Below are 144,179 nucleotides of genomic sequence, written 5' to 3' on the forward strand. Positions count from 1 at the left end.
AAACCCCTTTCCCCCATTGATGCTGACGTACGTAATATTTGAATGACCCCTTAAGACATGAAGCCCTGGGCAAATGTTGCTTATATGGGAATTGAGCACTGGCTAAAGTAGCTAGAATATCATGGGCCAACCTAAAAAATTCAACTACTCGTTTTCTGAGGTCCCAGGGGTGGGCCCATGCATGAAGATGGCACTGGTCATACCATCCCACTAGTTTCCCCATTCCACTGTAGGCTATTGTTATCAGAGTGTAGATCATGTAGGAGTTGACCCTTCCCTAGTTGAAGAAAAAAAATTTCATATAACTTCATTTATTCCTCATTGAGCCATAAAACCTCCACTGATCTAGAAGTGCCTTGAAATACAGTTGGTTATTGGATCATTTTTGTCGCACAATGGTCCTTTTCCACACACGAGGGCTAGTTAGATTCCGACAGACCAGACACGACCCAGGCTCTGTCCCTCCTGGGATATAAGCCTTTTACCCTTGCGGGTTGGGTCGCGCTGGGGAGAGTCAGGGGTGCCAGGCCGAGGCGCCCTCCGGAGAGTGTCCGGAAAGCGCCCCCAACCCTCTGTCTAAGACCCTTGCTGCAAGCGCAAGTCCTGGTCTTCAGGGTGTGGGCTAGTTAGACTGGCACCTACAATTTATTTCAGATTCCGAATAGCAGTGTTTGGCATTTTTTTTATACTCATGGAGACGTGCTAACCCTTCTGCTCTGTATGGGATTCCTTGCAATAGCAATAGTTTTCTGTGGTCATGTTGTTGCCGTTTCTGTTGCACATCAGCATCAGAAAAATTTCTGACAAGGGACGAATCATGTATCAAATTCTAGACATCCTTTGGTACTTCATGTATATTACAGACCTGGGCTATCCTGCCCAATACAGCTGAACCTTGCTGTAACAAAATCCAATAGGGGTGCGAAGTTTTCGCCCCTGTGTTAACATTTCCTTCTCTCCAAGTTTTTTATGCTCTATCACAAAAATGAATATCAAACAATTTTCATAAAACAAAAACGTGACTTCATAGACCGAACCTTTGAAAATAATTAACACATACATTAACTATAATTGTATACAAAATATAAATTTGAGTATAAAAAAATCCCTAACTATCGTGAAAGCGACTGGAAAAAAACAAAATTGACAATTGCATGAAAAATCATATTGACATTAAAAGACTAAATTCAGTTTTAACCCCGCAACTTCTTTTGCACCACATATGTCTGACATCGAAACTATAGTGTGGCTTCTTGTACAAATGATGCATATACATTAAAAAAAGAATACTGAGCTGAGAGGACGGATCTTCGAAAAATTCACCATATCCCAAAACTACTGCTCCACCATCCAGCTGAATACATTTTCTTGCACTTGGCAAATATTAGTGAGCTTATGTAGATATTGCAAGGTCCTCTCAGAAGACGCCACATTATGTACCCGCCTGAACGTTACTGAGATAAGCCATAAAAGCGCTCTGCAGATCGGCTGCCCGTTTGATTTCCTCTTCACGCAACTTCTGTATCCTGGCATTGTGCTCGTCTTTCAAAGTCTGAATTTCATTGTCCTTTGAATGAATTTCTTCCGAATGAGATGCTCGTATTTCTGCAAAAAAAAAAAAACAAAAAAAAAAACTGTTGCCAATTAATGTACTAATTGTTTATCTTAAAATCTTACCACAAAATCTGTAACCACAGAACTCTGGCAATATGCGTATTCTATAGAGCAGGGACTCTTAACCTTTTTCAGCCATTACCAAAAATCAGCTACAAGATTAGCTTATCGACCTGTGGGACTGTTTGTTTTTGAAATTAGTGAAACCAGTAACGTAGTAAATGCATTTATAACAAGACTAAGTGGGTTTCTAGAATCCATCTGGAAAAGCCTCTGCAAAATCATGTTTGGGTTGTGACTCGTAGCTCAAGAATCTCTGGCTGTAAGTATATTTGTATAATCCATGTTGAAAGCCCCTGCCAATCAAGTGTGGGTCAGAACCCATAGCCGAAGAATCCCTGGCTGTTGGTGGATTTGTTAGACCCATATCAGAAGCCCCTGTAAAAATTCTGGGTCAGGACACATAGCTCAAGAGCCCTTGGTTGTAAGTGGATTTGTACGACCCATCTCGAAAGCTAATACAGATCAAGTGTGGGTAGGGACAAATAATCTCTGGCCGCAAGTAGATTTGTATGGTCCACGTCAAAAGCCCTACAAATCAAGTGTGGGTTGGAACCCTTAGTAGAAGAATCCCTGGCTGTTGGATTTTTACGACCCATCTTGTAATTCTCTGCAAAAGTGCTGCTGCGTTAGAACCTGTAGCTCAAGAGCCTTTGGTTGTTAGTGGATTTGAATGACCCATCTTGGAAGCTCCTACAAACCAAGTTTGGGTCGCGACCCATAGGTTAAGAACCCTGCCATAGAGAAATAAAATGCACATTTCAACATCACTCAGTCAGTAATAATTTAAAGTAGGGGTGACCAACGGTGGTCCACAAGGTGATTTTTGCAGTCTGTGACTAGATAAAATTACTGCATATTAAATTGATTTTCTTATTACATTAAGAAATATATTAGATCGTTCTTTATAATTTACCATTACCATAATTTTCCACAGCAGATCTAATAACAGACTATTTACATTCATTATTTCTAGTGATGATAGTAATTAGCTATGTTCTTATACTGCCTTTTCGTACACACATATTGATTTTGTTACTGCATTTTTACCCAATTTCTTTCTGCCCCTTCGTTGGTCAAATTGCTTTGTTGTGGCCTCCGTATTTTTAGTTGAATGCAAATTTAGTGTTCTGCTCACAGTGACAAAACTTTTTCGAAGTAGATGCCAACTCACAATGACACCTCTAAATTACAACCAACTGGGCTACACTGACCCTAATAATTCCAAAGAGCAAAAATGTGCCATATGGGATGATCGGGTCCGGTGCTGTTGAACAAAAGAGTTCCACAACCGGACACAACGATTTTTCTTCTCAGAAGCAGTCATCTCTAAATTTCAACATGGCAAAGTTGGTGGCAATCCAGATCAAAGCAAACGAACACTTTCTCAAATTGAAATACTGATATTCTGTTCAAAGAAAGTGACTCAAGTAATAGGAATGCATGTATTGCAAATCTGGTTCAGTGTAATCTCATGGACATTACAGGAGCACCAGGTAATGGTACGTGTGTGCATCCTGTCACATCTAGAGGTAGTCTGCCTAGTCCATGCGAAGCTGGTCCATTGGATCTTGGTACCATCATGGGCTAACCCATTTCAGATAGTCAATACTATCCATAAGGCTGGCTTTTGACATGCTTTCGATCCCAATAATAAAACTCTGCTGGAAGTCTACCGGTGCTTGATCTAGTTCCTTGAGCATCTATTCGACTTGTGCAGGCTCCACTGGTTGCCAAATCAAGAGTAAGAGATGAAAATAATTGGAAAAAAAAAAGTTTTATTTGTGAAATTCAAACTATGGATGTTATTGAGTGGACTAATTTGCGAAAGAAACAGTAATTTTCGATGCGTTACATCTAATAGCTGTAAACCAGGTGAGCAATGGATGTGCATCAGTTTTAGTTTATGAAGTGGGGCCCAAGGTAAAATTTTAGACTAAATTGCCCGTTTTTCACAACATTACTTACAGCGGAAGCAAATCTGAGTTTTCAGATCATTTCATTTTAGCTGATATGGCTTATAAACCGAAATGTCCCTGCTGCGCCGCGATGTGGCAGCAGATCATTATGTTGGCCACTCCTGATTTGGAGAGACCGGTGGGCAACACATACTTAACCCAGATCACTAAACACACTCGTTGCTGGTACCGTCAGCAGCGCTGGACAGAAGAAACATCAGTAACAAGATCAGTCTGGTTGTACTATATGCGAGTAGTAATCAAGTGGGAAAATGGTTCCCATCATCTGAAGTCATTGGTAATGATCTGAGTGTAAATAATTATAATGCTAATGTTCCATAAAACCAGGGCTGCAACTAAAATAGAAATTTACTTTGTCACCAAGGGCTAGTACAAATTTTGGCATCCTCCCTCATTCGTAGTTTTTAAAGGGAAAAAAGTAAACTCAGTGCTCTTCCAGGTCTACATAGCATCTGGGGCAACAGACCCTCCTGCCCTCCTTTAGTTGCGGCCAAGCATAGATCTAATCAGCCCTTATGTCTAAGTGCCAATAATTGAAGAGCTTTTTCTTCTTTTTTTTTTTTGAGAAATAGCCATTATGAAACTTGAACATTTAAGACAGTGGTTCTTGACTTGTGATTTACAACAAGCCATCCAGAGGTGTATGAAGAGCAGTGCCGTCTCAAGAGCATTACCAGTCCTCAGACAGTGATTTTTTTGAGGCTCTCTATCTAGCTGGAAATACTAATAAATATAACCAGATCTCATTATCATGAGGCTCCCTCTGAACTTGGACCCCCTTCATGAAGATGTCAGGAAACAATCGGTAGTGCCACTGAATGTGAGTTAAGTAATAACGGAAGTGTGAAATATGAATTATATATGGTGAAATATACTAGAGCAGACACATACTCAACCTATGGCTCTCAGAGTCATCTGATGTGGCCCGCAATCGGAAACTTAATTTCGTAAAAATTAACTAAACAGCACATAACCAGATTCCTCAAGCGAGCCACAGCACATTTCCAGATTATTTAAGTCACCCACAGTGCATTTACAAATAATTTAAATGGACCTGCAGCACATTTGCAAATCATTCAAGTGGCTGTGGCACATTTACAGATCAATTAAGTAACCTAGAGAACAGTTCTAGATCACTTTATTGGCTTGCAGCACATTCTTACCTCACTTAAGCAACACACAGCACATTTCCAGACCACTTAAGTGACCAGCAACACATTCCCAAACCAATAATATGAACTGTGGCTCATTTTCAAACCGACGAAGTGGTCCATACTCTCCAAAAGGTTGAGCACCCTTGTACAAAGTGCATGCCTCCCACATATTTCAAGCAGTGTGCATGCCTCATACACATGTTTGAAGCAAGCCTCTTGCAAACTTCAGCGACTAGGCACTGCAACAGATTTCTAGGAGTAAACATGTCTTTTACGTGTACCTCTAATGCAACTTCACACACACACACACACACATTTGCTGTTCCCTTCACATTTCTAGGAATACTCAGGGCTGCTACACATTTCCAGGAGGGGGGTACTCAAAGCTTAAAAGGTTATTGTTAGTTCTTAACAAGTCCTAAAGATCACATCACTGAATTACAATAGCAATTATACATTTTGTACCTTCGATCTTTTGCTCGAACGACTGAATTTCACATATCAATGCCTTATTTTTCTCGTGGCTTTTTTCCAGCTCTTGAATGAGTCCATTGACTTCAAGCTGAACTTTTGCAACTTGAAGCTTGCAATCATCATCAGAGGCTTGTAGGGCCTGCAGGTAGAAAAAAAAAAACATTGTGCAATATGTTAAATTTCTAGTCATAAAAAAAGAATTACACAAAGGAAAATGAATGTTGAGTTATCCATTCTTCGAGAAATTCAAAAAGGTATTTTAAACCCGTTATTTAAACAATTTCTTTTGTATGAAAAAAAAAAACTGCACAGGCACACTTTGTGCCTAAACTGTTCATAAAGTAATTGGTTGATTGCTATATTTCATGAGTAAATAAAAAAAATTGTAAAGGTAATTTAAATTAAATGAGATGCATATTCTAATGTTTTTTTTGTTGATGTTAATGTAAATTCATATCTTATTGAAGCACTCAATTATAAATCAAAGTAGACAACAATGAAATTTCGTCCAATGCATCAAACTTAATATTAATGGAGGGAGGAAGAAGTCGCTGTGACCAAAGTAAAAACAAATGCAAGGATATCATGTGATGTGTTTAATACACAGTTCATGCAATTACCTCAATTAAATGTACTGTTTAACCTGCAAATATTGCAGTTAGTTGTCTTCTAAAGATAATTTAATTTTTTTTTATCTCTTTTATTAATTCTAAATTTATTTCTTTTATTAATTGTAGAATTATCTCTTCCATATCTCTCTTTCATTAATTCTGGAAGTATTTATTTTATTATATAATGCTGGAATTATTCTTTTTATTAATTCTGAAATATTCTTGCATTATATTTCTAGAATAATTTCTTTTATTAATTCTGAATATATCTTTCATCATTTCTGAAATAGTCTTTCACTAATTCTGGAATTTGTTTCTTTTATTAATTCTGGAATTATTTCTTTTAATAATTATAGAATGATCTTTTACCAATTCTGGAATTATTTGTTTCACCATTTCTGAAATTGTCTTTCATTATAAGTCCGGATTTGTTTCTTTTATTAATTCTGGAATTATTTCTTTCATTAATTCTGGAATAATAACTATGAATCTTGGAAAAGATAAGCAGTCCCCTTCCTTTCTCATTTCCCTTTGATCTCCTATGATCATTGATAATTTTGATCATTTTTGTCGCACCACGGTCATTTTCTGCACACGAGGGCTAATTAGACCGGGACCTACAATTTATTGCTGATTCCGAACGGCAGGCTTGTTATTCATACTCATCGAGAGGTTGGTGCGCTAACCCCTCGATGGGGGACTCCCTGCGGTAGCAATTTTTGCTGCGGTTAAGTCACCGTTTTTTTGTTGTACCCCTGTGTCAGGAAAGTTTTCTGACAAGGACGAACTGGGTATCGAACTCGCGACACCTCTAAACATCCTTTGGTACTTTAGGTGAGCATCTTATCGACCGGGCTACCACGCCCTTGTTCTCCTATGAATGCCATAAGAAAATAATAGGGATTGCGTTGATGGTAAACACATTATGTGATCGTCTGACGAATAATGTTTAGGACAGCATTTTCAGCGCTGCCGAGGTGGAGACTATTAATGCCATTCTCCCTCCAGTAATATAAGCTTGATGGTGCAACATGAAAATATACAATTCTAAAAGGTTTTGACCTGCTGAACGTGAATATCACAGTGAAAAAAATTTCTTGGCTCTCATTTTGGAGATATAACCATGTTAGGAAATGTAAAACAAATTGCAAGAGTTATTGTATAGTTAAGAAGGAACAACATTACCAGGGAAAGTGGTTCAACCTCGATGCTCTGGCTGGCTACTACTGGACAATTGCAAGAGATGTTCCTTATGTGCAGTACAAGTGTAATGCAAAATGAAATAAAGAGGTGTGTCTATTTCATTTAGGTTGTAAAATGAATAGGCTATAAATTAACTATTGCTCTGTTTACGTTTCTATGTATTTGTGTTGTTTTTAAGTATATTAATGTAGGAAAGTTGGTGAGGTTTCAACATATATTTGTTGTTTTTTCTGCATATTTATTTTGCTTTCTATACACTTATGCTGTTTTTCAATGTATTGTAGTGTTATTATATGTGTATTAAATGTGCAATTTCAGAGAAAGCCATAGCCAATACAGCTTTTTTATAGTTAAGTTTGTGTTCAGCACACCAAATTACAAACATAAGAAATTACTATTTTTGTTTCCAAATTAAATATGCAATTTAAGAGAAAACTGTAGCCAATACAGCTTTTTTTTAATGGTCAGAATCATGTTCATCACACCAAATTACATAAGAATACATTATATTCTGCTTCAGAAACTGTCAAAATTTTGCATCCACTCACTTGGCGCAACTTATTTATTTCATGGTTCTGCTCTTCTATTTGTAACTGCAACGACATGTTCTTTGTTTGTAACTCGTTGGCAGCTGCTGCGTTTTCTTTCAGAATTTCCTGGAATAAATGTTTGAATAAATTGATGGCTTGTGTGGAGGAACATAAAATTCATTTACAAACTCCAATAACTCTACTTACGTCGTATTTCTAGGAAATTTTAATAGAAAAACAAGAAAAAAGAAATGTAGATTTGACAAATGTCTGTAGCTCAGTATTTTCTCTTCGGAGATAAAAATTTGACATTTTTACAAGCCAAATTCAGATTTGGATCAAATTAGCAGTTAGAAGGTTTGAAGTGGCTTGAAAATTATACAATAAATAATTATTTGTTTTAAAATAAACTCTCTACTACAAACACACACATATAGGTTTCCAAATAAAAAATCAATTTCACAAAATGCCAACATGGTTGACTCACCTCCTTCTTTTGTAGACCAGACTGAATCAGTGACATTTGATTCTTCAAATCAGTCTAAAATAGAGTTTCAATAGGCACAGTATCAACTAAAACTAATATTAAATTCACGTTCATAATCAAAATTGTGGTGTGAATGCCACAACTAGGTAATGTATAGGTGGTTTTTAGACAAGTCCGAAATGAAAGCACCCTGATGCTTCAAACTAAGCTATCCATAACGCTAGTGAAAGCAGAGTTATTTTTCTGAGTTTCAATGGTAAAATATACACTTTGTTTAATGTTAAAACATGTTTTTCCTCAAAATGTCTAAAACAATCAACTAGATGTAGCATTCACCTAATGAAATGCACAATGTGCTCCATATCATATAATTATGCACTGCATCATTTTGCACTATGGGTTGATTATTATAAAGTAGGAAGAGGATTATATACTTTAATATTAAAGCTGCAGTGATCTCTCACTTATGCGTCATTGCAAGGGAATAATGAAAAAAGACACATAAGTGAGTGAGAGGCATAAGTGAATAGAGAATTATTTAGCTATATATGTAAAGGATGATGTTCTCTCCTTTGTTAATACAATATATACGGAAAACTGACTGTGTGGAGAGATATTGGTGTTTATAAAAGGAAAATTCATTGCTGTCCTCACAGGGACTCGAACCCTGGTCTTGTATGTTCAGACGAGTGCTCTATCTCTAAACTATGAAGCAGATAGAATATGCCCTCCTTGAAGTATATATGCTGAATGGCTCAGTGTGACGGATGACTGCAACATTCCGCTAATAGCTCACAAATGATATCAAGGCCACCAGTTGGTAACGTATATGTAGAGAAAGACGTCCTTCCCTAAACATATCTCTTCACACAGCCAGTTTTCAGCACACATTGCATTGACAAAGGAGAGGACATCTTTCTCTGCACATATATCACCATCTGGTGGCCTTGATACCATTTGCGAGCCATTAGCGGAATGTTGCCATCGTCCATCACACAAACTTACGCAAAGAACTTGCGTTATTTCCTATTGAATAGAAGAATGCAGAAAATTGTCTCATTAACTGAGAGAAACATATAAGTTGAGAGATTACTGTATAAAAATTATTACACGATTGTTTAAAATTTTGTCTTATTTTGGTCATCTAACAATATTCCAAAAGACATTCTGAAAGACTGTTTGGTGACATACGCAATGCCGATAAGAACCAAAACTTTTTTTTAAAGTATTTGAAGATGAGAAGTGTTTTTTTATTCTCAGCGAATGTTCATTCTCAATGAAGTTGCATCAAACATGAACTACACTATCGAATCCTCAGACACAAAACCCAACAAAGCACATGAGTGTTGGGAAAACCAAGCAACATCAGCAGTGAAACTGAACAACCTTTAACTCGTAACTGTAAATAAAAATTTCACCACCTTGAAAAAAAAGGTCAAAGAAACCAAAACCAATTTAAAACGGTTTGGGTAAATTCATTAATAAAAATTCACCTTTTCCTCAACCAGCTGCTTTTCGAACCGAAGTTTCTGCTGAGAGATTTGGTTCTTAAGTTCGCCGATTTCCTTCAGAGAATTATGGGGGGTAGGGGAGAAACAAAGCAAATATAACTATGAGAACTCATTATTATTCACACTCATCAATCCAAAAACACAATGCTTGCAAATGTATCATTCATGGTTTGTAAATTCATTATACTGTAATCCTAATTCCCCCATTTCTCACCATCTCCAATTCAGTTCTTTGTTCTTCCAAGTTTTTCAGTCTTTGGTTGAAGCATTTCTGCATGTCTTCGGACTCAGCTTGCAGTCTTGAAATCTATTCAATCATGAAAAACCAAAAAAATAATAATTGGTAGATTGTTCTTATCATAAACATTTCTCACAATAAACACTTTTCTAAACTGAAATTGTACAAGTTTGCGCGTTAATAATTTGTGGGAATATCAATGCCAGCGGAAGTGAAGACCGATATTATAGGGTCTGTTTTTTTTTGGTAATTCTATTACTTTTATTATCTCAATAAATTGATTACTTTATCGATCACTTTACTGATCAGATGAACTCAACACAATTGTTTCTTTTTTCAAACATACATCTTTCTCTCTTGACTGCATTTCCTTCTTCAGTTCCGCCTCATGCCTTGCTTTGAGATCATCTTTCTCTTCTACAAACAGTAAAAAAAGGATATATTTCTGTATTTACTCACCGCTGATATTTCAGCAAAACCACAGTTGATGAAAATTGACTGTTTAGGTTTAAAGAATATCGTCTGTTTAAGTTTTTCCTCAGTGTTTCCCCAACACTAGTGGTTGACATCTTCAGGAGAATCAGTAAAACTGGAAAAAGTCTTTTGTTCCGGTTCATTCTTAACGTTGTCTTTAGACAAGTTGTTGAAAATAAAATCCAAACAGTCAATTTTCATCAAATGATTGCTGTGAAAAGCTTACCAGCTATTTAAAACTACAGCTGATATGATCATCAAATGAAAGAGTGGTACACTATATATCTAAAAGTCTGTCTCCACTTGGGAGTTTAGAAATTTTCTCGAACTTCCCGTTAGGTTGACAACACATACACTGACATTTTTTACCATGGCCCAGGTCTTAATCGCGACTAAATTGGAGAAATTGCGAGCAGGCCCGTCATTGGGGGGGGGGGGGGAAGTTGAAATGACGGCCCTGATTGCAAGACACCCAGACTCTGTCGCAAGAAGCAAGGTAAGCACTTTGGCTCCTGCAGGAAAGTGAGGACCAGGGCATCTCTCCAGCAAAACCAGAATTTATTGATACGTCAAAGATTGCATATAGTGCATCATAATTGAAATTATGTAAATCGAAAGTGAAAGTCAAAGTGCAACAGGCACAGATAATAAAAAAATTATAGAAAGTTGTACAAAATCATATGGCAAAAGGTTGCAATCAGAGGTTTGATTGATCAAGGACTGTATGACAAAAGGGCGGAGCAACCCATTCCGCTCAGACAGATCAATCCATGCAGCCTAATTCACTCTTGAGCACAGTTGAAGACCTTGAAAGTTTCCTCAGGCTTCATTAGATAACAGATTTATTCTGATCCTCGCTTGCAAACAGAGTCACCAGCTCGCTGTCAGGGTGAAGACACTGTGATCTCCTTAATGGGGGCACGGGCACTGAAGTCACAGGAGCTGGAGGAGTCGGATCCCATACCTTTTCTGGATGTTGCTCAAGGAATCGAACACCTAACTTATATCTCTTCATTGATATAGAGTGGCGGGCCATGATCGGGTTAGGAGGAAGAGGTTATCTTGCCATAATTTCTGTCATACCTCTGAGATTCTAACATGGATTGGACAGGTATCAAAACTTGCGACATCTCTAAAAATATTTCAATACTTTAAGATACAGATCTACTAGCGCTACGGATTTAGTGACCCATGTTAATGAACAAGCTAACATAAATTCAGTCAATTTTTCTAGTCCTAACACTCAAATTTAACACAAATTCTAGGCATAAACACCAATTTTTTAGTCGCCATGGTGACCTGGCACCAAGCCCTATCTTTGATCACAATGAGTGGGTATAACTGGCAATTGAAAGAGATTATTGAACTTGAACTTTCCAATCAGACTTCTACGTTTCCCCCCAATGATAAACAAAAATTAGCATTCACTAAAAATCCTTACTATGAAATTGAGATTCCGAATTTTTTATTTGCTGTTTCAATTTCTTCACGGAAGAATTTATCCTTTCAGTTTGAGCCTCATACTCAGCTTCTTGCTTTCTGAATTTGTCAACCTTAAAGAAAAATTAAATAAATTTATGTAGATTATATTAAACACCTGATTGATATACAGTCAAACCCCAATTTAAAGCCACCATTTATTTTGCAGAATTCTGACCCTTATAACGAGTGTGACGTTATATCGAATCATGGTTTTACACACATAAGGCCTGGAAATGGAAGATTTGTTCACTGAAGATTTCTGTTGCTAAGCCGGTTTGGTGCAACATCAAAGGTGCAGGGTTTAAGCTGGATAAAAAATTCCTTTCGCAAAAAAGCGAAAATGGGGCTAAAAGCTTTAGCAAAATGCTACGATGCTAAGGGGCCATTCAAGTATTACGTCGGCAGATTTTTTAGCCATTTTTGACCCCCCCCCCCTTGTCAGCAAAATTTAGTCAGCAGCTTAGAATATTTCATATCTTCAAAAAGGGTGGTTGATGACGTAAGAAACCTTCAAACCCTCTCCCCCCCCCCCCCTTGTCATCAAAAGTCAGCAAATGCGAAACTCCTCCCCTCCCGATGCTGACGCAATACTTGAATGACCCCTAATGTAATAATTGATGGTTGGATGTCTACTCGTTGCGTACCTCCTGTACGTATTTTTGCGAAAGTGGCTACTACTTTTTTTCGCATTCTACGATTTTCTTTCCCATTTTGCATAAAAATGTGACCGTAGCTTAAACCCTGGGGGGGGGGGGGGCTATAATGAGGCCAGACTAATTTTATTTCATGCATGTATGATATTACTTAGTAGGATGGACCTTAAAGTTTTTGCATCCATGATATAAAATTTGCATAGTTTTAAGATAAGCATACTTGGTTTTTAGCATGTGTTTGTTTCATACTATATGCTAGTGCAGGGGTTTTTTAAATCATGAAGTGAACCTCGCTGGAAAGCCTTTTCGAAAGCAAACACCTTTCAAATATGCGAATGAAGCTATACAGCGATTAGCTTTTTTTAAAAAAGCACTATCTTAATTTTTTTTAAAAGGTATGTGGGGGGCGGGGAATTTTGGACATTCAAGAAAGCCTTTACAGCAAAAAGTTTGGAAAACCCTATACTAGTGTGTGATGTGAAACCCCACAAAGTCTTGTGGGGTTTCACATCACGCACTATTTTGTTACTCATTTTGTTACTCGCATCGCACACATTTTGTTAATGATGTGGGACAATGCAAAAACTTTACATATTATCATACGATTTTTAATAATATTTTACATGATTTCATCAAATCATGCAGTGCTATTCTCACACCTCACTTCGCGACCTCCCACATGAGCTGGAATCAGGATTGATTTACAAGATTAAACAGGTGTTGGTGAAAATAAATATGATTATTGTGCGCTGCTAAGAAATGTGGGGAAAAAACTCCTGAGCAATATGTTATGACTGGTTAAAACATGCAGATGCTTTCATTAAATGTACATACAGATGTACACTTGGAAATCACAATTTATGCAGACCTGAATAAATGAATGATATACTATAGAAAATACATTAGAGTAATACCACAGAATGCAAAGAGAAAATTTCATCTTTTTGTTCGTGTATCCTTTTCTGCAATTCTGCTATTTTCTCTGCATTTTCCTGAAAAATATCCAAAACAATACATTGCAAAAAAAATTATTTTTAATGAAAACATTTCCACAGTTCATAAAAAAAAGTTACCATTTAAACTTCAAGAGCAGAGGGAATAACATTTCAGTGCAGTAGATCAGTGGCTTTCTTTCTAGGGCTCTTGTGATCCTGGAATATTCCAAGGAGACCACGGGAGAAAATGAAGTAAAAGGGGAGCAATGATAAATGGTTATGGTGAGGACAGGTTTGGAAAAAATCCCCAGACATGAAGAGAAGTTGAGCTTTTAAATGGGAAAGGAAATTATTTTCAGAATCCAACAAAACTGCCCATAGAATCAGAGTCATTTTAATATATGGGTCCAACCATGCATAATCAGCAAAGAGGGGGGAGACTCATGTCCATAGGTAAGGACATAAGAAATTATTATCATGACAACATATAAAGATATGACACCATGATTTCCAAAAGTGAACATGCAGATATTTAAGCTGTTACTTGAAGCTAAGTATGGGGGGGGGGACAGAACATCACTTTGTTTGTGGACCCATGATGTTTAGACAGCCCTGGTTACATATACTGCTCCACTTCAAGAAGCAAGCTCAATAAACTCTCTAGCTCATGACTGTGGAGCTTGTTCATAAAACTTTTGCTTTTTTGACTTAAATCTTTACTGTAAATTTACTCAAAGAATAAATTCAATAAGTAGAAAGTGACCCTTGGATAAGGCAAGGGTCCCCTGAAAAGAAAATATTTTCCAAAGGGAACCACATGGGTTTAAAAAGGTCAAAAAACATTGCAAAAAAATCAATAAATACAAGCACAAAAGCCGAGACAGTGCACACCGATGTGGACAGAAAAAAGATGCCCATAAAAATAACTCACATTTCTTTCCTTGGATAGCAGCACTTTGTGCTGTGATCGCATTTCAACATTTTCCTTCTCTATTTCCGACTGGGATAACGAAAGAATCTTCACTTTTTTTTCTGCTGACATCAGCATTGCTTCAAGCTCTTCAAGTCTGGAAATTTGATTGGGGGGAAAAAAATTAGTATTTTCCAAACACAGATTAAACTGTGAAATGCTACTCATCAGTGGAAAGAATGTTGACAACACCATTCAAATCAGTAGGTCTATATTCCTTTATATTTTATGATATGATGGATTGATTCTATAGAATTTATTCTTCTCTTGTTTACTCTCATGCAGTGCATAAAACCACAGTTTCCCCAAAAGGGTATGATAGAACCCCCACCCCTTTCAAAAGGTTTGGTTTACCGCTGTAGACATTTCAGCATTGATCCAAGAAACAATGCTTTCTAGCAAAAACCCAACTTTTAAATCACAATGAAATAACCAGAGCAGTGGTTCTCAAAAGTTGATGGGGGGGGGGGGGGAAGAGATAGAAATTACATGATAATTAGAAACGGTAATTTCTCATGCTTTGCTGCTTATACATAGGTTTATTTTATTTTCCTAGATGTATATAGTAAACGTACAATGTTCTAAGTTTTGCAGGACTTCATTGTAACCATCAGTGCTGCGTACAATGTGTTCATAGTGATGTGCGATGTGGAAGGGCTTGAACACAGTTGGCACTGCTTAATCTCTGGACGGTGCAAGGAGAGTGGGCCTACAAGCTTGTGTGACTCATTTTCACGTCCCTCTCTGAAAGCTCTTACCCACCTTGCTACTGTTCGGTAAGGTAATGCATATTCACTATAAGCCTCTTGTAGCCCTTGGTGACAAGTTGCCTGCTTCCAGATTCAGAAGACAGATGGCAGCACTATTTTACTACACATCAAACCTTTCTGAGAAATAAACATTATGTAAGGTTCACAACATATGCATGCACATTCCATGTACTCATTCGTTAGTTCACTTGGGGGGGGGGGGGGGGTTCAAGATGAGATTATAGTGTTATTTTAAAAGAAAAACTTAAAACTCTCCTTGAGAAAATTCTGTGTATGTCTATGCAGACAATCGATTTATATATATAGATTTAAAAAAAGATTACATCAAAAAACTAGAAGGTAAATGGCAGCATCAGTATCTGCAGACATTTTTTTCCCGCACAGCCAGTAGAAGCATTATAACTTGTGTGATAGCCATACCCCTTTCTTCTCCATGTTTTTCCCCCCTTTCTTCTTCAAGGCCCTCTCTCTTGCCAACACATTATGGAACGCACCTCTGCCAAACCTTGGTACGAAGTTAGAAACATATTAGGTGACCATATACAGGGGACATTTTATTTAAAATCAGCGCTTCTGAAAATTCCTTTTTCTAATCTTATCGAATTCATTTGACTAAAAGCAACTCAATGGTATTGAGTTGGTATCAAATCATATTTGAAGAATTAAATTAATGACAGAATTTTCTAGGGAGGCACGTGCTTTAGCCAGGGGCCACCCTTCTCTGCTTATTAGTAATTTAGTATAAAACAAGAGTATCTCTTAGGCTAAAGAATATGACTTAACATCTTTCCTTAATTCATTAACTGGTAATACAAATTTAATTCCGTGCCAATCGCTAAATCCTGATACACGTACATATAAATTACAGTTAATAATAATGTGAATCAAGCAACACTGCAACTTACTTTGACTTCAGATTCTCTATAGAAGACAACTTCTCTGCAAGCTGTATTTTCAGGTCGTTGATTTCAGCATCACACTTCCTTAAAGAGTAAAATTCATAATATCATAATTGATCCAATATTTAATACATAATCAACAGTTTTTTTTATTGGAGGAAAAACCATATTAATGGAAGAAAATTGGCTTCCACAGCCAGCATCGCAGTGATTAATTACACAAGCTATGGGGTAAATAATACAATCAAACTGTTAGATGCAGTAAAGGACGTTTTCGGTTCCTTCAGATTTTATAAAGCCATGCTAAACATATGAAAGTGTGAAAATTTGAATTGAACAAACTTGAAAATTAATTGAATTTTCCGGAAGTAAATGCATCTCTTATAACGGAAAATCAAGGGTCAGAAAAGTTTTTAAAAAATGCAAAAATGAATTCCACATAAATATTATCAACACATTCTGACTGCTATCTTCAAAGAAGATATTCCTGAACTTTATCCTAATTACCTTAAAAGTGTCGAGCTCCATCAGATAAAAGCAAGCAGAGCAATGCCTCTAAAAGCACATTGCACTCCCCCGTCCAAGAAAAAAAAAAACAATAGTGGGAATTTAAATAATTCACGCTTTAGTTAAGGCAAGTGCAAGAAACTTTAAAAAACTTTCATATGAAGTTCTTAATGTGAGTGACTTGGTCGACATAGTGAATCGACTTTAGTAGTAGTGTCGAAAAACACATGTAACAGTGTACATATATTTACATGGTGTTTTTTTTTTTTTTTTCGAAATAGTTTTGCTACATTATTCAAAGCTTATTTTTCAAACCAAAAGTTATTTACAGAGGTGATAAGACTGTTTTGTGAGAAGCTATGTGAACAGCACATGTCAGCTATCATCATCATTTGGCGTCCCATAAGGGAAAAGCCTAGGCAAATTTTGCCCATTGCTCTAACACCAAGTGGTTTAACATGAGTTGTGGGTCATGTGAGAATGAAGAAAAACATTATTCTGTGGAAGTTCCCAGAGTTTGGTGGCTGCTCCGGGGACGAAAGTTATGGTACCTGTTACCACATTATATTGAATCTCTGTATATGGGAGATTATGGAAAACCGCAACCGGTAAAGCCATATCAGAAAATTTGAGGCTGCTCCTGTCTGCGGTGCCCTTTTAGAAAAGGAGCAGAGAAGGTCTCAGAGATATGGCTGAGAACTCAACATGAAGTTATTAAATAGTAATGCATGAAAGTTCAAGTTAAAGTAGAATTGAAACTCACCATGAATTTAGGTGTTTAGTGTAACTGAGAAAATTTACCAGGTTGTAAATGCTGGAAGCATTAACAACTTCACTTAGTGTCACCTGATGATCACCGAAGTAGTTCCTTCTCGGGATAGAGAAGGCGGGACATCGTCCCACATAGTGGAGTGGAGTTTCGTCTTCTTCTCCACACGCAGGACAAATAGGTGAATCTGTATAGCCACAGTTGTGTAGGTGTTTCGCTAGGTTAGCATGATCAGTGATGATCTGTATAACCTGTCGAATTTGTTTCCTGTTCAATGAGATAAGTTTTTTGGCAATATTCGGATGGGTTCCCAAGGCCAGCTTGGCCTGTCTGCAGTCCTGTCTTGAGTTCCATTGCCGCATGTGTTTGTTTTCTATCCATTGCCGCATGTGTTTGTCTTCTATCCATTGTTTGACATCTCCTTTGATGGTTGACATCGAAACAGGATAGAAAGGTTCAGGTCCAGATAGCTTCATGTTCACTGCCTCTTTAGCTATCTGGTCTGCGAGTTCATTTCCCTGGAAATTTGCATGACCAGGAACCCTGTAAAGGTTGATGATGTTGCTCAATGCTGCCAAGTTATTCAGCATGTCAGTGCAGTATTTTACACACAGTTGAAACTTGAGGAAGTTGTCAAGAGCCAATAGTGCTGCTTGGCTGTCAGAGAAGATAACAATTTGCTTGCCATGATACCCTTTGGTAATCAGACTTTCAGCCAGTATGGCTATTGCTAATACTTCAGCTTAAAGACTGTGGACATTTTGCCTAGATACAAATGTATCTTATGGTAGTCGTGATCCACTCCAAAGATGAGGAAAATTGCTCCAGCCCCAGTATCAGTAATCCTAGAGCCATCGGTGTAACACTCAATAACTCCTGTTGAGATGTTATCAATTATGTGAGCAACTTCATTTCTCCTGAGTATGTGGATAGTGAAGCTTTTAGTAAAATTTTTTGTTTTGGAACAGGAGTCTTTTGGCATTAGTAGAAAGGGATCTCCACTTTTCCCAGTAGACAGCTGTCAAGATGATTCTTGAAAGAAGGTTTGTACCCCATATAAGGTCGATTGCACTATGTACCATTTCTTTCCATCCTATACATAGTTTTAAATGCTTCTCCTTGTAGGTATCATCTCAGAGGTGGTATCTTAATAGTAGCTTCAAGGGCGATGGAGGGAGAGCTGGGTAAGGCTCCCGTAATAAGAATGCAAGCTAGTCTTTGCACTTTTTGTAAGACAGTTTCATAAGAGGTCTTTGATAACGCTTGCTGCCATACCACACAACCAAAGCTCAGCATTAGGCGCGCAATAGCAGTATAAATCCACTGAGTGGGTTTAGGGTTTAAACCCCAGGTTTTGCTAATAATTCTTTTGCACAGCATAAGTATATTAGTGGCCCATTTAGCTCTTTCTTGAATATGGGATTTCCAGGAGAGCTTAGAATCCAAATGACATCCAAGGTATTTCACTCTGTCACATATGGTTAATTCTTGTCCCTTGAGGGTTAAGTTTCCAATTTCCCATTTTCTGTTCCATGTGAAAATCACAATTCTGGTTTTTTCCGTGGAAAAATGTTAATAGGTGTTTGTCACCCTATCTGCTGACAGAGTTTAAAATTTGTTGAGCAAGAATCCTCATTGTGGATAAATCATGCCCTTGAATGAGCACGACTAAGTCATCTGCATATGCCTGTGTATATCCTGGTCCTTTCATTAGGTCAGAGATCAGGGAGCTGAAGACCATGTTCCATAGAAAGGGAGAAAGGATTCCTCCTTGCGGACATCCTCTTCTGATAGCTCTTTCAGCTTGGGCATCAAGAACACAAGCAGTGATTGTTCGGTTCCTGAGCATGTGATCAATCCATCTAGTTAACATAGGTGGAATGTTAAAATCTATTAGTGCCTTACATACAGAGTCAAAAGTAACGTTGTGAAAGGCTCCAACAATGTCCAGAAAAATACCAACAGCAAATTGTCCATTGATAATTGTGTTTTCAATTCCCCAAATCAGTTGATGAAGAGCAGAGTCAGTGAAAAACCCTGTATTAAAACCATGCTGGTTCACATTAATCTTACCCATTAAGAGAGGAATATCTTGAAGATGCCAGAGTATCAGTTTTTCTAGTAACTTTAACTGGAAAGAAGATAATGTAATCATTCTGAAGGATGATGACTTATAATAGGTATCTTTTCCTGGTTTTGGTAGGAAGACACCTCTGGAGCTCTTCCATACTTTGGGTATATATCCCAAAGCTAAGCTAGCTTTGAAGAGGCGAATCAGCTCAATGCCTATAGCTTCCCATCCTTTTTGTAAAAAGATAGGATATATTTCATCTAAGCCTGGTGACTTGAAGGAAGAAAATCCCCTCAAGGCTTCGGTACATTTGTCATATTCAACTATCATGTTGGCTATTGAGGTGTCCACTGGTTCCAGGATGGGCCTAGTCTGTACACCACAGTCTGGTTCCGTTGGTCCACCTAGGTGATAGTCCAGAAGACATTCCAGCGTCTCCACTGGACTGGCAGTATAGTTACCATCTGGTCGTTCTATAACATTAATTTTATCATAGGAATTGTTTTTGATCAATTTGGTAACCTTGGCAGTTTCTGACAATGAATTCATCTCTGTGCAAAACTTCTTCCAAGAACTATTTTTCACTTTTCTGATTTCTTTCTTGAACTTCCTTATAGTAAGTCCAATTCGATTCAAGTTTAGTCCTAACAGCCTTCCTGTGTGCCTTCCTCGTTTCTTTACGGAGGAGTTCAGGATCTTTAGTCCACCAATTTTTTGAGTAGACTTTAGATTTGTCAGGCTTGAGTGGACACGCCTGATTTGCAGAGTTCCTGATCACCTCTGTCAGAATGGCAGCATGGTGGTCCAAGTCATCTACTGTTAAGATCTCGTCACCAGGGTTGGCGAGAGTGTTGAGCTGGCTTTCCAGGTTTCTTTTTAAAAGATCCCAGTTTGTGTTCTTAAAATTCGGAAAAAAAGTGGGAGTAAATGTTGCTTCGTAGTAGAAGTTTATGTACCTATGATCAGATAAGGAGGGTTCATCGCTGACCCTCCATCTCTTGATCGTGTTTGCAATATCTATTGAGACCAGGGTCAAATCAATAACTTCTTCCCGATTACGTGTATGGAAAGTTGGTGTGTGCCCTTGGTTAGCCCAAACCAGATTTGTTTTCATGAGGAGCTCTAGCAATGTTTCTCCTCTTTGATTTATGTCTGAGCTGCCCCACGCCGTGTGGTGAGCATTGGCATCACATCCAAATATCATACTTATATTGTGATGTTTGCAGTATTCCACCAGTTCACAGAACATTTGCGGAATTTTGAGATCATAGGCCATATAGACTGAGCAGATCATAATAGGGTGATTCTTGTTTAGTCCCTTACCTTTATCAGAACTGCAACAACGTCTTCTGATGTGAATTGTGGCAGTGCCCAGGCATGGATACTTTTGGCTAGGTACACACATGCTCTTGGATGAAACCCCGTTCCTTTCTTAACGAAGAGTTGGGAGTTGGGTAGACGGCCCATAATCATCCCATTTCTGACCCATGGTTCTTGAATCAGAGCTACAAAATGATTATGGTTGCGGAAGGAAGCTGCAAGGTTGTAGGATGCAGCCTTGCTATGCTGTAAATTTATCTGCCTAAATAACATTGGCAAAGTATGTTACAAAATTTACTTATCAGTGGGTAAAATAATACCACTCGGTGTATAGGTTTAACCAAGGAGGTTGCAGAGATGTCCTAAGATAGATCAGAGTTGGACCCGGTGTTATACTCCAGGTCCAACGCCACTTCCATCTCTGGGTCATTGTCCTTATTTGCATCTAAGGGTCTGGAGGTAGACCCCGCTTCATCAGCGGGTGCTGACCGTCCTTCTGCCTGCGGAGTTGTTGGCTTCTCAGGCCGCTGAGTAGAAATTGTTGGCCTGTGCTGTCGAGATGGCTCCCTGAATATGACAGCACTCATCCACAATGCACGGTAAAAGATCTGGTGGCAAGCCACTCCACCATCGCTTGCTCCACCCCAATTACTAGGGTATTACCCCTATTTCCCGGGATGACAGCTCGCAGGTGAAGTTGTCCAGGCACCAAATCTTCATTGCATTTACTAAGTAGTTTAAGGGATTTGTTAGGATCCCTGTTTCCAGGAATCCAGACGAAGAATTTTTTCACTGGTGGTCTATCACCAGGTCCTAGGGCAAGGTACCCGGTGTGGCCATCAACGTTTGGTGGAGGTAGTAAACCGTTGATTACAGTTTTCAACCACTCCAGGGTGGTCTGGTCTCTGCATATAACGTGAAGGCCTTCCTCCCCAAAGATGGTTCGATCAACGTGAGGGTAAATACCCCCAGTGTCCTCCACCAAGTTGGTAATGTGAGACACATCAGCTGGAGTCAGTTTCCTTTCTGGATCCTTAGCCTGGACCCTGAGGGTGATGCCTTTCTTTGTAGCCCTGCTGTAGGAAGAGTCCTTGCAAGGCTTCTTGAATTTTGATTCTGGCGTGTCGCCAGGGACCCTTCCACGCTTGCAAGGAATGGCCCCCCTTTGTCTGTGAGGCCTTGACAGTGCCCGATGCAATACCTGAGGGTCCGGGTGTGACGGCCATCTCCTCATTCCTTGCATCATCCTCTGCCAAGGTCACATTTGCCAGAGCTTTTTCCAGGTTACACCTTTCTCTTTGGCTTTTCTTTTTGGTTTTCTTCTTCTCGTCGGCCGAGAGAAGTTGATTTCCCTCTATTCAGGGTTCTTGGCTTCTGCTTGTGCTTCTACGGGTGTTTCCGCACGTGCTTCGGCTCTCGTTTCCACCTCTCCTCCTGGTGCAGGGGTTAGATGCTTTGGGGATTGGCATCCAGCGTTTTTTTCTCTTTTTCCTTTGTTTTCCAAATTCATGGTCTGTTTGTAGAGAGAATGTGCGACCAGTATCTCTGGGTTTCCTCAGAGGGAGATTTCCTAGAGCTAACCCCAGATTCCTTCATGCAGCAGTGACCTCGGGAGAGCCCCCCGCATTGTCGAGCATTACCCCACCCAGGTGCCACCTGGAAATACAGGACGAGCGGGATTATACACCAGTTGATAGGGCAGCCTCCCTGTTGGCTAGACAGGGTTCGGGCCCCTGTACTACCTGGCGGCCCAGGAAACGCTAAACCCAGTTTTTCACCTGTACCCTCTACTGCAGACATCCTCTGATACCCCCATTCCATCCCCCACGGAGTTCCTCCAGTTCTTCTGATCGCACAAGGAAGAAGCTACCACTTTCTTTATTCGAGTCTCGTTGCTTTAGCATACAAGATCCCAGGGGGCCCCGACGTGGAGGTGAAGATAAGTGGCTTTGACTGAGCAGAGCCCACCGGACTTCGTCGAAATTATCCGCACAAGTCGAGGACTGGGTTTAGGGCTAATATCAATTCCATCAGGGTTTTTGACTCAACGTTGTCGAGAAATCCCTGCTAGCCTTCTGCCCCCCCCCCCCACAATCAGCTAACTCAACAATCAAGTGAATAGCCGCTGTGGTGGTCGAGTGGTCATAGTGACAGACTCGCATCGCAGGGACCCGGGTTCGAGCCCCACCGTCGCCACAGTGGTGGTCGGCTGAAGTTGGTTTTCTGTGGTTCCCAACTTCGAGGCGCAAATGCGAGCCGATCTCCACGGTAAAAAGTCTCGTCACAGAGAGCAACAGTCCTACAAACAGTACAAATATTCAGTCACTACACATCACTCACTTCACTTCTGAGATATAGATGGCAGCACTGAAAAATCATACACAACACTGGATACGCACTCAGACTGTTAGGTACACACACTTACGCTTCCAGCACAACTCACTAGGTAGTAAATTGCCCATGGCGATAGACCTGAGTTGTGCTCGGAAAGAAAAAAAAAATCAAGTGAATAATCTGTGGCATGTCATGCATTGCCTTCCTCTACAAAAGTTTGGGTCAATGACCTCAAGTGGATCCCGTGATCATGGGGACGAGACAAGAGTCTGGAAACAGAAAAACCACCACAAAGTCACTAGACACCACAGAGTGAGTTTTAAAATTTCTATGGTTGCTTTCTTATTTTATAACCACGTTAATTATGTGTCATTCTGAGAAATAAAAGTTAGTTACAAAAACAGCAACTCTTCAGTGGTTTTCTACCAAGTCTTCACAATACATGATGGCTATGTTGGCAAGTCAGCAACAATTCAAACCCAGGAACTGTTAAACACGAGGTCAGTGTAATAGCCACTCAGCTGCCCTTACATTCCCCCTTTTTTTAGATTATCATGCAGAGCTGGATAAGTTTGTATTGTTAATAAATTTACACAAAGCAAAGCTTACTTTTTGATTAAAGAATTTTCCTCTTCTTTCTTTTTCAGCGCTTCAATCAAGATCTTGACCTTTCGAAACAGAGATGAATGTTGATATCAGAATACATATAAATTATTTTGACTGAATCAGTAAATCATAAAACAATTTACTGTCAACTTCATTAGTCAGTCAAACAGTCAAACTTCATTAGCGGGTCACTCTGATAACACATCACTCTGCTTACTGGGTCACTTCTTAAAAATCCTAATTGTCTTCTATGGCGCGCACATTCTTATGTTATTCTCCTGATAATGTGTCTTCAGATTCTGCTTAAGGAGGGTCACTTTTATGAAAGTATGCCTTCAAAAATTTTCGTAGAAATCTAAATTCTTCATACAGTGTACACAATAAGCTCAATGCTCAATTATTGGTGGTTTCCCCAACATTAGACAGAGTATGTGCCCCCCACTATAAGGTAAGCTAACAGGTCTTCAGCACGGGGCCCAGCCCTAAGATAGAAAGAAGCCCTGCAACAGAGACCCAAAGTTTTATGTTCATACATTCCCCCCCCCCCCCCACCTCCATTTCCAAAGTGTAATTGTTGATCCCTAAAATTTTAGAATCTTTGTAACTCCTATTAGTTTTAAACATTTTTTTCTTTAATTTTAGTCTAATTAAAACGAGGCCACTATACGGCTTTCCAGGCCATACCCAGTTGAATGCATGTGTTAAGAGGACCCGGCAAGTGTGGCCCATTCAACCTGGAAAATTGAACCCCTGTTCGGCAAATAAATATAATTTTTATTCCTTTCAATACATTTTGATGGCCTGAACCATTTTTTATTATGGTTACTGTGTAGTTTTTAGCACAAAACCATAAAAGGCTACTGCAGTTAAAATGACCCTATCTTCAGGCTTTTGTGAAACACCATGATCTTGTGTTGGAAGGGTAACGTGTGTGTGTAACAAAAAAGTAAATAATACAAATTAATGTAATTAGCTACAATTAATAAATTTCTCAGACTAAACTCATTTTTGAATAACCAAAAGTCAGTTTTATGCGCAAGAATGCGTCAATGGGACAGAGGAAATAACTAGGGGTCATGGCTTTCTCTTTTTATTAGGTTATATTTTTGCTCGCCCAAGAGTGATCCAAAACAATCTGCTCGACTGTATTTCATTACTAGAATCTTTTATGGTAATATAATGATGCAGAAAAGTCTTTGGAAGACTAGCTGTTGACATATAAAAAGCTTGTCCGAAAAGAAGACAAAATTCCATAGTATCCCACAAATGAGTCAATCAGGGCTGGAACAATCTCCAAAAATTTATGTGCCAAGTTGGGTTTGTGACTTCAAATAATACATGCCTGAATAGATATTTCAAATGCCCAAAAAATACTAAATATTACAGGATTTACTTATTTCATTGTAAAAATCATTTCTCATTGTCAAAAAGAACGCACAAAATAGCTTCATGTAATAGTTATTCACATAAATCTTCTTTAAAAAATCATAATGAACACACAAAATTGTTAATATAAATCATCATCTGAATCTGCCTTATCACTAATGTGACTGTTGATATGATGACACCCAACAGAGAGAGTGTTTCCCCAATGTTATATTTTTCTTACTCTTTTGTCAGAAATTGTTTTTAGATTTAGGGTCAAATGTTTGCCAATTTTTGGACTATCAATCCTCATAAAAATTAGTGAGGGTACCTACTGAAAATCTAAGATGAGTCAATTATAATTTTTCATGCTGTTGGTGTCTGAAAAGAAGTCGGTGAGTTACAGTTCATTTTGCTCACAGAATCATAACCAATTTACGTTTCAGGACAGGATTTGGACAGGTGCAAAGGACGAAAGCAGCTCCAGGTCACAAAATATTAAGGGTCATAAAAATAAAATAGATCAAAATGCATTCATTAAATTAATAAGAATAACTAGTAGCATCATTAGTGATAAAATAATAGTACATTTAATTAAAAAAGAATAACACTAGTAGCTCCTAAATAACAATTATTTATGAAGTACCATCAAAAACCCTTGAAACAGCAAATTATACAGCATGTCCAGAAAGTCCTTGTTCAAGCCTCTTTCTTTTCAGCCCATTATTGTAACATACCTCAATTGAAAAGGGCTGAAATAACGTGCCCATTTTTTACATATGTCATATATTACTCTTGCTTCCCCATCCCCAGTAAGCTTTCTGAACACAATCCATTTATATGCCATAAGAGCCCCATATTCACCTGATTATGTACCCATGCAGTTGTTTTAGTGAGTCGTAAAATGACTGATCTTGCATCCCTGCATATAATCAAAACACTGAAAATGGTTTTTTTTTACTTGCATGGGGTTGGAAAAAATGAATGCCCGGTAAGAATTTTTACATGCCCCGGGGGCATGTCGGGCAAGAGATGATTTGCCCAGCCTTGGAGTCAATGCTTGCTTATCTGCTTAATAGCACCATATAGAGCGGAATTTTCAGAAGTGATGTGTGGTTTATTGCATCATTCTACATCATTTAATTTTCAGTCAGAAAGTAAAGTAATAGGGTTTCACTGCTTTGGTATTGGGTTGCTGTATTTTAGTTACATTTGACATCTATATTTTTTATGGGCATCCCTTCTTCTGTCCCCTCGGTGAGCAATTTGCCTAGTTTCCAATGTACAATAAGTAAAAATGCAATAACATAAAATGAACCAACTTGAACTTCATCTTTGGAAAGAATCGTGACTGGTTGGAGAGAGAGAGTTGAGAAATGAATCGTTTGTCTTTCTTTTATTTCTTATGGGGATTTATTCGCTTTAATATACAAAATTTTTAGAATATGAGCATGTTTACGGAACAAATGATGCTCGTAAACTGTTCCAAAGCATAAACATGGGCAAATATTACAACATGTTGTATGTATATATGTGCAGCAAAAAATAGCATAAATTGGTCATCTTAGGAGAGAACTCACTTGCTCATTTTTCACATTTTCCGTCTCAGTTAACTTCAAAGCCAAGAGGCGAGCTTCCTCTGCTTTCTCATACATTATCAGTTGTCTTTCTGCATTATTTCCTACAGCCGTTTCTGATGCAAAATAAATAAGATATAAGCTTAATAAATATTAATTCATACAAAGAATCAAAGATAAGTCACTTAATATACTCAAATATGGTCAGGGGTCTGTCCAGACTATTTTCTAGGGTCCTGTTTTTGTGAAAATTTTCTTTATTCTTGTTAAACTCGTCTTTAATTTTTTGTGAAAAGTAAGTAGTTTTGTAGAAAGTGACACAATATAGTTGATTCATCAGAAATGAAATGCCAAGTTTATGATTTTGTTAGTTTGTATTTTGTAAATGGGTGAAGGGTCTTTTCTCAGAATACAGATTTTTGAGAAGGGTCTGCTTTACAGACCGAAAGTTCGGCTGGACAAACCCCTGATGGTGTCATTTTAACCACGACTGCAACTAAGATGGTGTGCTGCTTGATTTTTGCACACCCCTTTCCATAGCCCACAGTGAAAAAGTCAACTCCCCATTAAAAAGTCTCGCCACAGAAGAGAGCAATAGGCCTCTACAACGATACAATTATTCACTCATAGCTAAAAAAACTGATGTCAGATGGCGGCACTACAAATATATATACAGTGGAATCCCGTTATAACGAACTCCAAGAAACCGGAGAAAACACTTTGTTATAACGAAATTTTGTTATAAAGGAATTTCAGATTTTTTGCATTGTTCCTATGTATACTTATTAGATGGATTAGAAAACTGTTCGTTAAAATGAGATTTTCACCATAACGGTATTCGTTAAAACGGGATTCGACTGTATATATATAACAAGCATTACACAAAAACAAACTTCACTTCAAGTGCACTACACATACAAGCATATTCAACGTGTGCCTAGTCGTTAGAAGTTTTGCAGAGGAGTATGGGCAAGGTGCATGTGTGGTTTAGTGGTAGAAGTCAACTGCACCACTCCCTTTCATAATATTATGAGCGAAGACAGTACTTTTTTGAGGAATGTGATGAAGATATCAACAGCAAAAATTTAAAGGAAGAAAACGCCCTAGGTGTTTTCTACATTATCCTTAACTATTACAGATACTTGGGGAGAAAAATGGTCAGACGCACAAACATACGAAGAAAACTTATACACTACACTGCAATTAAAATGATCATATTAGACTCAGAAATTTTTAGAACAGGGTCATTCCATTTCAAATCACCCGGCAAAATGTCAAAATGACACCCATAGTCTCCGATTTCAATGATTTTTTTTTTATTTGTTGCATTTACCATCCTTATTAACCGTATGAAATATTATGTGCATATCTATAAAACTTTTTGAGAAAAAAAATGTTGAAATTTATCAAAAACTGATGCAGATGACATTTCCGAGGCTCAATTTTTAAGCAGCATTGTTTGAGAAAATAAATCATAACTTTTTCAATTTTCAATATATTCAAGTGAAATTTTCACTAAAGTGTTCACAAAAACATACAGAATATGAATAAAAATAATTCATACACTTACATTTGAAATTTACATGTAAAAAAATTATGTAAACTTTGTTTTTGTGGGATTTTTCGTTAGAAAAAATACAATTTTTCAAACGTATTTTTAGACCAGAGGCACAGCAGTTACCAAAACAACTTTTATTTTAAATTTCTCCTAAATATATGAAGTAAAATACTGGGGAAAAAAAATAATGGTTTTTTGACCGTTAATATGTTTATTCTGGCTCGCAACACAAAATTCATCGAAATAAGATTGGATCGTTCCGATTTCAAATCATTCAACTAGATACTGAAATGCAACCCATCATCCCAGATTCCAATTATTATTTTTTATTTATTGCTTCTACCATGCTTGTTGACCATGCAAAGTTTCATGTACATATCTCAAAAACATTTTGAGAAAAAAAATGTTTTCTAACCTCACGAATGACGTCTCTTAGGCTAACCCCATTCAAGCAATATTATTTGTGAAAATATATCATAACTTTGCAGATTTTCAATATATTCAAATGAAATTTTCACTAAAATGCTCACAAAAAAATGTAGATTATGACTAGGAAAAAAAATTTAAACCTTTGCATTAAAAAATTAGATTGCAAAAAAATCGTTGAAATTTAATTTTTGATTCTTTTTATAATAAAAACACAATGGCTCACCTTTGCTTTTTCATTTACAAAAGCTCTCCTGTTTTTCTCACGGCATATTCAGTGACATTGAACTCTTTTTTTTTTTTCCTTGTTCCCATTTCTTAAAGCAGGGGCCAGAGTTAAAATTTGCCCCTGTTGTGATGGGTAAATTGAGTCTTATTTCTAATTAACTTTATCAAAATATTCATATTTTCTTTCTGTTTAATATCTTCATTATGGTAAGTGTGCTTTGAGATTCATTTTATGGTAATTCTTCAAAAACTTTACAAACATTTGATTTTAAAGTGTTGTAAGCAGATGCAACTTTTCTTTTGGCATTGTTTGACTTGCACTGTGGAGCTACCGTATGAAGTTTAATTGGTGACTCTTCTATGTTCTGTAGAGATGAATTTATTTCTTTAAGTGCTTCTTGTTTAATAATTGACATTTTTCCAAGTTACTTCTCTACATTACTATCACTGTTCATCTCTTCACAGTATTCAGTTTCTTCATTTAATTTATTGTTGTTTATATTCACTGTCTCTACAGGCATGGCATATTTTTTGCCCTGGAATTGATTTTGTACAACCGTTTATTTCATTTATACATGAAAAATACAAGTTTACTATCCTTAAACCTTTTGTTATTTTTTTTCTTATGACATTTTAAAGGATTAAAGCATGCTTCCGGATATATTTCATACTTTGAGAAAAAAGCTCTATGATGCTTAAACACACAGTAGATAGATATAGATGGCTTCTTTCTCAGCCAGAGATATCAAGGAAACAGTTATTTTCCGGATATTAAGCTGAGGTGAGCTCGGAAAGAAAAGTCATCACGTCTCTGCCGGGACTCGAATCCAGGCCTCTTGCATACTGGGCAAGCATGCTTGCAATTCCAATTAAGACATTGGGAACTGAGTACAGAAATTTTTGTGAATAAGAGAGCCTTCTTACCTCCCAGTCTTGCAGGTTGATAACGATAACTTATAGGGAAAAAATGAGTCTGCTTCAAACATAGCTTCAAAATATCCGAAAAAAAATTACTTCTGACAAGGAAAAAAGATAACATAAACCAAAGTTCTGATAAAATTATGACAGGAATATTTCCTGTGTTATGTTATTTGTCTGTTTCATATGTAGCGTAAGTGATAGCAATACCCAAATCATAACATTACCAGAGATTTTAATAAACACTGCCTACTGTATTCTCTTCATAGTGAGAAACAGAATGTAAAACATAGTGTTAAAGAAGTTGAAGTGTTAACCAGGAATAAACGGCAAGAAATCTCTGCACTAACCTATCCCGTTTTCGATCTCTAGAGGAATGTTATTGCCTTCCACGAGGACTCTGATTAATTTCTTGTTCTGTGTCAGCAGATTCAAGATAGCTCTTCCACCAAGTAAGCCCAAGTTGTTCCATTGAAGTCCTGAATTCAAAGAAAAAAATTTCAAACTTACTTGTAAATATAAACTGTCGCCTAAATAAATTAAGCCAACTTCTTATTTAAAAGGTGAAGGTGTAAAAGTAGTTTATTTCATGGCGTAATTTTTAGTTCTAAATCTATTGATTATCTGCTTTTAAAAGTTCAAAATTTGCCAGAGTGCGCAGATTACCTTTCGATTTTTTGTAATTCTGTATTTGTAACGCCATTGTCAAAAATAACTCTGTAGGTGTGGGAACATTTACCATAATTGTTGAACTTGCAGAAAAAAGTCCAGAAATTTTACCTAGGTATCAATAAGTTATTCAATTAAATTTAAGGTATGGGAATTGCAGGGACAATCATGTCAAAAAATGACGCATGAACTAGTGAACAATTTGTGGCAGATTTTTTGTCACGCAAAAATGTTTTGAATAAATACTAGCAACTGTATCTTCCCGAACATCTTGCGTGTATAATGAAGAAAAAAAATTGCAAATCAATATTTTCTTCCTTAAAAAAAAACAACAGGTCTAATTTTACCTAAGTATTCTAGGCTAGTGTTCCTCTTCAAAGCTTCACAAAGTGACACAGCACAATCGTGATTCAGCTGATTGTTTCTCAAATCTAACTCCTGGTAAAAGAGAAAAAAACACATAAGACTGCAGCGAGGAGTAAAACCTAAAGAAAATTCCGGGTGGGGGGAATTAAGACAAAATGGTCATCATCTCACATGATAAACAAATTTTGAAAATGCAGATTCTAAAATATAAAGGTAAGAAAAGGTTGGAGCATCCAAAATATATAAGACAATGATGTAAGTCATGCATATATGCTATGGCCAAAGCCTGAAATCAGCCAGTTTGCGAATTAGTCAATTTGCTTGTAAATTGACCAATGTCAGAACGCCAGGCTTTGGCTAGCCAGTTCATGAAATGGCTGGGGGGGGGGGGGGAAGGGTGTGATCAGCCGAAGTCGGCCATGATACAGGGTCATTGCCAAGTTCGCATATTTTTCCATGGCGAAAATTAAACAAATCAGTGAATAAAATTGATTCAATCGCTCGGTCGGTCAGCTAAAACACTGTGGAAATGCGCAATTTTGTAAAAAAAACATTCACAAGAATCGCCGAAATTCAATTTCCTGATTGAAGTTCTGTTTTTTCACGGACGAAATTATCTAAAAAAATGTTTTAATGCAGATGAAGCAGCAATTGTCAACAATTTATATGTAACCTAACAGAGCACAAAATTGATGTTCGCTTATAACGAGAAGTCCATCACAACACAATGATTTTTTTTCTTAGCTCTCATTATAACAGACTTTTACTGCATTAATTGTGTGTGTCTGAATTTCATTATAAAAGCACAAGTTATCTTTATATTATAAGTTAATGTTATCTTAATCTTTATATCATCTTATATTCTAGCAACCTCTTGCGTAATTGCCCCCCGTAATCACCCACAGTACAAATACGTAAGATACCTTGAGGGTACTGTTGACGGAGAGTGCTTGGCAGAAGGTGTAGAACTGTCCGGGAAGTAGACCCATGGAATTCCATTCTAATCTCAGCCTATAAACAAAATATTCATCAGATCTCTATATAACAATATACAGGGAGGTATTTTACGTTTCTAAATATGAAAACTACAAAACAGGAGTGAATGGCAACAGATCACTTTATCCAACTGAAAATTACTTTTCGATGTGGGTGTTATGACGCAACAACTTTCCAATCGCCTCTGCCGATTCCCCTTTTATACTATTACCCTGAAAACAAAAGAAAATGCACATGAAATGTACTACAGTATAAAATGAGTCGGAACAAACACCTAATTGAACTTTTATATCACGGAGGATTCTGGGAAGCTGTCCTAATGGTCAAAATGGCAAGCAATTCATACAATAGACCCTTTTTATAGGGCTTGGGCAGGCACAGGGTGGCAAATTTGAGAAAAGAATAGTCAAGAAAATTCTACTGGGATGGAAGAATGGTGGCAAAATTTGTGAAGCTCCACACAGGAAGCTATAAATGCTTCTCTGAGCGTCTGGTGTCTCATGAATTTTTATTATTCAAAAATTTTAAAAAATTATGTGTCTAAACAAAAGCATAGGCTGCTGCCCCTTCTAACCAGTTGCCCAGGTGCATCACATCCCTTGCTTAAGCCATCCCTGACTAGGCAACCATTTTGAACATTGCATTGCCCATAACTTACACCTATTTATCAGTTTTTTTTACCTGCAGCGATATCTCAGTGACTTACCTTCAGTATCAATGAAGTGACCGATGTATTGCTTTCAAGACCTTTCATGATTTCTATGACACCTGCGTAATAGTAAAGTTGGACAGTTTACATTCAATCAATTCACTTACATGTATAAAATGGTTTTTTTTTTCTGTGTGTGTGTTCTGCATACAAACCTAAAATTTTGGTCCAATCTGCCCAAATTTTGAGCATGTGCACTAAAAATACCTGGCATGAACAATGACCACCTTAAAACTTCATCAGAGTTAGACAAATGGTACGAAAAGCTTGGAAAACTGTCCCACAGTGCCATGGGCCCTCCCCCAAGGCAGGGCTCCAGCATAGGGGCCCCGGGACAATTCTTACCATTTTTTTGTTTTTCCGCACTATAAATTCACCATAGAGGGAGCCCCATTGATATTCTGATTTGTGGGCAGGGAGGGGGGAGGTGCCACCACAGATTACAGCCTGAGACGCCCCAAACTGCCAAATGTGAGGGCCATGCACAATGCTTTTTGTCGACATCAACAACTTTTTGAATGCACGTTCTGGTCATCCTACATGGTCACAAACATCCTGCATATTTTGGTTACAAAACAATGTTTCTTCGTCATGTTGCCCTTTATAATAGTTTTCCATGACAAATGGTTTGCTGGCGTTATTGCCAGTAGCGAAATAAATTCTCATATGCTTGAATTTGTGCATACGTGTACTTACCATGAATTATTTATTTTTATGATACCAAGTGCTATACAAAACTTGAACCATACACTGCCAATACTTGTTATAGCAACACCCATCACTCCATCAAAAATAGATGATATATCAATAAAAGGAAAACATAGGCCTATAGTTGTTATATGAAAATATTTAGGACTTATCCTACAGCTCGTTATAATAGAATGGTCACTATAATTTGGGGAGATCAGTATAACGAGCAGCGACTGCATCATCTTTTTCACCAATTGCAAGTATTTCGCTTCTAGAGATGCATAGTCCTTAAAATGAGTGGTACGATTGTGTTCACATTGAAGTACATAGGAGGTGGGTGAATGTCTCAACCAATAGGAGGCTTGTGTGAACCCAAAAGTGTATGGGAGAACTGAGCATCATGAATGAGCAAAATTCACCATTAGGCAATTCACCAAAAGGAAAATTCACCACTATGCAATTCACCAAAAGGAAAATTCACTGACATGACAATTCATCCACAAAGAGACATGGTGAGTGAGCAGATGAGTAAGTGAACGAATTAGTGACTGAGCAAGTGAGTGAGCAGTTGAGTGAGTCTCTCTCTCACCCAATTACTCCTATAGTTAGTCAGCCACTCACCTGCTCACTCAATCACTCATATGGTCACTGAACTGCTCACTCAATCACTCATATGGTCACTGAACTGCTCACTCAATCACTCATATGGTCACTGAACTGCTCACTCAATCACTCATATGGTCACTGAACTGCTCACTCAATCACTCATATGGTCACTGAACTGCTCACTCAATCACTCATATGGTCACTGAACTGCTCACTCAATCACTCATATGGTCACTGAACTGCTCACTCACCCTAGTCTCTGAACTGCTCACTCACCCTAGTCTCTGAACTGCTCACTCACCCTAGTCTCATATGGTTCCTTATACAGTTACTCATTCCCCTACTCAGATGGTCACTCATACAGTTACTCACTCACACATTCACTTACTCACTGGTCACAAACTGTTGCCTGTGAATTTTCCCAGCTATGATTTTTCGGTCAATGAACTGCATGGTGGCAAATTGTTCGTCTGTGAATTTTCTGTTACCGTATTGTTTAGTGTTGGTCGGTTATCTAGATCAGTGGTGGGCAAACGTTTTGAAACGCGACCCCCCCCCCTGACCAAAAAATTTATCTCGATCCCTACATGAACTGACCATATGTAACGGTTTTCCGATGTTTTGCCAGTAAATGTGCTGTTCCAAAAGCACTTTCCGAAATGATTGCTTCAATTTTAATTGGGCGATATTAACTTCCAAAGATATTCAGCTTTTTTTAAATATCGTATAAATATTTACTTTGTTTTTGATGTACTTGATGTCCCTTATGCGAGATGGAAGTGTAGCGAGGGTGTATAGTCCTTGATTTTTGTATACAGGGTGATTAAGAAAAAATCATCTGATTTCAAAACGATTCTACACTTGAAAAATCGCCTATTTAGAAAAAATTTCATGAAAAATGGACACATTCCCCCTCCCCCATATATTCACATATTACTAATCATTCTATTCCGTGTTTTCAATTTTCAAGAAATATTCAGTTTTGAAATAGGATGATTCTCTCTTAAAGTCACCTTGTAAAAATATTAACTTTGATATCGTGTGCCGCATGCTAGAAGTAGGAATGTGCATAGATTCCTTTTTTTATCAGCTGTTTGGATACCCCTTGTTTTGCTATTTAACTTGTGCCTGAAATGCGAACGTAACACACGTGTGTTTTTCAATTATGCCCTACTGGAACATTGCACATCCGTGATTTTGGCGTTATGGAGCTGATATGTTGATTATTGTACAAGTAGAATTAGATGGAATTGCATTGTATGATAAGTGGTAATTAGCTCAGCTGAATTCTTTAGTTTCAACACATTTTAAAATAAAAATGAATTTCTTGTGTTTTGGAAAATCTCTTTCTCGAGACCCCCCCCCCCCTCTCTAGTTCATTGACCCGATCACCCAAGGTTTGCGCACCACTGATCTAGATGATCACTTGTGCACTTTTTCAAATGCAGTAATTTAAAGAAGGACTGGACAAATCGCAAAAAAAAAAAAAAGAAAAATGCAGGTGGCAAAAAAAAAGTTTTTACCCGAAAAAAAAACGTCCAAAGTAATATTTCTCTTGACTTTTTCAGGTCATAGTGACCCTCTTTCATATGTAGGTAGATATGATGCTATGAATTCCTAGGCATTTCATGCTGCTCTCAGCCTGCAATTTAGTAATTGCACGAAGAAAATGTTAGGGACACAATGCCAATTTCATAGTAGCCACGGCGATCTGGTATTTGTCCAACCCTGATTTAAAGCACTTTTAATGGTAGCCTGGCATCGTCATATTTGTGCTTGGAATATAAATGAAAATTTTTTTTTAAACCTCCAACACTATCCCACATAAGGCTTGGTTAGCTTTTTCTATCGCCAATTGCTGATCTTCCAGATCAGGGCAACCAACTTCTTTCTGTTCGTAGGTCACACCAACTTCAGTGTATAAGCCGCTTCATTAATAATTGAATTAATTAATTAGTTACTAAATTAATTTCGTCACTAAAGGTAAGCAGTTTGGCAATCAAGAAATCTGCTGTTAGAACCGATAGTTCTAATAATGATCTCAAATTAAATTTCTTTTACAATACTTTTTACCTTGTTGTGGACCACACAAAATCACTTCACTGGCCACATATGGCCCACAGGACAGCTGTTGGCCACCCCTGGTCTAGATTGATAACTCTGTGTTATGCATCTCTATATTAATTTACACAACTTTTCCCTCGCCATTGCCAAATACGTTATTGTGCACTCCATAAAATGACCCAACATGTTGGAAACTACTGCACTAAAATACATATTATCAAACCCAAAAGGTAATTCATTTCTATTCTACTGCATTAAAGCCTTCACCATGATCTGATATATATATAAATATTCAATGTAAAACTGCAATGAACGTAACTTACCTTCCTCATTGAGTAGACAGTCTGAGAGATCCACGAGGGTTATATGAACATCATTTGACAGAGCTCGAGAAAGTGCCCTGCATGTCTTCGGATCAAGATTGAAGGTTGACAGCAACAAGGAGGATTTAGTGTCGTAGCTAAAAAAATTACAAAAAAATATGTATATATACAAGGTTAACTTCGCATAATGTGGCGAACAAAAATGGGTGATAGATAGAGCCCAAGTGGAACATAAAACATCATAGCAACCCTGTCCTATCTCTAATCGTTTTGCCGTTATGGTGGGAAACGGGTTATGGAAGGGAAAAGCGGCAAGTCTGAAAGAAACCTGAATTCATACAAGTTTCTGAAAGACCTAAAAGCAAACTAAGCGCATAATTTAGAAAGAGCAGAAAAAAAAATCCTGCAAAGCGTCGCTATCTCCAACAGCATATTTGGATTTAATGGTGAGCTACAACAAGTGCTAAAATATTGGCAAAGGGGCTGTTCAAGTATTACATCAACATATTTTTAGCCATTTTTTACCTCCCGTGCCCCCCCCCCCATCAGCAAAATTTAGTCTCAGCACTGCCCTCCCTCCTAATGTATATTGGGATCAGAGATGTACTGTAAAACAGGGGAGGAGGGCATAGGAAGGCTCGCCTCCATCCTCAGACAATCAGGAATTCTTTTTTGGAGGTAAAAGAGATTTTTCTTAATTAAAATATCGGAAGAAAATACCTTTATAATCAATTTCTGTTCATTTCAATGCCATTTGAAGGACAAGAACTACGTTTCTTTTTAAGAAACTAATTGCGACCCACTGTCTAATCCATATATGTTAAACCCATAGCCTTCAGGGTTACCCCCCCACACCCTAAAACCTTATTTGGCAAAAATGAACTAAGCAGCACATTTACTGATAACTTACGTGACCTGTGGTGCAATTACAGAGCATTTAAGTGGCACCTTTGGAGATCACTGAAGTAGGCCCGTGGCACATTCACAGATTACTTAAGTGATCCATGACAGTTCCAGAACACTTAAGCGGTCCGTGGCGCATTTAGAGATCCCTTGAGTGACATGTTACTCAGTTTTAGAGCACTTAAGAGGTCCCCAGTGCAGTGCTACATCCTTCACATTAGCTGCGGCACACTTCCAGATTACTTAAGCGATCCACACTATAATTACAAAGTTGCGCACAACACAGCACATGAGCGACATGGACACATTTCAGGTGACTTGAAGGATCTGCGGAACATTTAGAGATCACTAAAGCGGCTCTGTCGAAGAATGTTAGTTCAGGTGCCCACAAACTAGCGAAATTTTTTTTTATTTTGGCACACCCAGTAAAGATGTCTTTGAGAATATTCCATATTTTTATAAAGGTTGGTTGATGATGAACGCATCATCCAAACCCTTTCCTTGTCATCAAACATCTGCAATCCCAACCCCCCCCCCCATCGATGCTGACGTAATACTTGAATGACCCCAAAGTGCAAAATCAAATTATTGCCAAAATCTGTATCTGTCAATTCAGCAAACAGCCTAGAGGATACAATTGGACAAATTCACCAACAAAAACTTGTTGATTGCGCCAGCTTTCGAAAGGCCCTACAATAAACCATATCAGTGATTTATTTCAGAAATTTAGTCTTTGTTTGCAGTACATCACTCAAATTAATGGTTGTCAAAGTAGACATTTCAGTCGATTTTGGTGAGAATTCAATTTCCCACTTCACCAATATTTTTTTTTCATATATAAACGCTTGTAGCTCGCCATTAAGTGCAGATATCCTGAAACAGGTGACGTCACATTATAGGATTTTTTCTTAAAAAATAAAATTCTTGCTATAAAATCTGTAACTGGTAACTGCCTATTCCGGGTTTTCATGGGATATCTACTTCGAAGAATTCAGATTTCAGTGATGTGTTGCGAACAAAAGGTTAAATTCCTCCTGAACCCACAATACTGATATGGTTTAGTGTACTGTTTTATTTAGAATTTATAGGGTGATCAGCGAATAAGCCCTTATTTCAAAATTAAATATCTCTACAGCAAAGATCAATAGAATTATGCGGTAAACGGTACGTTTATTAATAAAACTGTAAGAATGTTGTAGAGAAATTTTGAAAATTTAGTTACAAAAACTGTTAACAGATGGCGCTCTGCGATGAAAACTCTTTCTCTGAAAGGAGTCTAAAACAAAAATAATAATAAAGTCAAGCAGTCTTTGCAATCAGAACACAATTTTTTCAAAATGTTCACCGTTCGTAACAATGAGGTGGCGTAAACGAACAATGAAATTTGACATCACCTCTTGCAATGTCTCAACGGAAATGGAATCACATGCAACACCAATCAACAATTCAAGCTCATCCAGAGTAGCGGGATTGTTTTGATAGACAGTGTCTTTCAATGCGCCCCACAGAAAGAAGTCACAAGGAGTCAGATCGGGAGAATATGGAGGCCAATCTATTCCTGTGTCAGTCGGATAATCTAACGCAATTACTCTATTCCCAAAGTATTCATGAAGAAAGCGAAAAACTTTAGCTGTTCGATGTGGTCGAGCCCCATCTTGCATGAACCAGTCGATATCTGGTCGATCCTCCAACGCTAGATGTGTGCTGACAAATTGTTCCAAAATTGTAACGTAACGTTCAGTAGTAATCGTTTCTCGCACGAAGAAGGGGCCGATAATGCCTCTGGCACATACCACAGCCCATGCAGTAACTTTAGGCGAATGCAGTGGTTTCTCTTCACACAAATGAGGATTTTCGAAACCCCAAAAATCTCCAGTTTTGTTTATTTAAGAATACATTCAAGAGAAAATAAGCTTCATCTGTGAATCAGATGCAGCCCACATCAAATCCTTCGTTGTCGATCATTGTGAGAATCTGATTCGCAAAGTCAACCCTTTGTCTAACAGCTTTCATGGGTATGGCCTGATGACTTTGGATTTTGTATGATAACATCCGTAGGCTATTTCTCAATATTTTTTGCGTGCTCGTGCACTTCAAACCAGTCTCTGATGCAATTCTTTGGATGCTTTTCCTAGGATTTTGCTGAACAATTCTAGAAACTTTGGCTGTATTTTCAGGAGTGACTACAGTTTGCCTAGGCCCAACATTTCCCTTTCGATCATCATCCACGCTGCCAGTACGTTTGAATTTGGCGAAGATTATATACATCTATATTCAGAGGTGACAGATCATGATGTGCTTGCTGCGTGGAGTGGCGGGTCAGTGAGCAAAGTACACCCACCGAACACAGCATGAGCCCTCATGACAAAATAAAAGCAAAATTGAATCACTCACAATGCAAAAATCAGGGCTTGACAGGTCACCATCAGGGATTGACAGGACAAGTCAGGTTGCCATGGGGACCAAAAACATTGACAATGGCACTTGATATTTTTTTTCATACACTACAAAAATACTTGACGCCCATGAAATTCTGCTGGTGTCTAAATATTTTTTTTCTGATTTGTCAAGCCCTGCAATAATTATTTGTAAGTAACGTCAAGCCGGTGAGGTGAATTAATCAAATCCGTGGTGCATCGAATAAACGTCCTGTGCCACGTGTCTTGACGGATCCCGCAAGGAGCATGGCAACACTTCCGGTAAGTCTCCTGCCATACACCGAATAAATGTCCAGCGCCGTACATGTACCGTTTGCCTTTGAAAAATTAACAATAATTGGCTACCCATCTTTACTGGCAGACTCCACTGCACTTCACCAAAAACAATGTTAAAAAATGTATGATTAATGGTAAAGCAGACTCTGCAGCACTTAAGTAAAAACAACACTAAAAAATTTCTTATAGTTAACGGAAACCTATCTTAAAGCAGACTCCACTGTACTTCACCAAAAACAATGTCAAAAAATGTATAATTAACGGTAATCTCTCTAAGGCAGACTCTCTACTGCACTTAGCTAAAAACAATGTTAAAAAATTTCTTATAATTAACGGAAACCTCCCTAAAGCAGACTCTCTGCTGCACTTAGCTAAAAACAATACTAAAAATAATTTATAACTGACGGTAACCTCTCTAAGGCGGATAAAACTTTCGCATCTGGTTTCATGTGGACATGTTTACAAGCGTTCACGTAGGAATTTCTAAAAATCTCCATGTCTTTTTAATGCTAAAATGCAACAATTGCACGGGGATGTTGGTTAATCTGTCTCCGATCACTCATTTCGATCCAGTGGAGTTTCTTCACGGAGACGAAAATGACGACATCCTCAATAATTCATTGATTCCGTTTTCGGAGAAACGAAAACTCCCGCAACTAAAAATATAAACAATGTTGTTGTTGCCAAACATTTAGGACCAAAGTAATATATTATTTTAGCTGTATTCGCATTCCATCCAGTAAAAACCGTTAAATCCGGAAAAATGATTTTCAATAATAATGAAGAGTGAATAAGAATTTAATTTATATTTGATTCTATCATTTTATTCTCAATACCATGCACTTTCAGGGTTCATCACCATCGAATACATTTGCGAATTCTGATTCGTCCACACATCTAGGATTCTGTTTTGTGATTGATTGTTACTGTGTATGACGTCATAACAACCCGAAGCTTACCCAATCGGATGTATTAGAAAAACGAGTCAGATCACAAAGTCAGTAGACTGACATAAGTCGATGATGGTAATGAGCATGGCCCCCCCACATCCTGGAGTAGGGCCCCTAGGCTGGAATCTTTTGCGGGTCCCCCCCTTCCTGGTCAGAGTTCTCACGGGCCCTTCTATAGCTCATGTATTGCGTGAAAAAGCAAAAAGTTATGAGAATTGTCCCGGGCCCCAGGTCTAGAGCCCTGTCAGCCCCGGACATGTGGAGGCCACGGCTATGAGCGTTGTTTCTTACGTACGTTGACACATATCGTGTTCGGATCCGCAATCAGAATTGCCGTAATTCATGATTCATCCTTCCAAAGTGAAAACTTCCGCAAACTACAAACGTGAATAAAGATGGTGTTGCCAACTATTTATAGTCAAAGTTACAAACTTTGAGAGCTGGATTCGAATTTCCTCCAATAAAGATTTTAAAATTCAGAAAAATAATTTTAATAATAATGAGAATTTAATCTATTGAATTCTCATTTAATTATCAATACGACGCACATTTCCACGGCCATCAACATCGAATGCACCAACGAATTCTGATTCGTCTATAGATCTGTAATCCTCTCTTATGATTGATCATTTCTGTCCATGACGTCATAGGTATCCGGAGCTCGCTCAATCGGATGTGTTAAAAATAGTCACGGTGCGAAGTCGGTAGACAAGCATAAGTGGATGATGATGAGCGTTGTTGTTTGTGTATATTGACGCATGGTGAACAGATACGGCAACTGAATTTTTATTGAGTGAAAATGTCGTGTTCGGATCCGCAATCGACGAACAAGACGTGGGAACTGAGCTTGTACGAGCTCCACCGGACTCCGCAGGAGGTCATCACGGACAATACGGAGATCGCTGTGTCGCCCAGGAGCCTCCACAGCGAGCTTATGTGCCCGATATGCCTAGACATGTTGAAAAACACCATGACCACGAAGGAATGCCTCCACCGTTTCTGCCAGGAATGCATAATCACGGCCTTGAGGAGCGGGAACAAGGAATGCCCGACCTGCCGTAAGAAGCTCGTGTCCAAGCGATCCCTGAGGCCCGATCCGAATTTCGACATGCTGATATCCAAGATATATCCAAGCAGAGACGAATACGAAGCCCTACAGGAGAGGGTCCTCGCTTCGTTGAACAAAAAGCACAACCACGCCCTCGCCCACAGCATCGAGGAGGGCATGAGGATCCAGGCTCTGAACAGGGCGCAGAGGATCCGCAAGAACGCTCCCGAAGAGTTGAACGAAAACAGTAACAACAGTACCAGTAACAGCACTGCTGTTAACAACACCGCTTTCCCAGTCGCGGCGGCGGCAACGACGACGACGGTACCAGAACAACCAGTCAGCAGCACCCCAGCTGCGACGACCACCATGGTCAGTAGCAGCTCCATCAGCAGTGAGGTTTCCACAGTGGTGAATGTTGTCCCTACTCCGATGGTTACCGTACCTCCTCCACCTCCTCCTCCAGCATCCGTTTCACCTATCCCGACATCTTTGCCACCACCACCTCGTCAACCATCAACTCCTGGGAGTTCCAGCGATGCGAATTCATCGCAACCACGCAAGAGGCCACGAACTCATTCGGAGAATGAATCCGCTGGTTCTGGTATCGACCAGGATGTGGATAACGACGCTGCGGACGAAAGCACAGAAGGTACCAATCAAGATTTCGATGGAGAGGGTGTCTCGGAGACATCGCTCAATGATGTTGAATTGGTTTTCAAGCCGTATCCTTATGAAAGGGATGATGTCGACAATGCAATTATCCAAGTGCGATACATCAAAACAACGGCAAATGCCACTGGTTTGTTATCTTTTTTTTTTTTTCATTCATGATTATTTAGATTTGTTAGCAGTGCATGTCCATATAGGGATATTGACCTTGGCTTGTATGTGGGAGATTAAATCATTTACTGACAGTGATTGATTCCCGATATATGGTACATCCATTGCCCAGTTTTTAACTACACCAAACAATTTTGTTGCCGACACCATCCTCTCTGACACGTTTTATACGTTAGTGGGTGTTCTTATCATTCTGTTAAGGCTCAATTACATTGGGCGAGTCTACTAGCTACTCACTTGTGGTCTTCATCAGCGATCTGCCAGCTTCTGCAGGAAGGGAAAAATTCAAGAGCATACACATTAGGATTGCCCGCAAACCACGTCAAGCCCAGCTTCATTGGTTTATGCATGAAAAATTATGGTCGATATTTTTAACAAACCTTGTAATATTATATCGTGAAAAGTCTTTTTTTTTTTTTTTTTTGGACAATATGCTTGCAAGTTTTTTGAGATAACCAATAATGAAGTTTAATGGGTTTAATGGAGGCTACAGCTAAGGATGGCAGGTGGGTCTGGTGTCCGGATGTTAAACCAGAAAGAGGGAGGGCAGCTTAATTTACTCTTTTTTTACATAATAAGTTATGGGGAGGGGCTGAAATGGATTCTGGCTCTGGTCAAATGTTTGTTTCCAGTAGCAGCCATGAGTTGAATCATTCCCTTTTCTGATTCTAATGTTAAAAGAGCAAGTGCATATTCAACCTAAACCACACAAAAAATAAAAACAGTGCAGGGTAACATAAATAAACTGACGCTACTCAGACGAATGTCGCACCCATTCCGATAGAAGTATTTTGATGGAACTTGATATATAGGCTATGAATGCCATGGTGAAAACAAAGATTCAATATAAGAAAAAAAGTTCAATTTTTGACCACCAGGTGCAAATTTGGTATCTTTTTATCACAGTTATTTTTTCCCATGGTCCAAATATATATACCTAGTTTCAATGAAATACCTCCGCTACACAGGTCCGAGAAGTGGAATGTACATTGGATTTAAGAAGCTGTATACATAGTAATGCATTTGAGTGAGTGTGAAAATTGTTTTTTTTTAAAAAATACTGCTAGCGATTGTCTTTGATCTCATGATTATTATTTTATTTTTTCACTTAGTTGATCACCTCTCAAAGTATCTGGCAATGCGATTCACGCTGGATCAGCAAGAAGAGCTCGGAGCGGAAGCACCTTCAGAGGTTACACCTTTTGTCATAATATACATAGCAGTCTCTCCTGGTCAGTACTCCGCACTCAGCGGAAATATGACTCTCGATCAAGTTAACGAGAAATACTGGAAAGTGAACAAGCCTCTTGAGATGTATTATGCACTGAAAAAGTCATAAAAAAAAGAGCAAAAACAAAAAAAAAGTTTTCGCTAACTTTAGATCTTGAGAAACTGATCTGTACTCTTCTGAATTAAAGTTGTGTGTCTGTGTGTGGATCGAATGTAAATGTTGTGTATAAGTAGTAGTCATTAAGTTACCCACAGTCGTTTCACGAGACAAAAAAAATCATAATTATTTCCAAGAAAGCATGGACCTTTATTTCGTTGTGAATAAAAGCTAGAATTCAGTCTCTTGATTCAAATAAATAGTTGATGATTATGCATATCGACGGACTGGTACAAGATGGCAACAACTGAAAAAAAATTGAATTTTTTAGTTATGCATATACCATGAGAACGGTGGGGAAATGTCTCTAAATATCTCCCTGAAAACGGAATTTGGAGTTGTTGCTGTCTTGAATCAGCCTGTCAATGTGGTTAATTTCTTTTGTAAAGGGTGCTCAAAAAAGTCATGCAACTCGTTTTGAAATATTTAAAATCCTACAAAATAAATAAACCGAAAACTTGTCCTAATGAAACACTGGTACTTTACATAATAACCATCCACACATTTTTTTGACACCAAATTGGTGCAGTTTGGTTTGATTCTTCCTGCACGCCTGTGGCATGATACTAGGCTTTGTTGGCACGATATTCTTTCTGCAAACCTTCAGCAAGGCAACTAGGCTTATTGACACAATGTTCAGCAGAATTTATCAAAAAATCTCGGAATGTAAACCAGAACCGCTGAAATGAAAGATGCACCTTTGGTTGACACTTCACCCTTAAATCAAGTAACTCCTTCAATGTCGCAACAGAGATAAGTTACATTATACAAGGCCACAACAGACAAAATACCCAACGAGATGGCTGAGGAAAAGATGCCATAACAAATATGAATGCCATATACTTCTAAAACACACAAACTCATAATTAAAAAAATACAATTGGGAAAACTATATATACATGATAAAATATAACGCAATGCCCATAAAATGTATTTATGGTTGTCTTATTCTAAGTATTGTGATAGCTTCTTGATTCACCCCAACATGTTTTTGTTTTTAAACGTACAATTGTGTTAGAATTTACTACCCCACCCCCTTAGGTAAGCTATTCCATTTACTCACAACCCTATTAGAGAAAAACTCCCTGCGACACCACAACCTAGAATTGTCCCTTACCAATCAATATTGGTGTCCCCTTGTCAAAGCAGTCGATTGACAGTGTATTAATATTTCTCTATCCTATCCATCCCATTGAAAATTTCAATCATATTCCCCTGACACCTGCGTTCACATCCAATGTAAACAACTTTAAAAAAAATTAAGTGTCTCCCTTCATAACTCAAGCCTGATGTGCCAACAAGGACACGTGCAGCTCTTCTCTGCACCCCTTCAACCAAGTCTATGTCCCTCTGCAAGTATGGTCTGAAAAATCTTGCAACATACTCCAGTCCAGGACGAACAAAATTGTTAGGATAAAAACTCGTGATTTTAAATGAAGAGTAAAGAAAATGTGGTTGTGTGAGAGAGCCAAACTGACTTTGAGAAAACTCGCCAGGAAAAAAAGCTGAGACGAACTGGCAGTGTGAATTCCCCAAGACAAATGTGCAATTGGTCCAAGAAGTGCACTGAATGTTATCTTTAGGTCTCTGATTGTCTTCCAGATTTTCAAAATTAGGGCAGTAATTAGAAAATCGTTAGGTGCAGAAACAAAAAAATTCATTAGTGAATGCCCCCCCCCCCCCACCAAGGCTCTAAATTTAAAAATATTACTCAATCGTAAAAGTTATTTGGGGAAAAAACTGTCCTGACAACAGAACATAGCTGCCAAGTCTCCCAAACTTCTACTCCATGAAAATTCGTATATTTCCCAAATTTCCACAGTGATTGTAAAAAAATCCCTACTTTTGAGAGGGGAGATTATTCCCAAAGAATTCACTTAGAAGAAAAAAAAACACTGCTTATATGTTTTTTCATTCCTGAAATGACGTCACAAGTACAATGTAAATTGTTAAAAAATATGTATTTCATTTCTGTGTAGGAAAAGACAAAATTTTCCAAACAGCCAGCATCAGTTCAGGCTTTCAACATCTGAAATTGGCAAGATGACTTGAATCTGCTTTGAATATACATCCCTGAAACTGTCCAATTTCATACCCGACAGTAATTTTTTTTTCGAAGATTTAATTTCAGAATAGTTTAACCTACTGGTTGGCAATAGCTTGCACGATGTCCTGTTTTTGTAAAGGGGAAAAATCCCCATAATTTTACAGTAAAACTTCGATTAACCGCAGTGCCGTCTTAAGGCATGAGCTCACCTGAGTGAAGAGGGGCCTTACAAAAATAAAATCTGGTTGAAATTTTTGAGAATTGGTTTGGTAGGGCCTCGGAAAAATCAATTGGCCCAGGGCCCATGATACTCTTAAAATGGTCCTGATTAACCGTCACCGTCAGGGCTATGACGAATAACCGAATACACAGAACAAAAATCTCTTAATACATATGTACAGTAACGAGATTTCACTGTGGGCTTGACACAAATATGAAAATTAAATCCTTTTAAAGTGAATAATGCATGCATATTGTATTTAATTTTACAAAAAATAATCAATAAAAACTTTAATATAAGGTCAGCCCAGGCAGTGGCGATATTGAAAATAGCGTCCTTCATATATGTTGTATCTCTTCCAAAATTATCTGACAGTCGTGGCATCATCAGATGAAAGCAAGCCTTCAAAAAAAGCTTTTCTGTAACGTAGCTTCACATTTTCAATTATGCCCTGGTCCATAGGCTGGATAAGTAGAGTCGAATTCACTGGGAGAAAGAGGCATGTTATTTTATCATCACTTCTGAGTTTGCAAGAGGGGTGTGTTGGGGCATTGTCCATTAACAGCAGTGCTTCCTGTGGCAACTGCTTTTCAGCCATATGAGCTCTAACTTGAGGCATAAAAACATTGTGGAACCATTCTGAAAAAATTGTTTGATCCATCCTAGCATTTTTTTTGGGCATAATAGTTCACAGGCAATACGTTCATATTTAAATTTTCGAAAGCATGTGGTTTTTTGGATTTACCAATTACAAGCAGGGAAAATCTGTGATTACCAGTAGTATTTACACAGACCATATCAGTGACCAATTTTTTTGGACCTTAAAACCTGGGGCTGTTTTTTCCAGATGATGACGGATAGCAGAAATTGACGATTAATCAAAGTTTTACTGTATTTATATTAATGAAAATATCTTTATTGTTTTCAATGAAATTTCTTTTTACTTTTGTATGGAATTTGGATCTGCTTGAAAACCAATTCTCATTCTCCAGAGTTGGCAGCTATGACAGAACAAATGTTGTCACTATGAAAAAGTTTGAGAAAGAGGAACAGACTATTTTTATGGATCCCATTAAAAAAAGAGCTTGTTAACAGCATTGCCATATGCTTAAAAGTCACCATAAAATCCTATATACACAAACGGAACAGTTTAAGTAACAACAGTTACGCTGGGGAAGTTCATTTGCCGAATAAGGTTTTTGGAATGTTGGGGACTGCTCAGGCTAGATCTCATTTCTGCCTGGGCTCCATTAGAGAAACTGGACAAACCGCGAGACACCCAAGCACTAAGATTTCCCCAGGGCATCTCCGGCAAAGCAAAATTTATTGATATGTCAAAGATTACATATAGTGCAAGGAAATCAAAAATTATGTAAATCGAAGAATCAAATTAAAGTCAAAGTGCAACGGGCACAGATAGTAAATAATCATAGAAAGCAAGGACTCTATTAATTTAGGGCTTGAAATTTAAACAAAATATCTTTGTTTAAAAAAATTTGACATTCTTTCCCAAGTTGAGGTCTTCTGTTTACTTTTCTCTGCCCAGGGCCCCTCCACCAAGTCAAAAGTGTTCCAGATTACTTTGTAGTTGTATCAGGAACTACTGATGAAGAATTAAAGCCTAAAATTAAATTTTATGTCTATGTAAAATTAATGTGCAATAAGAGAGTTTTGTTATGAAGAAAAGCTACTTATTCAAACAGTTGCTGTGTTTGAATAAGTAGTCTATAAATTAAAAATTACTAGAATAAATCAAAGTGTACAGTATATACATTTCACCACAATAATTTAAGTAATAAGAGATAAAAAAGAAAAAAATTGCTATTATTTTTTCTTTCGCAATCTATAAATTTTATTCATATTGTTATTTTGATTTTAATAAATGTCATATTACTTTAAATTTATACGATTTTCATAACATTGCACATTAAATCTGACGACACTCCGCTTAAGCCGTCATAATTTTTCGATAACGACTTATCAAGCTTTTACTATACATTTTATTTTGATTGTCCTGCATACGCCTCTGATCCCAATATGCGGTAGGACAGAGCTGAGGAAATTTCACTGAGGGTGAGAGGGGGGTAAAAAAATTGCCATACATCTGCTGACATAGATAGATATTTCTTTATTTAAAATTTTTAAACACAGTTACAAAACATTTAGGGGCTAAGCAAGCTTGTGAGCCGACAAAACAATAATCGATAGATATCTGTCATCATAAATAATAATGAAAGAAAAAAAAATCCATTTCTATATATAACACCAAGAAATACGTGGCAACAGGAATGGAGTTGATAGACAAAAAAATTTGGCATTTAGCAGCATATGCAAGGTAAGAGAAAATTACAATATCAAATAGATAATTTAAATCATCTTGAGTTAACAACAGGGTTGGCAGGTTTTTGACACATGGCAGTTTTTGATGGTTTAAACTGTCACGTCAAAAACCTCAAATATTGCTTTTCAATATAAAAATTCCCACTGGAAATGCACACGTTAATTGCATGTAATGTTTAAAGTGACTATGTTATACAAAGAATAAGTATTTAATATTATTCTAAAATAATTTTCTACTCTCTACAGAATTATTTTGTGGACAATATATATGTTTCTTTTTCCTTATAAAATATACAATTTGAATAAACCATAGCATAAACACTGGATGGAAAGCTATGGAATGATTTGACATTCCATGATTCAAGATGATTCTTGACCTTCCAAAATTTCTTCAACTGTTTATATGTGTGCACATTGATATGAACCATCTGCTGTACTCTTTTTGTAACAGGATAAGTGTTTAAAAACTTTTATTACACATTATATGTAATGTTGATTTCTGTTTTTATTAAATTATCTAGATAATCACTGAGAGAGAGATACTTAAAACTATACTCTTATTGTGCATAACATGAAATATATCTAGCGATCAAAATACTAAATTGTAGAACTAAAATGTCATTTAATTTGGCAATGCTCGCTTGTACATGAAGCTTAGGAAACTCTTGTAACTTATCCTTAGCCAAACTTAGTTATTCTTACTTCTGCACTATGATATGGTATATTTACTAGCATTTATAATGCAATGGTTTTCCAATTGAAGCTGTATTTAAACGTGCGAAACAAATGCTTTGGGTATCAAGTCCTGTCAGCTCTGCTTTGGTTGAAAATACTCTTTAAGACTCTGTGAATTTATACACCCTGGGCTCTAAGAAATTTTTAGATGAAAATAAATGAGTTTAATTAGTGTATTAACAAATGCTGCGTGAGAATTTTTATATGTAATAAAATTTTGGGCTGATCAGAAAATTTAAAATATCAGAGGAGATATTTTTCTCAGTAATTATAATTCCGAATATAAAACCCTTTAATCTACATAAAAGTAAGTGTTTTGTTATTTAACATATCTATCAGGTTAAAAAAACTATTTGACAATATTGACAATAAGATTTTGACTGTTTTAATACTGACTTAGTTTCTGAAGTATAAAACCTAAGTCTGTGATGACTCTATCATACATATTTTGAATAATCAGCTCTAATCCGCTTGGCAAATTGAACACAGATAATCAGTAGCTTAGATAAATAAACCATAAAATTATATTTCATATGTTCTAAACTCTTATGTTGAAAAATTCAAAATTGCAAATTATAATTAACATTTTGTTTTAATTATTATAATACATTAATCTTCGAAAATAAAACATTGTAATATGCAAAAAAGTGAATTTTTCATCATGTTATATACCTATTGTGTCCAAAACATTATCAAAAAGCGTTCATCTAGATTTTTGATGGTTTTTGACAGTTTAACCCTGTTTTTGACGTCAAAAACCCAACCCTGGTTAACAACCAAGATTTTAAATTGATAAAAAAAAAAAATACATGAAGATTGTTCACAAATGCTTGAATGGTCCTTAGCAAAAAAAATTTACATTTAGTCTTTAGAATTTCAAAAATATTTCATGACAGGTTGCATGACTTTTGGATCCTCTTAGAGAAAAAAAACATCAGAGATAAATCATTGTTAGATTGCTGTTATTATACATGAATTCACTGAAATGAAGACTAAAACAATTTATTTACAAGCGCATCTTACATCATGTCTTTTCATAAAGCCAAACAGTATCTATGCCACCATCTATTTTAGCTGCACAGTTCCAATGGGGCAGGGGGAACCTACAGGCGATAATGTTGCTTCCAGGTTGCAGTTCCTTGAGTAACTTCTTTTCTAGTGCTGGCATCTGAGAATAATCAAAAAGATATTTTATTATCTGAGCATATAAGTTATGTACTATATAGGCATACAGTGCATGGCGTTTAATGTGATCACATCAGGACTAATCGCTTAATGTCATCTCAGGTTCCATACTTATATGTAGTGTAATGAAAGTACAGCAAATTAATAGCTTTATCCCAATATTGATGAAAATGGACATAGTGTCCTTTACCTGCGGCGTACAGAATTGTTTTCTCCCCAAAGCTCACTGACTTCCTGAAACTTCTCCTAGAATTCTCCCCACTCTTTACCATTTCTATAAACCGAGCCATAGAAATAAGGCTCTCTCAGATTTTTCCATACCGTGGGGAAACGTTGCGTACTAACCGAAATTAGCAATGAATAAACTAGGGTTTAATAACATTGTTACCATGGGTGGAGATACGGGGGGCCCAGCATCAAAGGTGGAGTCGCCTGATCTAATGTGTATCTGAATTGACATATATCATCATCATAGTGCCCCCCCCCCAGACTTCCAAGTCTATCTCTGCCTATGGTTGTTGCCATTTATTAACATCTAGAATGGACTGAAAAAAAATGTAGCTACTTAGCCAGAGTGATAACTTTTTGAGGGTGAGGACTGGAGGTTTTATTGTATAAAGTCTACATATCTGTTGAATGATTGTAAAAAGCATAAGGTAAACATATTTTTACCATTTCTTCTACTCCAAAGATAACCACATTATTATAGTCCTTGAGATCTGTCTGAAAAAAAGGAAAAGTAAGAAATCAGAGTCGAAAAAGAAGTTAATGAATTACAATAATAATGACCTGGGCTTGACAAATCCCAGGCGCGAGGTTTCTTGCCACTGGGGCTGCCATCCAAAGATTTCTACATGTGAATACTGAATTGGAATACTGTGGATGAGACAAAATTTTTCATACTTATATCAGTGTGTCTACTAATATGTAAAGGGGGTCACTTAGTCTCAGAACAGTAAAAAAAAAATGTAGGCGGTTTTTCCTTGAAGGGAAAAAATGTCTGACTTTTAAGGAATTTTGCCGGGACTCTTTTTTTTGATTTGTCAAGCCCTAGAGATTGATGATGGGAAGTTGAAGTAAAGGCTGGCTAATAGGTTGATATTTACTCTCCCCCCCCCCCCCCGCCAAGATTTGCCCCCGGTCAAAAAACTTAAATCCCCCTGAGAAGAAAAAAAATTTAACCGCACCCCCCAAGAAAATTCTGCGTACACCTATACACATCCCTATAAGTGGAATCATTGAACTAGTGCAAGGCTTGACAAATTTTAGGCACCAGGTCGCCAGGAACCTAAATTTTTGTGTGTGCAAATAATAACTCTGTAAAAAAAACGTTTGACTCCTAAAATATTTTTGTTGGTGCTTAGATTTTTTTTTTCTTAATTTGTCAAGTACTGCACTAGAGGTATACAGCACTCCTACTCAAAAAATTAAAAAAAGTATGACGAGGAGAAGGATGTACCCCTCCCCAGACAACATAATCATAGCATAATAAAAAATTTTTAGCACTATTTCAGTATCCTATAAGATTGACTCCAGCCAAAGTAAAATGAAAGAAATGACTTGGCAACAAAAACAATTTTCAGCCAAAACAGTGCACTAGCAACTGCAGATAATTATTTTCTGTTCTCCTCATAATATACAGGGTGTTTCAAAAATAATCACCCGATTTGAAATGCATATATTACAAAAAATATTGAACATAGACACTTAAGATTAGTTTAATACAAGTATTACATGGCTAATCATAGTTTTTTTTACAAACCAAATTAAAGGTGCTCAATACACCAGCCTTGGGATGTATGGCATATGTCTATACAGTAGTCAAATTCGTTCCAAACTTTTGTGAGCATGTTTGCATCCACTGCTGCTGTTATGTGTATCTTCAGTTCAGCTAATGTAGCTGGAAAAGGGGGAGGCACATAAACGTAGTCTTTTATAAACCCCCACAAGAAGAAATTGCAAACTGGACCAATGTGGACCATAATTTTGGACGATGAATGTTAGCTATGGTCCAAGACCATGAAATGGTAAATACAAAATTATTTTTTCCATCCAGACAGAAGTTTTTAATGACTACTCTACTTGTTGAATCCTCAAACAAAGCAAAAGAAAAATTAATAAACCACATGGTCCACATAGAGATGTAAAATTCTCAAGAATATTCTTATCCAGCAGAGAATATCTTCCGAGAATATTCTCTGGAAGAATTCTCTACTATTCTAAATAACTTGAGAAAATTATTATTGTCAATGAGAATATTTTCCAGTTATTTATAGAGCCTATTATAGTCATAGAGAAGATTCTCAAGAATACTTATAGTAATGAATATTATAATATTCTTTATGAATAACTTGAGAATATTTTTTCTCATCAAGGATAATACTGGATAGACTTCCCATGGAGGATCATACTGAAGAATATTTTCTGGAAGGCAACTATTATTTAAATAACTTGAGAATATTCTTATTATTCTTGATGATGATAGTCTTCAGTTATTTTTAATAGTAGCACCCGAGCGGCATGGTGATAAGATGCTAGTTTACCACCGTGAAGGTTGCTGTCATGGTCTTGGGTTCGAACCCGAGGGAGGATATATATGAATAAGATATTTTCCCCTAACGAGATTGAGATGACCACCGATAGATAGCGCCTTCATTCCCAACCCATCTCAATAATGGCAGTACATTGCAATATACTGATATAGGCCAGAGTTGGTGCTTGGTGAAGTATAGCAGTTATTTTTATACATGAAAAATTCTCTGTAATAATCTTTTGAAAGATTCTTGAGAATATTCTTGAAGTTACAATGAATAACTTAACTTTATTTTTACTTGGTAATGTGAATGTCTCCAAAATTAAAAAATAATGTATATGTTTATAATATGCTACATGCTTATGAATAATTAATATATATATATATATATATAACATATATATATATATATATATATATATATATATATATATATGTTTATTTTTCCCTCCAAACAAAAGTAACTATACAAAAAAATATCCCCATTCTCAGAGGATACAGAACAGTTCAAAACGGAAATTCAAGATAGCTTGAAATTGAATACAGTAAAGAAAAAGCAACGATAAAGGCACATGATGAGAAAAGCTTGGATACCTCATACACATATCAAAAAAGAATTGTCAATAGAAAGAAGAAGGAAAATAAAAGTTTGCTGCCCACAATATTAAATTTTTTAAAGCAAGAAAATGAAAACAACATAGATGAATTGAACTACTTGCAAAGAAATACGAGTGATAAAAAAATTGAGTGTATCTTCTCATTGAGTTTATTGAAAAAAAATCACACAATCGTCTTTAAAATAAAAGTGATCATAAGAATAGTTTTCTTGGAAACAGTTATTTTCCAGATATTATGCTGAGGTGAACTCGGAAAAAAAAGTCATCACATCTCTGCCGGGACTGATGACTTTTTTTTCCAGAGTTCACCTCAGCATAATATCCGGAAAATAACTGTTTCCTTGATATCTTGGGCTGAGAAAAGGCCATCTATCTCTCTCTAAATAGCTTTCTTTCTCAATCAACTTTTAATTATTTTTGCTTTGAACTTATTTCTGAAAATTTATCTAATTTCAAAAGAAATTTTTTTAATCTTTAAAGGTTTCCAAAATCTTCATAACAAAAACTTAAAAACCTCTATTTTAAACCTTAAATGTTTCAGGCAATGAAAACTCAATTATATTTCATAATATAAACAAAATTGGTAAAATGTTTTCATTGTTTAAATTATAAAAAGAATATTCTCGATTATTTTCCAATTTTTACATACAGGAGAATATTCTTGTTCTCCGAGAATATTCTCACGTCACATATCTATATAAGTCCACATACCACCCCCAAATAACCTTGAAAACAATAACATTTATGCTTTGGCAGAATCATTAATTGCAATCTATTCCATTTGTATTACTTGGCAATATATTGATTATTCCTTCCTCAATTAAAATCGATTACATGAATTTTGTTGATAGGATTTTGCAAAAAAGTAAGACAAAAACTAGAAAGTAGGACATTTTAAACAAAAAGTAAGACAAGTGGGAGCCCTGGGTATAGAATAAAGCACTCTGGTGTAGTTTGATCTATATACGTATAATAACATGTCCTGACTGACTGATTCATTATTGCCAAGCCGAATACACTGAAGCTATAAGGGGGGGTCATGAGGATGGGTAGGGGGTTCAAAGGTAAAATAGAGAAATCGCATTGAGTATAAACCGCTGAAGCTTTTGTGCTTTGGCAGAATCATTAATTGCAATCTATTCCAGAAAAATAGGATTTTCTGGATGTTATGAAATTTGGTCAGTAGTGTGTCATTTTGTAATGTAGACTCACTAAGTGATTTTTCAAAATTCAACCTCTAGGGATGGAGGGGGGGGGGTTGATAAGGTGGTTCAAAGGTTATATGGGGCAATCAGGGCCAAGCCGAAAGCGCTGATGCTGTAAATATGAATTTTGGTAAGTATTACACTTTTGTAATGTAGATACCTGCTGAGACGGGATTTCTGAAAATTCAACTTTCAAGGGGTCATAAGGCATTCAAATGTTATATAGGGAATCATCACCAAGTAATTTTCAGATTATCAAATCCATGCAAGAAAAGCTGTGGGTAACAGCTGGTCTCCCATAAAAATCAAAGTTATATAATTTAAATTCTCAAAAATTCAAATTGATACCAATTTTTCAGAAGCATTTTGGGATATTAAATCTCAATTACAGCCATTTGGATTTATAACGTAACTGCTCAGAGTCACGCACGCACACACAATCATATAACATTATCATTGGAATATATATAGGCTATATTGTTTTTCATACTTTCCATATATCTTGCTTTTTGAATATAGCTTGTTTACGAAGTCCTAAATAGGATGCTCGAATTTTCGAAAATAAAACCAGCCATGAATTCAGTTCAACTCCATGACACAAATAACCAGCCTTAGCTGCCTCTATAACCTGGAAATTCGAAAGTAAAAACTCACATTAAAAATATTTTTGTTAATTGATTGAAGATTTAAAGGCTTAAAACATAGTAAACTCTCAATAATCCAGCCGATGGGCCAGCTATTCTGGCCTGTCCAGTAATCCAACATTTTTAGGTGGGTTTTCTTTGAGCATAGAAGAGGAAACCATGTCACTGCATGTCTGTGCACAGAAGTATATACAGGGTGGTTACAAATGAAATGACACTACTCAGACCTATATAGCCGGCATTTTGATGGAGGTATTTTGATGAAACTTGGTGAAAAAGAGGTGCTTCTTATCACAGCTATATTTTTCCCGTGGTCCAAATAACGTATATACCGAAAATTTCAATGAAATACATCCACCGCAATGGGCGCTACGTAGGCCGGAACAGTGTCAATATAATTCAACTGACACTACTTAGCTCAATTATACTGACAGTACTCTGACCTAAGCAGTGCCCTTTGCAATAGGCGTATTTCTCTCTCTCTCATTGAAACTTTGTATAAACGTTATTTGGATCACAAGGAAAAACGTAACTGCAATAAAAAAAAAAATCACCACTTTTTTCATCTGGTGGTCGAAAATTGAACTATTTTTTTTTATTTAATATCTTTCTTTTCCCCCCATAATCCCACATACCAAGTTTCATCACAATACCGGCATCAGAATAGGCACTATATATGTCTAAGCAATGTCAGTTTATTTATAACCACCCTGTATTATTGGATTGGGTTTTTTCAATTGACTTCCATTAATCCTGCAATTTCGGTGTAATCTGCAACTCCCAGGTCTGATATATGTTGGAGAGTCTACTGTAGTTCATATTTCAAAGCTATTCTTGAACATTGAAATTAATTTGTTAAAAAAAAAGAAAAACCCTTATACAGAAAGTGGTATTTCAAATGATTGGCCAAAAATATGTTAGGAACAACTTTTAACTTCGAGACAGTTTTTTCGTAGTTTGAAATTCACAAGGGATGTGTAGTGTGTCTTTTACTTGTTGCTAAGGAATTCTCACGTGTGTTCTTCTCTCCATGACAGTGGAAGTGTAAAAGTCATGAGATCAAGTTTCCTGAAAATTTATTTACAAGAATTAATGCCTTGATGACTAACACATGCACCTAGTAAATATTCCACTGAGGAACTCTTCTAATGAATTGGTACATGTCAGCATGTGCCATGAATGTGGTCTACGCCTAGAGTTACGTTTGCTTTTGAGGAATGCCTGGTAAAAGATACTTGATAGGGTCTCCCAAATGAGTTCGGGTGATCTGAAACCAAATATTTTTCAGCCTTATCCAGCGAGAGTTGATGGAACTGCTCCAAAATTAATGAAAGGAATTACTTCACAATTGATGGAACTTTTTTCTGAATAACACAGCTGCCAAGTCTCCTAAATTTTTACCCCTATCTCCCAGACTCTCAAAAAATTCTTCTATCTCCAAAATTTTAACCATGATTGTAAAATATCCCTATTTTTTGGGTGGGGGAAAACAAAATTTGCCAATCAGCCAATGTCAAGTCGGCCATTGACATCCAAAATTGGTAAGATTACCTGCAGCTGCTTTGACCATAAAGTCTATGTGTTATATATATATATATATATGTGTGAATTTTTTTCCTTTCGTTATTATGTATGCTGGCAGATATGTATTGGCTATTGTTTTGTGGGCTCACACAAGCTTGCTTAGCCCCTAAATTTTTTGTAACTGTGTTTAAAAATTTTAAATAAAAGAAATATCTATCTATATGTCCCATTTCATGCATTAAGGTGATTTTTTTTTTTTTTTTTTGGCATTATTTGATTTGAGAGTAGTAATGACAAGTAATTTAACCTACTGCTTGGTGACTTATTACTATTCGTAATGGCTTGCACAATGTCACAAAGGGGAAAAAATCCTGTAACTTTATTAAAGTTAATGAAAAGTCCCCACATCATTTTTAAAAAAAATCCCTTTTATATTTCTTTTTGTACAGAATTTGGATTCACACAAAAATCTCTCTCATTTTCTCCAAAGTTGGCAGCTATGGAATAAAACTTTTTTTCAGTTAATGAAAGAAGTGATTTCAGAATTAATGAAAATTCACATTATTGAAAAAAAAAAACTTCACACCTGGTGGTAGTCTTTGGACATAACCGTTTTAATGAAATAAATTGAGGGCTCCCATTGGCCTACTCGTTAAAATGTAACTGCTTAATACTTTATAAAACTTGTATCACTTCATTCAGGTTCTGTCCTCTCAAATGAAAGCTTATTTCAAAGTTCTAATTCAAAATGAATGTAATATACTCAAGATATACCAACAATTCTCCCATCTCCGCTTCCCAAATCAATGACATTTCCTTTCTTTCGCTTTAGCAGCTTGATCACGTTGTTGATCTGTTGCTCAGTCGCGGGCACGTATGGTAAACAGAACTTCCTCATCGCCGGTAAAAGGAATGGAACTGATATAGCTGTCAGTGCGACCGCTGCTGATCCTGTCAACCCCATCGCTATAAGACCAAGGCTACTGCGACTCTGACCATTCTTTTCCATGGTGGACATAAGGAACTGAAAATTCATGAAAACTAGATTAATATGAGTAAGAAACAAAATTTAACATTTGTTAGTATCTACCGTTAAAAATAATAATAATAATTTTAACTAAAAAAGGAAATTTTTCCCTATGTTGGATTGGTTCTTCAGAAAGATTTATGGAGAAACTGTTCAAATCGGACAGGTGTCAACTCACAAGTGTTGAATCCCTCAAGGAGTTGTGCTTGGCCCCATACCTTTTTCACTTTTTATCGATAGACTTGATCAGGGTATCAATGAGACTGTTAGAAAATTCACACACAACGTAAAGCTAATGGGAGGTAGTCTGAAATCGAAGTGATAGAAAGATGCTCCAAGCAACCTTGCATACGATGCAGCATGGGCTAATGAATGGAGCATGATCTTTAGTGTTGACAAGTGAATGGTTGCTTATTTCAATTTGAACAACCCACGTTTCACTTACAAATTGAATGTTGTGGCTGTCCCGGATGCACAGATCAGGGTCACAGATTTAGGTATTCTTATTGATCAGCGGTTTAGGTTCTCTGAGCATTGTTCAGCGGTGGTCAAAAAGTTGAGTAGGATGCTCAGTTTCATTCTCAAAAAGGTTTCCTCACACTTTCCTAAAGTCATTCTTCCGCTTTTCTGAGGTTTAGTTCCTCCTGGATTAGAGTATGCTGTCCTGTTTTGGAGACCATGACGACATAGGGACATAAACTTGGAATTGTCCCTTACCAAAATAGATACTGATGTCCCCTTGTCAGAGCAGTCGATTAAGGGCATATTAATAATTCATGGTCCATCCCATCCATCCCGTTAAAAATTTTAATCACTTTGATCATATCTCCCGTCACATAGTGTATGCCCCGAGGGGCGGGACGCTAGGACTTTAAGCACATATCTCCCGTCACCTACACTTTCCAGTCCAAACATTTTCAAAAAAATTAAGCTTAAGCCCCTCGACCAAGTTGCTGTGTTGCAGAGAATTTTTCTCTGATAGAGTTGTTAATAAATGGAATAACTTACGTTTAAAAAAGAAATATGATAAACATTTTGGAGTAAATCATCCTCAATCCATAATTTGAATAAGATAATCATAATCTCATAATCTTTTTTATAGGCAGTGCACAATGTCATTAATGGCTTTTATCCATGATAAATGGCTCAACCTAAAATAAGTTGCACCTAAAATAACCTGCATTTTAGTTACACTTGAAGTAATGTTTTTTATGAGCATTTTTCTTCAGTTGCCTCATTGAACAATTTGCATTCACATTTGTTTTTCATTAGGGCACGTCTACATACTGTCATTCGCTCTCTTACATCTGTTTGACGTGGTTTTGCTTTTCAAATTCGCAGTGCATTTTCCCTCCCTCTTTTTTTTTCTTATTTTCACTCCTCCCCCAACTCCGATTGCAGCCTTGGCTTACAAGAGATGCAATACGAGCTTCTTTATTAAATCCATCGTCAGCGGATCCTCCCAAGTTTGACGTTCGTTTAGCGTGTGTTGCTTGGCTCGCAATGCAATATTTTATGACAGCTATACACGTGGATGAAAAATCCCAGAAAATCACTCAGAGACAACATACTGTTGCATCAATACTACAACTTGACAACTCAAAAATTTGTGATTTTTAGGTAAGTACAAAAAAATGACTTGTCTTAGCATGCACTTTGATATGCTACTAGGCAATCTATAACACAAGTTTAAGTGAAATTATTCTTATGTTTTCTATGTGATATATAATGTTAAACATACACTTCATTCAGTGTTTAAATGAGTTTTTCCTCAAAACATTCAAAATCAAATTGTTGTAGTATTGAGGTAATGATATATAGGTACACATGTGTACCTCAGGTCTTAACTTGAAAAAAGAATCAAAAGTGTAATTTAATTAAGCCTTTAGCCACTCACATTTGCCCCTTGAAGTTGGAACCACGGAAAACCAACTTCAGTCCATGGGCGGAGATATGGGATGGGAGAGCATCAGCATCAAAGGTGAAGTCGACTAGTCTAATGCATATGTGCATATATGAATTGCCCCCCCCCCCACTAGACTTACAAGTCTATCTCCGCCTATGCTTCAGCCGATCCCACAGATCACCACTGTGGTGGCACCAGCAGGATTTGAACCCAGGTCCTCGCAATGCGAGTTCATCACTATGACCAACACAGCGGCCACCCAAGGAGTCTGTGAAGCTTTGGTTAAGAACTACTGTTCTTCTTTATCAATTATAAACACATCTAAAATACAATAACCGCCAATATTTTGAGAAAGAAAATTCACATACAAGAATTAGAAGTACACTGGTGTAAGAAATTAAGAGAATTTGCAGACTTGGTCGATTATCTCTAGAACTCCTGTACCGATTTTAATGAAATTTGATATGTACATACATTGATACAATACAAAACAAATAACCATTCAATAATTGTAATACACACGCATGATCATGCGTAACACTCGTTGGAGTCGGAAGGTATGAAACAGCGGTTGCAGAATAAACAAAAAAATGGGTTAATAAGGGTATGGTCCCCTCTTACAGATATACAGGTCTCGCAGCGTGATTTCATACTTCAAATAAGGCTGTTTATCATTTCCTGCGGCAATTGGCAATTGGTCCCACTCGTTCCGCAATGCTGTTTTCATTCCCTGGATGGTTCCTGGAGGGGGGGTTGAGAGTTGCAATTGCCCTCCCCAGAGCGTCCCAGACATCCAGACATGCTCTATAGGGTTAAGGTCTGAAGATCTGGCTGGCCAATCCATCCGGCGAATATCCTCACTCTCTAGAAAATCGTCGAGCAGAAGAGCTCTATGTGGCCTCGCGTTATCATCCATTAAAATGAACTCAGGGCCAACTGCACCCCTGAAAAGGTAAACATAGGGCTCCAAGACCTCACACCAGTCACAGTGCCTCTTTCAAAGACATGGAGAGGTGTGCGGCCATCCAACATGATGCCTGCCTAGACCATTAAACCTCCTCCGCCATAATGGTCAATTTCGCGGACATTGGAGGGTAGGTAGCGGGTCCCTGGTTCTCTCCATATGAGCGAACGTGATGCGAGAATCGGTGCTTAGGCTGAACCGGGACTCATCAGTGAAGAGAACAGTCGTCCATTGATCCATACTCCAATCTCTATGCTCTCTGCACCATGATAAACGGATTCTCCTGTCCGTAGAAGTGAGCGGGACGCAAACAGCAGGTCTTCTTGCAAACAACCCTCTCTCATGAAGTCTTTTGGGAACAGTCACCCTTGATACACAAGTTCCTGTGGCTGCATACAAGTCACGAGAGAGCTGAGAAGCTGTAGCACTCCTGTTACGCCTCGCTATAATCGACAAATGGCGATCTTCTCTGGCCGTCGTGGCTCTTGGACGACCTTTTCCAGGCTTTCTCTCAATGGATCCGGTATCCTGGAACTGTTTCCATAAGTTACACACGACGCTGGGCGTTAAATTGAACTCTCTAAAATCTGGACTTGAGATTGGCCTGCTTCTAGCTTCCCCACAATTCGCCACCTCATTCCATCATCTAAACGTTGGTGGTTACTCATTTTTACTGTCACAATTTGAAATTAACCGATTGCTGCAAAATAACACCAAGAAATTCGCTGAGATGTGCTAGCGAACGGAATGCATCTTAACTTATGCACACTTATAAAGCCTGTTTCTCTAATGGCTCCGCCTACACACACGTGCACGCTTACGTATTTGACATAGAAGATTTGCATTTTTGTCTAGAAGCAGTGATTTTACATTCAGTTCTTTTCATGAAATTCGATAAAATATGCAAATTCTCAATTTATTTCACCAGTGTATGTTTTCACAGTGTTGAAGCTCAATTTTTAACAGAGATATAAATATTACATTGATTCTAAATTTAATCTGAACTTACTATTCAATTTGATGTGGTTATCGATGTTTCAAATAATACTTTAAAAAAACTCTGAAATAAACACAATGATACTTCAACGATTTTTAAACTGCTTACATTGTAGCTCTAAATCAAGATCATTTAATTAATTCCTAGGACTTTAACAATGCATTTTATAATTGATTTTTCATTATTCACTGAATTTTCGTAGCTCAGTCTCAATTAAAACCCATGCTTTTTGGCTAAAACTCTGCCCTCTATGCCTGCTCTAGGACTGAAAACCAGGACTTCCAGTGAAATGTTTACACTGGGGCTCTAGGACTGAAAACCAGGACTTCAAGTGAAATGTTTACACTGGGGCTCTAGGACTGAAAACCAGGACTTCAAGTGAAATGTTTACACTGGGGCTCTAGGACTGAAAACCAGGACTTCAAGTGAAATGTTTACACTGGGGCTCTAGGACTGGCGCAATGTTTACAAGTCAAAGTAAACAAATTATACAAACGTCTTTGACTGCAGCAAAAAAAATTTAGATTTATTTTCTAAACAATATGTAAAAAAAGTTCAATGAAACCATTAGTTATGCATATATTTGAAGATAATAGTTTTCTAACAGAAATTTTAGCTAAAATAATCTACCATGTATATTGGAGCATCAGACCAACAAAAAACGAGATGTATGGTAATCGCTAAAAACAAAATATGATTGTTGAAATTGCGCTTCAGATCTGCTCCTTATTTCTATGATTTGTACTGACCATACTCGATAGTCCTTACTCAATAGAGCTGCTCTTTGTTGACAATTGTGGAAAAAATAATAGTTGCGGCTTTGTTTCTTGTTTCGAGGTAAGAGGGTAGATTGATTATTCGACTCTTTTTATTTTATTTTAATTATTTATTATAATGAAAGTATATATTTGTGTGAGGTATAGAAAAATGGCATAGTTATCAACTTTTTGTGTAGTTTTTACCTATTATTGATTTGTAAAAACTCAATTGAAACCGTTGAAGTGACCCTTAAAGCCCGGTTTTCTTAGGAGTCGGTTTTTTGAACTGCGTAAACCAAATTTGACCATTTCGCATCGGCAGAAACGTGTTAAGCCGGGTTTTCCTAGGAGCAGGTTTTCTGTGCCGCACGCAACGTGATTCGCCCAGCTTGACACGCCGTCCACTCACAAGTAAGAAAAGCAGCATGACTGTTTTCCTACAGAGCGCAATACGCCTCACGACAGCGCTTTACGTCGGGCGTGATTGGCTGACTGCTTCTGGAGTAGTCAAATGCGTCGTGCGCCGCGGTTTTGTCGATACTCTCGTGTGTTTTCTTTCCCTTCCCTTCAAACCGGAGCATGCAGACGACAGAGTAGCTGATGCCATGGTCATATACTATAATATAGCCGACTTGATCTGATGCACCTCGCTAGGAAAACATTAACGTGCAACGTGATTATGTAACACGTTTCAGCCGACGTGAAATTATACATTTTGATTCACGCGGCGCAAAACACCTATTCCTAGGAAAACCCGGCTTTTCATAATCAAGCTATATGCGTTTGTATTTTCCTAGTTTGGTGCATCAGCTCAGGGCGGCTATATAGTATACGGCCGTGGCATCAGCTACTCTGTCGTCTGCATGCTCCGGTTTGAAGGAAGGGGAAAGAAAACACCATAAAAGTGAAAAGATTGGCGAAATGCATGGCACACTTGACTTCTCTGGAAGCAATCCGCCAATCATGCACGATGTAAACCGCTGGCATGAGGCTTGTTGCGCTCTATAGGAAAACAGTAATTTTGCTTTTCTTATTGGTGAGTGGGCGGCGTGTCATGCTTGGCGATTAACGTTGCATGCTGCAAAGAAAACTGAGCTGGTTCTGCGCCACGTGAACCAAATAGGATTATTTCACATCAACAGGAACGTGTAACTTCAGGATGCAACGAAATTGTTTTTTCCTATCATGGCGCATCATCTATTCTGTCGTCTGCACATCCATATATTTTTGCATAATAAAAGAGGGAGACAAAGGAAGGAAAAGAAAACGCAATGAAAGTGAAGAGAAGATCTGTGAAATTCGTGGCACATTTGACTCCTCCAGAAACAGTTGGCCAATCACGCTCAGTGTAAAGTGCTGGCATGAGGCATGTTGTGCCAGCACCTAGGAAAACAGTTGTACCGCTTTTCCTATTGGTAAGTGACGGCATGTTGCACTGGGAAATTCACGTTGCATGCGGCAAAGAAAACTTGGTTTTAAGGCTAAGATTTCGGGGAACAGCTTTGGTATAAAAGACATACCAACTTGGCAAATTTTTACAGACAATAAGTTGCCGGCACGCTGCATTGCCGTTGCCTTCTGGGTTATCGTTCTAGAATGTTCTTTCTGATTAAAAAAATACAGCTAGATGGCGCTGGTGTTGTTTTCTCTTGTTCCTAGCACATCTTTTGAAACTTCCAACTGCCATTTTTTGTCGTAACTGATTCTCTCTCCCTCTCTTTTCTTCCAAATGACGTCACCCCATAGCCATGGCATTTTGAAAGCCGTTGGTGGTAGATATTTTATTTTTTTTGTGATTGAGAGATTGATTTTCACAATATAGCGCGTGGATCTTATTAATTATTGGATATATCGCGCCGAAAAAAAATCATCAGCATAAAAAACAACAGAAACCAACATTAGATTTTTCTATCATCTCTCAGGTTGTGCCTTTATTTAAACAGTGCCCGTATTTTATTTATACCCTGATTCGATTTATTATTTAAACAAGGGTCCCGGCTTCATGGCTTTATTTAAACAATACCCAGGTTTTATTTATACCCTGATCGATTTATTATTAATACAGGGGTCCAGGCTTTATTTAAACCCTGATTGATTTATATTTTATCCAGTTTTTTTTTTTAAACAACAGGAAGTTGTTTATTTAAAAGCGTCTGGATGCCTTATGTTGTTTTTATTATTATATTTAGTAATTATTATGCGCTTGTTTGGTTGCCATTGTTTTTTATGCTGGTGATTTTTTTTTTCGCGCCCGTAATGTGTCTGACAGCCTTGGCGACTTTCAATCGGGTCGTTGGACATGTTTGGCGCCAAAAAAATGTCTGTGGTCCGCAGTTCCAAATCACTCAAGTAGTCTGCGGATCATTTCCAGATCATTTTAATGACCTGTTATTGCTTAAGGTAGCTGTGGAATATTTACAAATCACTTGAGTGAGCTGGGGCACAGTTCTAGATCATTAAAGTGGCCTGTGAAACATTTGCAGATCACTTAAGTGACTACAGCATGTTTGAAATTCCGTGATTGTCCTATTTTCACCAGAGCCACTCATCTAGTCAGTCAAACGTTGTGCAATGAAGAAGGCTTTCTTGGAATCAGTTGCTGAAATTTTCTCTTTTCAGTGTCAAGTCGTGAAAAATGTCTCTCGCCGAAGAGCTTCTAGCTGATTTGGAAGATGTTGGTGAAATAGAGGATGACCAGCTTCTTCAAATGGATGCTCTTGCTCCTGAGGTTGAAGATGTACCCTTGGAGGCAGAGACTTCAGAAAATTCTGTGCGCAATATTGCCAAACTCGGAGATAGTGAGCAGGTATGTGTTGGTTGCATTAAAGCTCGTGAAAGAATCATCACTTTTCACAAATGATTTTATAAATCTTATATTATTGTTAGTTTTTATCTTATTTCCACAAAATCATATTATTGTAATTAGTTTGGGCTGTTTTTTTTTCCTTTCAACTTTGTGGTACGTTTTTCAATAGCTTGGAAGAGTGATGGAGCAAATAAGAGCAAGAAGTAATACAGAACGCAAAGAGGGGAGTAAGTAGATATTTCTAATTTATCTTTTGTGAACATTTTTATGGCATCGCAGTTATTAAATCCTTTAATTTTCAGATTAGCCAAAGGTTGCCCAGTTTAAAGGTATGGGAATATTTAGAGCCGTGATTCCCAATGTGGGACCCATGTCCACACACCTTTGATCAAAAATTCGATTTTTGATCAAAGCAATGAGCATTTATATAAAAATTCATATTTGATTTTAAAAAAATATTTTAGAATTAATGAAAACTAATGTTTGATTTATATGTGAAGATTTATGAATTAATGAAAATCATAACCAATGACATAGCTGCAAGTGCCTCAAATTTCTACTCCTTACTCCCTAAAATTCATTTTATATCCCGAATTTTGGCTGTGATTGGAAGAAAATCCCCTACTTTTTAGGGGGAGAAAAATTATTCCCAAATAATTTACCCAGAAAAAAAGATTGCTGCTTTTGTTTTCAATAGAATTTTCTTAGAATTCCCGCTCGTGAGAACATGGCTTAGATTCATTTCAAATAAACCAATTGGGTAGCTCCAATTCACAAGCATCTAATCAGGATGCTGCATTAGTGTTACATGCAGACTCACTGTTTCATTTTGATCACGACGTTTGAAGTGAATAAACATACTTTTTTCTGCCGAGCAACAGAGAGTTGCAATGTGGTATTCAATCCAAGTGGGGCCCTCTGTCATCATGCGATAAGTGATCAAATATTTTTTCCTCTGAAGACGACACCCATTGTATGTCAAAATACATTAGGAATTTGTGTATTTTTCATGTATTTGCCTTAATCATTGATGACCTTTTTAAATTCTTGGGCAAGGTTTGATCTACTCTTCCACTTCTTGGTGTACAAAAATTCTAATTCAGAAAAAAATACTTGAAAATTAGTACACACTCAAAACAGTGTAACACGAGAATGAAAACAGGTAATAGCATTTATAACAAGCTCATGTATTTGCAGCTTCCCCCTCCTCCTCCATAGTTCAAGTGCCAATGTAACAAGACTGAATTGTGGCACATCAATGCATATCGACATAAAGTCAATGTAAAGTGTTACTTTGATCTTCATGCATTAAAAAAAATATTTTCCCCTGTCATGATAATTGAATTGTTATGAAAGTTATTTACTAATACATTTCATTTTGATACTTGCTTTAGTGTTTGGTCAAGTAGAAGCCGATCCAGAATATGCCTTGATCGTTGAAGCAAATAATCTGGCTGTGGAAATAGACAATGAAATCAGTATGTATACTTCTTTTTCCAAAAATTTTTAGACATTCAATTTTTTATCAATCATTGAAATTCCCATCAGCATACTTTTTTTTTACCCTGCCGAAAAGTAAGCAGTTTCTAATAATCACTAAAAAGTATCAACACCAATGATGGGAAACGAAGCAATATTGTAAATCATGGTGGATTAAAAAACATTCTCATTTAAAAAAAAATGAAAAAAAAGCATTTAATATATGCTGTTTATATTATAAACAGTTAATATGTGAGATTCAGTATTCATATTTACAATTTATAGTCATAATTTTCATTTATAAGTTGGAAAAATAATTTTTATCCTTTATTTCAGTGAAGGATAAAAAATTCAATTTGGCTTCGTTAAATATGGGGGGGAAACAGATTTTTTCTTTTTGAAAGAAAGGTTAGGAAAAAATATGGGGAAATATTTCTAGAAAACAGCCCATATGTTCACTAGGGTGACTAACCGTTGTATAAAGAATTTTTAATTTCTATCCGACACAGCAAGGAAAGGGTGCCAAATGATGTCTTTATCTCACATATAAATTTTTTTTAGGGTGGGTTATCTTCTGCCTCTGGATCGATGTTAGAGAATACATATTTTGAGAAAAAAATTGATTCTTTTCGGTGAGTTGTTACAGTAAGGTTTTAAAAAAGTTAAAATGTGTGTGTATAAAACAAATATAAATTTCATGATCAGAGTTGCCAACTGCTGTGGATTGTCCGTAGTGCTATGGTGTCATTAGCCATCGCTATCATTTGATGCGGGAGAATTCTATAATTTCCAGTATGTATATTAATTATAAAGAGAAAAGGGAAAGGAGCCTGGGTCATTCCATTTCAAATCACCCTGCAAAATGACACTCGTAGTCTCAGATTTCAATTATTTTTTTTTTATTTGTTGCTTTCACCATTCTTATTAACCATATGAAATATTATTTGCATATCTCTAAAACTTTTTGAGAAACAAAATGTTGAAATTTATCGAAAAATGATGCAGATGACTTTTTAGAGGCTCAATTTTTAAGCGGCATTGTTTGAGAAAGTAAATCATAAGTTTTTCAATTTTCAATATATTCAAGTGAAATTTTCACTAAAGTATTCACAAAAACATACATCATATGAATAAAAATAATTCATACACGTACATTTGAAATTTACATGCAAAAAAATTATGTAAACTTTGTTTTTGTGGAATTTTTCGTTAGAAAAAATACAATTTTTCAAACGTATTTTCAGACCAGAGGCGCAGCAGTTACCAAAACAACTTTTATTTTAAATTTCTCCTAAATATATGAAGTAAAATACTGGAGAAAAAAAATGATGGTTTTTTTTATCATTAATATATTTATTCTGTCTCGCAACACAAAATTCATTGAAATAAGACTGGATCGCTCCGATTTGAAATCATTCAACTAGATACTGAAATGTGACCCATCATCCCAGATTCCAATTATTTTTTGTTTATTACTTCTACCATCCTTGTTGACCATGCAAAATTTCATGTACATATCTCAAAAACTTTTTGAGAAAAAAAAATGTTTTCTAACCTCACAAATGACGTCTCTTAGGCTAACCCCACTCAAGCAATATTATTTGTGAAAATATATCATAACTTTACAGATTTGCAATGCATTCAAATGAAATTTGCCCTAAAATGCTTACAAAAAATGTAGATTATGACTAGGAAAGAAAATTTAAACTTTTGCATCAAAAAAATTAAATTGCAAAAAATTCGTTGAAATTGTTTTTGATTCTTTTTATAATAAAAACACAATGGCTCACCTTTGCTTTTTCATTTACAAAAGCTCTCCTGCTTTTCGCACAGCATATTCAGTGACATTGAACTCTTCAGATTTTTTTTCCTTGTTCCATGAAGCAGGGACCAGAGTTAAAACTTTCAGTTTTTCTTGTTGGATGGTTAAACTGAGTCTTATTTCTAATTAACTTTATCAAAATAATTATATCATTTGCTTTCTGTTTAATATCTTCATTAAGTGTGCTTTGAGATTCATTTTCTGGTAATTCTTCAAAAATTTTACAAACCTTTGATTTTAAAGTGTTACAGGCAGATACAACTTTTTTTTTGGCATTGTGTGACTTGCACTGTGGAGCTACCCTATGAAGTTTAATTGGTGACTCTTCTATGTTCTGTAGAGATTAATTTATTTCTTCAAGTGCTTCTTGTTTAGTAATTGACATTTCCAAGTTACTTATCTCTACATTACTATCACTGTTTATCTTTTCACAGTATTCAGTTTCTTCACCTAATTTATTGATGTTTATATTCACTTTGTCCTTACAGGCATGGCATATTTTTTGCCCTGGAATTGATTTTGTACAACCATTTATTTCATTTATACATGAAAAATACAAGTTTGCTATCCTTAAACCTTTTGTATGACATTATTATGACATTTAAAAGGATTAAAGCATGCTTTCGGGTATATTTCATACTTTGGGAAAAAAGCTCTATGATGCTTACACACAGTAGATAAATGTTCAGAAATTGCTCCACTCCTCGAGATCAAAAGATTGATGTCCGATGGGTCCAATGATGTAGTAATGGGTAACAGATTTTTCACTTTTGCATGACATTTTTTATGACAATCAGATCCAGTTTCTTTTCCAGCACTATAAATTTCAAGTGTCTTTTCTGACATTTTGCTTTGAATTACAAAATGATATAAAATATTTAGCTCAAATGGAAATTGTGTTATCTCTGTCTTCAGCAAGATCATAATTGAGACTTGCATCATTTGATGGGGGGGGGGGGGGCAGTTTAATTCTAACACTTTTGTTTTAGTTTTCTCAATGAAGCAGCAGCAGTGACTTTATCATCATCTGTTGGGATGATAAAGTCTTATAATTAAATAACACACCAGCTGCCCTCTGAAGGACAAAGACCAGTGTGCCATAGTTTATATCTTCACAGAAGCTGCTATTATTTTTCACAACCATCATCACAACAAGAAACATCACATCTAATATATCACCACCAGGCATTATATACATTAGGTTTTAAATCTACTCTCTTCCATCTGCCTCAGCTACAACAATGGGGTTGTATCTGATAATTATTTCATTCTTTGTGATTTGATGCCTCATATTCTGGCTTTTTATCAGCAATTTTAAATTATTTCGTGGGAAAAATCTATAGGCCTGTATTAAATATTATAATGTAGAATTTTTTGCCACACAAGTATAACCATTTTATATTTATCATATACATTAAATATATGTTTATTAAAATATATGCTGTAAAAATCAAAGTAATTAAAAAAAATTTAACACTGTTTTGGTAAAATAACTTTATAATTAAACATGTTAAAAAAAACTTCAAAATACATTTATATATATGATTAATAATATTATCTGGATTTATCAAATACAAAATAATTCTTTATGCAAAAATATAATATTGGATTACAAAAGTTTACCTTAAAAAGTTTATTTATTACGAGGGAAAAGTTTACAAAAATGATGTTTCTTTATTTTTATCATATTTCAAATAGCTTGAAAATCTTTCTTGCATAGCTCTTCGAATTTCAGCATAGCTTTTCGAGACTGTTTGGTTTTTTATGAAGCTTTCTCTCAGATTTTTGTATAATGTGGCTGAAGCTCCTGTCACATTCTTGACCACCCTTTCAACAGCTTGTGTGACATAGCAGGCTTAGTAAAGGTAGTTCCCCTTTGGCTATTTGGATGGCAAATAGTTGGATGTCTTCGTCAAGTATAGATTTCAATATTGGTGGATCAGATATATTCTCCTTCTTCCAGTCAATGAGATTAATGTAAGATGATGCATATCAAATTTTACAATAAGAAGTTAAAACAATTGGAGTCTATTTTTCTGCATGCTGCCAGTTCACGGATGTGCAGTTTAGAGTCAGTCAGCATTGCGGATCAAGGTGTGTGAAGTAACTGTTTCTTTGAATTACAGGATATATTTTTCCTTTCAGTTCTGTGGGCAAATACCTAGTTGCAGTAATTGAGTTTGAACAGGTATTTCACTCCATATTTACAAAAAGTTTGAATTGTGTGATAGCAAACCAAGTTGGAGTGTAAATCGTGGTGACATTAGTAAGAACATTAGAAGAAGGACACTGTAAGAATTACTAAGTTTTTCAGAAGGAAATTCCATGGAAACATACAAACAAAGAATTCAATTCGCACGAATTAGCCATCGTGCATGAGACATTTTGCCTTTTGATTTGTTTGCTAAATCATTAAGAAATATGCCCATTGAAACTGCTGAAACTATTCTGTACAAATATATTTGGTCTGTGCTAACACCTTGAACAGGAAACTTGGGTAACTGTCTTGAAATACATTGAAACGAAACAACAGGCTTTTTTCCCCCAATTTCTAGATTTTGCAGATTCTCCCTGAAAATGTTTTTGATCCCGATGTGCTATCGTCAATATGTAGAAACAAGTGTCAAAAGGGTAATTCATTCATATTTAGGCAGATAGTCCACTGCAGCAGCTTATCTAACCTTTTTTCAAGCAGGCGTATGACACTTCCAGATTTACCTATGTTCACATTAGTTCCATCACACCCAACTGCTGGTGAAGACTTCATGGATATTTCTGATTTTAGGAAGAAATTGAAGATTGCTTGTTCTATGCATTCAAATGCTCCAGAAGCTGATGTAATATAACTTAAGAACGTCGACTCTGGTTCCATTATCAGTGAAATATGCTCTTCAAGAATGTTTTGTCTATACATTTTCCAGTCCTTTTCTGTTATAATTAAAGTTTCCCCCCCCCCCATCGAAGTATAAAGCTTCTATCTGTAGGACTTTGTCTTCCGTGGCCAATTTCCATGCTATAATTCGTTTCTAGTGAAGCTTATTTTTATCAGTAATTTCTTAAGTGCAAGTGTGAAGAATTGCTGAAGCAATAGCTGCCCCAGCTCTGTCTGATACTCAGCATTTATCGCAGGTTCTTGAAAGTAAAGCTAGTCTACTGCAGTGTTTGTAACTGTGGGCATATTGACAGCAGCTGCCAACGTTGAGGCTTGTGAATGTGACTGGAATACATTGTCACTGTCTGATTTACCAGATTCAGATGAACTTGACACATTAAGCTTCTGTTCTGTGTGTTTTCTTTTTGAGGTTGAAACTGTGATTTTTGCTTTAGTGTTTTCCTTCTCAAAGTTTTTGTTATTTTATTCGTTGTAACAATATCTACAGTTCTGATCACCATTCTTCCAGAGGTTCATTGGTTAAGATGCTTTTCTCTGACAAGTAATTTTTTGTGTCTGGGACGTTTGTGCACTTATTGATTTTCTTACACTTGCAGGATGAAATGCCTAACAATAATTTACTGTGAAACTCTTCTAATTTCCTCTTCAGTATTTTAGGGTGCGGTTTTAAAAGACTTGCACATTTTTCAGATGATATGCCTTAAATATCGTTTTCACTAATTTATGTTGGACAGGAGGAATGGAAGCTCTTGACCATATTTCTTCAATTTTTGCCACAATAATGTCCTCTATTTTTTTATATGTGGGTTCTTTATTAGTTTCCTTATCACATTTTATCTTATGGCAGTTCGACTTACAGAATTCCATAATATTTTCATAGGCTAATAACATATTGCATTTAATGTCACTTGAATCACCAAATAATGAACATTTTCAGTTTGAATGAGTGATCCATGGTAAAAGGGTAAAGGGATGCAAACGAGCGTGTGACACAACCTCGCCTTATTGCAGCCGGAGTTATACTGGACGCGTGGGTGGAGCTTGTGCATGCTTAGTCTTTCAAGACTCACCCACTCTACCCCTCACACGGACATGACACATTGTATGTATTTGAAGAAACTAACATTAATTGTTCAGAACCCTAACTGAGGGGAAACTTACCTAGGAAATATATATATATATCAAAAAAATTAAAAAATTGATATCAAATTGGCAGTTAAACCTATCTGAATGTAAAAGAAATTGTGTTCTGTTAAAAAAAATTCAGTGATTTTCGATTGTCTGTCTCTTTTTTTGTTATTTTTCGTGAGAAAGTCATTCACTTTTTGCAAGCAAATAAATGAATCTGTTAAATTCTGTTGCTAAATGATTACTAAATTCTATTGTTCAATGCTGAATGTTGAATTCTGTTGCTGAATGCTGAATTCTCATGCGAAATGCTGAGTTCATCACTAGATGAATTCTATTTCTAAATGCTATTTTTTTAATTTCCCTCATTCCCGAAAACTTTCCCTTAACTCAAATTTATCTTCCTTTAAGTCAAAATTCTAATACTAAAACTCGGAAAAGGTTCTGGGGCTAGATTAAAACTTCAACTTGAACAGATATTTGAGTTAATAGAGTTTGACTTTTCACGAATTGACTCTATTTGTATGACATGTTTCCTTTGGTGCAAAGCATTTCATCATGTGATAAACTACTGATTTTTCATGTCTGGGGGGAAATGGTACCAATGACATCCAAAGAAAAACAATTAAAAGTTTAAAAATTTACAAATGATATACTTGTACGTTTGTGATCATTTTTGTTTTATACAAGCACTAGTTGCAACAACAAGGAAACTGGCATAATGACTGCATTCAATTGAGTTTTCAATTTTCTATGGAAGTGTACTTATTGGAGTACTCATTGGAGACTTGCATAATTCAAACTTTTTTGTTGGCCCGATTGAGCTTCGAATTAACCAAGTTCGGCTGTATATATCTTATGTGACAACAGTGCAGTAAATCAATTGGTCATTTAAAAATATTTTAGGTTTTTTTTGCACTAATCATTTTTTTAAACATTTTTCTTCTTTGTGATTCGGACATATATATATGCATATATATATAAACTGAACACCCTGTGCTATATATACCCCAATACATTTTTTCATTCCAGATATCATTCACAAATTTAGCAGGGACAAATATTCAAAACGATTTCCAGAATTGGAATCCTTAGTTCCAGGTGCACTTGAATATGTATCTACTGTGAAGGTGAGATTTCTTTCTGATTTGTGTTTTTAACAGTCGTTTATGTATGGATAGCTTGTATGCGTTTTTGGTATACTGCTGTATCATTTACATTGTGAAACAGGGTTTCTTTACCTTTTTCTACCCATGGCCCTTTTAGGACCATATTTTCTTCTTGTGGGCCCCTGTTTTATTCAGAACCCTTCTTCCCATCCACCCTTATCCAGAAGCAAAGGCAAATTTATGATTTTGAGATTTCGATGTCTTACTCTTGTTTAATTTTGTTTCTTACCCATTCCTCCTAAACTGAACACCCTGTGCTATTACCCCATTAACGTTTAAATACCCCCCCCCCCATAAATTCGCCTCTGTCTATAGCAAGACTTATCACTTATTGGATTGAATAATTATGTAAATTTATAGACAACAAAACTTTCATAAATAATGTTTATCTTTGGACTCTTGTGCTTCAGTGAGCTTCCCTTTGGATGTTTTATGCAGGCCATCTTGGCATTGTGGGGATCCCCAGTGATGTTCTGGGGCCGCAATAGCTGGAAGTAACAGTTTACAAATTTGCGTGCATACTCTAAAAATTTTCGGTCATTGAACTAGACCTCATCGTGCAGGCTCTCTATGGACATGAAGATCCTGGGGTCATGCCTGGATGATTCTGTGCTAAAGGGGAGGCCCAGGTTCTTTGGGCAGTTCTAGCAGGTTCTGAAAGTAGCAATGCTTTTCCCCCCACCATATTTCACTTAAAAAGCCTGATTTCTTTGCATTCAAATTTATTTTTTTACAGCTATCGGGGGGGGGGGGCTGACTTTCAACCACCTTTCATGGCTTCCCGTCCAATTCATTTATTCCTGTGGCTCCCCCTGCAGTATCCCAGGACAGCAAGGGTCATATGGGCCCCAGTTGAGAACTTTCTGTGGTTTAACACATTGACTGCAATCTTGTGCAAGTGCGGGATGTGGCGTTATTGCCAAAGAGCCAATCACATGCGGGCACATGGTGTGAGGTGATGTGTTAGGTATCAGCCATGCACTGCCACCATAAAAGGTGCGCCTCAATGTTCATTCTCCAGTTCAATTGTCATTGTACATTCTACAATCTACTTCTATGTCAGGGCAATGTATCGTTTTCTGTGCATTTCCTGGTTTATTTTTTGGTTACTTAACATTGATGCATTAGTGGATGACAATAAAGAAAGACAAGTTTTTTTCCACTTAAATCATTTATTAACAATACAAATTTTCTAAACTTACATTTAAGATGTTTTAGGATTTAACAATGCAACAAAACAAATTTTTCTTCAGAATGTTGACATTGAAAATATCACAGATTGTGATTGAAACGTTCTCATTGGATCGATCCGGCAGGTACCCTTTAAGACTTTGTATTATCACAGAGTTCTCACAACCTTTGTATTTGGATGAACCGTTGAAGAGCCCGGAGCAATTCCCTACTGCGCAGGTCCAGCAAGAAACTGTGTTGACAAGTCCAGGGAGGACACAGACACATCCCAAAGTTAGTCAGTAATTTTGCATCCTAGATGAGAGGGTGTCCCTTCGAGCTTTCACATGAAGACCCTTGGATAGGTAGAGAGAGACGACGACCAGGAGGAGAAGCGATGCTACTCTGACAGCGCGAAAGCAAGAAACTGGATCTTCAACACATGTCTGGAAGGAGAGTAACCCTTCACACTAAACAAAGTGGGACAAAACACCTTGGCAATGAAATCAAATGTAATCATACCCAGCACACTGCTGGTATATGAGAAAAATCTTTTCATCATCTACTATCAAGAGAGCAAATCAAAACTGAGAATTGACGGCACTGAAATTAAGGTAGACCTTTTAACAAACATCTCATTTGCATATTTATATGGAATGAAATATTATTACACAACTATGACACATAGAAACTGGCAACACAAAAAACATAAACATTGGAGACCTGGCTGGGGTCTACAACATTAGAGCCTGTAGTAAAATGAAGATTCTCATGATATTATTGACCATAAAAGTGGTTCATGGTCCACAAACAGCATGGAGGGAAATATTGAATTTTTCAGGTATAATTACATTTACAAAATAAATCTATATTGCACAAATATTACATCTTCTCTGAGGTCGACAGTGCCGCTCCACTGGGTTCCCACCGGTGATCCTCAGGACCCCCCCCCCCAGTATAGTATCATCGATTTATGAGCCCCTCGTGTTACACAGTAACTATCAACACAACCTCACATGACTGGCTAATGTGTTAGTATAATTTGCAGACATCACTGTATATATAGCTTTTAAATTTTTGTTTGTGAATTTTAAATTGCAATTGACATTAAAATTCAAAGTGTTTTAACATCTACATATACTATTCATCTTGTTTTTAGGAGCTTGGGAATGAACTAGATAAAGCAAAAAACAATGAAATCCTTCAGGAATTTCTTACTCCCGCCACAATCATGGTGGTGAGTGTTACTGCATCTACAACACAAGGGTAAGATAGTCAATCTAAAATATTTTCTTAATTCTTTTACTCAATGTTTTTTTTTACGCAGGGCATCCTGTAAGTCCTGATTCTGGCTTTTTCTCATCAATTGTTCGTTGTAGAGGTATGGTTCTAATTTAGAAAAAAACACTCAAAATATGTTCAAAAATCACTCTGTATCAGTTTCGAGAGTGAAAATACAGTGTCATAAAATAAAAAGTATAAATGTTTATCCAGTCCCTTTGTGTCCTCGAACTTTCAATTGGAAAGTTGTTGCACTGTGTCTCATGCAACCAACAAAAAAAAAATCTATTTTTTAAGTGCAAAATGAATTCAAAAATAAGAGAAAAGTTGGAAAAGAACAGCATAAATAGAGAAAAAATCATTGCCATTAGTTTATTTACTGTTTTCTAGCTTTTGTTCGATTTTTGAATTCAGATATCGCAGTGAATATTACACTTAGAAGGAATTGTTTTGTTGGCCACGGGAGACACAGTGCAACAGCTGTTGGGAGCCCAAAAGAGCTGCATGAAAATTTGGATTTTTTACTTTATGACACACTGTATTTTCACTCTTCAAACTAATAGTGACTTCTTAACACATTTTTAGCATTTTTTAAAATTAGAACCATTCCTCTCCGCGACGAACAGTTGATGAGAAAAAGCCAGAATCAGGACTTACAGGACATCCTATAGTTTTTATGCTGTAATTAAAGTTATGCTTTTCATTTAAACAATTCTTTGGCGGCTAATGATAGTGATGCATGTCAGTTCATGTAATGAAAATTGAGTAATTGTGTGTATCAATAAAACTTGGTGTGCTCTTTTTCCCTTTTCGCAGGCAGTTTCTATCAAAAGAAGAGCTGGGCATCATATTTGAGGCCTGTGACATGGTGAGGAATGTCTCATTTCAGCTTAATATATATGATTAAAGATAACTTAAAATGAAATATCGTGTATCGCGTGCATGTGTATGTGTACATTTTGCATGTCACTGATAAGGTAGCTTGTTGCACCCAGACACCAGCATAATTCCTCAAAGGTTTTTCAATCGGGCATGCATTTTTTCAGAAAACGCTCCCTGTGTTGTCTTCAATGTACTGCTGCAATACAAACAGTGAACCGCTAGATGGCACCGTCATTGAACACGAAGTGCTGGTTTTACTATTTATTGCCATTCCTATTGTAGAAAGGATGGCTGGGGTTTCTCAAATCAGAAAAAGGCAGATATGCATTACATGCAAGGTGCTGTGGATGAGAATGCTAGGAAATCTCAAAGATTGCAGTGGGAGTGTTTTCTGATGGAATGACCCTAAAAGAATCACTGAGGTATAAATATGATACACCATGAATGTATATACAGGGTGTATTGATTTACCCTTTATCTACAACCGTTTGTTGTAAATGTATGGTTACACTTTAAAAATGTTCAAAATGTGTTCATATATCACCACTCTGTACTAGTTTGAAACTGGAGTGAAAATATAGTGTCACAAAATAAAAAATTAAAATTTTTATATGGACGCCCTGTTCTAAAACACACAATTAGGAAGCTATTCTGTCTCTTCCGAGAACAAAAAAAAAATTCTCATGCAATATTCACTGAGATGTTTAAATTCAAAAATTGTCGGAAAATTTGGGAAAGAACAGCATTATCCATGCCTTTTTCCCCTTGCTCATGCTGTTCTTTCCCAACTTTTCGAATTCAAATATCTCATCAAATATTGCACTTATAAACATGCAATTTTTCTTGTTCGCCTCAGGAAAGACATGGCAACAACTTTCCAATTGAAAGCTAGAGAACATGGGAGCCATTTAAAAATTTAGATTTTTCATTCTATGACACATTGTATTTTCACTCTGATAAATTATTATCTGATGGTTATAAACTGATGCAGGGTGATTCTTGAACATATTTTCAGAATTATTCATGTTGGAACCATACCTTTATGATGAGTGGTTGATGAGATAAAGGCTGCATTAGGACACACTCGTTTGACTTGGGTAAGTAAGTAGTAAGAAAAGTAGCTTGAAATATCAGCAGGGCCGGGAACTAGAGAGGGGTGGCAGTTTTAGCAAGGGAAGAAAGAACATTGGTATAAAATTCTCAAATTTTACAGTTGTGGGGATGGCAAAATCATGTTTGCCCTGGGCGGCAGAAATTCTAGTTATGGCCCTGATTTCAGTAATATGAAAATTATTTTCATGGCCTCCTCAATGGGTTAAAATAACAGGGCTCCGGCACCAGATTACATTTGCGATATTATCTATAATAAGTTTGCATTGTAAATTAACTAGAAAGAAAGCTATGAAAACTCTGTGCTTTTGTAATCGTGATCCATTACTTCCCCCCCCCCTTCTCGATGCTTCTACCGTGAATTTTGAGGGGGGGGGGAAATCCTGTATACAAAAAATTATGCAATTAAGGTAAAATTTTGAAGTATGCCTTGAAACTGAATTGTAATTTCCTTTATTTTCTCATTCAAGGCTATCCAATTGAACAATCATAAGCTGGAAATATATGCCTACGTCGAGTCAAGAATGTCCTTCATAGCACCAAATCTGTCTACAATTGTGGGGGCATCTATCGCAGCCAAACTTATGGGTTTGTAAATTAAATACCTAATTATTTCAAAACTATTTCCTTATAGAGGTTCCCCCTCATTAATTATAACTAAGTTTTTATTGTTTGTCAGTTCTAGTTCATTGTTATAAAAATATTGGTGTTTTTTTTCTTAAGTAGACCGCCCATTATTTATTGAAAAGCATGTTTGAAATTCATGAATTTTTCCATGTGCGATTGTTCAGTTTGGTTGTGTGTGTGTCACTAGCATTCATCCAGCTTTCTAATGCTTGTTCATGCAAATTTTTTATTCAATCTTCTAGGTGTTGCTGGTGGCCTCACAAATTTGTCAAAATTACCTGCTTGTAATATATTAGTGCTTGGTGCTCAGAGACGCACACTAGCAGGCTTCTCAACCACCGCAGTGATGCCTCACACCGGTTTTGTCTACTTTACTGATATAGTACAAAACACGCCCGTGGTATGTGTTTTGTTTCATTCTTTACCATGAAAATTTGAATTACCTTTATTGGTATATAATATTCCCTATATATTAAGGTGAAAGTGATAAATTTCCATTAACGCTTATGCATTCATGATTTTTCGCAGACACTGGGGGGGGGGGACAAAAAATTTTCATATAAGAGGAAAGACGTTAAAATCAGTGGTTTAAAATGCGTACTTTTTTTATACAAGCGAGATTGTTAATTGGCTGTAAAAGAGGGTTGACCATTAAGAGGGTTTTTTATTATATCTACTCAATAAATTGCCTGGAAAATTTGTGTAGGTGTTTGTTTTTTCCCTCTAAAATCTGATTTGTGTTTTAGGATCTTAGGCGCAAAGCTGCGAGACTGGTTGCTGCGAAATGTGCTATTGCTGCTCGTGTGGATAGCTTTCATGAGAATCCAGATGGAGACATTGGGCATAACCTGAGAGAAGAAATTGAAAGAAAGTTGGACAAATTACAGGAGCCTCCACCAGTGAAGCAAGTGAAACCGCTTCCTGCACCGATCGACCAACCTCATAAGAAGAGGGGAGGCAGAAGGTGAATTTTTTCCTCCTTTTTTTAAATTGTGCCGCCCTTCTGTTTTTGTTTTTTTTGTCCTTTTTATTCCTTAAATTGGCGTTACATTCACTGTTTCTGCTCTCTAAGGGAAAGGGGTTAGCATTCAAAATTTAAATGACAGTAAAATCAATTCATCCAAAAATTATACAGAAAATTTTTCTGTGAATATTCTTTTTCGAACAGTTCCAGGTATTCTTGTAAAGTTATTCCACTCTTTCACTAATTAGAATTAGATCTATAATACCATAGATAATAATTCTTAAACCCACATTATTTTTCTGCACTTCTGCAAAGCATATGATAAAGTTCCACACCATAAATTGAAAACCACACTTTAACGAACACGTCAGATGGGTGAAATATTATGAGCTGACTGCTCATTGTTTCCAGGAAAGCCATAAATTTAGTTTTAGTGATGTTGATGCAACAAAACGTGAAAGCATTAGATCTTTTGGACTTTTTGAAGTTGTATACATAAAATCATTCAAAAACATCTTAGTTTTCACCAACAAATGCAAGCCTGGTATTCCTTCACAGGAAAGGGGTTTGCTGTGGTAGTTGAGTGGTCATAGTGATGAAACCTGCATCATGAATAACCTGGTGTGAACTCCACAAACATCCCACAATGGTGGTCGGCAGAATTTGATTTTCTGTGGTTCTCAACTTCGGGGACCAAATGTGAGTCGATCTCCCGGTCAAAAGTCGCACCGCAGAGAACTACAACAGTAAAAATTTTCAATCATTACACTTCATTTCTGAAATATACATTGCAGCACTGAAAAATCAGACACAACACCAGGTATGCACTCAAGTCTATTCAGTACACTCACTTAGTTCCAGACTGCGTCACATGGAGCTACGCTGGAAGAGATCTCTGCAACAGGTTAAGTCTGGTGGCAGAGATTGCTGGCATTCATTCATTCAGAAGATGAGATTCATCACAAGAGAAAAAAACTTAAAAAGTATCAAAAAATAGCAATCAACCAATAAGAGCATTTTTTAGCCAGCGAGAGACTCATCACTTCATTTGTTCCTTGGCATTTAACTACCCATATTTTCTTATGTCTAAATCTGCAAATTAAAACATAAGAATTTCTTAGTGCAGTTTGCATACTGCTACGTCTTATCTGCAACTTCTCTTTTTTTGTGACCCAGTGGAATCAATAAATATTTTGAAGTTATAATTAGTAAAAAAAAATTAAGTTTTATAAGCGTTTATTGATGTGAGGGGAAAAGGTGAATTTTTTTTCTACAAAATGTTACAAACAACCCCCTTCCATTAATTAAAATTTTCAGTATTGACAAATGAAATTTTCGCATAGGGATTTCACATTGCTGTGTAGTATACAATGATACTTTTTCCTTGAAGTCGGGGAAATTGGCATCTGCAGATTATAACTTACGCAGGAGAATATGGTATCTGATCTGTTGTTGCATTTGTGAAGCCTTATCCAGTTTCTGATGACATTAAAATAAAGGGAGGGGAAATTTTTTTATAGTTATTTACTTTTCTCTTTTCTTTCCAGAGTAAGAAAGATGAAGGAACGTTATGCAATTACAGAATTCAGGAAGCAAGCGAACAGAATGAATTTTGGAGAGGTGAGTTACAATTGATAGATGAGATATTATCACACAAAAATAAATACATTGGACTCAATAATCCAGCCCATCCAGTAGTCTGGCATTTTTAGGCAGCTTTTCTTCTAGAATTGAAGTGGAAATGATGTCACACTGCATGTCTGCGCGCAGAAATTTATATTATTCAATTGAGCTTTGTCAACTAACTTCCAGCAATCTGACGATTTTGGTAATCTGGCAAAATATCGCCAAAAAATATATATATTATAATACTCTGCCCATAAAAAAAAAGATTACGATCGGCTTATCTATTGTGGTTCTATCAATTGTGATATCACAATGTAAGCTATTCCATTTATTTGCAACCCTATTAGAGAAAAACTCTCTTCAACACCACAACCTGGAATTGCATCTTACCAATCAATACTGGTGACCCCCCTTGTTGAAGCAGTTGATTAACTGTGTATTAATAACTTGTGGTCCATCCTGTTCCTCCTGTGTATTTTGAACACTATCATATGCCAGACACCTGCATTCTTCCAATATAAACATATTCAAGAAATCAAGTCTTTCTTCATAGCTCAAGCCTTGTGTGTCAACCAAGTCTTTATCTCTCTGTAGTTATGGTTTCCAAAACCTTACAGCGTACTCCAGCGCTGTATGAACTAAGCCTTGGAAAAGCGGAAGAATGACATTAGGAGAATGCAAAGTGACATTTTTTGGAAATGAAACCAAGCATTGTATTTGCTTTTTTGACCACTACTAAACAGTGTTCGGAAAATCTAAGCCACTTGTCAATGAGAATTTAATTTGAATAATCATTTGCGATTTAGCAGTTGAATCTTGAAAAAATTTTGTGAGAATAGATTGGATTGTTTTTTTTTACGGAACTGAATGGCTTGACAATACCCAAGTTTTAACTTGATTAGCACATCAAATTTTTTAATTTTTTGTTAATTTGTTTAAATTTTTAACGTATTTTTCTGAACTATGCAGTATTCCTCTGCATTACCCAACTTGCTGTACAACTAGAGACACCAGTTTTTTCAATGTTGAGGTCTGGTCTGTTCTCCTGGCATGTCCAGAAAAACAAGGTTTAATATGAATCGCATATGCATATTCAGCTAATTTAATGAGATTTTAAAATCCAGATATTTAAGAATTTCCTGGTATCTGTGACTTCTACTTGAATTTCCCAGCATGCCGGAAAATATGGGTATTTCTGCGACGCTGGTCTTTCTCTCTGTTTCTCTCATGCTGGCTAATGTGAAGGAAATGCGATATATTTTGCTGTAGTACGTTTTCAAATCGTCATTGATGTATATATGTATCACTAGTATTATAATGAAAGATCTCCATCTTTAAATACGATTAACATTGTGGTAATTGAATGACAGTCTTTTAAGTCATGAGCTTGAGTTGGCTTACAATGGCCCTACAGCCCGAAAAAACTTTATACCTTTCAGCTGACAATGAGAAGCTTAATGTGTAGTGTTAGCATAGATGCCAGTACTTCCAATTTACCCAGAAGCCTTCCGATTTTTTATTCTTATCTAAATCTTCCGGAAACCATACTTTCCTTTATCTTTATAGGAAAATTCCGCAAATTATATTTTGCAGAAATTGAAAATCCCAGAAGAAAATCCCTCAGTCCTTGCAATCTCAGAGTGCCCATGTTTTCTTGAGAAAAATATAGGATATTGTTAATTATAGCCAAAACTGAGCAAAGTTTCCAATTATTGCTGCAATCTCAAAAAAAAAAAAAAATTCAACTAGGAGAAATGAAGTGCTCTTGCCAAGCACAGGGAATTAAAATTGATTCCATGACGAAAGAAAACCATTTGACATGATAAATACGTGAGGTGAGTATTCATGTTCATAATAATCAGCCTTGATTTCAGTTAAGGATAAAAATTCGAGTAGGCTTGTTGAAATATATGGGAAGAAACAGGACAATTTTTACTTTTCAAAAAAGTCGGGGTCGCCAGGATCAGGAAAATATAGGAATGTTCCTGGAAAACAGATCATACACAGTCACACCAAAAAATACCCAGTTTTTATTGGGGATTTTATTTGTATGAGTTGTTTTTCTTCACCAACAAAACGTTTCGTTGTGGGACAAACCACAGATTTTTCAAGTCTGGAAAACGGTATTTAATTGATAGTAATTATATTATATATATATGTATTTTCTTTTTTTAATACCAAGCACAACTCCAGTCTATTGTCATGGGCAATTTACTATCGGTTGAGTTGTACCGAAAGTGTGAGTGTGTACTTAACAGTCTGAGTACATATATGGTGTTGTGTGAATTTTTAATGGTGCCATCCATGTTTTAGAAGTGAAGTGTGATGTTTGAATATTTGTACCTTTTGCAGGCCTGTTGCTCTCTGTGGCGAGACTTTTTAACATGGAGATTGGCTCTCACATTCATGCTTCGAAGTTGTGAACCATAGAAAACCAACTTCAACCAATCACCACTGTGGCAGCGGCCGGGTTTGAACCCGGGTCCTCGCAATGCGAGTCCATCACTCTGACCATTCAACCATCAAAGCTACAGTTATGTTATTGTGTGATTAATTTCTTACCTTTTTTTTCTTTCTCTTTCTCTGCACCGGGAAGATTGAAGAAGATGCATACCAAGATGATCTTGGCTTCAGCTTGGGGCAAGTTGGCAAAACAGGGGCTGGTAGAATAAGAGCTCCTCAGATTGATGAGAAGACTAAAGTCAGAATCTCAAAGACATTACAGGTATAAAAATTCTTCAAGTCTGAATCTTGTACATAAAAATTTGTATGTATTTCTTTTTTAAAAAATTGACGAGCCTGTAAATTTTTGTGTCTATTTTTAACCATAGAAAAATCTGCAGAAGCAGCAGGTTTGGGGTGGAAGCACTTCAGTTCGCCGGCAGATCTCGGGAACTGCATCCAGCGTAGCATTCACACCTTTACAGGTGAGCCGAATTATTCAAGATTTTTACATTAATTTGTTTTGCATGCATGAAATTCAATTGGAATCAAATACAAATGTATGTTTTATCGATATTTGCTCGTTACTCATGCCATGAATTTTCATGAAATGTACTCATTTCTTTCAGGGCCTGGAGATCGTCAACCCTCAGGCAGCCGAAAACAAAGGAGATGGTGGAGCCAAATACTTTTCTAACACAGCTGGGTTTGTCAAAGTAGAAAAGAAAATCTAGTAAATCTAGTCCTGGTGTATGTTGTTTGTTGTGCGTGATCCATTTTAAGACTGTTGTACATTTGTTTTGTTAAAATTCATTTTTAATGTCATGATAAAATGAAGATCATCTGATTTAGAATTTTGTGAATTCATGTGTCGATCCAATTCTCTATAACATAGGTGCACAACCTTTTCAGTCCACAGGCCAGAAACTTTTTAAAAAAGTGTGGCCATATGACCCGTATTTTATCGGATGTTCTCATAATTTTGGCTGTCCCTACTTTTTTTTTTTTATAAAAGGCTCTTTTCTTCCCTTATTTTCAGAAAAGTTTGGTTGATTAAGATTATTTTCGTGGCTTTATAAATTATATTATGGTATTTATGACTAATTATCATATAAATATTTGTCCAACATACGTTTCTTTGGTGAATTACATTTTGTCTTGCAATATTCATCATTTTCCTGCGATTGGGCATTTTTCAGCAATTTAAGCAATAGTTGGCAACTTCACTTAGCTTTGACAATTATTACTTTGATTTTAATTGAGAACACTTTACCTTTGAAAATATTTTCGACTGCAACTAGCAACTTCACTCACTTCTGACAATTTGTCTGTAATTGGCAACTTTATCTGCCTTTAACAATTTCTTCAGCTGTTATTAGCAACTGTACTTGCCTTTGACAATTTCTTTGATATGCCCGTATTTTGATGAAAGAAATATAGTCACCCCAGGTATTAATTGTGTTGTATATATTGTGATACTTTTCTAGGACAACTTTTAGGGGGCAGATGAAATTCCTTGACGATGAGCATCTAGTCCGTGGGCCGGAGGTTGTGCACCCCTGCTCTATAACTATCGTCGTGCTTGTGCATTTTCGCAGTTCTAATTTTTTATTATGAAACCCATTAACACAAACATGTGACATCGATGACTATGATTTATTATCTTGAACAAATATAACGCATTAGAACTATCATGAGTTTTTAGGGTTGACTAGTATTTGGTTCACAAAATCTAAACCATTTTTTACAGTTCTGTAATCTGTACTTTCCTCGTATTTTGTGTGAGGTGGTACTTATTACTGTTGTCAGATTCCTCTTCGGTTTCTTCTGCTACGTCACTGAGTTGCCGCTTGGTTCTTACCTGCGGCACCGTCAGCATGGAGGACGGATCATAGCTTCTGAGATCGTTGTCTTCTGAATCTGATTCGGAATTGTTCTGGCTTTTCGGGATCTCCTCTGCACTGCATAGATGGTATTCAAAATGACTTTTCTGAGTGATGGAAAGCATTTCTTTGCTGTTATTGTTACTTTTTTGGCGGGAGTTTTGCCTCTTTCTGGCCTGCCGGCTGATGTGCCTGTGCTTCAAGGCTATGATCACTGTCGCAATGAACAGAAGCAACGCTATTACACCGAGACTGATTCCTAGGATCAAGCTCAAGCTGTTGCGGTTGGGTTTCGTCCTGGGTCTCTGCAATCTCCGTAGAATGTCATGATATGAATTCACCATGGATTCCAAACCTTGATAGAAATTACTGTTTTCGAAATGAATGGCACACTCGTTGAATATCTTCTCTCCCACGTTCCTCGTGATCACATTTTCGACTGCCATTCCCATGTCGAAAGCAGCCTGAAAGATTTAAAATTTATAACTAAACATAGTTGGGTTCATAAATATAAACATTGATATTCTTTTCTCATACTAGCGCCATCCACAGGATGTTTTGCAAAAGGAAGGATAGACTTTAAGCATTTGTAAAGCACACTGAAACAGTCATTTCTCTGTGAAACCGAGGTGATAGTTGGGAAAACTTGAGAATAACATAGTGAAATACTATCAAGAATTGAGTACTTCAAACAGCGATCACAAGCAATAATCCGCGCCTCACACCTACTAAATTGGTGCACATTCTTAAGCACAGAAAGCATATCTAGCAAGCTGCAACCACAACCAAAGTTCTGGAGAGCGGTTTTTTTTATTTATTGAATTCAGATGGAACAGGTCTCTCTTTTTATGTGACACGTGACAGATCTGGAAGATCAGAATGGGGCTAAGGTAGGGAATAGTCTCACCCAAAAGGGCATCAATCAATGCTTCTTAGTCTGTTGAATCTCATTTTTTACCATCTTCGATGTTTTCTGTTTGAAAGTGTCTTTATTGAGATATCCTGTATTTTTATGGTAAATACAGGATGTCCTGTAAGTGGTAATATGGCCTTTTTATCTAATCAATCGTTCATCGTAGAGGTATGGTTCCAATTTAAAAAAAAAATGCTCAAAAGGCTTTAAAAATTACCCTGTACCAGTTTTGAGAGTGAAAACACAGTGTGTAAGAAAATAAAAAAATCTAAATTTTTATATGGCCTTTCTGTGCTCTAACTTCCAATTAGTAAGTTATTGCTGTGTATCTCCTGAGACCAACAGAAAAAGTTAATGTTTTTAAGTGCAATATTCACAGATATTCGAATTTTAAAATCGGGGAAAAGTTATGCAAAAAACTAACGGACAAAATGCACCTTTCCTTCAATTATGCTGGAATTATACTGGGTTCCAGAACAGATCTGCATGTTCAACCCGGAACCATGAAAGCCCAAATTTATCGGGACATCATTCTTGAACAACGTGTACGTTTGTTTAGGGGTGCCATGGGCGCAGAATTTGTGTTTATGGATGACAACGCCCGTCCTCACTGAGCAAACATCGTAAACGAATGCCTTGAATCTGAAGATATAACCCGTATGGAATGGCCAGCATTCTCACCTGACTTGAATCTGATAGAGCATGTGTGGGACATGCTTGGCCGACGAGGTGCAGCCCGTCAACCACCTCCTACATGTGTACCGGAACTTCGGAGAGCATTGCTTGCTGAGTGGAGTGATCTTCTCCAAGATCAGATCGATAATTTGATACTCAGCATGCCTAGGCGTTGTACAGACTGTATTTCATCGCATGGGAGACATACAATGTATTAATCATCATACCAACCATGTAATAGTAAGTTTTTGTAAAGGTGATATTTTTTAAAATTGCTCCAGGGAGCAAAAATCGTAGTTTTTATGAATGGCATCGTACATACACCATCGTTTTTGTTCTTTATCTTTTGTTTAATAAATGGGCTTTATCAATAAGTAACGTTTGTTTTGTTTCTGAACCTTTATTTTCCGGAGCTGGCATTATCCTTAATTTATGGACATGAGTGTATTTCAGTACTAAGAGCTGTGTACTCTGGAAGAACTTCCTCAAAAAGAGAGGAAGGTAGCAAGAGTTGTCTGAATTCGGAAGATAATTGCTGCCTTTCTTCTGGTGTTTGTTTTCCCTCATAATATATTGAAATCTCTCAGAAGTCTTTGCTACTGTGTAATATAGATTTTCATTATTGATCGAGTAGATGCAAACATAACTGGAGTTACAAATAGTCAAATCAGCAACAGATTTGTTTTGATTACACTTTATCTTAAGTCTGATGTATCATCTTGCTCTGAAGATTCTAAGTGTCGAACGATGATATCATTGTCTAAATGTTTCCCCCTCTGAGAAACTGGTCGAGATTTTGCTATTCTATTTCATTTTACTATGTACTGCCTTCCCCCCCCCCCCGACAGTAGGGGGGGGTATTGGAAGTGTTTAACACCTGTGGGTGCTAGAAAATAAGAAAATACTGTGATGTGCTTGAGCACCCACAGCTCTGACGCTACTGTTGACAGCTACCATGTGCACAACCAGGAAAAATCATATTCATCATGAAATGGATGCTTACTTGCTTAGTCTCTGCTTCCACTATGATCACTATGTCATCTTCGCATTTCCCCAAGTTCCACTGCTGTCTCAGTACTTGGGCAAGTTTAGTGAGATCTCCAGAACTGATTGGTGCAGTACATATTTGTAAAGAAAAAATTGAGTTATACTTTATCTGTAATAAATGAATAGTGTGTAATAGTAATTTGAAGTAATTGATTGAACCTCGCTATATATAATGAAAAAATTAGTTATAAAAAAAAAGTCATTGCTGGCAGGAACTGAAAAATAAAAAAACTGTTCGAATAATGTGAAACATTTATTTATATAGGAAATGCACCAGTGTTACACAATATGCATAATACTCACGAATCAGTGAAATTCCATTTAACGTAAACTCCAAAGGATGCTCCTAGATTCTTGGAATTGCAATCAGAGCAAACGCAAACTGTAGATCTTCTTAGGTTGAAAGCAAGATGGTTCAATCGGTCAGCTTGTTGCATGTAAGGATCAACATCAATTAGATCAATGGAATCCTCTTGAGTATATTTTCATAATAATTCCCCCCCCCAAAAAATAATATGTTGTTAGATTGCTTACCTTCGCCCTGAGAGAGTACACCATCCGGGTCACATATAGAAGACGGCTGGGGCCTATTGCAGAGTTGAGGCTTGGTAACTGGATTGGGAAACAAGTCCTCCCCATCCACTGCAGTTGAGGCAGCCACTTGCAAGCTCTTGAAGTCCATGTGCAGCATTTGTAATACGAGAAACGCTGGGAGTAAACATATCTGAGACATTTTATCTCTGTCAAACCTGTTTCTGACATGCTAATTCTGTAACACACGTGTCAGATCCTATTGCTTTCATTCCATCTGTAGAATAATCAAAATCGAACTGATCTAAACATGATTCACATTGGGTAATAGTCGTGATCGATAGATAGGCTACACTAGACTCTAAATAGATAGGAATTTATCAAGTTTCGAATTCGTATCTGAAGAGGGACCCGGAAATTTCGCCTGCCCTGATTGGATGAGTGTACAATTGACTGCATGAGTAAGACTTTGTTGACTGGGGAGGAGGATGTATGATTTCAATTTTTATTCCAGATTTCTTATTGTATATATGAAATAATGTAATACAGATTTCCGGATGCACCCATCCATCGGAAGCGCTTCGATATCTCTCTCTGAGATGTGAATTAATGCGGTCCTTAAATGCCCCAATGTGTGAATGACCGTGTGAGTGAGTGTGAGCGAAACATTATTCCCTCGGAATACATTTTTTACGTCTACTGTAAATTTAGCCAAAGCGGAAATGTTCCCTTTTGAAAATAAGCTGTTTATATTTTATCTAGATTTAACGCACAACTAGACAGACAGGCTCAGTGCCGTCTTAACGCATGGGCCTCACAAAAATTAGAACTAATTGAAGTTTCCGAGAATTTTCCAAGTAGGGCCTCAGAAAAACCAATTGGCCCGGGGCCCATGATGCTCTTGAGACAGCCATGGACAGGCTAACAGCCTAATACAGGGGTCGTCAAAGTGTGGCCCTCGGAGGTTTTTGACGTGGGTAGGCGATCATTTTTTCAAAAAATGATTGAAAACCGATTATGTCTGGAATTAATGAAAGAAGTAATTATATTGATTTATTCCGAATTTTCGAAAGAAATAATTTCAGAATTCATGAAAATTCAGAATCTATGAATCACAAATGAGAAAAATTAGCAGAGAGAAAATTCCATCGCGCGCACACATCACACCCATGAAAATTCAGAATAAGTGAAGGAAATGATTTCATAATTGATGAAATTGCAGAATTTACAAAAATTCATAATTCCATAATTGATGAAATAGCAGAATTTACGAAAATTCATAATTCCAGAATTTGCGGAAGAAAGTGCGGGGGGGGGGCATCCAAAAACGTGGGGCCCGGTGTGAGACCGCACCTATCGCACACCCCTAAGGACGGACGGCTCTGGCCCGCGGGCAATTTCAGTTTGGCCCAAGATGTTTAAAAGGTTTACAACCCCCCCCGGTCCAAAAATTAATCATGCTACCCGTTTATAACGGCTTGGGGGGGGGGCGCCAAGATATATAAAAGAATCTTTGTTTTACCTAGTCGTTTTCTTTAGAATGAGCAGAAATGTCCTTTCGACGCCATTCCAGAAGCTAGTTAATTTACATAATCGTGAACCAAGAAAGACATGGATGCCGAGATAGCTTTGTTATAATTATTATTATTGGGTGTGAACTTAACACACACCCTAGTAGGCTTTTTAGTGAATGGAGAAGAAGAGAGAAGTGGACTTTGATCGAATATGTAGATATAGTAGATTAAATGAAAGGGAAGTTTTTTTTGTGTGTTGTGTCTACAGGTAAAGAAAAAGTGGCGTCATATCGGTGTTTTTATTGGACGGCAATAAGCTTGTGTTTTCTTCTATGAGACAAGGTGTACATACAAATATCGCTGTCGAATTTCTTTTTTTTTTTCTTCTTCACTGATCCATTTAATTACTAAAAGCATATGAAGTCTGTGTATGTTACTGCCAAAGCCCGAAGTGCGGCCAATTCGCGAAGTAGCAAAGAGTTTTGGCCGAAGTCCGATTTTTAGAAATGATTCGAGCTCTGACCAGCCAATTCGCGAACTGGCTGGAGATTCCTAGCTAAAGCTAATGTAAGACGATCCTGGTAGGTGCCAAATCTATTTTTTTTTTTCATCGTCAGTGTGATACATGGCTACAAATAGTAGATGTATTGGATATTAGAGCTCCATGTGGCGGGAGAGAAAAACTACAAAAATAATATAATTTTTTTCTGTCGAATTTTGCGAATAGAAATGATTGCCGCATCGTGACCCCGATACGGTAGGTTGTCGTAGCTGACGTGGGCATAATTATCACGAAAAAATACGAAAACTTGGCGATCATGTCTTTTGTTATCGGACTTTGGGCAGAGATGCCCGGTCACTTCGCGAACTGGCTGGCCAAAGCGCGAAATTCGGTTATTGGCCAAGTCAATTCACAATAAAATTGGTCTTTCTCGAACTGGCCAATTTCTGGCTCTGGTAGTAACATGTACACTATATACCAAGGTAGCTATAATACCCGCCTTCAAACTACTGAAAATTGTAACCAGATCTCATTATCACGAGGCTCCTTTTGTACTTGAGGGGCCCTGGTGGGCGCATGCGTTAACACAGCACTGCCCTTTCCAAAATAAATTACTGGCTCCCACTGAGGTCAAATATTTTTGGTTTTAGTTTAGAGGCCCGAAAAATAGCCCACTTGTCCTGTGGAAAAATCGGTGCTCCTCCCCCCCCCCTCTTGCAGCTGGATCCCTTAGGCTGGGAATCTGATGGGCCCCCCCCCCCTCTACAGTGAATTAACGGTGGTAAAAAACAAAAATATGATAATAGAACCGTCCCCTGGGCGCAGGCCCGTAGCCAAAAATTTTGTTTTGAGGGGACCAAAGTGATAGAACAATAGATTCGGCCATCTTTTCCCCTTTTTCGGTCATTTTCGCACATTTCGGGGGACCCAGAAAGCCTTTTTTTTGCCTTGTAGCATTTGTTGTGAATTCACTATGACACTAACAATTTTAAGGGAATTACAATTAATTTTTAATACTTTCTAGAACACTTTAAGACATTCATTTTTAAAAATATTGTTGGTGCTGCTATCTACTTTCAAAATCAGAAATGCCTTATGTGGTGATGACGAAGCTCGGGTATAAAAAACAAAATTCTTCATTCCTCTTTGCTCCTTGTAAACTGACCTGAAAGATCAAACTTCCAGTTCAGTTTTTTTTTCAAGTCTTAAGGAGACATCCAAAACAAATTACATCCAAAGATAGGGTGACCATACGTCCCGTATTTCCCGGGACAGTCCCGGTATTTTCTGTTTTTTTGGCCGTCCCGACTTTTTGGCAAAAGTGTCCCGGTTTTTCCCGTATTTTACACTAAGCCTACTTGAATTTTTATTCTCTATTGAAGTCAAAGATTGACATTATTTTTCAACTCAGAAATTATTTTATGATAATTACTACTATATATGAGAATATTAATCTCCCACATTTGCCATGGTGAACGTTTTTTTTTTCGTGGAATACATTTTAATCCACTGCTACTTGTGGTAATGCATCATTTCCCGCCATTGTGATTTTCCGTAATCTCAACAATATTTGGCAACTTTGTTTGGTTTTGGCGTCGTTTTTGGCGATAATTGGCGATGTCCCGTATTTTCCCGTATTTGGAATCCCGATGTCCCGTATTTCTCTCGAAGAAATATGGTCAGCCTATCCAAAGAAAATCTCTCCAAATTAGCAGACGATAGGTAAGATCGTAAGAAGTGAATTTACACACTCCACTTTATAGTAGGTGCTGCCATCTAATCTCCAATTCAAAAGTGACTTTCTGGTGATGATGAAATTCAATTAAAAAACTACATTCTTTATTCCTCCCAGTTCCTTGTAAACAAGGCTCATAAACTGAACTGGAAATTAAAACTGAAAGTTCGGTTATTTTATTTGAGCATAAGGAGACGTCCAAAACAAAGAACCTTTTAATGAGCAGACGACAGACAAGAAACCGGTTTGTTCGGTTCCCTACAAGCTAAGTTGACAAACAGAACTGACAGTTCGAACTTCCAGTGTAGTAATTTTTTCAGGACACAAGGAGACGTCCAAAACAAGGAACCTGGAGAGAAGCAGACGACAGAGATTCTGAGGCTTGATACTGTTGGTGCTGAACTCATGCGATGATGAAAAAAGAGAGCGAGAGAGTTCTTTGTTATTTTTTAGCATAAAATTTTTTTTTACGAGACGAAAATTTCGGTAACAAAATTCGTACATTTGCAAGAATCGATTTTATGTAGAAAATATAATTATTTCTTTCCACAAAAAAATTCGGACAATATGGATGATCGAACAAATCAGTGAAAATCCGGATTATGTGGTCTTCAGATAGGGTTACCAGATTCAAAACTGAAAGAGGAGGACGCCTGGTGCGAACATTTGGCAGTGCCGTCTTAACGCATGCCCCCCCCCCCACCAGAAAGGGCCTCAGAAAAACTGACGTAGTTGAATTTTTCAGGTGGGCCTGTAAAAAATAACTTGGCTCGGGGCCCCATGATGCTTTTAAGACGATACTGCCTGGCAGCCCCACCCTTCTGGAGGTCGTTAATTAAAAAAAAAAAACCAATAAAAAATTCGAAAAATGATCAGTTTTAGAATTGCAACGTATATTTCATAGAGATGATGGAAGCGCTTTAAGAGTATGACAAGAATTTATGTCTGTTAGATATAATTCGAGCCACGATGAAGAGTCAGCAGGTGGACCACGCTAATTATTAATAAGAATTTTGTTCAACAAGACTCAACGCGTTCCTGAAATAATGAAAAAATGAGTAATAAAATGCGTTTTCTGAAAAAAAAAATTTCCCCTTCAAGATTTACGTTCGTAACTCGAAAGTTTGTAAGTGGTGGAGTAACTACATAAAATTTTTTTGGAGACCGCAAAATATTTTTTTGCATTGGGCCGCGAAATTCCAAGCCCGTACCTGTTTCCGATTTTTGAATTGAAATATCTCGGGGAATAATGCAGTTAAAACGTGTAATTTGTTTGTTGGGCTCAGAAGAGAAAGAGCAACAACTGTCTAATTGGAAGTTAGAGGACGGGGGATCATTTAAAAATTTACATTTTTTATTTTGTGTACACTGTATTTTCATCCTCGAAACTCGTACAGGGTGATTTCTGGTCATATTTTGAGAATTTTTAAAATTAGAACCATCACTACGACGAACGATTGATGAGATAAAGGCAGTAACAACACTCCAAGGAGAAACCATTCAATGTTAGAATGGTCATATTACCACCAATAGGCGGGCCACAAGTAGCGGCGGGGGGGGGGGGGGGGGGAGGAACAGGTGGGTCTGGTGCCCCGGGCGCATCACAAAAGTTTGGGGGGGGGCGCAAATTTAACCATTTAACCTATCTTTCAACATTACGATAGTTGCGGCCCTGCCAATAGGTATGTTATTTCTGATGAATCACCGTTATATATTGGGTATTTTTTTCTTTTAGATTACATTCTCAAGTTTGTAATTTATACACCTGGTAGCATTTCTTTTACTTCTATAGATCAAACTACACAGTTGATCCTCTAATGACCCACAAAAATCATGCCCTTATTCTGTAGAACTTGGTTTACTGCATGGGCCCATCTGGGCACTTCTGCGGGGTGTCAAGTGACAATTAGATCTGGTTCCGATTTTTAAGAGTAAATATGTAAATAGGTAGATAGGAATTTTCAGCCAGGTTGTAGTCCCTCTCTCCGAAAATCGCTTTGTATGTGGACGTATGATAATGTTAAGATAGCCCTGGGGGCGTACTTTATGAAAATTGTGAAAAACTAATAGAAAAACTCAGCAATAATGTGAAGTCTAGTTTTCAATATTATTAGTTTCTCATCTTTTGTGCCATCCTTGTGATAATGATCTTCAACACATATAATCAAGTTATTAAAATTTTAGGATCCTCTGTGATTGCAGTGATGCTTCATTTCCCGCAATTGGCGATGTTTCAGTGATTCATACAATAGTTGGCACCCCTAGCATCACTTTTGGCGATGTCCCGTTTCTGTAATACCGATTTTATCTCGAGAAAAAAAATATGGTCAGCCAGTAATTCAAACTTGAATTCTAATTTTTTTTTTTTTCGAGTTTCAGATTTTTCTCCAACTACTGCAAAAAAGTTTACTCTACTCTAACTACGTTTCCATGCCTATCGGGTCACTTGGGAGCCAAGAAATGCCACCGTGTAAGCTCCTCTCAGCCAACAACAAGAGGGAGCCACAAATTTAACTAATTGGTCATTTTCTTTTTAAATCAAAGAATGAACAAAGATTCAATCATAGAAATTTTTTTATTAGTTTTGAACATAAACAAACTATATAAGTACAGTAACTACACGCAAGTTAAAAAACAAAAAACGGGACATTCATTGTAACTCTGGCACTTCTTTCCTCTTGACACCAATAAGAAATTTTTCTGGGATCTCGACCTTCGTTAAAGTGTCCGCAGTCTCTCCTCCTTCGGCAACTTTATACACTAAATGTTCGGACAAGTTTTCGTAGACAAGTTCGAGCTTCATGTCTCTGCCGGTCTGCCTCTTCATGACCTCTCGTAGTAACGGCGGCAGGTCGTCGTATTTCGGGAGGATGGCCAGCTTGTCTTGCGACTTGAAGTTCAGGTAGAAATCCTCGTCCTCTTTTGGCACGAGCTTGAAGTCCGGCAGATACGTGGCGTGGTCCAGCAACCTCTCTCCCGGTAGTTTCCTACCTGAAATATTTGATAAATAGGCCGTACATAGGGTGTGTCCTAGAATTCTGCCGTCAAAATGTAGAGAAGTGTACACAAAAAGTCAATTTTTTCAAGAGCATCTACGGTCGTAAATCTTGTTTCCAACGCATGTTGGCATGGAATTTACGCCACTAGCGCCAAAAAGAAAATAAAAAATTCCTAAAGTAACAACTCTAGCATGAGAGGGAAAAAATATCTCCCCCCCCTCCATGTACAAAATTCAATAACAGAAGAAAGAAGGGGACGATTTTTTTCACCTTTGTGATCGCCCGTGACTGGAATTAACAAGTTTTCGTCTCGATGCTCGGGACGTGAGCAAAGTTAGCAAATATTGGCGACTTCTGAAGTGGGTTGATGCTCGTATCTCTCAAATAAATAGGTTGCGTCCCTGGGTCCCTATCTGATTTTAGATAGAATTCTAAGACACCCTGCATATTTTCAAACATTAAGCACAGAAATTCCATGGAATTGGGGAGATAAGCAATTACATGCTAGCGCAGATCCAAATGGGGATGACCACCCTCCCCTACCAAAAGCCAATATCATATGAGGGAAAATTCGTCTGTCCTGTAAAACATGGAACGAGCCGATGCACCTTCTCAATAAGACACTCATCTAACACATTGCCCTGGATCTGCCTGCCTCTGCTCCCATCCACTACTGAAGATGTCTCTGTCTCCGCTCTATTTGCAGCTGAAGATATCTGCATCAGCTTCATCTGCAGCTGAATATGCCTGACTCCACTGCATTCACAGCTGAGGATGTCTGCCTTCGCTCCACTCACAGCTGAAGATGCCTACCTGCAATCCATTCACAACTGAAGATGTTTGCCCCAGCTCTATTCGCAGCTGAAGATATTTGCGTCAGCTTTAGTTGCAGCTGAAGATGTCTGACTCTGATCCATTCGCAGCTGAAGACGTCTGCCTTCGCAGGTGCGAATCCAGGGATGGTGGGGGGGGGGGGGACCAATGGAACAAACGGCCTCCCAAAAGCCAAATATGGGAAAATTTGTCTGTCCCATTAGATATGGGACGATCAAATGAACTTATACAATGTGCCTCTCCCATCCCATTGTCCTGGATCTGCACCTGATGGTATGAAAATCTTAAAGAACTACTATTGGTGGGGCCTTTGACTAGATACTCCATCAGGGTAAGCATGCTTTTGGCAACACCCCCCCCCCCCCCTATAAAAGATGAATTTGTCACCCTTCTTTCGTTCTGAAATCCTCCTTCCAATGGTGGCGCTGGAATTTGGGTTGGCATCAGTGCTCTGACATTAACAACCAGAAAAATGTGATTGCTTATTTATTTATACACATCTCAAGAGGTCCATTGGTGTAAATTAGTCTTATCTGTTAGCACTGGCTGGACAAACTCCAGACACCAGCGGTGTGACTAGAAAATCGGTATTGGAACCAAAATTTTTCTAAATGTGGTTGCTAAATTTCAGCAAATTTCTAAATTGGAGTCTAAGGGTGAAACAAAATTTTCTGATTTCATTTATGGTGTCTAACATAGGAAGAAGACATTATTTAGGATCATTTTTCCTGAGCAAAATATCATGCTTGGCTCCTAAAAAATCTGGCTGGTGCCAAAATATTTTGATTTTGTCAAGCCCTAATTATCACACTACATGGTCATATAGAATCAATTATGTATGTTATTACACACATACTATAGTGGAGGGCAGCTGGGCAATGCTCGGAACAGAAATGCTTATATTGCGCTCATCAAAGTCTGATAAGACTTACCTCTGAAGACTTCATCGACCCAAACCTTCCCGTATATCAGTTCCTAGAAAGGAAAAACAAATTTCAGTCAATATCACGCACAATATACGATTTACATTTCAGCAGTTTTCGTTAAATCGTTGCTGAAATTTGTTCAGGCCACCGGCTGGCTAACAATGGATTCAACCGGCCAAAACTATCAAAATACATTGAAATGCAATGCCATCAAAATTCTGTGAACCACGAAGGTTGTGCACAGTAGTGAGCTACAGGAAGAAAAAGGGGGGGGGGGGGGTTCCCGGGCAGATTTAACTCAAAGCCCATTTACAGAGCGACAAGTGATTCCATAGTTAACTAAATTTCAAGTCGTCAAGTACTTTAAAATGTATGCAGATGTTAAGGGCTGTTTATGGTCCATTATTATTAGATGCCAAGTGATTTAGTTGATAAGTAAATAAACTGTATTCTATTTTTTCAGTTAAGCAGGCTTATGAGCATGAGGCAGTGGGTGTGACCTGGAAGGGGTTCACATTCTGCTCTCTAACGCAGTGTTTCTTAACCTTTTTCAGCTCATGGCTCCCCTATGGATCACATTTTTTTCTCGTGGCCCCCCTGCCCTATCCAGGGCCCCCTCATCCAAGAGTGAGATACTTCCTATTTTTTTATTATGAATGAAACTTTAATAAATCAGATCAATCTCTGGAATCCTGGATAGGCACGAATTCAAATGGTGGATTATCATCTCTCCCAGGAGTCAAACTATATGGTAAAAAATGGTCTGTGTAAAATACGGACGATCCAACGAATCTGCACGATAAATCGACCCTCCCAACACATCAACCGTTGCTCTGGCGGCCCTCCATACTTAGCTGGAAATAACAGCTTACGTATGAAAATAATAGTACCAGATCTCCTATAGTGCAGTCCCCTCCCTCCATTATAGACATGAAGACTCGGGTCATGCCCACATAGACCCAAGGGTTAAGATGTCTCTGGTTCTATGGATGGATCTGATGGATTCTGAAAGTAGTAATATTTTTCAACCATGTCTCACTTTTAAAGTTTTTCTCGTCACAGCTCTCTATGACTCCCTTTACCACCTATCGTGGATCACCTTTCTTCTGATTTTCTCCCGTGGCCCCCCTAGAATATCCCAGGACCACAAGGGGCCATATGGCCCAGGTTGAGAACCACTGCTCTAACGCATGGGTGTTTATTTTGATCTTGAGCATGAACCTGTTTACACTCCCTTTAGCTCGAACTCCTCGGAAATGTAAAATGGCAAAGTGATTGGAGGACACAACCCTAGGGGTTGTAGAAGAATATCTTCAACACGAATGTTTGTTAAATATACAGCCAATACTGCTTACAACGTTCACATTTAGAACATTTTCCCACTTAGAACGACCTATTTCCGTGGTCCCAACTCAGTGTGATTCTCATTAAGAGATTTCCCATTTAAAGCATTTTTCCCACTTGCAACATTTTTTATGACGATTTTTTTGAAAAACATTATAAGCGGGATTCACTGTATTAGAGACATGAAAACTACTCCAAAACAAACAATCTAAAAATCAATCAATGTTGAAAATAGTAGATGCATGGCCCCCTTTGAGGCTTCCCATCCAGCTTCGAGGCGTGAATGCAAAAGCTGAGCACCCATTAATAAGTCTCGCCGCAAAGAGCATTAGGCCTACAATGGTACAATCATTCAATCTTCACTTACACTTCACTCGTAGTTGGAAAAATTGATGGCAGATGGTAGCACTACTCATAATAAGCATTACATCGAAACAAACTTTATGTTGAGTTCACAACATGTGCACGCACATTGCAGCACGTACCAATCCGTTAGAAAGTCTTTAGAGGAATGTGTACTAGGTGCATGTATGGTCAAGTGGTAATAGCACAGTCCCTTGTATGGGATTTTCAGCAGGTACCTCCATAGTGAATTTACAGTGTAAAAGAACGAAAAATTATAGAAATTTCCCCCAAGTCTCGCAGCTACCCCATTGTGGGCGCCACATGTAGAAGCTATGAGGTTTCAAAGTGAAAAAAGTTACGTCCAAAATAAGAAGTATTATTCGGTCGACGTACTCCCAAGAGTTGAAAAAAATGAAAAGTTCAATGAAATCGGGTGTAGGTGTGGAAGACATATACATTGAAATGGCTTGGAATTTTTCCCCACACATATCCACAACGAATGTATTGCCATCTATCAGCAAAAATACCTAATCATTAAACATTAAGAAAAGCGCTGTGTTAAATTTATAAAACCAAATTCTGATTATTCTTTTTGTTTGATGAACCTTTAGAGTAGTAACCTACAAAAGCCAATAAATTTTCTGCATGGACCGATTTTTCCCATGAGTTTGGCCTGAGCCCTGTCAGCCCCACCCTTGTGGGAAGGGTTCATAATACTGACCACCAATTCACATAATATCAAAAATCACAGATGAAAACTAAAGAGGGCAGCCCCCATGCACTTTATACAAATACAAATACAACGCCACAACAGGCAAATTGCCCAACGAGGTGGCTGCATCATGGATCCCCGAGCCCCCTACCTACTACTGCTACACCCCCCCCCCCCGCGGAACCCCCCAACGAATCGGTACATGCGGGAATGTGCGTGTACGTGTAGTGCAACCTGACGTAAAGTTTTTGTTTTCTGTGTAATGCTTGTTATGTGTAGTGCTGTCATCTGCCCCCAGTTTTACTAACTATGAGTGAAGTGTTATGGTTGAATGATTTACCGTTGTAGGACTGTTGCTCTCTGTGGCGAGACTTTTTAACGGGGAGATCGGCTCGCATTTCCCCATAAAGAGCCAGGATATGCCAATGTGTTCAGGCAGTCCCTGGGGACATCAAGAGCAGAGATGGGTCCGCAATCAGATATACAAGTTGCGGTATATGTGATAAATTTCATTATACATAATAACCTGCTATTATGCGTAATCGACGTGCATTTTGGTAAGTTTGATAAATTTCCCTAAATTAATCATTCGTACTGGTGATTATGCATAGCACCCAAGCGCCATTGGTAAACATGATAAATCTAACTATATGATAATATCTAAAGATGATGTCGCTCCTCTGCTATCACTACAGAGGTTTCGACAACTGGCTGATGTGAAGATAAATTCAGGAAGGAAAATTCAATATCATTTAAAATTACCAATAATTTCATTTTCAATTAAAAACACCATTTTTATTTATAATTTATTGATGAATTTCAAGAAAATCAATATTTGGCCAAACCATCAGCCAAATATTCGGCCAAATCACTATCCGTCCCATCCCTACCTTGCGAGGGAATTGAACCCATGTCCTTTGATTTGCCAGGTGAGCACTCTAGACCATTAGGCTACAAAGCCTCTTTCTTTAGAGCTCGTGTGCACTGATCTTGGCCATACATGGACATGTATCTTCTGATACGTCGCCATCTAGTAGGGGTGACAGAAATTGTGAGGTTTGGCCCAAGTTAAGCCTGGCTGTCCATATATGGTCCCTGTTCAGCGCACATAAGCTCTAAGGAAAGAGAATTAGTTGACTTTGTAGTCTAAGGGGGTCTACGACACTCATCTGGCAAGTGAGAAGATGCGGGCTCGGTTTCCCACAAGGGCAGTTGAATTTTCTTTCCCGGATTTATCTTAGCATCAGCCAGCTGTCAAAACATTTGTATATGATAACACATTATATAATTCGCTCTCACACATACATGTATTGTATCATATTTCGGTATGAGCGTAAAATTTCTCATTGTATCAGGGCGTGACTATGTTCATCACACATACTAAACTAGACAATTATTACATAATACCCAAGTGTCGTTTATAAATTTGATAAATACTTGAAACTTTTGAACGACTCTCTTGGGTATTATACATAATCACTGGTAAAAGCGTGATCAATTTATCAAACTTACCAAGACAATTTGTAAGTATAACCAATTTATCACATTCACCATAACATATACGTATAATTATTATTTTTTTCTTAAGCAATAATGTATACCGATAGCCCGGTATTTCCAGCCATTTGGAGGGGGTTGCTACTGCTGTGAAGCCGGGTTCCTGTGCTGCGCGCAACGCGACGCGTCATCCACTCACCAATAAGAAAAACAGCACGACTGTTTTCCTACAGAGCGCAATACGCATCACGACAGCGCTTTACGTCGGGCGTGATTGGCCGACTGCTTCTGGAGGAGTCAAATGCGTCGTGCGCCGCGCGTTTCGCCAATGTTCTCTTCACTCGTGTGTTGTCTTTCCTTCCTTTCAAACATGCAGACGACAGAGTAGCTGATGTCAGGTCCATATACTGTAATATAGCCGTCCTGATCTGATGCGCCACGCTAGGAAAACACAAACACATAGCGTGATTATGTAACACGTTGCTGCCGACGCAAAATTATACTATTCGGTTCACGCGGCGCAAAACACGTATTCCTAGGAAAACCCAGCTTAATTAGGGCAGTACTTACATCGGGACCTTCGCCTATGGTCTCGCGCAACGGCACGACTCGGCGTATAATGAAGAAACTCGTCTCGGGATACTCCTTGACGTAACTGTTCCTCAAGACGACTCGGCCGACTCCGTAATTTTTCAAATTGCCGAGTATCTCGAACAACATGTTCCCCGTATAAGGGGAAATCTTGCCTATCAATTTCACCGACATTTGAAGTTGTTGTTTGTCGTCTGTTGTAAATATAAACAAATCATTTGGCGTTGCCAAATTTGAAATATCAAAAACAAAACATAATTGACACTGTTGCCACATTACAGCTATTCAATTAAAAAACATTGCGAATCTATCTCATTTTTATGTCGCTCAGGTACTTATTAAAAATGATTTATGAAATTTTGAAACTTGTAGTAACTTTATTTCAATAATTTCCGTAGTTTAAAGTTGATATTGTACATTATCGAAGCTTGTGCCATCTGTTGACTAAACCACAAGATTTTCTATTCTTTCAACTTTTGGACACCTGGATGTGATCGTATTTGATTTGACCGGGCCGCAACTAGACAGTATCCCGGGCTAATCCGGAATGTTGGCAACCCCCCCCCCCCACTTGCATGTAGAAGAAGTAGTTAAAGGGTGAATTCGGTGCCCATTCTGGTTCAGCCTCCCGGGGCACCAGACCCACTTGCTCCCCCCCCCCCCCGCCAGTAGCGTCCCTGCCCCTTCCCATGTTGGAAGACAGTTAATTATAAAATCAGAAAATTTTGGGTCATCCCTAAACTGATTTAGCAGTGATATATACAAAATGCACAAATCTCCCCCCCCCCCGTTTTTTCCAGCCCTGAATAAACAAAGAAATATATACGCTACATATATACAGTCGAATCCCGTTTTAACGAACACGTTATAATGAAAATCTCGTTTTAACGAACACTTTTTTAATCCTCTCAGATAAGTAAACAGGGGAACAATGCAAAACACTAGAATTACTTTTATAACGAAATTTCGTCATAACGAAGTGATTTCTCCTGTCTCTTGGAGTTAGTTATATATATATGGATTCGACTGTATATAAATTTTTACTTGTATACTTTGTATATACTCCTTCTCGCGATCCCACCCAGGGGTTTTGCGAGATCCAGGAGATTCGTAGGTGGGGGGGATACACTCATACTTCGGGGACAGTTCAATCGATAATAAATTGCCTATGGCGATAGACCGGTAGTTGTGCTCTCCTTGAATGAATGAATGTATATTTTTACGTAGATCCTGATCAAACTAGAATGGGGCTCAAGAGCAGAGTCGTACCGCACCCCCCCCAAGAATTACATAAATTTCTGTTAATTGGTTTTGGAAAGTTGGCTCCAACTCAAAATTTTTTTGGAAGAAATTCCTTGTGCCCTTTCCCCACAAGGTTTTTGTCCCCACCTTCGCCCCACATAGGTCGGTCCTGCTCAAGGACAGTCTCATTCACTTTGGTAACAATACGTGAAATGATTGCAATAATTAGATCCCTAATTATATGTACTAAAAATGGCGAAAAATATGCACCAAAAATATGCAAATATGCACTAAAACTGAGAAAATATATGTTAAAGAACAAATAACCCCACATAAAAACGCAAATACGTTTCTAAATGCATCTTTTCTATTTGTCTCAGTGCATATTTATTTACAAAAAAATATTCACATGCAAAATGACATCTACATGCTTTTTATTTAGGAATTTCTAGTTACTAGTACTGTAGCTGCTGTCTAACTAATAGGAAGAACTACACGTGCACACCAGTGTCGTCTTAACGCATGGACCCACCCAGGCTCGGCCGGGGGCCTCAAAAGAAGGAGACTTCAGGAAAACGAGAAGTAGTTGAATTTTTCGAGAATTTTCCACGTAGGACCTCTGAAAAATCACTTGACCCCGGGGGCTCATGATGGGGGCTAGCAAAACAGAAATGATGTCAAAAAATGGGCAAATTTTTCTTCTGAGATTTTTCACAACAGAAATTAATCTAATTGTTGGGGGGGGGGGGGCGGTACGACTCTGCTCTTGAGCACCATTCTAGTTTGATCAGGATCTACGTAAAAATATACATTCATTCATTCAAGGAGAGTACAACTACCGGCCTATCGCCATAGGCAATTTATTATCGATTGAACTGTCCCCGAAGTATAAGTGCATCCCCCCCCTACGAATCTCCTGGATCTCGCAAAACCCCTGGGTGGGGTCGCGAGAAGGAGTATATACAAAGTATGCAAGTAAAAATTTATATACAGTCGAATCCATATATATATAACTAACTCCAAGAGACTAGAGAAATCACTTCGTTATGACGAAATTTCGTTATAAAAGTAATTCTAGTGTTCTGCATTGTTCCCATGTTTACTTATCTGGGGGGATTAAAAAAAGTGTTCGTTAAAACGAGATTTTCATTATAACGGATTCGACTGTATATATGTTACGTATATATTTCTTTGTTTATTCAGGGCTGGACAAAACGGGGTGGGGGGGGGGGGGAATTACAAGCAAATAGAGAACCCAGGCTTCGAGTACGGCCCATTGTGACTAGAAAGAAATTCCTGGAAGTTGGAGCCAGCCAAACATCAAACTATTTTAAAATATCGAATTTCCGATTCGATGGAAATTGTTGACAGGTCCATATATCCATGGAAGTGAGCAGGAATGTATAATAATTCAGACTTTTGATTGGTCAGTTGGCCGTCCAAACCACTTTGATGAAACGAAATTCTATGAAAACGCCCCATGCCGGGTTTTCCTAGGAGCAGGTTTTCTGTGCCGCGTGCAACATGAATCGCCCAGTGCGACACGTCGTCCACTCACCAATAAGAAAAGCCGTCACCTACGGAGCGCAATACGTCGGGCGTGATTGACCGACTGCTTCTGGAGGACTCAAATGCGTCGTGCGCCGAGCGTTTTACCCATGTTCTCTTCACTCTTGTGTGTTTTCTTTCCCTTCCCTTCAAACCGGAGCATGCAGACGACAGAGTAGCTGATGTCAAGACCATTGTACTATATACAGTCGCCCCCCCGTATTCGCAGTTTTTTTTTCCTCTATTGGAATTTTTTTTTCAACACACAGAAATCGTCATTCATGTGTTTTGTTTACAAAATTTGAGTTGTGCATATTTAGAATGGTTCGCTAATGACATTACTGTCATCACCAGAGCCGTGGCAGCCCCCAAGAGAGAAACAGTTCTCTTGGGTTGGATTAACCAATGTGCACTTTTTGCCACAATGTGCACTAAAGGATACAACCACTTCTACAGAGCCAACTGAAGAAACTATAAAAGACATTGTCACGTTAGCGAAACAGGTGGGTGGAGAAGGGTTCAATGATATGGATATAGAGGAAGTCGAACAGCTAAATTAATAGCAATTCAGAGGTGTTGACCGAGGAGGAATTAATGCAGGTTGACTACTCCTGAAACTGAAGCGGTACCAGATGAAGATCAAGATAAAAAAGTAGAAGACAGGTTCACCATGAGTAACATAGCGGAAAGGCTTCGCGCGTTCAAATCAGCAATGGATTGTTTTCATGGCATAGATCCCCATATGGTACGCTCTTCACATTTAGAAAAATTGGTAGAGGAAGCCTTGTCATCATATTACAACATACTTGATGATATGAAGAAGACACGACAAACAGAAATCGCAATATTCATTCAGAAAACATCGCCAACAATCGCTTCACCCTCTTTTACATGGATGCATGGTTTGAGAAACACTGATGCAGTATTTCGGTTCTTTTCTTTTAGAAACTGGATTTCTATGCATTTCTGCTTTGCTTAGATATGAGGAAAAAAAAACTTTTTTAAAGAAAGTGAAAAATTACGTTTTTTTCTTTCAAATCTTTTGGAGAACAATATAACAAAACTCAAGATTTAAGCAACACACACACACGAACACGCGTACACACACACACTTAGCGATACGATGCGAATTACAGGTTTTTAATTATTAGGAAGAAAGAAAGAAAGGAACCAACACGAATATTGTTTGTCTCCTTCAGGTCAAATTATCAAAAATTTTTTTAGAGTACACGTTCTCAACAAAAATCAAATAAAAAAAATTGCTTCACGTGAAATAGTAACAAAAAATTTTTTGAAGCTATCAGGGTTCCGGGATTTTTGGGGTACCGTCACTTTTGATTCCGCGAAACCCCAAAAATGCTCTCACGGAATCCGCTTCCGCGGAACACCGGTTGGAAAACCCTGCTGCAGGACGTGGGTGCGATAATTTCTGCATTCACAACTTCATTTTTCAATAAATGACCTCCAATGAAACATTTATTTTGTTTTCAACAGTGTCACTTTCAGGCTTGATGGAATCATTCACGGCAGGAAGTTTCTTGAGCAATAAATTCGAAGATGAAGCCAGATTTTCACCAAATCGCAATGCTTTTCACTTTTCATACAGGTCTACCGCAGGCTGCAGACGCACGTGGCTTTAAGTAATTTTTTCAAGACCCAAGGAGACATCCAAAACAAAGGACCTCCACACAAGCAGACGTAAGATAAGATCAAGATAAGACGTAAGCAAGGTAAGATCGTAAAAAGTGAAATTTTCCACACTCCACTTTATAGTAATGTGCTGCCATCTGAACTCAAATTTGAAAGCGACTCATGTGGTGATGATGGAGTTTAAAGTAAAAAGCTACATTCTTTATTCTGCTCAGTTCCTTATAAACAAAGCTCATAAACTGAGCTGGAAGTTTAAACTACAAGTTCGGTTATTTTATTTGAGCATAAGGAGACGTCCAAAATAAAAAAGAACCTCTTAATGAGCAGACGACAGACAAAAAGTCGGTTTGTTCGGTTCTCTACGCTCACAAACAGAACTGGAAGTTCCAACTGCCAGTTCAGATATTTTTTTAAGACACAAGGAGACGTCCAAAACAAGTAACCTGGAGAGAAGCAGACGACAGAGATTCTGAAACTTGCATCGAGCTTATATTACTGGAGGGAGCATCCAGCCGACATCAAATGCAGGGAAATCACGTGACTCGGTGAAAACTAAGTTCCCGCGTGGCAATTTGCCCATAGAAATGTACAGTTCGGTCTCTAAATATTGGGTTTTAAGGATTAAAAAAAGGATAGAGAACTCATCTAAAGGTGAAAAAAAGATTAAATTATTTATTTCATTAATACTGGAATCATTTGTTTCATTAATGTGGAATAATTGCGTTCATAAATTCTTGAATTTTTCTTCATTAATTCTGAAATTTTCCTTCATTATTTCTTGAATTTTCTTTCATTATTTCTTGAATTTTCTTTCATTATTTCTTGAATTTTCTTTCATTATTTCTTGAATTTTCTTTCATTATTTCTTGAATTTTCTTTCATTATTTCTTGAATTTTCTTTCATTATTTCTTGAATTTTCTTTCATTATTTCTTGAATTTTCTTTCATTATTTCTTGAATTATTTCTTGAATTATTTCTTGAATTATTTCCTTTATTAATTATTATTTCTTTCATTACTTCTGGAATAATTAGTTTCATCAATTCTGGATTTGTTTCTTTCATTAATGATGAAATTATCTCTTTCATTAATTTTGGAATTATCTCATCGATGCTGAAAATATATTTTATTTATTGTTTTAAACTCCTATTTATGCCATAAGGAAATAACGGGGGGGGGATCGTGTTTGTTTTCACCGAGTCACGTGATGTTCCGACAAAAGATGTTGGGGGACACCGTTCTAAGCACTGCCAAGGGGTTCACGGGTTCACGGAATCTTTGCCCCCGACATTTCGCCTCCGACATTTCGTCCCCGACATCTCGCCCTTAGCACGTTTCGTCCCCGTTACATTTGGCCCCCGGAAATTTCTCTCCTGACATTTCGCCTCGGTATATTTGGCCCCCGGAAATTTCGCCCCGGACATTTCGCCTGCCCTGACCATATAAGCGACCCGGTGAGTGACCAATTGAGTGTCCCTATCAGTGATCGAGTTGGACATTTACCCCCCCCCCCGACATTTCGCCTGCCCAGACCGTATGGGAGAACATATGAATGATGGTGCAATTGACCAAATGAGTGACCGTATGAATAACCAAGTAAGCTGGACATTTATCCGTAACAATTAACCTGCCCTGACCGTATGAATGATCAAGTAAGTTATTTTATATCGGTAGACATTTACCGATTGGCATTTCACCTGCCCTGACCGTATGAGCGACCGTAGAAATGACCGCAGGAGTAACAAAGTGAGTGACAAAGTAAGTAATCGTATGAATCATCAAGTGAATGACCGTATGAGTGATCAAGTGAGTCACCATATGAATGACCAAGTGAGTGACTACGTGAGTTGGACCGGATATCTCATTTGAAACCCGACATTTCACCCCTTGTAAGGTGAGTATACGGCAGAAATTTGCACAAAGCATAATATAATGTATATTGCTGTCACAAATGCATTGGCGTACGTATTAAGTGTGACGGGGAGGGGGGGGGGGTAGTTTGGGGGATTATAATGTTTTTCTTCAGGACTGTTTAAACTCCAGCTTATATATGTGTTGAAAAACTTCGCTGCAACGTATAAATTTGGAAACAATTATTTTATGCTTCACAGCAAATTCCAAATTTTTAGGGCCTATTAAAGTACTACATAACCACCTATAAGGTGGGGGTCATCTTTGCAGACAATAATCAGGTCAATCATCCGGTCACTCACTTGGTAAATCATACGGTCACTCGATTGGTCACTCATTCGATCACTCACTTGGCCACGCATGCGGTCACTCACTTGATCACTCATATGGTCACTTGGTCATTCCTACTGTCCCTCATCCACTTGGTTATTATTACGGTCACACATACGGTCACTTGCTTGGTCACTCACACGATCATTCACTTGATCACTCATTCCGTCACTCACTTGTTCATTATTACGGTTACTCATTTGGTCACTCATGCAGTGAACCACACAGTCACTCACTTGGAAACTCAAATAAGCACTCACTCGGTTACTCATTCGGCCACTCATATGGTCAATCACTCAGTAACTCCCTTGGACACTCATACCGTCACTCACCTGGTCACTCATACAATCATTCATGTGGTCAATCACTCGGTCACTCATTTGGTCACTCCTACAGTCACTCACTTGGTCAATCATATAATTATTCATATGGTTAATCACTCGGTCACTCACTTGGACACTTACACGGTCAATGACTTGGTCACTCATACAATGAATCACTCGGTTACTCGCTTGGTCACTCATACAGTGAATAACTCAGTCACTCATGGGGTTAATCACTTGGTCACTGATACGGTCAATCACTTGATCACTCTCTTGGTCACTCATACGCTCAATCAGTCACTCGGAAACTCATCTAAGCATTCAGTCGGTCACTCACTTGGCCACTCATACAATCATTCTTATGGCCAATCACTCTTTCACTCACTTGGACAGACATACAGACATAGAAAATTCGGATTATGTGGTCTTCAGATAGGGTTACCAGATTCAAAACTGAAAAAGTGAGGACGCCTGGTGCGAACGTTAGGCAGTGCCGTCTCAACGCGTGCCTCCCCCACCCCGGGCCGTGCCCGAAAAGCCTCAAGAGGTGCCTCAGAAAAACGAGACGCAGTTGAATTTTTCGAGAATTTTTCAGGTAGTGCCTTCCAAAAAATTCCTTGGCTCGGGGACCCATGATGCGATTACGACGATCCTGCCCGTCAGCCCCACCCTTGTGGGGGTCATGGAATTCCAGTGCTTGGATTCCTTTGCTTCTATTAATTTACATTAATTAAACAAAAACGGCAATAGAAAATTCGAAAAATGATCAAAGTTATCGAATTGCAACGTATATTTGATAAAGACATGATGAAGCGCTTTAAAAGTATGACAAGAATTTATGTCTGTTTAATATGGTTCGAGCCACGATCAAGTGTCAGCACGTGGACCATGATAACTATTACTAATAATTTATGAATTTCGTAAAACAAATTTAAACGCCATTCCATCTCAATGGATCCTGTTTGATTACGATCCAGACCATCAACGCGTTCCTGAAATAATGACAAAATGAGTGTAATAAAATGCGTTCATTCTGAAAAAAAATTTCCCCTTCAAGATTTTCGGAAACTTGAAAAGTGTTTGTAAGTCGGGGAGCAACTACAAAAAAAAATTTTAGTGAGACCGCAAAATATTTTTTTTGCATTGATCCGCGAAATTCTCATAAGCCCGGACCTGTCCACGATTTTAATATCTCGGGGAATAATGCAGTTAAAAACATGCAATTTGTTTGTTGGGCTCAGAAGAGAAAGAGCAACAACAACTGTCTAGTTGGAAGTTAGAGGACGTGGGGAGGGGAAAGGGATCGTATAAAAATGTATTTTTTTTATTTTGCCTGCACTGTATTTTCATTCTCGAAACTCGTACACGGTGATCTCTGGTCACATTTTGAGAATTTTTAAAATTAGAACCATGACTACGACGAACGGTTGATGAGATAAAGGCTGTAACAACACTCCAAGGAGAAACCATTGGATCTTAGAATGGCCATAATACATTTATTGCCAATAGACAGGGCCGCAACTATTGGGGGGAGCAGGCGGGTCTGGTGCCCCGGGCGCATTGAAAAGAGGGCGCAGATTTAGCCATTCTACCTATCATTCAGAATTACGGGGGGGGGGTGCCTAAATGAGTGGTTGCCCCGGCTAACCAAGTATCCAGTTGCGGCCTTACCTGTAGGTATCTTATTTCTGACGAATCACCGTTATATATATTGGGTATTTTTTATTTTTAGATACATTCTCAAGTTTGTAATTTATACACCTGGTAGCATTTCTTTTACTTCTATAGATCAAACTACACAGTTGATCCTCTAATGACCCACAAAAATCATGCCCTTATTCTGTAGAACTTGGTTTACTGCATGGGCCCATCTGGGCACTTCTGCGGGGTGTCAAGTGACAATTAGATCTGGTTCCGATTTTTAAGAGTAAATATGCAAATAAGTAGATAGGAATTTTCATCTAGGTCGTAGTGCCTCTCCCTCGGAGAATCGCTTTGTATGTGGGCGTATGATAATGTTAAGTCAGCCCTGGGCGTACTTTATGAAAATTGTGAAGAGCTAATCGAAAAAATCAGCAATAATGTAAAGTTTAGTTTGCAATATTATTAGTTTCTCATCTTTAGTGCCATCCTTGTGATAATGATCTTCAATTAATACAATCAAGTGTTCTTAAAATTTTAGGATCCTCATCGGATGATCGCTATTGAAAAATAATTGTACATTAAAAAAAAATACCATTTCATACAGGGGCGTCGGAAGTGTTTCGAAACTGTGGGTGCTCATCTTTAGTTTTATATCGGAAATTTTAATTTCTGAATCAATTTTGGGGGTGCTCGGATGCATTTCACAAATTATCGTGGGTGCTTGAGCACCCACAGCACCCGCGGCTCCGACGCCACTGATTTGATATCTTTTTGTAGTGCCCCATTAGTATTGATGCCCTAAGCACGTGCTTATTTTGCTTAATGGTTAATTCGGCCCTGACTTTATGCGCTTCTGGAACGGATTCGTCCCCGAAGGTCCTCTCACAGTATTGACAGACGATCACCCGGACGCGAATGAGCTGCCACGATTCTGGCAATGACAGTGACGACATCATCGTTTCCTCGTCCTCGGCGCACGCCAAGTTCATGTGGGTCATGGCGTGCTTTATCATCTGCAATTTCCGACCGAATATGGACTGGCAGATTCCGCAAGCGTAGGCAGCTCGCAAGCGACTGGCGGACAATCTTGCCGCTGCTTGAAGTCGGTGACTTTGTGGATATGGAATAGCTCCTTGAGTGTTGCTCGTCAACGTGTCTCTGAAACTGACTCTTCTGGGTAGCCGAGCGTAGGATTCGCTGCTACCCTTTGTTTTTGTCCACTGACCGGTGTCGAGTGTTCAAGCTTGTGGCTCACCAGATGCTGCTTATCTGAGACCATCTTGTTGCAGACGGTGCGTTCGAAGAACACTTTCCTCATTCCACTCGAAGGACTCCTGGTCGACCGTGTTCCTGGTGTTCTTGGTGAAGTACCTCGTCGGGGTTTCCGAGACTTGCTTCAATCTGTTCGTCTTCACGAAGTCAACAAGGGTGACCGTCGTTGGCAAAAGGATGTAACGCTCGTCGCACTCGAAGTTCTGGACGAGCTCTTTCGACAGCAGCTTGTCACTTTTCCTCCTCCTTGTAGCAGCGGCACGTCTCTCTTCATCGTTGATCTGGTCGAAGGCGTTCATCAGCGAGCTGCACACGACCCCTTCAGACTTCCTGAAGGAGTCTTCTTCGCGAGATTCGGTGCAGACGTGTTCTGGAGTAAGTCCACGTTCAACTGAGGTTTCGGGTTGGACCCTTGTTTCTTTGTATCGTTTTTTCCGGGCATAGCCGTCCTTTCCATCATGGCCTCGGCCTCTTGGCGTCCCATTGCTGTCTGGTTTCGGATGCACACAAGTCTCTTCCCGGACAGACTTGTGATCCTTCTTGGTTTTCACTGTAGACATTCGGTGCGGAGATACAGCTGTTCGTAAACTATTACAAATACAAATACAACGCCACAACAGGCAAAATGCCCAACGAGGTGGTCCATAAAAATATGGATGTCATATATTTAAAAAAAAACAGCAACCCAATTAAAAATGCAATTAACACAAATTATAAACAATATATACACATGATAAAATATTGTACAACGCCCATAAAGAATAATTATGGTTGTCTTATTCTAAGAATGGGCAGAGCTTCTCGATTTACCCCAACATGTTTATCGTATTTCTTTTTAAACGTGTCAATTGTGTTACAATTTACTACCTCCGGGGGTAAGCTGTTCCATTTATTGACAACCCTATTAGAGAAAAATTCCCTGCGACGCCTTAACCTTGCATTGTCCCTCACCAATCGATACTGGTGTCCCCTTGTAAAAGCAGTCGATTGGCGGTGTACTAAAAGTTCATGGTCCATCCTATCCATCCCATTGAAAATTTCGAACGCTTTGATCATATCTCCTCGACACCTGCGTTCATCCAATGTAAACATATTCAAAAAATGAAGTCTCTCTTCATAACTCAAGCCCCGTGTGCCAATAAGGACACGCGTAGCTCTTCTCTGCACCCCCTTCAACCAAGTCTATGTCCCTCTGTAGGTATGGTCTCCAAAACCTTACAGCATACTCCAGTCCAGGACGAACTAATCCTCGAAAAAGCGGAAGAATGACTTCAGGAGAACGTGAAGAGACCTTTTTGAAAATGAGACCAGGCATTCTATTCGTTTTTTTGACCACCGCTGAACAATGTTCAGAAAACCTAAGTCGCTCGTCAATGAGAATTCCCAAATCGGTGACCCTAGTTGCATCCGGGATAGTGACACCATTCAACTCGTAAGAGAACCGTGGGTTGTTCGAACCAAAATGAGCGACCATGCACTTATCAACGCTAAACGTCATGCTCCATTCATTTGCCCATGCTGCAATCCTGTTTAAGTTGGTCTGGAGCAACTCCCTATCGCTTTCATTCCCGATTACCCCCATTAGCTTCACGTCATCTGCGAATTTTCTAGTAATCCCATCGATACCCTGATCGAGTTTATCGATAAAAAGTGAAAAAAGTATGGGGCCAAGGACACTTCAGTAGTCTTGGCGGCGCTTGACCGCGATAATGCCATTTTCCGCCGCTAGATGGCGCCACCGGAAATGTTTTCGCGCGTTTTTGACCGACTTCCTTTTTTAGCCGGATTTTGAACCAGATTACCTGACCGATATATTTTCAAAATGGAGGTATTTTTTTATGTCACTGTCGAGACGTTATCTTGACCATGGGATGTTGTCTATGGTTATCAACTAATTTCCGATAATTACTATACGCTCTTTGGAGTTCAAATCCAAAGTAAAACTAAAAGGGGCATGGGGTTATAGCGTTATCTTGACGATGGGATGTTGTCTGTGGTTATCAACTAATTTCCGATAATTACTATACGCTCTTTGGAGTTCAAATTCAAAGTAAAACTAAAAGGGGTATGGGGTCATAACGTTATCTTGACCATGGGATGTTGTCTGTGGTTATCAACTAATTCCCGATAATTACTATACGCTCTTTGGAGTTCAAATCCAAAGTAAAACTAAAAGGGGTATGGGGTCATAGCGTTATCTTGACCATGGGATGTTTCCGTTCCCCGATAATTACTATACGCTCTTTGGAGTTCAAATCCAAAGTAAAACTAAAAGGGGCATGGGGTTATAGCGTTATCTTGACGATGGGATGTTGTCTGTGGTTATCAACTAATTTCCGATAATTACTATACGCTCTTTGGAGTTCAAATTCAAAGTAAAACTAAAAGGGGTATGGGGTCATAACGTTATCTTGACCATGGGATGTTGTCTGTGGTTATCAACTAATTCCCGATAATTACTATACGCTCTTTGGAGTTCAAATCCAAAGTAAAACTAAAAGGGGTATGGGGTCATAGCGTTATCTTGACCATGGGATGTTTCCGTTCCCCGATAATTACTATACGCTCTTCGGAGTTCAAATCCAAAGTAAAACTAAAAGGGCCGGGGGCCTTACTCGTCCAATTGCGAGGGTTCCTTGATTTCACTCAGTGCCACCCCGTTTCTTTGAAACCTTGTTCGTAGTCTGTGCTTCTCATAGACGAAGGCCTTATGAAATAAGTATATAAAAATAATAAAACGTAGTATGTTTAAGGAAGTGTATTAAAGAACGTCGCTCCTAATTTTGATGTGCCTATGATCGACGATCGTCCACGGAGTTATTGGTGAAAAGGGCGCATATTGTGAACCATATCTACTGTTTTTCAATTATTTTCCACGAACCATTTTTTAAATACATTTTTAAAAATTTTCTCAAGATGGTCGATCACGTGACCTACGTTGATGACGATACTAGATGGCAGCACTACCGTTATTTAACTTCCGTGAAAATTATTCACTATGTCGTTATATAAAAAATTTTATGAAATGTCGTCCCGATTTTCTCTTTGGACATGAAGCTGTATTAGAAATGAATTTAAAAGGGAAAAAATTAAGTCGCCAAATTACGGCGAAAATGACAATTTCGGCACCAAACTCTCTAGCTGTTTTCAATCCTCAAGTTTGAAAAGATATAGTTCGTTTCAAATTATGCTCCTTCGAGAAGAGCCTTTTTATAGAAAAAATATCCAAGTTAATCAAACATTATCCAAAAAGAACGCTCACTTTCCAAGCGTTATTATTTCTACCCATCGTCTTTGGATCTTTAAGAGATTAGATACCAAAAATATGCACACAAAAAACACACACACAAGTTTTCATTGTCAACATTTCTATATTTCCTTCCATAACGAAACGAGATTTGTAACAACACCCTTAAAAAGCTTATTCTTCAGACATCACTTCTTATACCACATAAATAAGAAACATATTGTGTCTTCCCGCACTTTATTATGTCACTTTATTCATGGCTTTTTTTTTTTTTTTTATTCACTTCAAACACTTAAAAATTTATTTATTTCACTTTATCCAACTTATTCTCTATTTAATTATTCAAACTTTTATTCAAAAATTTTAATATTTTCTTTATTTTATTATCTTTTTCATTTCGTTTATTTTTAATCATTCAAAATTTTATTTTATTATCTTTTTCATTTCGTTTATTTTTAATCATTCAAAATTTTATTTTTTAATGTTTCATCGTTATTATCTTTGTGTGAACATTTTATTTTCATTGATATTATTTTTTAAATTTAAACCTACTTTTAGTTTTTCATTATATCACTTTATGCATGCTTTTATTTTTTATTTTTATTCACTTCAAACACTTAAAAATATATTTATTGCACTTTATCCAACTTATTCTCTATTTAATTATTCAAACTTATATTCGAAAATTTAATTTTTTCTTTATTTTATCTATTTGATTTTATTATCTTTGTGTGAACATTTTATTTTCATTTCTTTATTTTTTAATTTTTAGTTTATTTTTATATTACATTCACAACCACTTACAAATTATTTATTTCACTTGTTTTAGTTCACTTTATTTCCATTGATATATATTTTTTTTTTAATTCAAGCCTTTCCAACTTATTCTATATTTAATTATTCAAACTTTTATTCAAAAATTTTAATTTTTATTTATTTTATCTATTTGATTTTTATTATCTTAGTGTCATCATATTATTTTCATTTCGTTTATTTTTCAATCATTCAAAATTTTATTTTTTAATGTTTCATCGTTTATCTATTTGATTTTTATTATCTTTGTGTCAACATTTTATTTTCTTTATGTTTTTATCGTTACTATTCATCTATATATCGTTTTTTCATTATCTTTGTTATTTTATTTTTATTTACTTAAAATTGTTTATTTTGTCGTTTGAAGATTTTACATTTCTTAAATAATATATTTTTAAATTAAAATGTCATGTGAATAAATTTCACGCGTAGTTCAAAAAATGAGACAGACTACAAGTTTATACAGTTCAAATATTTATTCATATCAAGATATCGATAGCATGCTCGATAAGTTTATACATTTGTCTGGAATTTAAATTAATTCCTTTTATCGTCGGTGTGTTATTGACAAAAACACGAATGTCATAAATTGTATTACATTTCGTGAAAAAAACACCATCACCAAGAGGTTGGGAACGAGAACAGTTTCCTCTAAATTTGAAGCTGGGGTCGTCGTACACATTCAATGCAAGGCTAGATAACGTGATAATCACGGACACAACGATGATCCCGATCAAGGCTTTCCCGGTCTCTTCACGGCTAAAAATTTTTCTCTGGGCCGTCACAGCGCTATCCTTTGATACGTCTTGCATAACTCTGTACTTATCACGATCTCCACTGGAAATGACAAATGCTAGCGGGATTTCAGCAATTAATATGCTTCATTATGAAAAATCGACGTGGTCTTTCTAGTGTTAAACTGTATTTACGTTGAATTGGATATGAAAACCGTGTCTCTGACATGTCTCAATGAATAAAATTTTCATAACTTAAGAAAATATTCATTTCCTGGCGTTTTATGAAATATGAATGTTTCTTACATTTCTGCTGAAAAGATTTCTAATGTTTATCAATCCGGGAAGTTACTCCGGCTTACGTACTATAAAATATTATATCTGTATGTTTATTCGAGTTTTTTTTTCATGAATTTTACGTTCCTTAGCAGACATTGTTATAACGAGAGGCATGTTTTTTCGAATAGTGATGAGAATAACAAAAGGCTAAAAATAAACTACTGAATCCGATATGACTGGTGTCAACTAAAGAGTGGACATGACACTTTATCTTTTATTCTTTCTCGCACCAATTTTCTCAGAAGCATGTGTGTATTAAATAAAATAATAATACTTTTATAAAAAAAGGGATAAATAACATGAAAAAATGTTAAAACTCATAAAAATGATAAAAATGTTAAAACTCATAAAAATGATAAAAATGTTAAAACTCATAAAAATGATAAAAATAATCCACTAGGAATTTTTAGCCAGCAAGACTTCAAAATGAAAGTCCTTTTTTTACTGTTTCTAAATCGCATGTTATATCGTGACTTAGAACGTGACCTACGTGAGTGGCACTTATTACTTTCAAAGGTCACGCTTAGAATGACCAACTGAACACATTATTCCGCCCTAACTATTCAGTGTGAATCCATTGTTTCTTTCATAAAAGTTCTCACAGTGAATGCTTTCCAAAATCAGTTTTTGGTTTCCAATCTCTAATTCCGACATATTCAATTTCTCGAGATGGACGAATTCTCAGCTGTTTTCTCTCATTCAATTTACTATCTTTTACTAATTTTAACATATTCTATTTCAAATGAAATTAAATTTATTATTTTTATATATACAGAAAAAAAATTGAATTATGTTAAACATATATACCATCTAGAGAAAAATGCCTGTACCGACGATTAAAAAAATTACATTGTTATTAAGGGATAAATAAAATATTTATAAAATTAACAAAAAAATATAAAAAACACAAGACAAAATTACTGATGTCAAATAAAAAATAAACACAGAAAAAACACATACAAACACAATATATAAGGGAAAATTCTTAATTTATGATGAAAAATGCAAGAGAAACAAGACAATTTTACGTTCACATAAAATTCCAAGATTTAACGAAATGAAATGATTTTTTCAGCTGTTGTCGTAAAGTACTCCAGATATCACACTATAAAACGAAATGAGTTTTTATATATATATAAGTTATTCTTCTTAGATTATTTTCACAAATTCAACAAAATGGGATACATGTCGCTCTTTTAGTTTTTCTTAGATTTCCACAGTGGTTTCAAAGGATTCAACCTAAACTTTGCGCTAGTCAACTAGTTGATTTGTTCTCCCACCCCCACAAACAAGAGCGACAATAGAGAAGGTAGTATGGATACAGATGATTGCAATATCAAAGATGGATAGACGAAACAAATACAGAGATGTTTGGTTTATGGTGTATGGATGAGATGAATAATGGTTTCTCAAAACTGAATTGTTCAAATGGATAAAGTATTCACGTAATTTTCGAATGATGTTCAATATGATGAGACTTAACAAACCTCTTTTATTATTTCAATGCATTAATTCCTTTTGACATATTTTCTTTGATTTCGTGATTTTTCCCCTTTTCAAATTACCGATTTTTGATTTAAAAAAAAGACACAGTTGTATCATTTTCATCAACTTTTTTAACAGAAAATACTTTAACTACCGTGAGCTAATAAAATATGAATTCGATTATTTTACTCTTCGTATGCTCATTCAAACTTTTCCTTGGACTCATCATTCGCGACGTTTCAAAGAATTATTTTCCGATAAAACTTGCATTTTCGATGAAAAGATTTTTCGTCGAGGTTTCTTCCCGCTATCTTTCTATTGTTTATTAACCTATTGCCGCGAAGATACTTCAGCTTTAATGTTATAAAATATTATCTCTGTATATTTCTTCGTGTTTTTTCATGAATTTTACGAGTCTCAGCAAAATTACATCGGTACTTGATAACTCTCATATCGAATTGTTGAACATCAACGAGGTCACGAAACCCCCATGCCACATTAAATACTCAATATTTCTCACCCATATGAGCGTTAATGCTGAGAGTAATACTTTGATTTAGACAAAATTTATCACTTTAAATTCACTTTGAACGTATACGCCTGATAAAAAAATTTATTACCCATACCAGACTGTTGAAAAAGACGATTAGGTCAACAAATTTTGGGCGTTCACTCTTAACTTCGAGAACTTTGATGTCCTATATTACGACACAATCTTGACCAATCGATGGGTTTGTAATCCAAGAATGTCGTTCAGAACGGGTACAAATTTAGGTGAAAAGACGGCATATATCATCAATATAGTGGAAGAGAAATTACATCAAGCACAAATATTATAGAAAGGCGTTTATTCAGTAAAATAATTATACTTTAAAATAAAAGAGGTCATTGAAAATGATAAAAATGATTTAAAAAAACATTGAAAATGGTAATAAAGAAAAAATGGTAGAAAAAAATATTACAAATTTTAAAGAGGATGAATTTGAACACAAAGTGTGTGGGAGACTGCCATGTGTTTGCCTTATCCACAGAGTAATAATACTTTATATCTTAAGTCTATGGCCTTATCCTTGCAAACAACAAAGATGGATGCCCAGAGAATGGAAGAAGGGGGTCATCGGTTGCTACAAGATCTTGATGTACTCAGATCTTGTAGCATCCATCTTTGTTGATAGTCCTTTGCAAGGATAAGAGAATGGAAGTGAAGGCAGAATGGAGAATGGAAGATAAGGCAAGGATAAGAGAATGCCCAGAGAATGGAAGAAGGGGGTCATCGGTTGCTACAAGATCTTGATGTACTCAGATCTTGTAGCAACCGATGACCCCCTTCTTCCATTCTCTGGGCATTCTCTTATCCTTGCCTTATCTTCCATTCTCCATTCTGCCTTCACTTCCATTCTCTTATCCTTGCAAAGGACTATCAACAAAGATGGATGCTACAAGATCTGAGTACATCAAGATCTTGTAGCAACCGATGACCCCCTTCTTCCATTCTCTGGGCATCCATCTTTGTTGTTTGCAAGGATAAGGCCATAGACTTAAGATATAAAGTATTATTACTCTGTGGATAAGGCAAACACATGGCAGTCTCCCACACACTTTGTGTTCAAATTCATCCTCTTTAAAATTTGTAATATTTTTTTCTACCATTTTTTCTTTATTACCATTTTCAATGTTTTTTTAAATCATTTTTATCATTTTCAATGACCTCTTTTATTTTAAAGTATAATTATTTTACTGAATAAACGCCTTTCTATAATATTTGTGCTTGATGTAATTTCTCTTCCACTATATTGATGATATATGCCGTCTTTTCACCTAAATTTGTACCCGTTCTGAACGACATTCTTGGATTACAAACCCATCGATTGGTCAAGATTGTGTCGTAATATAGGACATCAAAGTTCTCGAAGTTAAGAGTGAACGCCCAAAATTTGTTGACCTAATCGTCTTTTTCAACAGTCTGGTATGGGTAATAAATTTTTTTATCAGGCGTATACGTTCAAAGTGAATTTAAAGTGATAAATTTTGTCTAAATCAAAGTATTACTCTCAGCATTAACGCTCATATGGGTGAGAAATATTGAGTATTTAATGTGGCATGGGGGTTTCGTGACCTCGTTGATGTTCAACAATTCGATATGAGAGTTATCAAGTACCGATGTAATTTTGCTGAGACTCGTAAAATTCATGAAAAAACACGAAGAAATATACAGAGATAATATTTTATAACATTAAAGCTGAAGTATCTTCGCGGCAATAGGTTAATAAACAATAGAAAGATAGCGGGAAGAAACCTCGACGAAAAATCTTTTCATCGAAAATGCAAGTTTTATCGGAAAATAATTCTTTGAAACGTCGCGAATGATGAGTCCAAGGAAAAGTTTGAATGAGCATACGAAGAGTAAAATAATCGAATTCATATTTTATTAGCTCACGGTAGTTAAAGTATTTTCTGTTAAAAAAGTTGATGAAAATGATACAACTGTGTCTTTTTTTTAAATCAAAAATCGGTAATTTGAAAAGGGGAAAAATCACGAAATCAAAGAAAATATGTCAAAAGGAATTAATGCATTGAAATAATAAAAGAGGTTTGTTAAGTCTCATCATATTGAACATCATTCGAAAATTACGTGAATACTTTATCCATTTGAACAATTCAGTTTTGAGAAACCATTATTCATCTCATCCATACACCATAAACCAAACATCTCTGTATTTGTTTCGTCTATCCATCTTTGATATTGCAATCATCTGTATCCATACTACCTTCTCTATTGTCGCTCTTGTTTGTGGGGGTGGGAGAACAAATCAACTAGTTGACTAGCGCAAAGTTTAGGTTGAATCCTTTGAAACCACTGTGGAAATCTAAGAAAAACTAAAAGAACGACATGTATCCCATTTTGTTGAATTTGTGAAAATAATCTAAGAAGAATAACTTATATATATATAAAAACTCATTTCGTTTTATAGTGTGATATCTGGAGTACTTTACGACAACAGCTGAAAAAATCATTTCATTTCGTTAAATCTTGGAATTTTATGTGAACGTAAAATTGTCTTGTTTCTCTTGCATTTTTCATCATAAATTAAGAATTTTCCCTTATATATTGTGTTTGTATGTGTTTTTTCTGTGTTTATTTTTTATTTGACATCAGTAATTTTGTCTTGTGTTTTTTATATTTTTTTGTTAATTTTATAAATATTTTATTTATCCCTTAATAACAATGTAATTTTTTTAATCGTCGGTACAGGCATTTTTCTCTAGATGGTATATATGTTTAACATAATTCAATTTTTTTTCTGTATATATAAAAATAATAAATTTAATTTCATTTGAAATAGAATATGTTAAAATTAGTAAAAGATAGTAAATTGAATGAGAGAAAACAGCTGAGAATTCGTCCATCTCGAGAAATTGAATATGTCGGAATTAGAGATTGGAAACCAAAAACTGATTTTGGAAAGCATTCACTGTGAGAACTTTTATGAAAGAAACAATGGATTCACACTGAATAGTTAGGGCGGAATAATGTGTTCAGTTGGTCATTCTAAGCGTGACCTTTGAAAGTAATAAGTGCCACTCACGTAGGTCACGTTCTAAGTCACGATATAACATGCGATTTAGAAACAGTAAAAAAAGGACTTTCATTTTGAAGTCTTGCTGGCTAAAAATTCCTAGTGGATTATTTTTATCATTTTTATGAGTTTTAACATTTTTATCATTTTTATGAGTTTTAACATTTTTATCATTTTTATGAGTTTTAACATTTTTTCATGTTATTTATCCCTTTTTTTATAAAAGTATTATTATTTTATTTAATACACACATGCTTCTGAGAAAATTGGTGCGAGAAAGAATAAAAGATAAAGTGTCATGTCCACTCTTTAGTTGACACCAGTCATATCGGATTCAGTAGTTTATTTTTAGCCTTTTGTTATTCTCATCACTATTCGAAAAAACATGCCTCTCGTTATAACAATGTCTGCTAAGGAACGTAAAATTCATGAAAAAAAAACTCGAATAAACATACAGATATAATATTTTATAGTACGTAAGCCGGAGTAACTTCCCGGATTGATAAACATTAGAAATCTTTTCAGCAGAAATGTAAGAAACATTCATATTTCATAAAACGCCAGGAAATGAATATTTTCTTAAGTTATGAAAATTTTATTCATTGAGACATGTCAGAGACACGGTTTTCATATCCAATTCAACGTAAATACAGTTTAACACTAGAAAGACCACGTCGATTTTTCATAATGAAGCATATTAATTGCTGAAATCCCGCTAGCATTTGTCATTTCCAGTGGAGATCGTGATAAGTACAGAGTTATGCAAGACGTATCAAAGGATAGCGCTGTGACGGCCCAGAGAAAAATTTTTAGCCGTGAAGAGACCGGGAAAGCCTTGATCGGGATCATCGTTGTGTCCGTGATTATCACGTTATCTAGCCTTGCATTGAATGTGTACGACGACCCCAGCTTCAAATTTAGAGGAAACTGTTCTCGTTCCCAACCTCTTGGTGATGGTGTTTTTTTCACGAAATGTAATACAATTTATGACATTCGTGTTTTTGTCAATAACACACCGACGATAAAAGGAATTAATTTAAATTCCAGACAAATGTATAAACTTATCGAGCATGCTATCGATATCTTGATATGAATAAATATTTGAACTGTATAAACTTGTAGTCTGTCTCATTTTTTGAACTACGCGTGAAATTTATTCACATGACATTTTAATTTAAAAATATATTATTTAAGAAATGTAAAATCTTCAAACGACAAAATAAACAATTTTAAGTAAATAAAAATAAAATAACAAAGATAATGAAAAAACGATATATAGATGAATAGTAACGATAAAAACATAAAGAAAATAAAATGTTGACACAAAGATAATAAAAATCAAATAGATAAACGATGAAACATTAAAAAATAAAATTTTGAATGATTGAAAAATAAACGAAATGAAAATAATATGATGACACTAAGATAATAAAAATCAAATAGATAAAATAAATAAAAATTAAAATTTTTGAATAAAAGTTTGAATAATTAAATATAGAATAAGTTGGAAAGGCTTGAATTAAAAAAAAAATATATATCAATGGAAATAAAGTGAACTAAAACAAGTGAAATAAATAATTTGTAAGTGGTTGTGAATGTAATATAAAAATAAACTAAAAATTAAAAAATAAAGAAATGAAAATAAAATGTTCACACAAAGATAATAAAATCAAATAGATAAAATAAAGAAAAAATTAAATTTTCGAATATAAGTTTGAATAATTAAATAGAGAATAAGTTGGATAAAGTGCAATAAATATATTTTTAAGTGTTTGAAGTGAATAAAAATAAAAAATAAAAGCATGCATAAAGTGATATAATGAAAAACTAAAAGTAGGTTTAAATTTAAAAAATAATATCAATGAAAATAAAATGTTCACACAAAGATAATAACGATGAAACATTAAAAAATAAAATTTTGAATGATTAAAAATAAACGAAATGAAAAAGATAATAAAATAAAATTTTGAATGATTAAAAATAAACGAAATGAAAAAGATAATAAAATAAAGAAAATATTAAAATTTTTGAATAAAAGTTTGAATAATTAAATAGAGAATAAGTTGGATAAAGTGAAATAAATAAATTTTTAAGTGTTTGAAGTGAATAAAAAAAAAAAAAAAAGCCATGAATAAAGTGACATAATAAAGTGCGGGAAGACACAATATGTTTCTTATTTATGTGGTATAAGAAGTGATGTCTGAAGAATAAGCTTTTTAAGGGTGTTGTTACAAATCTCGTTTCGTTATGGAAGGAAATATAGAAATGTTGACAATGAAAACTTGTGTGTGTGTTTTTTGTGTGCATATTTTTGGTATCTAATCTCTTAAAGATCCAAAGACGATGGGTAGAAATAATAACGCTTGGAAAGTGAGCGTTCTTTTTGGATAATGTTTGATTAACTTGGATATTTTTTCTATAAAAAGGCTCTTCTCGAAGGAGCATAATTTGAAACGAACTATATCTTTTCAAACTTGAGGATTGAAAACAGCTAGAGAGTTTGGTGCCGAAATTGTCATTTTCGCCGTAATTTGGCGACTTAATTTTTTCCCTTTTAAATTCATTTCTAATACAGCTTCATGTCCAAAGAGAAAATCGGGACGACATTTCATAAAATTTTTTATATAACGACATAGTGAATAATTTTCACGGAAGTTAAATAACGGTAGTGCTGCCATCTAGTATCGTCATCAACGTAGGTCACGTGATCGACCATCTTGAGAAAATTTTTAAAAATGTATTTAAAAAATGGTTCGTGGAAAATAATTGAAAAACAGTAGATATGGTTCACAATATGCGCCCTTTTCACCAATAACTCCGTGGACGATCGTCGATCATAGGCACATCAAAATTAGGAGCGACGTTCTTTAATACACTTCCTTAAACATACTACGTTTTATTATTTTTATATACTTATTTCATAAGGCCTTCGTCTATGAGAAGCACAGACTACGAACAAGGTTTCAAAGAAACGGGGTGGCACTGAGTGAAATCAAGGAACCCTCGCAATTGGACGAGTAAGGCCCCCGGCCCTTTTAGTTTTACTTTGGATTTGAACTCCGAAGAGCGTATAGTAATTATCGGGGAACGGAAACATCCCATGGTCAAGATAACGCTATGACCCCATACCCCTTTTAGTTTTACTTTGGATTTGAACTCCAAAGAGCGTATAGTAATTATCGGGAATTAGTTGATAACCACAGACAACATCCCATGGTCAAGATAACGTTATGACCCCATACCCCTTTTAGTTTTACTTTGAATTTGAACTCCAAAGAGCGTATAGTAATTATCGGAAATTAGTTGATAACCACAGACAACATCCCATCGTCAAGATAACGCTATAACCCCATGCCCCTTTTAGTTTTACTTTGGATTTGAACTCCAAAGAGCGTATAGTAATTATCGGAAATTAGTTGATAACCATAGACAACATCCCATGGTCAAGATAACGTCTCGACAGTGACATAAAAAAATACCTCCATTTTGAAAATATATCGGTCAGGTAATCTGGTTCAAAATCCGGCTAAAAAAGGAAGTCGGTCAAAAACGCGCGAAAACATTTCCGGTGGCGCCATCTAGCGGCGGAAAATGGCATTATCGCGGTCAAGCGCCGCCAAGACTACTCACTTCCTTGAGAAACTCCACTTGTAACCATCCAGACCAACCACTTGGCCATCCAGAGAATACTACTGGTGTCGATATGATACTGAACGACTGGAGTAAGCTCTCCCCCTGGTTTGAGGACATGCTAATCAAAGATCATGCTAAGGTAAAGGGTGTTAAGTACAGTGCACTCAACCGTTGGAATCTGTGGGAATAAGAATCAGCGATGAGGAGTGTCACTGAAAAACCAACATCTTTTCTTGAGATCTACTGCGATGCCTGCTGCCGTCTGTCCCGTTCAATCCCAACAGTGATCTATTACTCTTTACTTCCGGAAACACTAAGAAGGTGGTTTTGACAGTTCGATTTCCAACACGTGTATGTTCGCGATGCGCGATTCAGTTAACCAGTTCTCGAAGAATGATCTGAGCTCGAAATAGTAGTCACATCAAGTACAAGTATTGTCTTTTGATTTCTTGTGAGCAGCAAACAGTTGGCGGAATTTTTCTGCAGATAATCGGAAACGTTTCGGGGTGTTCTCTATGTTGATAATCAGATGCTTTATCTTCAGGTTCTCGTGCGATGCTGCACTACTCGGCAGAACTGTGATGAGGAGGAACACCCAAAATTCTTCAGTGACCTTCGCCAGTTTGAGTTGTCGTTCAGCGAAAGATAGAAACAATGTATGTCATCCTTTTGAACGTCGAAACTCGGGAGCAGTTTTTTGGAGTTCAAATTTAAGTTCCGGGGAACTTGACACAGAGCTGGCATCGTTATGATTCACTTCGTTTTGAAGCTTAAATTTCTCAAGTTCGAACTGCATCTCAAACTTTCGGACTTCAATTTCCTTCGAGAGCGGATCTCGAATGCGTCACCTACATTCACGGAGACGGCCGGTCTTGACCGTCACATGTGCAATTTTGTTAGCCCTGGGGCTTGTACAAGAGGATGCGATTGAAAGTGACAAAGATTTTGTTTGATATTAGACAAAAACTAGTGATAGTGAGGGATTCGACAATAGAGATGGGGAATTTGTTCCCTTCACCAATAGTATGAGGAAAGAAGCTGTACTTAAAGCAGTCAGTGATAGAAAAATATGTTTTATTTTAAGGGGATGGTCGAGTCTTCTGGTGATGTAGGATAGTTTGGCTGAGAGATACCAGAGGCATCAAAGTTAAGATGAGCATAGGAAAGTTTATATAACAGGGTTAATCGAGAAATGAGACGAAGAGTAGAGGAGTGGGGGGGGGGGGGGCCAGGAGATTAAGTTCGGATACGGAAACGAAAGATGACCAGCAGTAGTGAGCAAATCGGGTGGATTTATTTTGGATTGACTCGAGTTTGTCTATATTACTGGAGGTGTAAGAGTTCCAGATTTCAGCGACGTAAGAACGAACGGGAGAGGAGATATAAGTTTGGTAGGAGTAGTCTAATATCCCATGTGGAATGTTTAAGGTTGCGGCGGAGGGAGAAAAGTTTGTTAAGACACTTCTGGTAAACGTAGTCAACATGTTTGTTCCAACGTAAGTCAGCTGAGATTATGGCACCGAGGTATTTAATTTGAGAAACTTGGGATAACGTTGAATTATTGATGGAGTACGAGTATTCAAGAGGAAGTAATTTACGGATAATTTTCATAGAATAAATAAGACTGGGGAAGAAAAGTACAGAGAAAATTGGCTAAGAGAGTATAGTGCATCGTATAGGATTATAGTTCAGAGAAAGATACATTAAATGTGCGTGTGTGTGTGTGGGGGGGGGGGGAATGCCATGGAGAATGGAAGGGGGAAGCTGAGGTGAACCGCCGCCATCGTCATCTCAGTTGCTCGTTATCTCGTTAGGATATCACGATCGCGGTGGGAGAACAGAAGAGAACACACACACACAATTTTGTTTCAAAAGGTTACAATAAACCTTCGCGATGAGGGGGGAAAAAAGGTTGAAGAAACAGTCAGCCGGATTGAATTCATTCCACAGGGTTCGGTCACAATACTACGCCCCCTGATCGTAAAGGGGTTAATCACTGGAGATAATTTATTCAGAATTAGAAGGTTTCTTTTTCCACTACAAAAAGAAAAAAGAAAGTAAACAATCGGGGAAACTAAACATTTGTAATTGATTTTAATCTATTTTATTTTATTGGCATTACATCTGAGAGAGATTCAAATGATTCAAAACACAACATTGATGCGCAAAATATGAAACATAATCAACACAGTATTATTATTTTTTCTCTGATTCTGAAAGTGTTATGGATGCCGTTTATTTCGGGTCTATGACGTAATGAAGCAAATGCAGAGACTGAATAAACGCCTGGTATTTCACTGCAACAAAGAAGAAGTTCACAGAAGAACAAAATAGTTCAGCAAACGTCCTTCCCTTCCTTTACATATTGATGAGATTCAGTGGAATGGATAACTTCGCGAACTCTTGAGCGAAGATCGGTTTTATTTGCAGAGACTGTACTAGATTGAGAACCAAGTCCAGGACCGGGGCAAGGACTCCTTCGAGGAGGTCCGCCACCACCGTCAGGTCGATGTTGAGTAGAGTGATCTTCGAAATTCTGACGACTCGGTACCTGACGAGTTTGCACCTGGCGCCCGGGATGAGGAGTTGTTCGACGATGACCATCACCCTGATGTCCAAGGCGAGGATCCTCAGCAGGAGCGATACCACTCCGTCCAAGAGACTGGTCAGAGTCGATACCACCCCGGACAGAGTCCCGCCGAGCAATCCGCCGAGTAGACCGTCGACGAGATTCAGGGTGTAGGTTATGAGGATCCTCAAATAGCTGACTTCGATGTAGAGACGTATCATGTCTTGGCTACAGATGGCGCTCACCGGGCCGATCCTAGTCATGTTCTTCCAGCCCGACGAGCTTCCGCCTTCCAGCACCATCCCGTCTGCAGTAACCTGGTCGCGGAGCTGGTAACTGCTTCTCATCCTACTCTGGCAACGATTCAGAGTTTCATCGACCAAAACTGTGACCTGAGAATTGACTGTGCACTGTATGAACCCTTGACGTTTGTTTCTTACTAGTGTACCTGAAAATAGAAAATCAAGGACATCATAATAATTATGAAGTCAAAAATTGCGTGACCGTACGAGTCGCCCTGATACTCATGCGGTCACTCCCATGTTCATTCACTTGGTCACTCATACTGTCACTCACTTGGTCATTCCTGCGATCACTCACTCTCTCATACAGCCAATCGCATTCTCACTTGGTCATTCATACGGTCACTCATACGGTCACTCATATGATCACTCATACGGTCACTCATATGATCATTCACTCAACAATACAGTCACTCACTTGGTCATTCATAGGTCACTCACTCATTCATACAGTCAATCGCGCACTCACTTGCTCACTCATACAGTCGCCCACGTTTTCGTCCAGAAATTTCACACCTGACATTTCGCTTGCCCTGACCGTATGAGTGAGTGACCATACAACTGGGTGAATGAGTGTATGAGTAACCAAGGGAGTATGCGGTTAACTGTATGAGTGTGTGTGTGAGTGATCATGTGAGTGGCCATATAAGTGAGTGAGTGACTGTGTGAGTAAAAAAGGGAGTGTGCGATTGACTGTATGACTGACAAAATGAGTGTGCGATTGACTTTATGAGTTACCAAGTGAATGTGCGATTGACTGTATGAGTTAGTGATAAACTGTATGAGTTGGTGATTGACCGTATGAATGACCAAGTGACTGACCGTATCAAGTGAGTGAGTGACTGTATGAATGACCAAGTGAGTGACCGCATGAATGGCCAAGTGAGTGACCGCATGAATGACCAAGTGAGTGACAGCATGAATGACCAAGTGAGTGACCGTATGAATGACCAAGCAAGTGGCCATAGGACTGACCAGGTGAGTGACAATATGATGAAATGTCTGAGGCTAAATGTCCAACTCACTTGATCATTCATGGGGTCACTTACTTCCAACTGGAAAAAAGTTTCCAAATAACGTGTAGTACTTACACGTTAGATGTGTCATTCATGTTTCCAGAAATTGTATAGTTATTAAAATAAGAAAATTAACTTTTTATACAGTCCCCGTGTGCCCCCCAAAACTCAATTACAAAGTTGTTGCCCTGTGTCTGTTGATGGCCAAAAAAAAAAAAAAAAAATGCAATATTCACAGAGGCATTCGAATCGCCAGTATAATCACTAAGGTTGGGATTTTTATGATCTAAAATCTTAGCAGTAAGTTTTTCCCCTACAAATTCAGAATTAATGTGCTGCCATCTATAGGAGAAAATAGCTAGTCAAGTGCAGTACAGTCGAATCCCGTTTTAACGAATACAGTTACAGCGAAAATCTCGTTTTAACGAAACCTTTTCTAATCTCCGCAGATAAGTTTGCATAGAATAATGCTAAAACCTGGGGTTCCTTTATAACGAAATTTCGTTATAACGAAGGGATTTCTCCGGTCTCTTGGAGTTCGTTATAACGGGATTCGACTGTATTTAGTTATAGAAAAGCATCTCACAAAATTTAAAATAAATAAATAAATAATTCTTTTTATTTTTGATGAAAACCCTAAAAATTTCGCCAATTTTAGCCAATGTTTCCCACGAGTTAACTAACCATCACCGACACCGATTCAGGTGATCGATCTATTTACATCTACACGCCAGTGTGCTTGAAAAAAGGCTAGGATTTTTTTATTTTCCAAAAATTTTCAATGTCCAACTCAAATCCTGAGATTTAGGTTTTTCAACCAATCAGCAACGACGTTCGATTTTTAGTGCCTAAAAATCCTAGCCCTAGGAGCCATCTATCGTCAGGAACCACTAAAAAATAGTCTGAAGCGGGATTGAAATAGCGAGAAAAAAAAAAAATTTGCTTTTTATCAAAAATTCGTAAATATGCAAAAATATGCTTTAAAATTGTGAAAATATGGTCTATCACGTAAAAACAGCGAAATATGCAAAGACATAGAAAAATCCGAGGCATAGTACAGTCGAATCCCATTATAACGAAATCCAAGAGACCGGAGAAATCACTTCGTTATAACGAAATTTCGTTATAAAGGAATCCCAGGTTTTAGAATTATTTTATGCAAACTTATCTGGGGAGATTAGAAAAGGTTTCGTTAAAACGAGATTTTCGCTATAACGGTATTCGACTGTAATAACATATCCCCTGTTTACGGACATCACATTATCCGAATAGTTTTCTTGGAGTTTCACGAATGGTAAACATGAAATGTGCAATGGCACAACACTCACCTTCTGCCTCACGTTTCACAGCAGCAGCAGCCTCCATGGCACGGCACACTTGTTCCCCGCACACCATCAGGATGAACAAAACTGCGATCCTTTTGTAGTTCCCCATCTGCACATTCAGAAAGAACGACATTCAAATCAGGAGAGGAAATTAGAATCCTTCGCCTCATGCTAACACGATAGAGGCAAGCAACGACGAATCTTAACACGTTTCAACTCACCATGCGTGTTGTCTTCGGAAGGTATATCGTCCCCATCATGCCAGAACCACGAGGGAGCAAACTCCTTCCCCCCCCCCCCCCACCCACTTTTATCAGCTTGTTGGGTACCTTATTTTACTATCTAAGTTTGGCCTAAAACGCGAATTTGTATCCCTTCTGACGCACGTGTCACAAAACGTTTAAAGAAAATAACTTTCAATGGAGTATAGCAGGGGTAGAGTAAATACTCGAGCCATGGGCGGAGATACGGGGGGCGCCCCCCCCTCCCCCCAGCGTCAAATGTGAAGTTGACTGATCTAATGTACATATGCATACATGAATTGACATCATCATCATCATCGTCGTTCCCCCCCCCCCCCCAGAAATAATGACCGTGCCCTCCCCAGACTTCCAAGTCTATCTCCGCCTATTACTCGAACGTCTTGCGTACGCCTCTGCAGTTATCGGTGTTTTAACGAAGGAAAATTCACCGCTGCCCTCTCGTTTGCCGGACGAGTGCTCTACCACTGCCGCCGTACACGACCACCTAGATAACCTACAGATAGACCACCTAGGTTATCCAGGTCAGTGGTTCTCAACCGGGGGTCATATGGCCCCCTAGTGGTACTGGGATACCTGAAGGGGGCCACGGAAGAAAATGGAAAAAGGGGGCCATGACAGGTGGTTTTGGAGGGCGAAGAAAAATTAAGGCGTGAAGAAATAAAGATTTTATATTAGTGACTATACACTTACAGAATCCAACAAAACCACCCATAAAACGGGCCGTCTTAGGGCATGGACCTACCCGGTCCTCACCACCTACATTTTGCAAAAAGTTCCCTAGGATGAAGTTTTTCCCAGGTCCCTATCTAGATTTTTCACAGACTCCCTTCTCTATATTGAATTATAGTGTGAAAAACAAAAAATGATGAAAACCATATCAGGCCCCGGGCTGCAGCTCTGACTGTCCCATTCTTGTGAGGGGTCATGCCCGGGGCCCTCATGTCCATAAGTAAGGTGGGGATATTATGATATTTGTATAGTACAATAAATTTTGAAAATAAGTAGGAAATGTGTAGGCTGTTTATTTCCAGCTAAGTATGGGACTAACATAGCATCACTTTGCCTGGGGGAGGGGGGGGGGGGCGTGATGTTGAGACGGTTCTGATAGAACTCGGACTAGCGGGGAGATCAATAAATTCTAGGCTAGTGGTCTGGATGCCAATTTTCTTTGCAAAACTTTCGTTCAGTATAAATTCAATGAAAAAATTATTTCAATACGTATAAAGGATCTTGCTTCTAGATGAGAGTTGAAGACTCGGGGTAAGACGGGGGGGGGGGGGGGGCCACGAGAAAGAAAATGGTTCAAAGGGGGCCACGGGCAAAAAAAGGTTAAGAAACACTGACCTAGGTGGTCGTGCCCCGTGAGGGCAGAGATACATTTTCCTTCCCCTGAAACACCGATATCTCTTCATTCAGCCATTTCTCCTTATCTTCTATTAACAGGGGAGAGTAACGTCTTTCTAAATACAAATTGGTTTTTTTTAAATTATAAATTTCACACATTCTCTTTCTTCAACGAATATTTATCAGAAGATATTAATCAGATAACAGGTAGACCACATATACACGTAATTGCTCAATGAGCCAAGGCAACAAAAGGCGTCAATTTGGCAAGTCTCTTTGGAAGTTATTCAGTTGTTTGTGTTATCTACGTATTTTTCCACAGAAAAAGGTTCAAATTAAACAAAATATTGTTTTATCATTAGGGGAAACATATAAAACTCAGCGACTGCAGAGCCGAACTTGGGCAAGTGCGAAGGGTGCGCCCACACCGGGCCGCTAAATTTTTGGGACCCGAAAAAGGGAATGAAAATATATTTTGATTGCTTTTTTTTTTTGAGACTTCAACTTCTTAACCAAGCGACACCTTAATTGGAGTTCAGCTTGAGATAGAGAGCCTCTAACATTCAGACACTGAACCATCTGTCCTAGAGTTTTCGCAGAGTCCCTCCCTCTTCCCCCCCCCCTCCCCCGCCCAAGCAAAGAAGAGTAGTGCAGCTGGATCTAGTGCGCTGGGCCAGAGGGGGCGATAAATTCTTCATTCAAAATAACATAAAGGAGGCACAATGCGTGCTTACCCAGCTAAGAGAGTATCTAGTTGAGGCCCTGGGTAGAGATAATCGTCTTTCTAGCCGCCCCTTTCTGACAGCCCCCCACATTTAAATGCCTGTTGGGGAATTCATACTTGCAATTTTCTCGTTGAGCAGCGGACACTAGTGTCCGTATTCATTGCCGAATAGCTTTTTCTACGACCATCAAATAATGGTCAAATAATGTTTGATAGTCATTCTCGGGGCAAATTTTGAACCTGCCAGCATCAGGGTACCCATGGACACTGGGGGGTATTGCGACAAAAACCCCCTGTTCATAGGGGCCGTCAAGTTTTTTTTGTTTTTTTTTGCACCGGGCCGCAAAAGACTTAAGCCCATCCCTGAGTGACTGTTACAGAAATTGTAACCTCGGCTTAAAAGAAACCATTATAATATTTTTGGTAATAACAATTGATCTTCTCAAGTACTGTAATATGGTTGCTAAACCACCAAAATATTACAAATTTCACAATAGTTTAATCGCGAAATTCTCGAGTATGCATTCGAAGCAGTTGTCTAATAATAATGCTAAACATCAACAATAAAAAGCTACTCACCTCAATAATCGTTTGATCGGTTTAGCTTTCGAACCACAAGCAGACAGAACACACGATTGTTGTTCCGAGATTCTGTCTTGCCGTGCTTTTCTATGGACTCTGTTTAAATACTAACAGAATCGTATCTCACTTTCACTATTGTTTTTGTGGTTCGAACGCTCTTTTTTCTTCTTAAATTGAAATAAAATTGGTGTTACGTTACCGTTGTTGGAGAATATAATATGTAAATACGTGTTTCCGTGAAAAAAACGTATGTTTGAACCGAATATATTGCTCTTTTCCAACTAAAAATCACTGAACGCGATCATTTAAGCTTTTTTTGTTTGTTAGATGCGCGGCTCGTTTTACACATTTGATTGCTACGTTATGTTGTGATTGCGGAGAAATTCGTCGAACGTTATAATATGCCCGTTCTGTTTCTGCCCAAAGCTCAAAAAAATTGTTCACCATATTTACTCCGCCGGTCTGACATTCGCCGGGTCCTGGTCACTTCATTGATAACCACCTAGAGACCCGGAGGGTCTTAGACCTACTGGCACCCGGTGCAAAAACAGTAGTCAGCGCCCCCCCCCCCCCAGGTGCAAATCCAGAGTGATGTGTCAGAGGAGGCAATTTTTGCTAGTTATCACTGCCCCGTAAAATACGGGACAGATTCATTCTACCATATTATCAGACTCTAGGTGTGATGATCGTCCCTATCACCCCCCCCCCCACTCACCTCTTGGTTGGATATTAAGGGACGAAGAAGTTGGAAAAGCTTCTTACACTGCCCCTTTAATTAGGGCTACTGCTATTTAACTAGTAAACAAGCATAAAACCCCAACTTGTTTGATTTGAATATGAGATTTAAAAACATTAAAAAAGCAAAACGCCACACATTTATGCAGGATACTCATCACAAAGAAATCTATCTTCTTCATACTTATTTTAATTGAATTTTATGGTAAAATTCATGTATAGTGCACGCTTCGCTCTCCGAGGCCGTCCATCCCTTTGGGAAAGAGCGTAAACCATCCCAAGATGGTCTCTCTGGGCGGTCAGCGGTCATGTCTGTCTGTCCGTAGTGCACGCATCACGTACAGGCTAAACTGATATTAAAAGTGGTTAAATTAAAGTGATATTTTTCCGTGTGTGTGATTTCTTTCATATTTATAAAACTCATGAACTTCATTTGAAATTATCCCTTTCAGACCCAGTACTAAGAAATAGAAGGGGCAGGCAAACACCAGCTAAAGCACCGAGCCCTGCAACTTGGGCAGACCCGTAACTATTCTGAGGCAACTTGGGCGGTGCCCCGAGCCGAATGGGAGGGGGGGGGGGTGCGCTTGTAACTCCTCCTTTTTCTGAGCATAACTATTTCAAAGAGACTCCAAGAAAAGACTGCGCCCGAGAAAGCTCGCTACGGCCCTGGGAAGAGGGAGGGCCGTCTTAAGAGCATTATGCCCCCCCCCGGACCAAGTGGTTTTTCTGAGGCCCTACCTAGTAAATTCTAGAAAATTTTAACTAGATCTCATTTTCGTGAGGCCCCTCTACTCTGAGGTTTCCGGGCCGCTCTCCCGGGTGGGCCCATGAGTTAAGACGGCAGTGGGAAGGGGTTGTTTTTTTCTCTTTGTAGATTTTTTTTTAACCTCAGGGACTTCAATTTCAATTACACTCATGTCCATAAATTAAGGATAATTTAGAATCACACGGAAATCGAAATCTAAAGTAAAAATTTCACCTGTAGAATAATCACACACATCTGCAAGAATGATATGCAAATTTCAGGAAGCCACCAGATGATGCCGATAGTACGTCACAATGACGAGAGTGTAAGAGGGGGGTATATAAGGAATGGTGGCAAAGAAGTAAAATTGTTCACAAGAGTTCTGTAAGGCGCTCAGTGCCATAAGCGAATAGTTATGACACAGAGGACGCATGTGGATGATTTTTTACGTGGTAGAATTATCGGCCGCCTGGAATGTGGGCGTACTCAGATGGAAGTATCCGAGGAAATTGCCCAAAGTGTCATCTCTAGGTTTTGGCAACGATTCCAAGATAACGGAAATGTCAGTAGACGTTACAGTACAGGTCGCCCCCGAGTTACAACGCCGAATGAAGACCGGTATTTGGCAGTAACTGCCAAAAGAAGCAGACGGAGCACAGCATCCGACCTGTCTCGTCAGCTGTCTGCAGCCACGGGTACCACAGTTTCAAGGCAAACCGTGTACAGACGTTTGGGAGATATTGGTCTATATGCTCGCAGGCCTGTCAGATGTGTTCCCCTCACGGCAACTCACTGTCGGCAGCGATTAACCTGGAGTAGAGAACATGCAATGTGGACATCGTCACAGTGGGCTTGTGTGATGTTTTCCGACGAGTCCAGGTTTAGCTTGCAGTCTGATTCACGTCGGACTTTCATATGGAGAACGCCAGGTACCCGTTACCACCAAGACAACATCATTGAACGACACCGTTACGGTGGTGCAGCATTGCTCGTTTGGGGTGGAATTATACTGGGTTCCAGAACAGATCTGCATGTTCAAACCGGAACCATGAACGCCCAAATTTATCGGGACATCATTCTGTAACAACATGTACGTTTGTTTAGGGGTGCATGGGCACAGGATTTGTGTTTATGGATGACAACGCCCGTCCTCACCGAGCAAACATCGTAAACGAATGCCTTGAATCTGAGGATATAACCCGTATGGAATGGCCAGCATTCTCACCTGACTGGAATCCGATAGAGCATGTGTGGGACATGCTTGGCCGACGAGTTGCAGCCCGTCAACCACCTCCTACATGTGTACCGGAACTTCGGAGAGCATTGCTTGCTGAGTGGAGTGATCTTTTCCAAGATCAGATCGATAATTTGATACTCAGCATGCCTAGGCCTACTACTCCTTGTACGGACTGTATTTCATCGCATGGGAGACATACAATGTATTAACCATCATACCAACCATGTAATAGTAAGTTTTTGTAAAGGAGATATTTTTTACAATTGCTCCAGGGAGCAAAAATCGTAGTTTTTATGAATGGTATCATACATACACCAACGTTTTTGTTCTTTATCTTTTGTTTAATAAATGGGCTTTATGAATAAGTAACGTTTGTTTTGTTTCTGAACCTTTATTTGCCGGAGCTGGCATTATCCTTAATTTATGGACATGAGTGTATAACGCTCAATTCTTGAAGTTTGGGCTGAACATCCATTGATGTTCAAAAAGGAATATCTAAAGTGAAAAGAAGCAAACGTTTGTGCATACAGGGTCTAAAAGGATTATGCCTAATCACCGGTAAAAGTGATAAAATGTTGCGAAATTTATCAAACTTACCGAGACGATTGATGTTTGTGAGACTTGTACAGAGCGAACTGTTCTGAAAAAAGAGTTCAATCTATGATTCTATTATTTCGAATTTGCACAGCTAATCGTAACTTCCAACTGTTCTTCCTACATCTTTTAATGGCAACAAAAGACCACTCAATCTGCTCCTGGAAAATCTCACATTTCTGTCTTTCAGATGTTATCTTTCCATTTCCTAAGAACTTAGTTCCAGAACTTCTTTTTTTTATTGTTTCGCGGAGCCAATCCAAATGTTTTCCAATATGTTTTGTATGCAATATGTTTCCCAAATGTTTTCCACTGTGCCTCAAATCGTAATTAATATACAGTATAAGCTTACCTTACAGTTACAGGCAACTAGATTAAGTTCACACTATAATTCTCGTATTCTCAAATAATGTATAACCTAGTGGAAAAATTGCAAGTTTTAATAAACTGGCACACTTTAATTAATAAGTCTATTTGGGGTGAGACATATCGCTCTTATACCTAGTACGTTACCACAAGGTGTAAAACAATGCTGTGAAGCATATGTTAGGGACAACGATACCAATGGAATAAAGCAATACATATTTTGCAATTCAAAACTTTTTCTTAGTTTCAAAAACAGAATTGGGGGGTGGGGTCATGATTGTTGAATAGGGTTTACAAAGCTGTTTAAAAAAAATGCAATTGAATTTCCAACATACATTCCTCGTTAGTTTCTTGAAAGGGAAAATATGTCTTTTTAGAGTCCCGTTGTGGCCACACCTTACCAAGGCCTCTTGTGCAGGAGCCAAGCCGCCAGCCTCATAGGAGGCTTTACCGTTACTCACCGGGTATCTGGAACAAGACCCATGAAACTCCAAAAAGATGTTCAGTTGTGTATGTACGGTTTGTTACAATTTTCGACACACACACATATGTTGCACTCAGGGGCGGCTCGCTACAAAATCTCTACCCGAGCGGGACCTGTTTTTGGGTCCCCTGACCTCCCCAATTAGAAAAAAAAAAAGTTTGTTGCAATTTCTTCGTTTTGATGCGTTCAAAGGAACAGCGATATTTTATGTCATAACATATCATGTCGAATTTTTTTTTGCCCTTTTACCTTGGCGCTCCTTCTAAGAGCGGGCAGAAATCATTTTCCCATTTTTTCGCCCTTTTATTTCGGACTTAAGAGGGACATTACACAAATAAGTTTTCCTAATTAATTTTTTTTTTTTTTGCGTTTCCATTTTGGATACTCTCTCTACTACTCTTTGGATACCACTCTCGCCCTTCCTAAAGCGAGCAGAAATCATTTTCTGTACTTTCTTTTACTCTTTTAAGACAAGATTTGGTGCTCCTACTAGAGGGGGCAGAAATCATTTCCCCTAACTTTTTTTCGCCCTGTTTACCTCAGACTTGGCGCCCCTCTGATAGCAGGCACAAATAATTTTTCCTAATTTTTTTTTTTTGCCCTTTCACTTCGGATTAGACGCCCTTCTAGAGCACACCCAGTCCACTGAGCTGCCCCTGGTTGAACTAATAGGAAAGTCTGGCGAGTCGGGAGACTGGCCAGTGATCGGGGGCGCCGAAGTGCATGGGTTTTCTCGTGTGAGTAAATTTTTCTTTCTCCTCGTGTGACTGGTAGGAACGAGGCCCAAGTGCAGGATCCCTATTTAAAATGGTCAGCAAATCATAGGTTTTAATTCATTCATTGTTTTTTTTTTTAAATATTTATTCAATATTTTTTTCGAAATACTGTAATGTATTGGCGATTCGATTCTGCGTTTTTAATTCAAGTAATACAAGTCGAGGGAAAAAGAGGCATGAAAGGCCTTTGGCTCAAACTATTTCCCACATCAGAAAACATCTTCTAATTCTTGTAATACTCCTCACAACACAGGAAAACACTTTAGTTCTCGTTAGTAGAAAAATTGGGTGACCGCGAGGGCGATTCCTCTATCATTTTTATTTTTTACTGCACAACAACAGAATTGCTCCTCCTCCCCGCAAAATCTCCTGCAGGGGTAAACGGAAAGTGCTCGATCAAGAGAACGTGTATTTTTATCTGACCAAAATCGCTATGTACTGTACGTATATAGGTGCACTGCCCATCGATTCTTTTCGTTTCGAAAAATAACCGTAATATTATATACACACAAACCTCCACTTTTTTTCTCATGTCGATAATTTTTCATGTATATTTTATAGTTATTTTCTTAAATAAGTATCTTAAAGATATTTTTCTAGTAATGTATATTTAACGCGTTTCGGCACCCTTTCTCATTTCGCGCCCGGTGCAACTGCATCGGTCGCACTGCCCTAAGATCGCCCCTGACTTAGAGACCAGGAGGGTCTCTTCAATCTCTCAGACGCGCGCGTTGCGGGCCAAACTAAACTTTCCACGAAGCCCGCGGGCCACCAGTCATACAACGTTTATTAAACGGGGTTCTCCCAAACTATTGAACACTCTTATTTACTCTGCATTTATTTCTTTTATTAAATTAGAATTTTTATATATTTTCAAATATAATTTCCTATCATTAATTAATTAATTCATTATTTTTAATTGATTATTTCATTCATTAAATCTGAAATTTTCCCTACAAACCTCAAATTACTTTTTTAATCAGTTTTTAATTTTCATTAATTATGAAATTATTTCTTTCAATTTTTTTTTCACGAATTCTTTTCGTTATTACTTTTAAAAATTCTCGTTAATCACTCTATAGAATTCTGAAATTACTGTGAAATTAATTAAAAAAACAATTCTGTGTGAAATTGCTCTTAACTTATGCAGTTTTTGAGGATTTTTTTTTTCTTATAAGCGAAAATATCTGATTCTTATAACCGATGATTTTACCACGTTAAAACAGCGTTTGATTTTTTTTGCCGATTTGATTCTTATAGAAAGTGATTATTATAAGCGGTGGCTACTGTACTTCTATACCTCTTATAAGGTGTCGCCACTCATATGTAAAAGGAAACACAACTTCAATAGGAAATATCTCCACCCGGAATTGAACTTAGATCCTCTCAAAATCCGGGTGAGTGTAATAACCAATATACTACGGAGACACGGATGTCTCTTTTCTTTATAGCACGCAAAGTACCGTGACGTTCTGAAATAGACTGCAATTTTCCGAATCTGAAAAAAGACATCACTCTCTCGACTGTCGCCAGGTTCAGGAAGGTTGCAAATGAGCTATCGCGTCATTCTATTCTGTAATTTCAGGCATGTGTAAGTTACCGTTCAAGTGTATCAAGTTCTTCTACAACAATTTAGTTATTTCATGCAATGGAATCTGCTATGTTTCTCAAAAAGAAACCTTTCCATTTAAGAAAAGAAAGGTGGTACGTTAATGGAAAGAAATCTGTCGAGTTTACAGAAAGAAATCTGACAAGTTTATTTACGAAAAGGAACCTTTTCAGTTCCGAAAAGAAATCTGGTAAGTTTATAAAACGAAATCCGGTGAGTTCGCTAAAAGTAAACTGGCTAGTTTGCTAAAAGTAAACTGGGTAGTTTACGAAAAGGAATCTGGTAAGTTTAGGAATGAAAATCTGGTGAATTTACTTTCGAAAAGGGACCTTTTCAGTTACGAAAAGAAATCTGATAAGTTTATGAAAAGAAATCTGGCAAGTTTTCGGAAAGTAATTTCGCAAGTTTACGGAAAGGAATCTGGTAAGTTTATTAACGAAAAGAAACCCTTTCATTTACGAAAAGTAAACTGGCGAGTTGATGAAAATGAATCTGGCAAGTTGATGAGAAAGAGTCTGAGAAGTTCATAAAAAAGATTCTGAGAAGTTCATAAAAAAGATTCTGAGAAGTTCATAAAAAAGATTCTGAGAAGTTCATAAAAAAGATTTTGAGAAGTTCATAAAAAAGATTCTGAGAAGTTCATAAAAAAGATTCTGAGAAGTTCATAAAAAAGATTCTGAGAAGTTCATAAAAAAGATTCTGAGAAGTTCATAAAAAAGATTCTGAGAAGTTCATAAAAAAGATTCTGAGAAGTTCATAAAAAAGATTCTGAGAAGTTCATAAAAAAGATTCTGAGAAGTTCATAAAAAAGATTCTGAGAAGTTTACGGAAAGAAATCAGGTAAGTTCATTAAAAAGAATCTGAGAAGTTCATTAAAAAGAATCTGAGAAGTTCATTAAAAAGAATCTGAGAAGTTCATTAAAAGGATTCTGCGGAAGTTCATGGAAAATAATCTGGTGAGTTTACGAAAAGGAATCTGGTGAGTTTACGAAAAGGAATCTGGTGAGTTTACGAAAAGGAATCTGGTGAGTTTACGAAAAGGAATCTGTTAAGTTTATGAAAAGAAATCTGTTAAGTTTATGAAAAGAAATCTGCTAAGTTTGTAAAAAGGAATCGGCTAAGTTTATGAAAAGGAATCTGTTAAAAAGTGCTAAGTTCATGAAAAGGAATCGGTTAAAAAGTGCTAAGTTCATGAAAGGGAATCTGTTAAAAAGTGCTAAATTCATGAAATTTGCATTTCATGCCTTCTGGGGTTATTGTAAATAAATAAATAAAAAGGAATCTGTTAAAAAGTGCTAGGTTCATGAAAAGGAATCTTAAAAAGTGCTAAGTTCATGAAAAGAAATCTGTTAAGTCTATGAAAAGGAATTTGTTAAGTTTATGAAAAGGAATCTGTTAAAAAGCGCTAAGTTCATGAAAAGGTATTTTCATAAACTTAGGAATGAATCTGAAAAGTTCATGAAATGGAATTCTGAAAATTTAACGAAAAGAAACCAATTTCACTAGTGCCACCTATCGACCAACAAAATAAAAACTTTATTTAATCTTTACCGTTTGTTGCATGGAGGTAAAAAGAACTGGCAAACGATAATGACCTATAGAGAAACATCTCCGCCATTTGTTTTATCAAGAAAACGAGAGAAAAGTCCCGTTTTCTTTCTCTTCTTTCTTATACCCGTCTATTACGGGATAGTATCATAACCCAGTTGTGATCAAATGACCATTATAATAGCCTCGGGATATATGTTGAAAGGTCAATTGCTCTAAAGACCTTGGAATCGCGCAGAGATTCTCCCATGTAAATGTGCCCCATGGGTGATTTCCATATATAGGTTTTATTTCTCCACACAGAACAATCGGTACTTCGGTTCTCGATAGAAAAGAAAGTGGATCCTTTTTTTTTTGCAAACGGATGACCATTGGTCACGATCCGATTTTTGTTTTTGTTCACTTCACGCGTTGAAATTTCTCCACACAACAGACATTCGGTTTTTGCGAAACGAATGCGGATTCACGTTTTCATTGAGGGTCATTCCTACGCCACTGAACTTGTATCAAAATTTGAAATCGCACTACATTTCATACATACGGGGGTAGCGTGTGGTTTCGAAACGCGCCGTGGTCGGTCACGATATGGTTCAAACTTGAAATTATATCGAATAGGAAAAATACATATGCCCATGATCAGCATAGATCCTCTAATAAAAATAATGTCCATTTAAATAGAATTTTAAGATAGTAACAAAACGAGTTGGTCTATGTAGAGCAACAACGTGGATGAAATCGCCATTTTGTGCCATGGGATCGGTGAAGACCATTTTGAAATTCGACACCCAGAGGCGTATTTATTGGGAGGTAGGGCCTCAGAAAAATCACTTAGCTTAGGGTTCCATCATGCTCTTAAGACATCCTTGGAATGGCGAAAAGAGTAGAGAGTGTGCAAACATGAGCGTGACTAAAAGAAAGACCTAGAGCATAATTTCCCAAACTTTTTTCTCCCATCGCTCCCCAACGCAATCTAACCCATAGGATCCTATGTTAAACCTGTAGCTTCTACCACCCCCTGGAACATTCCATCGCCCCCCAGGGGGCGTTAACGCCCACGTTGGGAATCACTGACCTAGAGTGTGTGAGAGTGACCTAGACTACAGAGTGTGCGAGCATGGGAGGGACGTAGAGACTTAAGTTCAATAGTTCACGGAATAATGCACATGGAAGGATAAAAATCGATACATTAATTAATATGTTAATTGAAGATAGATGGAGAACCTGTGCAGAGTGCCCGCTGTTGGCCATTTCTGCAATTATTTTTTAAGGTTTTAATAACCCCCCGCCCCACGTCGTTTAAAGCGTGTGTGTGTTTATCCATCTACGTACATTAATCCGTGAACTATTGAACTTTCAAATGTTTATTATCTTTTGTATCATCCGAAAATGCGTTTCATTTTAGCGGGGTTGCCAAATTCGAATACCGAGAAAGGAGGACGCTTGTGCTGCCCAATTCATTGGGTGACTTTCTTCAATTTTCACAACAGATGGCGCCACTATGCACCACAATAGGTCGGTCAGTCCCCCCCCCCCCCAACTAAAACAGAACCTCTAAAAGAACAAATAACAATCCGTCTACTCGTGCTCTTGATGAATTTTTCAGTTTTATTACTTTGTCTGAAGCAAAGCGTGAGGTTTTTCTTTCTCTACCCTCAGTACTTTTTTCTTTTTATCTCGGGTGCGTTGCTTTTTTTGCCAGAGGCGATTTCACCATAGGAACCAGCGTTGAGTGTGTGTTGTTTGAGCATCATATTTTCTTCATTGCGGAATGAGAAAGAAGGCAACACCCCCTTCCTCCCCCCCCCCCACTTCAGTATACGGCATTACTGTCGGTGAGCAAACAATGGTGTTCGTATAACGAATGTTGCGTTTTTGTTCTCTCTTCCACAGTGGTTTTTCAGACTGTCTTTTTCATATTATCCTGGAGCACAAGCTGAGCAATAATTAAAATAGCATCTGTATGTCCTGCTTGGGGGGGCAACTTGGATTTTTGCACTTCGACGGCGATTGGTCAAAACGTGTAAAAGTGTGTGTGTGTTGGGTGGGGGGGGGGACAAGGATATAAGCTC

General features: G+C 37.5%; 7 protein-coding genes across 9 annotated transcripts; 2 read left to right on the forward strand and 5 right to left on the reverse strand.

Annotated features, from left to right (window-relative positions):
- Positions 1-1,006: 1,006 nt before the first annotated feature.
- On the reverse strand, positions 1,007-40,445 carry LOC149068042 (leucine-rich repeat-containing protein 45-like). The gene is made up of 20 exons (XM_089251613.1): positions 40,175-40,445; positions 36,147-36,283; positions 32,461-32,522; positions 31,896-31,966; positions 31,682-31,769; positions 30,740-30,830; positions 30,074-30,202; positions 26,597-26,709; positions 23,655-23,713; positions 16,051-16,128; positions 14,337-14,472; positions 13,385-13,462; positions 11,777-11,888; positions 10,208-10,278; positions 9,838-9,930; positions 9,606-9,677; positions 8,113-8,166; positions 7,644-7,751; positions 5,273-5,420; positions 1,007-1,605 (listed from the first exon to the last, which is right to left on the reverse strand). Exons 1-20 carry the CDS (start codon positions 40,258-40,260, stop codon positions 1,433-1,435), a joined length of 1,959 nt encoding a protein of 652 aa, XP_089107739.1. The 5' UTR covers positions 40,261-40,445; the 3' UTR covers positions 1,007-1,432.
- A 970-nt stretch (positions 40,446-41,415) lies between these two features.
- Positions 41,416-44,178, forward strand: Sce (E3 ubiquitin-protein ligase Sce). The gene is made up of 2 exons (XM_089251680.1): positions 41,416-42,563; positions 43,717-44,178. The coding sequence occupies exons 1-2, from the start codon at positions 41,513-41,515 to the stop codon at positions 43,941-43,943; spliced, it is 1,278 nt and encodes a 425-aa protein (XP_089107806.1). The 5' UTR covers positions 41,416-41,512; the 3' UTR covers positions 43,944-44,178.
- Positions 44,179-50,319: 6,141 nt separating this feature from the next.
- On the reverse strand, positions 50,320-62,418 carry LOC149068044 (ATP synthase subunit C lysine N-methyltransferase). Of its 2 annotated transcripts, XM_089251618.1 has the most exons (5): positions 61,948-62,418; positions 57,820-58,065; positions 55,364-55,501; positions 51,191-51,241; positions 50,320-50,501 (listed from the first exon to the last, which is right to left on the reverse strand). In XM_089251618.1, exons 2-5 carry the CDS (start codon positions 58,057-58,059, stop codon positions 50,358-50,360), a joined length of 573 nt encoding a protein of 190 aa, XP_089107744.1. In that variant the 5' UTR covers positions 58,060-58,065; positions 61,948-62,418; the 3' UTR covers positions 50,320-50,357. The 2 variants fall into 2 exon arrangements, with proteins under 2 accessions (XP_089107744.1, XP_089107746.1); XM_089251620.1 differs by lacking the exon at positions 61,948-62,418 and having other exon boundaries at positions 57,816-58,065.
- A 263-nt stretch (positions 62,419-62,681) lies between these two features.
- On the forward strand, positions 62,682-84,939 carry Prp31 (pre-mRNA processing factor 31). Of its 2 annotated transcripts, XM_089251468.1 has the most exons (14): positions 62,682-62,772; positions 65,313-65,499; positions 65,669-65,726; positions 66,894-66,977; positions 73,854-73,951; positions 76,320-76,426; positions 77,258-77,309; positions 78,904-79,021; positions 79,303-79,460; positions 79,807-80,024; positions 81,572-81,644; positions 84,247-84,375; positions 84,482-84,577; positions 84,722-84,939. In XM_089251468.1, the coding sequence occupies exons 2-14, from the start codon at positions 65,329-65,331 to the stop codon at positions 84,824-84,826; spliced, it is 1,467 nt and encodes a 488-aa protein (XP_089107594.1). In that variant the 5' UTR covers positions 62,682-62,772; positions 65,313-65,328; the 3' UTR covers positions 84,827-84,939. The 2 variants fall into 2 exon arrangements, with proteins under 2 accessions (XP_089107594.1, XP_089107595.1); XM_089251469.1 differs by lacking the exon at positions 62,682-62,772 and having other exon boundaries at positions 65,306-65,499.
- Positions 84,940-85,729: 790 nt separating this feature from the next.
- Positions 85,730-90,853, reverse strand: LOC149068046 (uncharacterized). The gene is made up of 5 exons (XM_089251470.1): positions 90,664-90,853; positions 89,145-89,418; positions 88,914-89,037; positions 88,567-88,669; positions 85,730-86,439 (listed from the first exon to the last, which is right to left on the reverse strand). The coding sequence occupies exons 2-5, from the start codon at positions 89,341-89,343 to the stop codon at positions 85,837-85,839; spliced, it is 1,029 nt and encodes a 342-aa protein (XP_089107596.1). The 5' UTR covers positions 89,344-89,418; positions 90,664-90,853; the 3' UTR covers positions 85,730-85,836.
- A 4,597-nt stretch (positions 90,854-95,450) lies between these two features.
- LOC149068047 (small ribosomal subunit protein mS34-like) lies at positions 95,451-102,354 on the reverse strand. Its single transcript, XM_089251540.1, has 3 exons — positions 102,120-102,354; positions 97,658-97,700; positions 95,451-95,883 (listed from the first exon to the last, which is right to left on the reverse strand). The coding sequence occupies exons 1-3, from the start codon at positions 102,312-102,314 to the stop codon at positions 95,543-95,545; spliced, it is 579 nt and encodes a 192-aa protein (XP_089107666.1). The 5' UTR covers positions 102,315-102,354; the 3' UTR covers positions 95,451-95,542.
- Positions 102,355-127,965: 25,611 nt separating this feature from the next.
- LOC149068048 (uncharacterized) lies at positions 127,966-134,135 on the reverse strand. The gene is made up of 3 exons (XM_089251712.1): positions 134,011-134,135; positions 131,104-131,209; positions 127,966-128,905 (listed from the first exon to the last, which is right to left on the reverse strand). Exons 2-3 carry the CDS (start codon positions 131,207-131,209, stop codon positions 128,247-128,249), a joined length of 765 nt encoding a protein of 254 aa, XP_089107838.1. The 5' UTR covers positions 134,011-134,135; the 3' UTR covers positions 127,966-128,246.
- Positions 134,136-144,179: the final 10,044 nt, after the last annotated feature.

The sequence above is a fragment of the Pholcus phalangioides genome, unplaced genomic scaffold (assembly GCF_987345545.1).
Source record: "Pholcus phalangioides strain wild (caught in Gottingen) unplaced genomic scaffold, Ppha-v1.0 ptg000027l_1, whole genome shotgun sequence".
In the NCBI taxonomy this organism is placed as follows: Eukaryota; Metazoa; Arthropoda; class Arachnida; order Araneae; family Pholcidae; genus Pholcus; species Pholcus phalangioides.

Excerpts from the sequence above, each read along its gene's own strand:
- LOC149068046 (XM_089251470.1), bottom strand. The coding sequence starts at position 89,343 with ATGTCTCAGATATGTTTACTCCCAGCGTTTCTCGTATTACAAATGCTG. Across the intron at positions 89,038-89,144 it reads TGTACTCTCTCAGGGCGAAG|CTGACCGATTGAACCATCTT; the intron begins GTAAGCAATCTA and ends ACATGCAACAAG. Across the intron at positions 88,670-88,913 it reads AAATGGAATTTCACTGATTC|TTCTGGAGATCTCACTAAAC; the intron begins GTGAGTATTATG and ends TGCACCAATCAG.
- LOC149068047 (XM_089251540.1), bottom strand. The coding sequence starts at position 102,314 with ATGTCGGTGAAATTGATAGGCAAGATTTCCCCTTATACGGGGAACATG. Across the intron at positions 97,701-102,119 it reads CCATAGGCGAAGGTCCCGAT|GAACTGATATACGGGAAGGT; the intron begins GTAAGTACTGCC and ends TTTCCTTTCTAG. Across the intron at positions 95,884-97,657 it reads GGTCGATGAAGTCTTCAGAG|GTAGGAAACTACCGGGAGAG; the intron begins GTAAGTCTTATC and ends CAAATATTTCAG.
- LOC149068044 (XM_089251618.1), bottom strand. The coding sequence starts at position 58,059 with ATGTCCACCATGGAAAAGAATGGTCAGAGTCGCAGTAGCCTTGGTCTT. Across the intron at positions 51,242-55,363 it reads AAAAGCAAGATATATGGAAA|ACAGATCTCAAGGACTATAA; the intron begins GTATGAAAAACA and ends CCTTTTTTTCAG. Across the intron at positions 50,502-51,190 it reads TCTTTGGAGTAGAAGAAATG|ATGCCAGCACTAGAAAAGAA; the intron begins GTAAAAATATGT and ends GATTATTCTCAG.
- Sce (XM_089251680.1), top strand. The coding sequence starts at position 41,513 with ATGTCGTGTTCGGATCCGCAATCGACGAACAAGACGTGGGAACTGAGC. Across the intron at positions 42,564-43,716 it reads AACAACGGCAAATGCCACTG|TTGATCACCTCTCAAAGTAT; the intron begins GTTTGTTATCTT and ends TTTTTCACTTAG.
- LOC149068042 (XM_089251613.1), bottom strand. The coding sequence starts at position 40,260 with ATGGAGATTTTTAGAAATTCCTACGTGAACGCTTGTAAACATGTCCAC. Across the intron at positions 11,889-13,384 it reads TTTTCTCTTTGCATTCTGTG|GTTGACAAATTCAGAAAGCA; the intron begins GTATTACTCTAA and ends TTTTTCTTTAAG. Across the intron at positions 8,167-9,605 it reads AGCAGCTGGTTGAGGAAAAG|ACTGATTTGAAGAATCAAAT; the intron begins GTGAATTTTTAT and ends ACTCTATTTTAG.
- LOC149068048 (XM_089251712.1), bottom strand. The coding sequence starts at position 131,209 with ATGGGGAACTACAAAAGGATCGCAGTTTTGTTCATCCTGATGGTGTGC. Across the intron at positions 128,906-131,103 it reads TGTGAAACGTGAGGCAGAAG|GTACACTAGTAAGAAACAAA; the intron begins GTGAGTGTTGTG and ends TTCTATTTTCAG.
- Prp31 (XM_089251468.1), top strand. The coding sequence starts at position 65,329 with ATGTCTCTCGCCGAAGAGCTTCTAGCTGATTTGGAAGATGTTGGTGAA. Across the intron at positions 73,952-76,319 it reads AATATGTATCTACTGTGAAG|GAGCTTGGGAATGAACTAGA; the intron begins GTGAGATTTCTT and ends TCTTGTTTTTAG. Across the intron at positions 84,578-84,721 it reads TAGCATTCACACCTTTACAG|GGCCTGGAGATCGTCAACCC; the intron begins GTGAGCCGAATT and ends CATTTCTTTCAG.